The following is a 144,179-nucleotide window of genomic DNA, read 5'->3' on the forward strand; positions in this document are numbered from 1 at the left end:
AACGATGTCGCTACAAATGATCCGCCACCTCCCCCTGACGACTGACTAGCAGAATTCACTGGAGCTGTCTGTCCAACCAATATTTTTAATACATCTCCTTTCTGAAAGTTAAATTCACCCCTCATATAAGCCCCACGACCTCGAGCAATTGAGCCGTATTTATCATATCCTCCAGCTGCACCAACTGCAGTGATCTCGTATGTTCCAGTGTAGGGAACTGTCCAGAACTGTATCCCATTCCTGAGAATCACCATGTTGTCATTACCTTTCCCCACATAGTAGGAGCCCAGGGATGAAGGACCAAGACGACCAGTTGCTCCAAGACTTGTAAAGTTGGCGTGGAACATTTTTATTGCTAGAAATTAATAGATAACTAAGATGTATAAAATATGCACCATTAATTGATGGGGAAAACATATCAAGCACAACTTTTGTTTAACAACTGTGTACAAAAAAACTGAAATATCTGTGCTTGTAATTAAACAAAATTTTCAAAAATTCTTGCACCTTTCTGGTTAATATTCAAAAATTCTTGCACCTTTTGCGAATGGTTCTTCTCTTGTTACTAGCCCTTTTGCTGATTTAACTATCAAGGATTTTTAGAAAACGTTTTGATTGCAAAAACGTCGTGTTTTATTCGGTCACTAGTCTTTGGCTCTTGTTTCTTGACTCTTAGTTATGTTTGTCCCCGATCCGGCGCGAAGCACCGTGCGAGGGTACTAATCCCGCCTGGAAATTAGGAATTACACCCGGGTATTTTGACAGAACATAGTCATAGGCGAAACCAAAGTTGCCCAAATGTCATGGACGTTCAATAGTCATGGTAGTTGTGCGCATGCGCGAAATATGAACGAAGAAAGAACGGTCGTCTACAACTTGCTGATTGGCTAAGACAAAAAGAGAGTATGCATGATAGCGTCAGCATTTTAACCGTCATTTTGCAAAGTATTTCAGTTTTAAGGAGGAGTCATATGGAGTCAAATATTAAAACAATAATAAAAGATTTAAAGATCATCACAGCGCAGAAAAAGTTGGTGAAATAGGAACGACTTGTAGTTTATAATCTTTGAAGTGGTAGGTGTCTATATTTTGCTTATTCAGGGTTTGCTGTAAGAATGCATTGTTATTTTGACAAGTACGAGCTTGGTATGTCGTTTTACAAGGAGCTAACCGACCGTTTAAGGCTTTACGTCATCGCTTAAACTTTAAAAAGAGTTCTCAAAGGTGTACTTCAGAGTTTTGATAAAACAAATATCACTTTGCAGCTTATATAGTCGCTAAAATCATTGAATAAAATAAATAATTGAAAAAAAACATTCGACGTTTAGTGCTTGTATATGGTTATTATAATTATTTGTGCTGTTTTGATGTTTTGAAGGTTTAGGTATAGAAAAGTTTAACACTCACTTAAACTGCAACGTAATGCAGCAGGCAAACAGGTGATTTCTGTTCACCTTTACGACTGTCTTTGTTTCCGAAAAATTTGCACAAGTTATTTCATAATATTAGCGTAGAAAGTTAGGTCTGGGTAGCGCACGAATTCTTTTGCTTCGTTTAAAATGGCGAGGGGTTGCTGCATGCATGTATTTCTAGTACAAAAATATTACCGTGTTATGTACCATGCACAGATATTTTTTTTTCCTATTAGCGTGGATCACTTGATATAACCATAGTGGAATGCTTGTAACCGTTTTTTAACAAATACAAAATTTAAATATTGCAACAATATTTGCACAATTTATCAAATTAGATATTGGCGAAATTATTTTACGCGTATTGCTCTTTGATTGTAGGGTAGACGCTTGTGGCTTGTAAGGTAGTAAGTCTTTCTCACGCGAATAACGATAAAAATAACTATAACGAAACAACAGTCATTTTCTTAAAATAGTTAGCGGAAGTTTGGAATTCTAAACAAGCTAATCAGAGTTTTTGTAGTTAGAGCGAAATGTTGTTCTATGTTTTCTTTAACTTGTCTATCGTTTAAAAATTTAAGCGTAAAATTGTTCGACATTTTAAAAATTCCGCGCGAAGCGTCATTGTAAACTTTTCCGCGCGGGATTGTCTCATCCTGCACGCCCACTAACTAATCAAATTGCGTGTTTCATTGCAGCTATTATATAATAAAATTTGACGATATTTAGAGGCGTGATAACATGATAGGTAAGGTCAGAAAAGGTTTTCGCAACTCCATTCACCCCTTGAAAAAATCGTAACCATGCATACATATTTTTAAAACTAACAGCGTGGTTCACCCTTCTATATTGTGGATACCTGGATTTTTAATCCCTTGATAAATACAAAATGAAATATAATTGTTGCAGCATTATTTCCATAATTTATCGAATAAAAATTTCTCAAAATACTGCTGTTATATCAGATAAGTAGGGCAAAAATCTTCTACTGCACTAATGTCGTGACTCGCAGTGCGCTAAGCAATATCATGATTACCTGAACACATTTTTCCATTTCCAAAATATCCACGCTTACATCGGCATTCATACGAGCTAACAGTGTTGACACACGTAGCATTCACGCTGCAATTGTATTTCCCAAGAGAGCACTCGTCTATATCTGAAAGATGCTAATCGTGTTATTTATTTTGAACATCTACATTAACATAAATCAATTAACATAAATGACCTAAATTGAGATGGAGAATGTAAATCTGGGGAACCTCTGCTAGAACACATCTTGTACATTTGACATCTTGTACATAAATTATATTGAATTCATTCATATCGGCGGAGCGCGATTTGTTATGAGTGAATATCATTGCTTTTTCGATGAACATGGTTACCTTCACCGAAGGTAGAGAGTCATCACGGGGTGAGGGGGGCAGAAAAGGACTTGGGGGCTTTGAGCATCGGTTACATATTTGAAAAGCTTTGAGTTAATAATAAAGTAGCAACAATCCTGGTCAAAACTTTGACGCCACTCACGGTGTTGTTTCACATTACAGTTAGCAGTTGCGGGATTTATTTCAAAATTCTCCCCCTTTCCCACACAAATCAATGTTAAGCGATGTGTCATCACTAATTCAAAAATTTAGCATAGATTCGACATTGATTAGGGGGGTGAGGGGGATTGACACAGAAATCGACACACAAAAAAGAGTACAAGTCGATGATTTTCCTTTTCCTGGATTTTGCTTCCGTTTCCAGTCAACTTTCTACTACAGCTGGACACCAACCGAAATTTTCATCCCAGAAATATGGGATCTCAAAAATATCCCTGCAAAATTATTTTTTCCTAGTTTACCGGTTAGATCATTGTTGTACCTGAACACGCTTTTCCATTTCCAGAATATCCACGCATACATCTGCATTCATGAGAACCAAGGGTGTTGATACACGTGGCATTCACGTGACATTTGGCTGTCCCAAGCGAGCATTCGTCAATATCTGCAAAACTTAATCGTTTTACTTTGATGTTGTGTAAGGGTTAGAGCATTAGGGTTAGAGTCCTAAGAAAAAACGTTCACGACCGCCTGCGTGATCTTTTATCCTATTCGATCCACTCTTTATCCCTTAGGGCACACGTGATCATTCCCCAACCGTCATAAAATACAATAAAGAGTAACTTCAAAATAAATAACGTTTTATTAAATCTACGTTTCAACTAACTTGTAATCGTCGTCAGATAGGAGCTTTATATCGCCATTGAAATATGATCAGTGCTTTGGAAGCCTTATTAAGATCTTGTTTTCGTCGGCGTATTTTAAGGCACTCTTTATAGAGTGATGTCCAGTGATCATATGAGGTATAGTGCATGGAAATACTAGAAGCTGATTGGACAAGTGAAGCTAGGTATCCTATAAGCGCCTGTCAGTTATGAAGCAAACATTGTGGTCGCTCTGAGATTAGTTTCTGTTTTTGCGGTAATTTTAACCATATCAATTGAAATGTTAAGGTTGTAGGATACATGCAGCTATAAAAATATGGGGGAGGGGAGGAGGGGTTAAGGTTATTTTCAGTATCAGGGACTTCAATTTCCTACAACTGGCAAATCATTTGTAATAAAATCTCTACAATTCTTACCTTTTGTTACCTAAAGTAAAAGAATAGAAGACGTTAAAAATTAAAATAATTGAAGACGGGTTGAAAAAATGGCAAGTTGTAAATTTACGACATTATAATTTATTGCAAATTAATAACTTTTATTAACAGTACACGAGGTCTTTACCGAGGAAAATCGGACCGAAGTCTTTTTGTACAGATCGAGCTCGATGAGCGAGGTTTGTACAAAAAGATCGAGGTCCGACGGCGGTAAAGACCGAGCAAGCGAGGTTAGTAAGAAGTTTATTATGTGGCCTAAGACATGTATTTGCACTTGAAACAAACAAGAAATGCAGGAATTCGTATTAATAGCCTGGTACGCATTTGATAAAAACAAAATATTATGACGTCTGGAGACGACTTATTAATTTCAAAATCAATTAAATTTTCCCTTGAGCATTTATTTGTGCCTTTTTCATTTTCCCACTAAATATTTATTTAATAGCTATATTCAATCGCATAAGACCTAGTAAAATTACTTGGGCCTTAGCTATCTCGGCTTCAAAGGAAGGGGGGGTGGGGATATCTGTGAACAAAAAAATTCTTAAAAGCAAAAACGCCTATCAATGCATTCACATTTTATATGAAAATAACGTTTTCGAATATTTACTCGATATTTTTTTTAAATAACTATTGGTCACTAGTACTTCGCAGTTCGCATATACTTCACCTTAACATCCTCGTAGTAAACCCATGGTCCATATTTAGTCGTTGTTTTATTCCACTTCTTTGTGCTGTTGCTAAGTTGACAGTTTACAAAATAAACACTGCTTGGTCTCACTCTGTAGTTATAACCATAACAATTTTCTTTCGCAATGCACAGTAAATGACACTCTCCCAAGCGGTGGATATTGTGACTTGAAATCAACTCAGATGAACGCAAGGCTTCATTTCCTGCATTGATTTATAATTAACGAGAACTCTAATTGTAACGCTGTAACGGCTAATTTCATCACGTCAAAATTGACTGCATGGGACATGTGTAGCCAACATGATATTTCTTAACGTGACCTATATTCATTAATTGAGCTATTTAGGCTATTACGGCGCATCGTTCACGACTTCATGCATGAAGAACATGTCTTTCGCAGATTAAACAGCGTAATGCAAAATTAATGAAGTACGGCTGATACAGGGTGTCAAAAAAATGTCCCAAATGTAAAATTTTCGTTTTTCAGGATATTTTGTAGAATTTGGCAAATTTTTGTGTTCCTGGAGATAGTTAAGACATATCTGATATACCTAGGCCATGTTTGGTTTTCATTAACAAAATTATGTTGCCGGGGGGGGTGGTTCCTTTCCACTGATATTGAGAGGGCTTGCGCGCGAAAATGTAAAGCTGAAATTGAGATATTATTTAGCTGTCTAAAAGTAGGAAAGCTTTTTAATAAACTGTCAAAGTTTAAGGAAAAATAATGCATACTGGGAGCAACGCGCGAGCCCTAAAGGTGAGAAATATTTCATTGCGCGCAGTGGATTAAATGCATCGTTGATTTTAGCGTGACCGATCTCATGCAAGGTGGGCAAATGAATAAATTAAAGCGAGAAACTGAACACAAAAACAAAGAGATTTGTTCGTGATGTTAATCCTCAGCATGTCCACCATTTCATTCAAAGCAAACTGCGGCTCGTCTGAGCATAGTAAACACTGAACAGCGAAGCATTTGTCTGTCCATTCGCCTAGATTTTCCGTTGGTAGCGTAGGCGATTTGCAAGAAAGAATTTCGAACGAAATGGAGAATTTTAGGCAGGACAGACAAAAGGTTCACCGTTCAGTGTTTACCATGCTCAGTCGAGCCGCAGTTTGCTTAGAAAGAAACGGTGGAAATGTTGAGGATTAACATCACGAATAAAAATCTTGTTATTAAATCGCTTCGTCTTCTTGTTCAGTTTCTCGCTTTAATTTATTCATTTGCCTAGCCTTGCATGAGATCAGTCACGCTAAAATCAACGATGCATTTAATCCACTACTCGCAATGAAATATTTGTCACTTTTAGGGGTCGCGCGTTGCTCCCAGTTTGCATTATTTTTCCTTAAAATTTGACAGTTTATTAAAAAGCTTTCCTACTTTTAGACAGCTAAATAATATCTCAATTTCAGCTTTACATTTTCGCGCGCAAGCCCTCTTAATATCAGTGGAAAGGAACCACCCCCCCCCGGTAACATAATTTTGTTAATGAAACCAAACATGGCCTAGGTATATCAGATAAGTCTGAACTATCTCTATAGGAACACAAAAATTTGCCAAATTCTACAAAATATTCTGAAAAACGAAAATTTTACATTTGAGGACATTTTTTTGATACACCCTGTATACTCGTGTAGAAAAAGGCCAAGATATAATTTAAAATCAAATACGAATTTTTTTGTCACTGTTAATTCCCTAGCTTCATTACTGAATATAATGATGCATTTAGCACATTTACATTAAATTTTTGTTTCAACAATTTTTCCTCCGGCAAAACATTCTGTTATTAGCCGTGATAACCCAAATAACTATCAGTATCCGAAACAAGTGAATTGGAGCTCATTTAATTTTTACAACTATCAGCTTGCAAAAGAAGTTCGGGTTAAATCGATGAAAAAAATACCATCAATAACAGGGATTCAAACAATCACAAAAGTGTAAATTACGCCGACTTACCAACACCGACGTTTTTGAAATGTCTTAAAGCACAAGGTTGAGCTTTTAGTAATGACAAAGTCATCGATAAAATGGCAACAAAAGTTAGCATCTCGAAGAAGGCTCGATAATATGGATAATCTGCTGGTGTCCGTCCAGTGGCTTTACACTTTACTGCGCTCTCAGGATACAATGATATAATTATACTATTCATATACGACATGCCATATGAAATGTGTGGACTGAATGACTTGTTTTTTTCTGTTTCTGTAATTTATATTCTCTTCATAGTGACAGTTTCTAACAACAAAATTATCATAATTGACTTTTTAGAGACATTTGTGCGTACAAGCCACCTGTGACCAGTGAACTTCCTGTCGTTTTTATTGAACATTAAACTTTATTTGCATGGGACACCGCAGCTGTCTGAGCAGTATTAAAATAAGCAAATTCTATTATATATTCTATTATATATATACAGGGTGTATAAAAAAAATTCGAATCGAAATTTTGCGTGTAATAATGCAAAATATATTTGACAAATTTGGTTGATTTTTACACCATTGTTAAGTTAATTTATTTTTCTTTCAAATGACACGTTGTACGTGTAATTTAGTTGAAAAATGAAGAATTACTAATTCGACAAAAAAGTTCATAAAAATCACAATTCTTTACCGATGGGAACTGGACGTTTATTTTATTAAAAATTAGTCCTAAAGGGCTTTAAAATCTAATCATTACTGAATACTAAAACGCAAATTTATCGCAAAAATTCTGCTTATTCAATGTTCAACGATAGAAGTTTGAAGAACACAATGGCTTCATTAATTAAATTTGCATTTTTTTTGTCTGGAGGACTCATTTCGAATTCCCATCGCACGAAAAATTTGATTTCGAGCAACAATTTTTAAAAGACGATAACTCGGCCAGTTTTGGTCGGGTCGATATAAGAACGGTATAATCGTAAACTAAAAAAGCTAATCTTTGTTTTCATATAAAAATTATAATATATATATAATAACTACATAATAACTACATAAAATAGAATTTACAATTCTCGCCCTTCATACTTTTAGTTGGAAGAACGGGAAGAAATAAATTCAGCAGCATGATAACTCAGTTCTGTCACAGCCCCTCATGACGTCATGATCGCAGATCAGCTGGCTGTAAAATCCTGCATATAATATATTCAGAATCTCTTGCACGCTCTTTCAATTTTCCTTAATCTCCAGCCGGTAAAAGTTTGACATTTTTTAATTTATTATCCATGTATTTTAGCTTAAAAACTTTACCCAACGCATTCTTGAAACATTACTAAAAAAACTGAAGCGTGACTATTAAAACGTTTTAATAATGAAACTATTAACTTCCCGTTGTACACAAATTAGCCTTGTGACGTGCACATCGGCATTAGCCATTTGTGTATGTACCTGCCTAGTCTAATACTCCTGAAATAAATTTCACGAGAATATTTTAAAGTTTAGGTTTAAAATAGGCAAAAATAGGTTTGCACCTTTTTGCGTTCACATAACTTGTTTTATGGTAAAATCTAAGTGTCAATGCTTGTTTTAAGCATTTATTCATGCTTAGATGAAATGGGCTTGTGTGTAAAAACCGGCGTTGTTTTGGTGGTGAAATTTCAACTCTTCATGGCCGCCATGCATCAGTGCTGGATCCAGTCTTTTTAGAGTTCACTGGGTAATACCCGCCATTTAGGTTTCCCGCCAGAAAATAGCAGCAAACCTCTCATCATGTGGCAACGGTTATGGGACATTGGCGCCCATACTTTGAGAATTGTGACTTATCGCAGTGCTCGGAAGTTTTTCATCGAATTGGATAATGCTTTTCTATACTTTCTAAAGAACGAAGCTATGCTATTGGTCGAAACGGAAATGTATTGTAAAGTTCAGCTAATGAAAATCATTCTTGCGAGGAGCTGCGACCCTACTCTGAGAATTTGATGGGTTACAGTTGCTTTTGTGCATTCTGCCAATATAACCAGGGCCGTAGCTAGACCGCTTAATTGGGGTGTGAGTATATTCATATATATTTATGTTTATCTACGGCAGGAACACTAGCGTACAAAAGAAATCAGTCGGGCATAAGATGAATTTATGAATATACCCCCCCCCCCAATTAAGCTTCTAGCTACGCCCCGCTCATAACAATAGGTAGGCGACTTGTTTTGGAGTGTCTCCTTCTGCGTGTAAGATATCCTTTTAATTAAGTGAATCCTTGTAATTATACGATTATGGATTTATTAGTGTTAATTGTTGATGTGTTGATTTAAAGCTTAACAGAAGAACAAATAAAAATAACTTTTGTGTCGTACTCTCTCGCTATTTTATTTATAAACATTTTTATATTTAGTTACCCTTTTGTCTTGTTACGTTTTAGCAACTTTATAAAAATCTAAAGACCTGACCTGAGTAACTGCTGTCTGCTTGTAAAGCGCCACTCCCATTCTTCCCCCAGACCAAATGGCGCAGGACGCTTTACATTGATTTCTTCTTCCAGATGTTCCAGTACTTGCATCACAGTTTGCCAGTCTATTACTGAGACCTTCAACGCCACCCCCGCCTCAAGCAACAATAAGCGGTGTGTTTGACGATGTCGCTACAAATGATCCGCCACCTCCCCCTGACGGAAAACCTGCAGTATTTACTGGAGCTGTTTGTCCAACCAATATCTTAATTACATCTCCTTTCTAAAAGTTAAATTCACCTCTCATATAAGCCCAGTGACCACGAGCAATTGAGCTGTATTTATCATATCCTCCAGCTGCACTAACTGCAGTGATCTCGTATGTTCCAGTGCAAGGGTGGATCCAGCACTAGTGCACTAGTTTGCATGACACAAGAAAACTGCTAAAAATAACCACTTTGTTTTGTAATGCAAATTTGTGCACTAGTGCTGGATCCACCCCTGTTCCAGTGTAGGGAACACTGGCGTAGCCAGCATCGATAATTGGGGGGGTCCATATTCATATATTCATGTAAACAGACTGTAAAGACAATTGATTTGAAAAGAAATTAATCCTGCGTATCACGAATATATGAATATGGACCCCCCCAATTATCGTTCTGGCTACGCCGCTGGTAGGGAACTGTCCAGAACTGTATCCCATTCTTGAGAGTCACCATGTTGTCATTATCTTTCCCCACATAGTAGAAGCCCAGGGATGAAGGACCAAGACGACCAGTTGCTCCAAGACTTGTAAAGTTGGCGTGGAACTTACTCATTACTAGAAATTAATACTATATATAGTATATACTGAATATTATACTGTCGACAGCAAATCCTCGCTATAGAGTGTGTGTATATTTTTTCGCGTATTTTATTCGCAAAAGGCCACTTAATTCTCATTTTATTATTACAATCTTCAAAAGAGACCTCTGTTATGCCTGTGACAAGTGCAGGCAAATGATTACGCAAACCCTTGAAAAAAATTTACACATTTTTTATGAGTAAGGAAATCCGAAATGCATTGCCTGGCAGGTTGTTTTGCAAGGCGTTCAAATAAACTGCCCCATGAAATGAAATGAAATAAAAATTGCGACGAAAAGTATTTTATGCAAAATACTAAAAAGATGATTTTATGTATGCATCAATATCTCTTCTAATACGAAATACACCACTGCAAAGCTTTCGGTCCGTCACCCGGCCCTTTATTGCACGGATGAAGGCCCGGCCGGGTTAACGGACCGAGAGCTTTGCAGTCCTTAACTTGTCTTACCCTATCAGCATACTATTACTAGAAATAAATGCCTGCAGCAACCCCTCGCCATTTCAAACGAAGCAAATATTTCCTGAGCTAGCCAGACCTAACCTTCAATATTATGAAATGTCCTAAATGTAAAGCCGATTGCTGATGTTTCAAATATTTCGGAAACAAACACAGTCGTAAAGGTGAAGTGAAATCACCTGTTTTCCTGCTGCTTTCCGTTGCATTAAGTTATAGACTTTCACAGTTTAAGTGAGAGTTAATACTTCATTATAGCTAAACCTTCAAAACATCAAAACAGCCTAAATAATATAAATAACATAGCAATGAACGTCGAATGTTGTTTTTCGATTATTAGATTTATGCAGTGATTGCAGTCGACTATATATAAACCTTTGTTAAAAAAAAGAAGTGATATTTGTTATATTAAAACTCCGAATTACACTTTTAAGGACTCTTTTGGAAGTTAAAACGATGATGTAAAGCCTTAAATAGTCGGTCACGTCTTCGCAAAACCGAGCAAAACGACATACTGTACCAAGCCAAGGTCATAAAATGTATCCGTACATGAAACACGAAATAAACCTCGAAATAAACAAAATAGACTCCTACCATTTCAAGGATTATAATCCAGTTGTTCCTTTTCACCGCTAATTCCTCCAGTTCTGATAATATCTTAAACTCTTCCTAGTGTTTTATCTGTTATTTGATTCCACATTTCATATTTTGTTTTCGAAACATTTTTTTAAAAAGTAGTTTGCAAAATGACAGTTAGATTGCTGACGTTTTTCACTCGAACACAAACGTTTCGTCTTAGCCAATCAGGAAGTTGCTGATTACCGGTCTACACTCGTTCGCATTTCGCGCATGCGCACAAGTACCATGACCATTGAACGTCCATGACAATTGGGCAACTTTGGATTTCGCTATGCTCTCCCGGGTCCCGGGTGTAATTCCTAACCTCCGGGCGGAATTAGTACCCTCGCACGGTGCTCCGCACCGGCTCGGGGACAATCGAAAAATCTCGGATTAATTTAACTCTTCCTTCACTTTATTCTTTAACCCATTTCTTACAAAATAGCTATGCAGCGAGCTGCCCGGTTTGCCATGTTAAGGCTAATTTCCACTCCGGAAAACGAGCAGAGGATCGGATCGGATCGGATTTTTTTTCGAGCTGGTCCGATCCATTAAGTGATTTCGAATCGGATCAAAAAAGTTAAAACTATTTGAACTTTTTTTATCCGGTCTCGGACGCTTTCGGATCACTGAGCTATATAATAATTCCTGGAGGACCGGCTCGTCATTTTTCGGTAACTTCGCCGCCATCTTTTTGTCGCCAAAAACATGGCGGACTTCGCCCTTCTGCGCAACCGCAGAAGCTCTGCTGACGCCACATGGTTCCTTTTGGCCATGGTATTTACCACTGACCGGGCTCAAATATGAGCCCACTACAAGGGTGTTCTCCCCCCCTAGATTTAGTAAACAACAGATTCTCCCCCCTGGCCTTTAAAAAAAAAATTAAATTCCCGTGAAAACTTGTTTTGTTTTTCTGAAATATAAAGTCATGAAAACATCATTAATTGCATTTTTTTGAAATATAAAGCGTTTTTTTAAGATAAATACAAGTCGTAGATGCTGTTATTGCAAACGCATAAACAATTATATATTAAAACGTCAAAAATTGTGGACAAAATTGAAGATTTTAATTCTGACACGAACTGACAGGTGTTTTTTTTATATTTTCATTATTTATACATTCCTATAACAAATGCTTGAATTTTTTGGCACTATTGTCGGACATTTTGGGGACAACTGGATATTTATGGACATCAATTAGACTTTTTTAAACCCTGCATGAACTGCAGAATTACTGAAAGTATGCAATTAATAATGTTTTCTTGAATGTCTTCAGGACAATATATTTAGGTATAATCCAAAGAAACAGAGGCCAAAGCTCAGGGGCAAGATGCTTGGCAGCTGACTAAGTGCAAGAGTATAGTTTCAACCATGAGTCATATTTGCATAATATACTTTTCATTAAGGTCATCAGCTTAATTGTACCTGAATGGGCTATAAAAGTTTTCAATATTATCTAATTGCACCCCTGGACCCCTGGTCTTATTAATAAATAATATTCATCCCTCCATAGACTCAATTACTCCTGATTAGCCCATTGAATTTAGCCCTCTTGAAGTTTGATACCATAAACAGAAACTTATAAAAGTGGCTGCAGATTGAAGATACATTGCTCACACAGTGCATTTTATATTTATTTCCTTTATAAATATAACAATGGTTTTAAAAATACCAGCCAAAACAAAATCAGATAACATGGTAATCAAGGATAACAATGCAGATTCATAACAATGTGTATAATATGCTTAATACATCTCAGTTCAATGTTCCCACAAATTGCATGACAATTAATTAATAAGCAATCTCTAGCTTGCTTTATTTCATTAATTAATAAGCCATCTCTAGCTTGCTTTATTTCATAGCATCTTCATCCTGAAAAATATAAATGGAAATATGATCAAGATTTATTCACAACGTGCAAGAAGTTAAAAAATCAATTAATATAAGCCATGATAATTGATTTGAATTTGACAAGGCAAACAAGATAATATATTAACTAGGTTTTAACAGTCACCATCATCAGAGCTTGAAATTTACACTGTTTGCAGCGATTACTTTGCATTACTTTGTATCAGCACCCACTTAGCACTTTTGCCAGTTAGATCATGTAATTATTGCTTGAATCTAATAGACTCACTGGGGGAAAGGTTTACCTATTTACATTATTGTTTGCTATCATGAAAACAAAATAGACCAAACTTAAAGATTGACATTGCCAGGAATTTAATTCCTTCTCCACACAAGTCAAGAAAAATGATAAAGTTTGACTGTTTCGTCTGTTTGAGTATATAACATTGCACATGTACCAAAGGTCTAAAATAGTATATTTGCTGTTTGTACCATAAGTTTTGATGGATTTATAGCCTTTGGTAATCAGTTTATATTCGAGTCCAAAGGCAAAAAACTGAAATTGTTATAAAAACCGGCTTACCTGGATGCCATAAAATAACAGCCGAATGAGAAAAATCATTCCCCCGATAAGTGAATTAAGCCATTCACAACGTCAGACGCAGAGCACGAAGCTACGTGTCCTTTCCATTTGTTGAACAGGGAAAAAGAGAAACACTTTTATCCATTTTATATGAAAAACAAAAAATATGTACAGAAAGCTGAAAATATTTTCATAAAAACCAGGAGGGAGATGGACACAGTTTTTCACCTTGTATCGCGGTATGTCAGTGGTAACCACCATGAGCAAAAGGAACCATGTGGCGTTTGTGGCGTCAGCAAAGCTCAAAATCCGCCATGTTTTTGGCGACACGATTTGGCAGCGAGCCGGTCCTCCAGGAATTATTATATAGCTCAGTGTTTCGGATCAATATAAGCCAAAAATTTCAACAGACGGCGCACGCGCGGATTATCTTTCGTTCCGATCAGTGGTTCCGATCCGATGGTTTGGAGCAAATCCACCCAGGGTTTTGACTTTTGGGCGAAAATGTGGATTTATGTCTGTCCAGAGAGATTACCTAATCCTAAATCCGATCATCGAATAAATCAACTGTCAAGCACTGAGCGGCGCTGCGGCAATCGAACATTTGGCTGGAACTTCTCCAGGTTCTGAACATTACATTAGTATATATATGGCTTCGTTGGTTTTGTTTCTTTCCACTGTTGCTGTCAGTTGGTAGTGATTTGATAATTTAGATCAAAGGCAAAGTGATCGATAAACGTTTGCCTTTCATTGAATGAAATTCATTCAAGAGTAGAGACTAGAGGTAAGCAAGTATATGTTATTAATATAAGTATTATGTTTATCTGTGTTTATAACAGGTCATATATATATTAAATTATTTTGTTACTAATTAGGTAAATTTGTGATTGCAAGTGACTGTTAAAGTACAGTGGGATGTTATAGCGTTACTAGAGAAGCTACATATGGTACTGTTAACCATGGATATGGGACTAGGGGGGGGGGGGGTGCTGGTGTTTCAGGGTATGTGGTCAATGCTAAACTGCTATTTGATCTTCACTATTGGCTTCAAGGCAATGGCAATAAGTTGTTGCTCAAAAAGTTTCATATTTTTTGTTTAGTGTTTTATTAAATCTGGTCTAATCACTAAATAAACTTGCAATGACCTCACTCTCACTTGATCAATTCTGTAACATTTTGTGGTTGTTTTTGCTAAAGTATTTAGTCCAGTTATAAAACAATTTAAAAGAGAGCAAAATACATTCCAGCTATCTGAAATAATATTCTTGTACATTTGCATGGTGACATCAAGCAAATTGAACTTTGTTTATTGCACGGATTAAGGCCTGTGTTAACAGACCCAAATCTTTGCAGTAGTAAATAATTACATGGTGTACGTACCTACAAGCTAATTTACGTAGCTGAAATAAATTTGTAATATGAATTTAGTATGTATACAATTGCTATAGAATGCAGACTGTCCTGGCAAACTGGTCTATTAGCAATATGGCCTGCTGTTGCTAGTCACTTTTCAATTATTTGATTTTTATTGTTATAACAATAATAATATGATATGACAACTTCTTATCTTTTGATCTTTATTGTTATAACAATGATAATATGATATAGCAGCCCTGTACTTGTATATATACAAGTTGTATCATTTGTATATGGTACATGTTAACCAATCAGATAGTTTGTTTACATTTTTAGGCTAAACCAATCAGAGTTCAGAGGGCATGAAATTGACATTTATGTTGACCTGCTTTATTTGTCAATTGACTATGTTCCATTTTGAATACTGTATGTTTTGCCATTTGTGGATATATAATGTCTTCTTTATTTTTTATTTTTTAACTTTATTTTCATAAACTTTTAACAAATTTAAAATCCCAAGATTTTTCTCTCTATTGGAAATCTTAGCATATGTTAAGCAGCACAACAAAATTAACATTTAAGTTGTTGAAAATCTTTTGCAAATATCCAAAACCTTGGAATTTATTTATGTCCAGGGAAGGATATTTAATAATAAGAGTCATTGTTCTAGCTTTCAGCAATTAATTTGCAAGTGTAAAGATATTTATTTTTTCGCACTTTTCCCACAATTATTTTGACAATTGTGTACGTACCCCTGGTTTTCAATAAGTGAAAAACCGGTTGCATTGGATGAGAATGCCATAGAAAATTTCCATTCAGCAGTTAGCACCAGCTGGGACAAAAGAAACTCTACACATGGTATTGCACTGAAAGCAAAATAAATTTTTGCTTGCAAAAACAATCTTCATAATTTCATCTAAAAATTTATATTTCAGTGGTAAAATGAAAGTCAGAAAAACAATTGAAAGTCAAGTAAGCTGAAATCCTCATACACAAATTTGAATCCAAGCCTATACATCCATGCAAATGTGACAGTTCAACAACCCTAAGCTAAATGACAATTGAAATGGACAACAAAGTGGATCTTGTCAACCTGTTTAAAAAGCAAATAGGTAGTGACAAACCAAGTTCTTCCTTTGAGATTCATGTCAATGGAGAAGACCCAGTGTGACTAAACATTTTTCAACCAAAGCTCATGCATGGTTTGTGTGTTACTGGATATAAAAAATTTCATTAATCATTCTTTAAGCAAAGATTTTGTTAATAATTTTATTTATTCAAAAATCTACCTATTCTACCAAAGTCCAAAACTGGTAAAATCTAGATCTAGTTAAACTTCCACCCCTGTTCTAAGTTTGGTATGACTAAACTCGTCTGGGGTTGTTCATCTGGATACACGGGCTACTGGGGTTAAATAATTAAGACACGGCTTTCATAAAAGTATTGAAACATAAATGATTTTTCGTTGTTGATCAATTCTGAAATTGTTAAACATAATCCATATCAGTTTTCTTTAAGTCATGATTTTATTTTTTACTCCTTTTCAAGTTTAGGAAATTCACGCATTTCGATTATTCTTGACGCTAAAATGGCTATCCTTAAAACCAGGAACGGGGAATCAAGGAACTGGGAACCTAGAACGGGGAACAGGGAACAGGAAATGAGAATCTTTGGAATCTTTAAAACCCGGAAGGAGAATCTCCGGGATCTTTAAAACCCGGAACGAGAATTTCCGGAATCTTTAAAACCCGGAATGAGAAACTCCGGAATCTTTAAAACCCGGAATGAGAAGCATTGTAAAGAGAAGAAGTAATAAAATAAATCCCGTTCTAAGCAAGTTGTGTCGTTCGATATCGTTTAATCACAGAAGATATGCTGCACCTGACTACACAAAAGATAGTTCACTTTGTAGCGTTTTTCACGCACGTGGACTTGCATTCATAATTTCATAATTCGATTGTATTGGAGGCATGACTTCTACTACTTAATTGTCCTGTATTCCAATGTGTACACCAGCACAACGATATCATAAATTGACTGTTTTTTATGCATTAAAGTTGATATCGAATAACACAACTTGCTTAATATATAGAAAGGGATGCTATTTCATCCCTCTGTTTGCATGTTCGTCATCCCGGGTTTTTAAGCTTCCGGATTTTCTCATTCCGGGTTTTAAAGATTCCGGAGATTCTCGTTCCGGGTTTTAAAGATTCCGGAAATTATCATTCCCGATTCCCCGTTCCTTGATTCCCCGTCCTGGTTTTAAAGATAGCCACGCTAAAATGTCATCAAACGTGCTGATTGGTCAACATTTTCTCCCCCTGTGAACTTGTCTGCGGGAGATATACTTAGTTCAGGGAGATATATTCGGTTACAGAAAAATAAATATTTTCTGACTTAAAATTTGTCTTTGAACATACTCCACTCCACCGCTCGGAACACTTACACTTCATTCAAGTCATATTCTTGATCAGTACATAAATCAGAACATGGCCGATGCAAATTTGGTTTCAAAAATCCAGTCATACGGCCTTATAAAACTAGGAAAGATCATGGAAGGCAGTTTGGGAATACCTACTGATGGCGTAAACACAATCGATGAAGCTCGTGCAAGAGTGTATGAAAAATTGCTGAATCTCAAAAATGTCTGATTGGACACTCGGAGAGGTAATCTTCAACATACCTGTGTGGTATTAAGCAGAATTACACCGTACAGAACTGGTGATATTTTCACCGAATGTTTGCTAAATATTATTAGCCGTGTTTACCCAATGAGATTTCTGGTAATTGCGTAATGTTAAATAGCCCTTTTCCTTCAATGAATTCGACATTTGTTTCATAGAATTAATGTGTCCTTCTGAAAGTCGTGTAATGTTTGGAAAGGACATAATTTCAGGAGAAAATTGCGTTTTCCTTTCCTTACCTTTCCTTCGCTTTGGTTGAGCGATTTTAAGGCATTTTTAAACATATCAAAGATTCCTAGGTATAAGCTCAGATTCGATAAATTTTCAATAGTAAAGGACGACTTGCCCAAACGAACTGTGTATTCTGAAATTTGGAACAAACACCAAACGGTACTTCAGAAGAAAATGTTTGATTTCGTGCTATATTACCTGTTATTTAAAATTATAAGATCTGAGACGCGTTAGCTCGACGCTAATGCGTTCAATGACAATGTACAAAAGTATCATGCAATTTTCACGTATAAAGTTGACATAAGGTATACACTAGCAAATTCTTATGGGCACTGGCTTTCATTACACAGAAATCGCGAATCAGTATAATTGTTTGTTAAAACAAACAGTTTCAAATATAACTTTAACTAATTCCCGTCTGGTCACTATTAATCCCGTCTGGACAATATTGTCGGGCCGAAGCAAAACATTAAATATCTCAGCAAGTATTTGGGCTAAATTAAAGACCCCGGAATACCACTAAACGATTGCGGTTGAATCGAATATTTAAATAGTATATTCAAACCAAGATATAACTATAAACTGCATTTGTATTCTAAGTCAAAACAAGAATCAAAACAATAGGTTGCTTTGTTATCTCAAATTACTCAAACGCAAGTGGATTACCCCCCCCCCCCATATACGGATGAAAGGGATGCTGCCAATGACGTCACAATGGGTGTGCGTGGGGGTGCCACGTGAACATTACGTGGGGATACATGATAGTTTCGCGTGAACATCATAGATGATGCATTTTGCGTTCAATGACGTCATACTAAATGTACACGGGAGTTTCACGTGTACATTATGCATTTGATGTGTGTGGTGTTTATAGGGTATGATATAGGAATCAAAATCAGATTTTAGTATGGATTATTTATTATTTCGATTTGTTGAAAAATCATGGTACAGTTCGATTTGTCTCTAAAATAATTTTTATTAATATAATTTAAGTACTCTACGACTATTAAATAGATAGTTATTTAGGATTGTTCTAAAGTCTTTTGTTCTAAAGTCACTTAGACTTACCGTTCGTTGTATTTTGATTAAATGTACCAAACTAATGTTTGAGGGTGTCAGGAACTGCCTCCCTGGGTTCCCAACACAAGAAAAGCATTTGTAAATCCCATGATTTTCCCCTTTTATTTACGAAACTGCCTTCACACAACTCAGATTTCTCCCTCCTCTCAAGTTACAGTTTTAACCGGAACCATCCGAATGTCTAAACCCGCGCGCCCGTCTCGCGCGACAATATAACGTAATTATAATAAAGTTTCCGACACTCTCCCCCCATATAGTTTCTTGAAGGTATATGTACTAAAGGAAACTTAAATAACGGCAACGATACTAATCTAAATCCAATGTTGAATATATAGACCTTATGTTGGGCCTGAAAACGTGTACTAAAATTTATGTTTCATTTCACCCCGCTGGGAACAGGAAAAATTTATGACGACTTACCTTTACTTTATGTGCTGAATTTATTTCTGAAAAGTTCCAACTTCTACTACAGCCTGCAGTTTTTTTAAAAAATGCGTTAGAAAATTCTCTCATTTCAAACTCTTCTGACAACATTTTCGCCATTTTGAATAATCTGAAGTCACATTAAAATTATTTTCCATCCTTCAGAATACTGACTCACTCGACCCCAGTTTCCCCATTTTAACATTCGTAGCCTCCAGTATGGAAATTTGAAGTATGTAAATGTGAGAGGTGTTTCAATCCATGCCAGATTGATTTACTGTTGAAAAAATTCTCATTTCATTTTTTTCCAATTTGTTCCAAAACCTATTCCGGCGGACAATCTTTAAATCTTAGTGATATAAAAGAAAAAGTTTACTTCTAGTTTTCGTCGTTCTCGCTTGAGCTGCCGTCATCGTAACAGTCATCCGAATCGCTTTCCACATCATCACCATTAGTGCTTTTGTTTCGACACTCCGTGCACGAACATAAATCGCTGCATCTTAATGAGGCCTTGACACACGAACATTTATTCTCGCATCCTTTCTTGCATTTGCAGCTTACGAACTCTAGTATTGAATCAGGGGCGGCAGGTAATGTCATCCAGTTAACGTAAACGTTGCCTTCTGCGTCAAGTTTCCACCCGTGGTTAAAGAAAGATGGCAAATTCAAAATTGCTTGCGTCGATTTGCGCCAGATAAAACACTGGTAGTTCGTTCTGTTTATGTGCTGGTCGAGTGAATCCTTATTGGGTGGTAACAATTCTTCATCAAACTTTCCACTTTTAAACATTTCATAACGTACACGATTAATATCTGAGTATCCTTGATATCCATATAAATGACATACGAAATGGTAAAGCTGAGTGAAGAGGTCTTCAGATGGATTTAACTCGGTGCCTAAGTTTGAGAAGGTGTGGGAGTATTCTTCTCTCGCTTTCGCAACTTTCAACACAGACACTTTTCCTTTGCCGTAAAAGGCGCTCGTTGTGTCACAACCTTAAAAGAGAGAAAATATAAATATATTAATGATAGAGAAATACGGTCTAGTGACAAAATAATTTACGAACCAGTGAACGCGTGAAGACCAATGAGTCTTATATACCAATGTGCCTTTGTTTATGGTCTTTGATGAGTGAAAAATGAGTTGAGGGAAACGATCCTGAATGCGTCTTTTCAGTTTTTCTGCACGGTACAGAACGTCAATATTTTCCAAATTATGCACAAAAGCGATAAACTCTTTCAACAAATTGCTGAGTAGTAAAATCTCACCGTTCTGAATGATTTTTTTCTCAATTACTTCCAGGCAAAACTCATCAAAAGCTCTGTCATACAGTGTTGGTCCGACAACTTTTTTAGTTTTGGAAAGACATTTAGTGTACGCTTGATAACATCGTCTATGATACTTTGCTTCAATTGCGACACAATCCCGCCCGCCAATATGGAGAAGAATACTTTCATCGTTCCGAAGCACTGCTGCTTGTTTCAAAACACCAGCATCGATAGTTTGGGCCACCGACAACTCTTGCTTGACACGCTTTTTGGTCACCTGAAAAAAATTGCTATGATTATGGCAATAGAATAAACGAAATAACTTTAGGCGACAGAACATAAGTGATAGAAATTAATTAAAATCTGCGGCTTACCATATCAGTGATATATAAGGGTCCCGAACGCTTACAGATTAAGCAGATGTCTGGTAATATGTTGGATGACACGCTTTTTAGATTAGAGTGGATCGAACTTTCTCGGCCAAGCGAGTGACGTTTCGTATATACGGGCAACTTTGACTGGCTGTTTTTGACTCACTTTATCTATTTCGTGTTCGACTTTTTCTACTGGGCGCTTAATGCTGGAATTAGCTATAGTTGTTATGTCAGTAAAATTCCGATAGCACTGGATGTGGTAGCCGCAAACTTCGCCTAAGGTCTCTATACGTCTGAGTTGTCATCAATTAATTTAAAACTCTTTTGCAGCTACTGTAAAATCTTTATATGGCTGAGGAAGGCGTAGCCACTGTGTTCGTAGATCCTTTACTTTGGCTAAGGTTCCTGCAGTAAATCTTTTCAAATCTCCCTTTTGCCATCAAAATGAATTGCGCATATGCGATCATTATTAGCTGCCATTTTGTTATGAAAAAAAATCTCTTTTGATAAAACGCTCGAGCAAAACACAAAAAATGCGCGAAACTTTGAGAAATTCATTTACATGTCTCAAAAGGCAGCGCAAGCTAAAATGAGGAAACTGGGGTCGAGTAAATCAGTATTCTAAGGGATGGAAAATAATTTTAATATGACTTTATATTATTCAAAATGGCGAAAATGTTGACAGAAGAATTTGAAATGAGAGAATCTTCAAACGCATTTTTTAAAAAAACTGCAGGCGGTAGGTGTGGGAACTTTTCAGAAATGGACTCAGCACATAAAGAAATGGTAATTTGTCATAGTTTTTTTCAGTTCCCAGCGGGGTGAAATGAAATTTAACAATTTTCAGGCCCAAAATAAGGTCTAATAAACTAACATCCCAAACCGTCTACTCTTTAAATGTTATACTCTGTCCGATTCCTTATTTAGGTTTCATCACTATTAACTTGCTTTTGGATGCGTAACTTTGCGGCGACTGCTGCATCACGAGTCGGTCTAAACGTTGTCGCTTCCGGATTGAGTGCTTTATTTCTTATGTCACACGACAGTTCGAGTGAGTAGAGTAGATTGACTGCTCTCTCTAAATGTCCGCTTTCTGTCCTCACCTTTGCTGCACGAATGACTCCGTCTCTTCGTGGATAAAGCTCGTATACTATTCCCAGTGGCCACTTTCCTCTATTTCGTTCTTCTGAGTAAATAATGATGACATCACCCACCGCTAGGTTGAATGTCTTCGTCTTATATTTTAAATTGTGTCGTTCTCGCAAGACACGTAAATATTTCTTCGTCCACCTGCTCCACATGCTATGCTTACATTTCTTCAGATACTTAGCACGTTTACGTAGATTAGGATCAGATTCGAAGTAAGGTTCGAGTTCCGGAATGTGGGTCGATCCCACAAACTACAGGCTGTTCCGTGTCAAGGTTGGCATTTGGATGTCATCTTCTTGGTAGCCTAGAGGTCTGTTATTCAAAGTTGTTTCAATATCTAACGAGACATCTTCGAGTTCTTTCTTAGTTAAGAAACCATTTCTAATCCACTTGTATAACGCGAACTTCACTAAACCGACCATTCTTTCGAACTGCCCCCCCCCCCCACCAGGGGGCCCAACTTAGATTGAGCTGCCATTTGATATTTTCCTTGGCGAGATATTGATTGAACCTCTCATCGTATTGTGCCCTCTTTAACCATTTAGCAGCCGCCACAAAGGTCTTCGCGTTATCGGAATATATCTTCTCAGGTCTGCCTTTCCTCGCTATGAGTCGCTTTAGGGTGGGGATAAATTCATCCGTTTCCATACTGGTCGTCAACTCTAGATATAAAGCCCGTGTTAAGCTGCATGCGTAAAGGGTTATGTAAGCTTTTCCCTTCTGTCTTCTTAGTGACGCGATACTTGATGGGGCCAGCAAAATCGACACCTACGACCTGAAACGGACGGCTTCCTTGTGTTCGGTCTACGGGCAAGTTTCCTGGAGGCGGTTTACTGATTGGTTTGGCATGAAATCGTCGACACCCATGAGATCCCTTTACGATCTTCTTTACAAGTTGTCGTAATCTTGGTACCCAAACGTTTTCTCTGATTTTGGCCATCGTGAGGCCGACTCCCCCGTGTAAAGTGCGTTGATGCGCTTCTTCTACAAGTTTGGTAGTGTAGAGATGACTGTCCGGTAGAAACACGGGTTGTTGACCTTGCAACCGACCCATGCACACGAGGACACTATCTTCATTTAATTGTACACCCAGACGGTCCTTATCATCACTCACTTTATCGTTTAGAAATGTTTGGGCTTGTTTCACATAAACGTTTTGTTGGTCGTTTATTTCTTGCGTTGTCAAGGGTCCCGACCGCGTCTCTTTCTTTGCACCTTTCGCTCGACAATTATGCACAAAACGAAGCACCCTCGCCTTTACTCTTATGGCCTTGTTGAGAGAAAACTTCGTCAGGAGCTCGTCAGGTGGATTCGCAGGCTCTATAGGTAACTTAAACACTGCTCTCGTCGCTTTCGCCTCCGCTTCGCTTTCCTGGGTCGCGATCGTTACTATATCTTTCGCCCACTCGCTCCGATTAGTCAACCACGAAGGCCCTTTCCACCACAGCTTATTTCCAGTCACCGGATCTCCTCGACTTCCCAGGTCAGCGGGGTTGTCTTGATTCGAAACATGACGCCAACTTATATCTGGACAAGCTTGAATCTTACTCACTCGGTTCGCGACAAATTGTTTATACTCTCCTCCACCTTTTAACCACTGCAACGCGACAGTGCTGTCTAGCCATCCATAAGTACCGGTAACGGGCATTCCATCAAGTGCTTGTCGGACGTTCATCATCAGATTCGCTGCCATGTGACAGATACTAGTTCTAGGCGAGGTATGCTCAAGTCCTGTTTGGCTAATCTCGCCCTGGCGGCAACCAAACCTACGTTTGTATCACCACTTTGTTCCACAATTGCATAAAGGGCTGCACAAACTCCCTTACCGCTGGCGTCCCCGAATGTGCGTAGTTCAATTTCGTCAGCAGCCTTGCGTTTAGTTGTCAAGGTTCTCGGTGCAGTGACATGTTCTTGTATGTCTTTTATCCATTTACCATATTCTGCTGCTTGTGGTTCTGGAAGTGGAGCGTCCCATGGAGTTTTTGCCTTGCAAGTTTCTCGATAAATTGTCTTTCCCTTAAGTTATCTTAACTTATGTTCGAATTATTTCCGTTATTATAATTATGATTATGTATATGATTTGCGCGCAAATCGCATAATTATTTGTGACAACATGGCCGTGCTGATGTGCGTGCTGTGTTTCTCTGTGATGGAAAAGAAGTCAGATATAAATCTTGTAAAAGGAAAGCGTTCTCTCGACATTGCGGCCGAACTAGAAGATTTGGATTTCGTTGTCCAACCTGTTTCCAGACATATTTGTCGGGCATGTCTCAGTCTGGTTACTTTCTCAAACAAACACGCATCGTCAAAGCTGGCGAATCTGAATCAAAAGCTAAAGGATGACTACCTAGCTAAAGCCCGAGCGAATGGTGTAACAGTGAAGATGAAGCACTCGTCGAAGCGTTCTCTACCAGACGATTTCGACAAAGAGGCAAACACAGAGCAAAGGGAACCTCGACCGCTTGCGCCAGTTGAAAATAATAAATATTCTGAAATTTTTATTATTTTGCATAATTATAAGCTAACCAATCAAAATGAGTCCCACAATTTCTCGGGAAACCCACGTGACCATACAAGCTTTGTGCCGCTGATTAGCAGACTATACATACCCCAATATATAGTCTGCGTTGCAGGCTATTTCTTTCCACAACTCCAGGTGCCTTTCGACGACTCCGCCGAGCAGGAAAGGTGAACACACTAAACCAAATAGCGCCCTAGTGAACCTCAAGGTTTCTACTGGTGATTGCTTGCTTGACTTCCAATGAAATCTGAGTGAGTCTCTTTCTGCTTTCTTGTTACGAATTTGTAAAAAAGCCTGTTTAATGTCCCCATTCACGGCAACTGGGTGAAAGCGAATGCGTACCAATACACTCCATAACCGATTTTGAAGAGGAGGTCCTGCGTAGAGACAGTCATTTAAGCTTGGTTCTTGTGGACTTTCGCGCGCTGAAGCATCATAGACCACGCGTAATTTTGTTGACTCAGCTTGTGTTCTCATGACCGGCTTGTGAGGTATGTAAAACCCTCTTCCTGTTGGTGGTTTGGCTGCGGTTTTTACTATCCCCTCTGACTTTTGTTGATTGATAACCTCTGCATACTTCTCTGTCATCTCCATTCATTGTAACTTGTTATGGAGTTGCGTTAGTCTTCGTAAACTGCCCGTTTTATTATTTGGTAGAGGAGGGTGACTCCCTGTCCAAAGTAGACCTGTCTCATACCATCCTTCTTGGTTTCTTACTAGCTATGTTAATGTTAATGTTAATGTTTAATTGATCAATTTTTGCAGTCTTACGACTGAATTTCAATTGAATTTACAGGCAAAGAATTTTAGGTAAAATATGGAATATGTTTACTATATTTACAACATGTTGCTATAAAATTCTATTAAATTTAAGATTACTGTAAAATGTTCCGCTACAATAAAGTATTAATACTAAGACTATACTAATATGCTTAAAGTTTTGATTTTTTCGCATAATTTGGAATAAAAGAGTTCAATAACCTATTCGTATTAATAATGGGAAGATTAAATCTTCTCAGTTCTCTAAAATTATGTGTTGGTAAGTTTTCTTTAGGTAGTAAATGGTGTAATTTATGATCATCTTTTGTTTCGATGGACGAGAATAGCTTTTGTGATAACTTTTCTCTTCTGTCCTTCAGTGTTAATAATTTTGCTTCCTTCAATGCGACTTTTGGACTTGATTCCGGGTAGATTATCCGCAAGGCTCGATTTTGTACACGTTCCATATCCACCGACCAATAATCAGGAAGTCCTGAGTGGAAAACTTGGCAGCCGTATTCTAAGATGGATCTAATGCATGCACAGTAGAATTGAATCAAGAAATAATGATCTACACCTGCACGTTTTAACTGCCTTAATAAGTATAGTCGTTTTGATGCTTTTAATACAATATTTTCGATATGACTGTTCCATTTTAGGTCTTCCGTGATGGTCATACCTAGTAGTTTAGCTGATTTAACAAGTTCAAAGCGTTCGCCATTTAGAATCTAACCATCATCAGTAGAGGGTCTTCTAGTAAAGTCAATTCGGAGCTCTTTACACTTTATCGGATTTAACTGAAATTTATTTTCATTGGACCATTTAGCAACTTGGTCTATTGTATCTTGTAATCTACTTTCCATGTTCCTTAAGATGACTTCAGAAATGGTCGTGTCGTCGGCAAATTTCCATATACTATTTGTGGGGGAACCATTGATACGTAGATCGTTAATCATGGCTAAGAACAGCCATGGACCAATCCTGGTTCCTTGTGGAACGCCCGCTGTAACTTGTAGGAAGTCGGATACACCTTCGGTTGATATCTTTACTCGCTGTAATCTATTTCGTAGAAAGTCCGTAATCCAATTTACGATTGTGGGTTTTAAACCATAACTGAGTAATTTTGCAATTAGCAAATTATGATCAACCAAGTCGAAGGCTTTCCTGTAATCGAGTAAGGCTACTCTTATCGCTGAGCCTGTGCCATCGGTTTCAGTTAGCCATTTGTGTAACATTGAGATAAGAGCAAACGTTGTACACGAGCCTGGTACAAAACCAAATTGTGATGGATCCAAGATTAAGCAAAGTCGGCCTCAGTCCTCTGTCAATGATGAATTTTTCTGCCACTTTTGATAAGGTTGACGTCAGAGAAATTGGCCTTAGATCTTTAGTAAAGTCCGTAATCTTTGATTGTTTAGGGATGGGGGGAACGTCAGCCATCTTCCATGCTTGTGGGACTTTGCACGTTTGAAATGAGCAGTTGATAATATCAGCAACGGCAGGTGCTAATCTCTCGGCGTATGTCTTCAGTACCCAGTTTGGTAACTTGTCCGGACCATTCGCTTTTGTGGCGCTTAATTCACGTAAAGTTTTTGCGACCAACATTTCGGTAACTTGTATTGGTTCGTCGTCGTCTTCCTTCAATACACATACGTCATTAGTTAGCGGATCGTAGTCTGCCATAACACTGATAAAGGCTTCATTGATCTTATTTGCTAGTTCGTAATCGTTGCAATTTAAGTTCGTAGTCAAGCTTGATCGAAAATCTGGGTTATGCTTTTCCGAAGAGCCACATAACAGTTTGATTTCGTGCCACCATCTGTGCGGTTTAATTTCCTTTAGTCCACGGACTTTAGATAGATAATAACTTTTTCGGCATCGCTTCCTTTCACGGTTTACTTTATTCCTTAAATGCCTGAATAAACCATCCTTTCCTCGTGAAAACGCCTTTTGCCTTTGAATAATGTGCCGTTTAAGTTGGTTAGTCATCCATGGACGATCAGACACATGAACTTTTATCGAACGTTCCGGCATCAGGATATCTAATCCACAATGGATAAGATCGGTAAAAATTTCTAATTTCTCATCAACAGTCGGGGCGGTTGATAGCACGTCTTCCCAAGCTATGTTTGACAGAAATCTCCCAAGACTTCCAACTTTACTTGGTCTTCTATCCCATACTTTGATTAATCTTTTATGGCACCCGGTTCTTTGTCGCCTTGTTGGAAATATTAAGATAGTTATGTGATCGGATAATCCAAATGGAAGGCTAGGAATAGGTTCAGTGTAGAATTTATGTAAGTTAGTAAACACTTGATCCAGGGTATTTGCACCTCTTGTGGGAAAGGTCACCATGTGTTTAAGCTGGAAGCACCTGGCAGTTGATTTAAACTCTAGTTGATTGAAGTCTCCAGCCAAAATGATCGCACTATTAGTGTGTATGGTTTCAACACGTTCTAACGAGTTTTTTAGATGATCCAGCATTGCTTTATTATCCGAATTGGGTGGATGGTAAATAACCGCTACAACTATATTATGGAATCCACGGGGCAGCCTTTCTGGACGAAGTAGTAGCCATAGTATTTCGTATTCGTCCGCTTGGAGATCTAACAGAATTTTACTTTCAATAGAGTCTTTAATGTACGCACAAACTCCCCCATGTGAACTGTTAATGCGGTCACGTCGAAATAATTGGTATCCGTTTATCTTAATTGACTGGTCTGGTATCGATTCTTTAAGCCAAGTCTCTGTAAAAAAGGCTATATCAGGGTTTTCCAGGCTAATCGTATAGGCTATTTCGTCAATCTTTGGTACAATTGACATCGTATTGGACAGTAGGAGAGATGGAACGAACTGAAGATTGTTGCAAGGTGCTGACTTTTGGACAGACTTATTCATATTAGATCTATTGATATTGTTAACATCCGTCAAAGCATCATTCTTTTTAATATTTACGTATTTAAGGTTGCGATGCCGGTTAGCTATGTTCCGCGCATTTTGCCTAGATCTGTGGCCATGAGCGCGAGAAGATATTCTGACTTGAATTGTGTGAGCCATTACTTGAATTGTGTGAGCCATCACGAAATTCGGCGTGGACTGCATATTGGTCGTGTTCCGGCTTATCCTCTATCCCCAACACATCCAGTCTACACACGTTCTCGTAATGTGATTGACTTGTCAGAGTTAGAAGCAACTTTGAGTGGTCAAATTCCTTTCCTGGAGACATCAGTGTCCATCCGAACCTGGTCTTCTCCGCCACCGGTTGTCCAGGGCAACCTACACGAGGTGGTTCTGCTGTCTTAATGGCTGCATATGCGCTGGCACCCAAGATGAGATGTACTGGTAGTCGTGGTTTAGAATCTTTGTCTTCCATACATACTCTCTCGAGATGGCCATAAGACTCAACCAGAGCCTGGTAGTTCGGGTTGGCGATCATTAGTAGGTTTCCCCGTTCGACCCTTGTCACTTCAACATCCATCTTGAAACTGTCATCAGCAGCTCCCACTCTGATAGTAGAAATAGATACTTCACGAGTAGTTGAACCCAACATCATTTTTATTTGCCGCACTTCTTTGGCCTGAAATCGTCTTGGAAGTTTGTCCAAGAGGGCAGCAGAGGCATAAGAGCTTCCAGCTCCGGTGTCAAGTAGTGCCCGACATATCACACCCTCTACGTTTACATCAACAACTTGGTATAACCCCCCCCCCGTCGCTACCTTGAGGCTTTCCTTCGCGGTGCATATCGAAGTGTGATGTTTAAGGTTATACTTCTGACAAGTGCTGGTGCTTCGACACTCATTTGCTCGGTGTTTTGGGCCTGTGCAAGAGAAACATAATTTCTTTTTGGCTAGAACCCCTTTTCTTTCATCTGCACTCACTACTTGTGTACACTCTCGAGAACCATGGCTGACATCATCACAATACACACCGGATCGTTTACGGGTATTGGCATTAAAAAGACTTTCTCGTTTGCTCAACTTCCGTCTCTTCTTGTCCCCGTCCTTGACTATCTCTGTATCACTATCACTATGGTTTACATCTCTCCAAAGTTTTACAGCTCTAACAAGATGTGCTAAATCCCATTCGTGCCAATTCCCTTGGCCTCTGACTAGATCACTCTTTATCCCAGGTAACTTATCAAGTACACTCCGAGTCATCCCATTTACTCGCTCTACTTTTCCCATTGTCTCCAGTGACTGTACGTTAAAGAGCAAAATTTTATAAAAATTGTTTATCTCACCTGGGTCAGTACTTTTCACTACTGGTAACTCGAGAATGTTCTGAACATAGGCATTTACAATTTCACTGGGTTTGCCGTATTCCCCTTTCAAGACTTTTTTGCCCTTTCATACCCCTCTACTGTTAGAGGCACCCCATCAACATCAGCTCTCACCTTCGGCTTGAGAAACTCTTTCAAATACGTAAATTTCGTAACTGCTGACAGATCGGCACCATCAATTTCAGCAACAAATTTGTTCCAGAAATGTGGCCAATTTGCACATTGCCCATCAAACTGCGAAGTAGTGAGCTTTGGTAATTTTGACGACGTCACTTTCTTCACTTGAATTTGTTGATCCTCTGCCAATACCTTTCAAAACTTTAGCTCTTGTTCATAAAATTCACGTTCACGGCTCATTTTCCGTTCATGTTTTTCGTCCTCAATTGCCCTTTCTTGTTTAACTGATTCGGCCAATTCCATGGCTTGGTTCTCCTTCGCTATATTCTCTTTTAGCCGTTTTAAATTCACCAATTTCTCATCGGCTGCTTTTAAAGTTCCTTCAATGCCGACGCGCCATGCTTGCACTTCCTCTTCCGTTTGCTTCTCGTTGAATTTCATTTCTATAATGTCATCTTTTAAGGCGTAAGTCGCTTCCATTTTACTTTTGATTGACGCTTCATGTCTAGCTATCACTTCGAGGTTTCCCGTTTCGGTTTCTTGTTCGATTTTACCCAACGTAAATTTTAATGTTCGTAGTTTCCCGTCAAGCTCTTGTAGTTTTATCTCCATGCTTTCCTTTCACTTCGTTTGTTGAGATATATATATAATTCACTCGATAAATACCGGTCGTATATCACTGTAGTATATACGCTGTCGTTTACTTTCGATTTGTCACTCGATAAAGTTGCTAGGTTCTTGCTCTTGTTCGAGCTTAAAATCCCACAAATCCCGTCATGGAGGTGCCAGTTGTCAGGAACTGCCTCCCTAGGTTCCCAACACAAGAAAAGCATTTGTAAATGTCATCATTTTTCCCTTTTATTTACGAAACTGCCTTCACACAACTCACATTTCTCCCTGCTCTCAAGTTACAGTTTTCCGGTTTTAACCGGAACTATCCGAATGTCTAAACCCGCGCGCCCGTCTCGCGCGACAATATAACGTAATTATAATAAAGTTTCCGACAAGGGAAATAAGAACGAGTTTAGTAGAAACATCTGATCACGTCTCAGCATGCAGTCGGTGACTTCTATCCACCAATTATTATCGTAACTCATCGGCTATGACGTTTCGCCAATGTACACGTTGTACCCGATTGGTTCTTTGACGTTCAGTCTTTTTCCTCCAAGTCAGCTTGGAGCCGTGACTCAAGATCAAAAAAGCAGGACCTTGCTTCTTTACAAGAAACGCGAGTCATTCCCAATTCCTTGAACAGAAAATTCCTCTTAACTGAAAGCCATCCATGTCGATTATTCTGACAATGTTCTCCATCGCTTGTGTGGTGATTTATGTGACGGGGTTTATTCGCTCCATGTATTTATTATATCTATATACGTAGGGGGCGCTGATGTGGTGTATACGTTGACAATTTGCGCGGGCATTGTATGCACATACCGGATACATGTGGATAATGAAACAATGTATATACGTAAACAACGCGTGTTGTCTACGTTGACATTTTGCGCGGGCATTGTATTATTTGTATACGCATACAAGATACATGTGGATAATGAAACAATGTATATACGTAGACGACGCTAATGTGGTGTATACGTTGACATTTTGCGTGAGGATGAGTCATGTACAGTTTATGGCTTTATGCGATGAGCACTTGCGCATAACTGCTCATGAGCACATGCTCATCTGCTCATAGAACTTCATTATACTGTTCGGTAACAAGACACTCCCAGGGAAGGTTTTTGTTAGTAAAATGAAAATTAATGTATGACCTAGCATGGGAAATAAAAAAAATTTCAGACATGGATGATTTTAATATTTATTTGTCTTGCAATTGTCTGGGAATTAGTTACATGCAGCAATAGAAAATAATTACTTCTAAATCGTTATCGCTTTTTGCCCGTTTGCCATGGTTTCCTTAAGAAAGGTTTAGTAAACCATTTGGCTGAGTTTAAATTCTAATCTTCATCATCATTATCGTCATCATCATCACTGCTTTTATTTTCTTTCACATCTTCAATCTCGTGGTCGTTTAAAAGCCTTTTAATGAGGAACTTTCTCAAATCAACTGCAGCTTCTATTGCTTCTTCTGGGTCAAAATCATCATTTTGAATAAACGCATCTTTTGTGTGCATTATTTTCTTATGTGCTGGATCTTTCTTTATTTGTCTCATCCACAAAAGGCGCTCTAAGTAGATATTTTCTAACTCTTTCTGGAGTCTAGGCATAACATTGAAGTAAGCTTTCTCTTTAGCGGTATGTTCATCGAGACCACTGCTTATAAGACTTTCTTCCATTTCCTCAAAAGCAGTGTTACTTCTCTGTTTTGCTTCCTCTATTAACGGTATCCAGGGGTCCATTTCTTCTTCAGATTCTGAGTCAGACACTGTCGAACTTCCAGACTGATGAGTTGAAGTGGTCAAGACATCATCTTGGAATTCTCTTTCTTGACTGTCCAAGTCTGTTTGAGACATGTTTTTTTTCTTTTTCTCGTAGTGGACAGTCTTCCCGTTCGTGTCTGCGCTGATTGTAACCGCGGCTAAAGTATCTTCCGCAAAATTGACAGCTCATTCCCTTACCACTGGAGGAGTGGGAATGCCTTGTTATCGAACAGTAATGCAGTTTTATGAGCAAACGAGCATGTGCTCATGAGCAGTTATGAGCATGTGCTCATCTGCTCATCGCAGTTATGAGCATGTGCTCATCTGCTCATCGCATAAAACTGTACCCGGTTCATTGAGATTTTTTAGGCCCAAACTCCTATAGTTAAGAATGCAAGAATGTGCTTATAACTGCTCATGAGCACATGCTCATCGGTCCTTCAGTGTCTTTTTCAAGCTTTTATATAGCAAATACAAGTGCTCGAGCTAAACACATTTTGTCAGTGTTATTAATAGGTATAATTGATCGCTTGCTGATCAAGTAAATTGATCTCATGTCGCGCCTCCGTTGGGCATCTCAACGTTTCACAATATTAACATTTACTGAGTCATTTAATCTGAATTCCCGATTAGATTGAATAACTCGTTCAATTTAAAATGAGCTTTAATCTCTCACTAGATATAAAGTGTAAAGAGCAATCATGTACTTATTTTGATAAAGCTCAGGCACAAATATGCGGAGGAAGGGTCACGCATTCGCAAGCTTTTACCCGGCGTCTCAGCGATATAAAACTCCGTGTTAGTGCAATCGAAATGCACAAGTACACACGCATCAATTGGAGAACCACGTTCCGTACGGATCACAGACAAGATTTAAAGAGCAGAGTGTTTCATTTACCTTACAGATGGTGGAAGTAGTTGACTTAATCTTTTATTGGGGAGAAGATGCCGTGTATCCAATTATTTACATGACCTTATCCAGCTTTGAAAACAAGATACTATCCACGCTGTTGAAGAAGAGGAAGAAAATGAATGGAAGGTTGTTTTTAATGAAAAGGAAACATTTACAAATAAAGATTTTGTTCGAAAGATTTGGTGCGCATGCGTGCATCACGGGTACATTGAACTCAAATATGCCGTTTTTAAGCACTATGTTGACAAGGTAGACATTCATGTACTAAGTGATAAACGTTTGTGATCTTAAAAAATACCATAATCAAGTATTTACACATCAAGAAATTATAAAAAAGATTTGGCACAGGTGTATATTCTAAGGATTTATTGACAATAAATAATACATCGATGATGGGAGTCTTGTTGATAAAATTTGTTTGTCGTATAAATCATTATATTCTTAACGTTAAAAGGAGGCGCGACATGAGATCAATTTACTTGATCAGCAAGCGATCAATTATAAGTTACTGACTGAGAGTGAGGTCTGTACGGTAAAATATCAAACCGAGGTCGTGCCGTATTGACCGAGCGATAGCGAGGTCAATACACCAAGACCGAGGTTTGATATTTTACCGTACAGACCGAACAGTCGAAGTTAGTAAGTTTTTTATTATATGGCATATTTCATGCAGACATTGTAATGATTAATGATCAATCTCATCCGGGCACACGACACCAAAACATCGGCCTAAAGTGAAAAAAACCGCTCTATTTTGTAAAATATAAATTTATTATTTTTACTTCAAATTCATTATTTTCCGTTTAAGAATTTAATCTGTTTTTCAGTTTAAATTTAGTTAGTTTTAGCCGTGAGTTTTGCCTTGTTTTCACAGGGCAATAAGAATTGCGTATTGCCCGTGGGCAATACGGGGAAATCCGGACCTGTCAGCAGCCAATCAAATTGCAGAATTAACCAAAACAAGCGCTTGCCATATAATAATACGTATTAATAACACTGAAAAAATGTGCTTTGCTCGAGCACTTGTATTTGCTATACAAAAGCTTGAAAAAGACACTGAATCAATATCAATCTATTCAAAAATCAAGTATCTATGATTTTGGCCGATGGACCAATGAGCATGCATGTGCTCATGAGCAGTTATAAGCACATTCTTGCATTCTTAACTATAGGAGTTTGGGCCTAAAAAATCTCAATGAACCGGGTACAGTTTAATGCGATGAGCAGATGAGCACATGCTCATAACTGCGATGAGCAGATGAGCACATGCTCATAACTGCTCATGAGCACATGCTCGTTTGCTCATAAAACTGCATTACTGTTCGATAACAAGGCATTCCCACTCCTCCAGTGGTAAGGGAATGAGCTGTCAATTTTGCGGAAGATACTTTAGCCGCGGTTACAATCAGCGCAGACACGAACGGGAAGACTGTCCACTACGAGAAAAAGAAAAAAAACATATCTCAAACAGACTTGGACAGTCAAGAAAGAGAATTCCAAGATGATGTCTTGACCACTTCAACTCATCAGTCTGGAAGTTCGACAGTGTCTGACTCAGAATCTGAAGAAGAAATGGACCCCTGGATACCGTTAATAGAGGAAGCAAAACAGAGAAGTAACACTGCTTTTGAGGAAATGGAAGAAAGTCTTATAAGCAGTGGTCTCGATGAACATACCGCTAAAGAGAAAGCTTACTTCAATGTTATGCCTAGACTCCAGAAAGAGTTAGAAATATCTACTTAGAGCGCCTTTTGTGGATGAGACAAATAAAGAAAGATCCAGCACATAAGAAAATAATGCACACAAAAGATGCGTTTATTCAAAATGATGATTTGACCCAGAAGAAGCAATAGAAGCTGCAGTTGATTTGAGAAAGTTCCTCATTAAAAGGCTTTTAAACGACCACGAGATTGAAGATGTGAAAGAAAATAAAGCAGTGATGATGATGACGATAATGATGATGAAGATTAGAATTTAAACTCAGCCAAATGGTTTACTAAACCTTTCTTAAGGAAACCATGGCAAACGGGCAAAAAGCGATAACGATTTAGAAGTAATTATTTTCTATTGCTGCATGTAACTAATTCCCAGACAATTGCAAGACAAATAAATGTTAAAATCATCCATGTCTGAAATTTTTTTATTTCCCATGCTAGGTCATACATTAATTTTCATTTTACTAACAAAAACCTCCCCTGGGAGTGTCTTGTTACCGAACAGTATAATGAAGTTCTATGAGCAGATGAGCATGTGCTCATGAGCAGTTATGCGCAAGTGCTCATCGCATAAAGCCATAAACTGTACATGACTCATCCTCACGCAAAATGTCAACGTATACCACATTAGCGTCGTCTACGTATATACATTGTTTCATTATCCACATGTATCTTGTATGCGTATACAAATAATACAATGCCCGCGCAAAATGTCAACGTAGACAACACGCGTTGTTTACGTATATACATTGTTTCATTATCCACATGTATCCGGTATGTGTATACAATGCCCGCGCAAATTGTCAACGTATACACCACATCAGCGCCCCCTACGTACATAGATATAATAAATACATGGAGCGAATAAACCCCGTCACATAAATCACCACACAAGCGATGGAGAACATTGTCAGAATAATCGACATGGATGGCTTTCAGTTAAGAGGAATTTTCTGTTCAAGGAATTGGGAATGACTCGCGTTTCTTGTAAAGAAGCAAGGTCCTGCTTTTTTGATCTTGAGTCACGGCTCCAAGCTGACTTGGAGGAAAAAGACTGAACGTCAAAGAACCAATCGGGTACGACGTGTACATTGGCGAAACGTCATAGCCGATGAGTTACGATAATAATTGGTGGATAGAAGTCACCGACTGCATGCTGAGACGTGATCAGATGTTTCTACTAAACTCGTTCTTATTTCCCTCAAACATTAATTTTTACTTATTGATTATTGCGTATTTGATCAAAATACAACGAACCGTAAGTCTAAGTGCCTTTAGAACAAAAGACTTTAGAACAATCCTAAATCACTATCTTTTTAATAGTCGTAGAGTACCTAAATTATATTAAAAAAAATTATTTTAGAGACAAATCGAACTGTACCATGATTTTTCAACAAATCGAAATAATAAATAATCCATACTAAAATCTGATTTTGATTCCTATATCATACCCTATAAACACCACGCACATCAAACGCATAATGTACACGTGAAACTCCCGTGTACATTTAGTATGACGTCATTGTACGCAAAATGCATCATCTATGATGTTCACGCGAAACTATTATGTATCCCCACGAAATGTTCACGTGGCACCCCCATGCACACCCATTGTGACGTCATTGACGGCATCCTTTTCATCAGTATATGGGGGGGGGAGGTAATCTACTAACGTACTGATGTGGCTTCGGGAGACTTAGTCAAATTTTACTGTAGCTGCATTAAGTCTGTTCTCGAATATGCATGCTAATTATTTCATAGTTCCTTGCCACAATATCTTGCAAAAGATATTGAACGTATACAAAAGAGAGCATTGAGCACAATGTATCCAGACCTGTCCTATAGTGATGCTCTTTTCAAAGCTGGTATCTCCACCCTGGAATATAGACGCGAATATTTGTCCGATAAACTCTTCAATGATATTGTATCAAATGCTGACCACAAGCTTGCCAAATTTCTACCATCCTAAGCAGGCAATAGAAAATTACGGGAAAAAAAGAACTTTATAAGTTCCACCTGCAAGTACGAATCGCTTAAGGAACTCTTTTATAAATTATTATGATAAAAACATTATAAGGAAACTTAGACATTTTAGACTTTCAATGGTCATGGTATACTTAAACGCATGCGCAAAATTTGAACGAATAAAGACCAGTAATCAGCAACTTGCTGATTGGCTAAGACAAAAAGTTTGCATTTCAATGAAAAACGTCAGCAATTTAACTGTCATTTTGCAAGCTATTCTTTTAAAAAAATTGAAAATGAAATGTGGAATCAAATGAAACGGTATACATAAAACTGGGAAAAGGTTAAACATTCAACTTTATTGATTTACCAATGCTTATTGATTTTGCCGATCAATTTTTGGTGCGATCAATTTGCCGATCAATTCACCGCGGTGAGTTCGGAACAGCAGGTGAGCTCGAAAAAAGCCTACCTGCCCGGAACCAACTTTTACACTAGGTATGAGATAATGCGAAGACCTAACCGACTATTTAATGCTTTAAATAATCGTTGTAACTTCAAAACGAGTTATTGAAAATGCAATTCGGAGTCTTGATATAACAAATATTGTGATATTACGTCACAAACTATTTAAATCAAGCTCATGCATACCCAGTCTGTTTGGAGCAGTGAACTCTAATACATCTGGAACGATAACTGAGGGGGAGAAATTGAAGCCGACTTTGTGCTCAGTTTGCAGGTAGACCCAAACTTTTTTATATATTTTTTTAAAAATATAAACATCTTTAAATCGATGAAGTTTTCATATTAAATCTTGCACTAGCTTCGTATAATATACGTAAAGCCGAAGAATGATGACTGAATTTCTCAAATGTGTAACCAGATTTAACAAAAATGCTGCCATTACGAAATAATATTGAAGTAAACACGAAAATGACAAAAAATTCGCGCGTTTTTTGAAAGTTTGGGGTACACCTAGATCTTCAAACCACAAAAATAGTGTATATTGTTCTTAAATACTACTTTCTTAGTTTGGTAAAAATTGGGCCCTTGTGGAGAGAAAAAAAAAGTTTAAAAACAAGAGTATTTATTATCACCAAATATATGTATAAAATATATTTGTTTGCTTTGAAATAAACCAGGTGACATTATGGCAAACATTCGCCAAAAATAACAAAGCAAAAGACAAATTTATATTTTCACGGCAATTCCTTCGCTTCGAACGTCGGGATCGGACGCCAAAGCAATTTAGCATGCGGTCGTTTCCGGGGGGAGATGTCCATTACTGGCGCTATGTTTGGCTTCAACCATTCAGACCCCGAAAGTATTTAGTTATCTATCGTTCCAAATCTATTTGAGTTCACTGTTTTTGAGCTTTTAAAAAAGCAATCACATTGAACGAAAGCACTGCACGCGGTTTATTTTTTCCTCTTTTTACATGCATGTGATCGGAGATTTTAGCATACCTTGGTATCCAGCAAAGACGTAAGAAAATGTTTGTATGTATTGTCTATTGTATCTGTAATAAGTAATCCTTGCAAATAGTTAATATTATTTATATAATAACTACAATGAAACACGCAATTTGATTGGTTCGTTTGCGTGCAGTATAAGACAATCCTGCACGGAAAGTTTATAATGCCGCTTCGCGCGGGAAATTTGACTGTCGTCTCATTGTAGTTATTTTATAAAGAAAACGGCGAGTGTTTTTTCACGCTTTCCGAAAGTCGAGCAATTTCCGAAGTGCAGTATCACGTAATCCTGCACGGAAAACCATTTAGTATTCCTTTAATTCATTAGTAGTTTTTACCGCCGGCTTCGATTAAAAGCCTATTTTGGACTGGTGTTTAGCTGTTTAAATATGGAGAAACAACAAATATCACTTTTTATAGAGTCGACTGAAATCACTGCATAAATTCAATAATCGAAAAAAAATTCGACGTTTGGGGAGTGTTTGAAGGTTTAGCTATAGTGAAGTATTAACTCTCACTTAAACTGTGAGAGTCTATAGACTGCATTCAACTGCAACGTAGCCAATGCAGCATGCAGAAAAGTGGGCGATTTCACTTCATTTTTTATATGACTGTGTTTGTTTCCGAATATAATTTCAAACATCGGCTTCATCGGCAAAGTTTAGAGGGTTAAGTCTGGCTAACTCAGGAAATATTTTGCTTCGTTTGAAATGACGCGGGGTTGCTGCATGCATTATTTCTAGTTTAAAAATATTATGTTTAAAAATATTTGGTATAAAAGATGTGGCTACAAGTATTTTCCCTTTTATTTTCAGGCATTTTCCGTATTTTCAGATGCAAAAAACATGGATGTATGGAAGCGGACAGAATTACTGAGTCTCTATAAGAGGGTGGAAGATGCTTTAAAAACTTGTGACGAGAAAATGCTGCAGAGTTTAAATACCAAGTTTTGCGTTAAAAACATCGTTGGTGAAATTCAGCTAAGGATGAATAAGCTTCAAGTTAAAGAATATGTTGTTCTTATTGCAGGTAGGTAATATTACTAATAAAATGTCAACAGTAAAAGTATCTCAAATTATGAATACCATTATGATAGAGCTTATGTATAATGACGAAACAAGCCGTGATAGGAAATTCTGGTCTTAATAGTCACAGTGGGAAATTTTGAAGAATAAACTTTTCACCGTGACTACTAAAACCAGAATTTTCTGCAGAAAATTCTAAGCGAAAGTACATTACTACCTTGAATTTTGTAAAATATCACATTATGGCAAGGAAAATTCGACATTTGTTTTAGTTGTGCTATACTTTGTTGTGTAAATTATTTCATATGTAACTAGAAATACATGCATGCAGCAACCCCGGGCTCGCCTCGGTTAAACGAAATTAGTTAAGCATAGGGGGTGTGAGCATGAAGTTAGGAAATCTATGCATGTGGATTGAGTGGTTTGGAGGTTATATGGTATTTGAGGAAAGAAGCATGCCGAACTATTTCGTATGCGCTTTTTATATCAAGAATTGTCATGATCTATTTTAATTATTGATCTTCGCAATTAAATATGCGGGTACCATAGAAAAGAATTACCATTTAAATTGTTTTGAAAATTTTATAGGATACAATTTGAAAAGTTTCCATAATCAATCCTGGATATCTTTTCTCTTCGAAATGATTATTTAAAGAGTACGAGAATTTAAGAAAACATTTTATTGATTAGGTTTTTAACAAAAGTGTTTTATTAGTATATTCTGTTATCTCATTGTTATATTGCATTGATCTCCATAATTTTTGAATATATGCCAAACCTTTCCAGTGATTTCGTTTTTTTAGCAAACGAATAATCTCATTTTGCTTATACAATTAAAAAACGATTTCTCAAAAATTAAAAGAGGTAATTTAACAAATTTTTAGTACAAACTCTAAATTGTGATAAACTAAAATAATTGTACTTCGTTTAGCCGAAGGCTAAGTAATATAGCGACAGCTCAATCCAATGCAATCCAATCAACCTTTGTCTAAGACGGGAGCTTCAGCTACAAAAAAAATAATGAAGATAAAAGTACAAGCCTATATACATTAATATAGTTGAACCTGTTTTCCATGAAAGCCGTGTCTATTGAAAATCATATCTTAACAATCGAAATTTTGTATTGCTTTAACCAAAATTCCCCGTTTAGAATGCTAGGCCTAATAGAATGACATGTAGGGAAAATATCTCAGACGCATAACCTTCGAGATATTTATCCCTTAAATTAAAAATAGCAAATACTTTCTATCCAAATACACGAGAAACTCCAAATCATGCAGTCGAAGGTGAAAAGTCAATTATATTTTATTCATTTTTACCATCCAGGTGAGACTAGCGCCGGAAAAAGTAGTTTCATCAACCTAATCCTTGGAGAAGAAATTCTTCCATCTTGTAACCTGCCTGCGACAGCAACTATTTGTGAATTAAGATATGGAGAGGTAAGAAAGCTTGTAGCATATTACAAAGATGAGCAGAAACCAGAGAAGCGTACCTTACAATCCGAGACGACAACCAAAGAAGAGCTTATCTTACGAGACCCAGCAGAAGGACAGAGCTATCTTGATCAACTGGCAGAATATTTGAATCAAAGGGGTGACCTTGAAAAAGGATCACCCTTCAAAAAATGTGAACTATTTTGGCCTCACGATTTGCTTAAGGTAATCAAGAGATTAATTCAATTTAATATTTACCAGTAGATATTACATTTTGCTTTCATTTTGGACACCGCCCTCCTCGTAATCACTGCTAGAACGCTGAATATTAATTTTTGTAGTCCATAACAACAGCGGCGACTATATGTATACACCGCTAGGGAGGTGCACATTAATCGTGAAAGCCACGCGACTCGCGAGAGGGAAAATCCTATTTTGTGCAGCAGGCAGTAAATAGCAATTTTTTATAGCGTGCATCGTGTATAAATTCGTCTAACGTCACCATACATATTATAGTCTTGGGTGTAAATTGTTTTGATATTGTGCGACAAATACATGCAGTTAGTGTTTAAGAAATTCATCATGCAATTACAGGGTTACAGCAAAACGTCCACAAGATAAGGGATATCTTTACCTATATCTTTACCATTTGCCATTGTTTCATACCTTTCTACTGAAATTTGTGTCACTATTAGTTTAAAGTTCGCTCATCCATCCGTGCTACTGTCAGGATAATTTGATTCAATTCGAAATGTGTCGTTATCAGGTTGTGCTTTCTTGCGCAATTTGTTAACTGTAAAAGCCACATTTAGTGTTTTGAAAGAAAATACACGCGTTTATTGATATGTGGACGTTTACTGTAATTGCCGGGTAGAATTATCCATATTTGATAGTTTATTAACTGCATTTATAATATAATATTTATAGACCCGCCTTCTGATTGGTCAAGAAGCGTGTTTCTATAACTGTACAGAAACACGGGACTTTTCCCGCCGAACTGACAAGCGAAGCGATGTAATGAGAATTTGCAATTTTTCATTTGTTTTTATAGAATAACATAGTCATTGTTGACAGTCCAGGAATTGGCGAATCAAATGTTTTAGATGATGTTGTGAATGATTATCTTCTGACCGCGTTTTGTTTTGTTTATGTCATTAACAGCAGTAATGCAGGGGGAGTTCAAAGTGATCGGGTAAGTTACCCATCCTTTAAATATCCATTATTTATAACCACAACTTGTTTGATCACTTATATGTACAGTTTGTCTAAAGTTATTACGCAAATCAGTTTTATTTAGCCTTACCAGTTCCTATGTGTCAAATTATTTGAAAAATCTTCACGGATGAAATGATGGCATTTACAACCGTTTAATTTTGCTATATATATGATTGATGGTTTGACAAATTATCTTACAAACGACCGAATAAAATTATGGTGTCGGAGTTTATTATCGGTGCCATTACATGTACGAGTTCATATTTCCAAAAAAAAAGGGACAAATAAATGCCAGATGTCACACAAGAAAATCATTACATTCAAATACAATTTACATGCAGTAACAGATTATACAAACAACAGATACTAACACCCGTATTATTAATTATTTCTATTCAAATATGTCCGCCTTAACACTAATATCCGTAGTTTGTTTTTCAATTGCTTTGAATTTTACATCTTTACAAGTTGTTTTATAGCATTCCAATGATCAAAAATTAACAGTTGCATTAGTAGAGTTGCATTAAGAGTTGCATTAGCAGCACGCGAGGGGAGATTATCATGGATAAAATCACAATTATTTATCTTAAAAAAAACAACTTTGAGACTCATACCACTTATAAAATGTTTCTTCAAAAAATTGGCCATAACATTGACTTGTCAACTCTCCCCGTAAACTTAATATTATGTCCCAATAGGGTTATCACCATGAATGCCTGCCTACATAATGATTCCATCCACACATTGCTGTTGTCTCTTGCTTATCGGCGCTACTCTGTTTTGTAAAGCCTAACTAAAGCTTGTGACCATTCGTCGGGCCCATGTAACGTGACCCTGCTTTCGTGAGTGAACATTGTCTTGCTGAAGTCTTTTTATTTCTTGTTGTCTCTAGCTCACATTTTACGTTATTTTTTTGTTCTTTAGTGTCAAACAAAGTGACCTTTGATTGGATTTCATAATGGAGCCGATTTGTTTAGGAATTCTACACCACTTATCTCGTTTATGTTTTCTTGTAAACACTTTCCTGCTAATGAGCAAGGGATATTTTACAGTTGAGATTAGTTCTCGTTAATTCTTGTACGTCCCAGTTGGAAATGTCCAAAAATCCTTTTTATTTCTTTCGTTCTTGTCTGTAAAAGATGTTTCCAGTAGACTTCTTTACTGTTCAGTGGTACCTTTTCAGCATCTTTCAGATTTGAAGTGTATATAATATATGGTCATGCCACTGCATGTTATGACAACAATTCGGACGTCTTCCCATTCTTACATTAAACTAGCTCGTTGTGAGTGGTAACTTTATACTGAAAACTGCATTAACTCACAAGTCTGGAATAATTTACATAGTAAATTCAGACACCATACTTGAACTTTTTTGAGATAATTTGTCAAACCATCAGCCATAGCAAAATTAATTCTCTAAAGTTCGTTGAATAATTCAAAATCTTATCAACATTTCAACAACGTTATATTTTTAATTTGAGTTCTTTGCGTATAATATTTCCATGCTTTTGTATTATATTTTCACAATGTACCTTTTGCATGGCAACTGTTTAGTACGCATTTAACCATAGAACAAATATAATTATTTGGAACTACAAAGACAAGGTATTGTACTTCTCACGGACAGAACGATAGTTTGCAGTCACGGGTCGCACGAGATGTAGGTGGTGCGCTGATATTTCGAACTCGACAGAATAGAATAAGCAATCAATGCGTAAACAGACAATTAATTAATGGTGACTTTATATGTAAAATATATTAATATATATATAAATTAAATGCGTTTCAAAACTAACAGGTATACCTTGCTAAAGGAAGTATATATATAGAAATATTGCCATGTTCCCGTTTTTTGTAATATTCAGCAATCAAAGTAATTAACTGTTAAAAATAGAATTCCTGCATGATTCAGGGTAATGTTTAACCGGGCTCCTTAGATTTTTACTGGTAGAAGTCGACTCATTTATATTAGGATAAACGTCTGGTTGCTTAGGTATTATAGAGGCATGGAAACTTTGCACTATATCCTTGGATCCCTATAATTACGCACTGAGAATAATTTATATGGGCATCAATACGGTGCATGGGTATTTTCGACCAATCAGATTGCAAAATGGCCCAAATACAGTACGTAGCTATGTAGCTGTAAAGTGGGTATAAATTTGATGCATTAGTCATTTGTATGACTATACCACTCATAAAAGAATTTTTTCCTAGATACTCAAGCTTTTGGAGAGAGTTAAAAGCCAATCCCCCGAATGCTTTCTTTGTGAACGTGCCGTGTTCGTCTGTAATAAATGGGACCTAATCAAAAGTAATGAAGAAACCGATGTCAAAAAATATACAATCGATCGTCTCAGAAAAACATGGCCAAATTTGAATCCAAAGACCCAGGTGGTTCAAATGTCAACCACCAATGCGGTTGAAGCTCAAGGTTTCGGGATTAAATCTGAACCGTTTGTTACAGTTATGGACGCAATCAAAACAATGATGCTCAAAACTATTGCTGCAAGACTTCAAGCTGAGTGGAGGTATAGTGTCATAATATTATTACTATACTAGAAATACATCCATGCAGCATCCCCTCGCCATTTTAAACGATACAAAATATTTCCTGAGCAAGCCCGACCTTACCAATAATAATAGACCTTACCTTACTTATAAAAATGAAATTACTTAATAGCTGATGTTTCTTCTGATAATCTTTTAATCTTTTCCCAGTGTTTATATCATTTTATTTAATTCAATATTTACTCCGGCGTCAGCGACGGAGTTGAAAATTCGCCCCGGTTTTGTTTTGTTGTTTTTTTTTGTTGTTTTTTTTATTTTTCGTCGTCGCAAGTCTGAATGGCGCGAAATATTGTAGTATTTAAAATGTGTATGTAACCGTATTTATCTACGTCCCAGTCTAATCTGCCAAGAGTTGTGGTGCACAGCTTTGGCTAATTTTCCAATGCGCGATTCGATTTCACTCGCATGATACGGCAATTCCTCCAAGAGCAACAAATAAACCGTTCTTTTCATGCTTTTCGACTAAGTTTAGATTGAATTGGGGTAAGAATATATTTAATATATGTAGATTTTGGTCCTATTTTAATAATATTGCTGCTATTTCGCCGTTTAACAAGATGATGTGGTCGTGTATGGGCGCGTTGAACGTCGTAGTTTGCACAGGATTGAAGATTTAATATAACTATATAAGCGCGAATTCCAAAGGCAAAGTGTAAGACAAAGCGAATATATCATGCGGTTTATTTACATTTTTGAACAATTGAACTTCTATACTTTTTAAAGTACGATGTCCTTTTGAATTTCGCGATCGAACATTTAGGTTCGTAAGGCATCTAAATGCGAATATGAACTGTATTGTTTATGCTCAGAAGCTCTATATTGAAGACTGGCACGTGCGCCGGAGTTAACGCCAGAACAGGCGTCTTGTTCATTTTGATTTTAAGGTGGCTCGATACAGTTTTTAAAAATTCCCTCGTTCATCACTTTGACACGTTCAAACAACGCATTTTTACGATTTATTCTAGAGATATTGGGGATTTTATATATTTTGATGTTTCTACTTTTGAATCTTATTAGTTTTAGTAACAAATTGTCCGTTGCTATGGCGACATACGTGTACAAAGTTCACTCCAAAATGACCAATCGCGTCGGATAGTTGGAAAAGAAGCACGGTGACCCCCAATTTTTTTTGTGCATTATTTTACTTGGAAGAAAAACTAACAAATAGCAAAATATAAAAAAATTCCAAACTGGAAAAAAAATTATCAAAAAAATGTCATTTTTGCATTTTTCAAAAATGTGGCATTATAGATTTTTTTATATTTTGCTAATTGTTAGTTTTTCTTCCAAGTAAAATAATACACGAAAAAAAAATTGGGGGTCACCGTGCTTCTTTTCCAACTATCCGAAGCAATTAGTCATTTTGGAGTGAATTTTGTACACGTATGTCGCTATAGCAACGGACGATCTGTGACTAAAATCTAATACGACTCAAAAGTAGCAACATCAAAATATGCAAAAACCCCAATATCTCTGGAATAAATCATAAAAATGCGTTGTTTGAACGTGTCAAAGTGATGAACAGTGGAATTTTTAAAACTGTATCCAGCCACCTCAAAAAGTCTTATAATACGAAACATGATAAAAAAAATTAAAAAATGACAGTTCAATTGCTGACGTTTTTCAATGAAATACAAGTATTTTATCTTAGCCATTCAGCAGTTGCTAATTACCAGTCTTTATTCGTTCATATTTCGCGCATGCGCCAAATACCATGACCATTTAACGTCCAACGTTCCCGATCCATGGCATAGAATTTGGACACCTTTGGATTCCGCTATGTTCTATGACAATACCCGGGTAAAATTCCTAATTTCCGGGCGGAATTAGTACCCTCGCACTGCACTCCGCGCAGGCTCGAGGAAAAGTCCCGAAACTTTAAACGAAAAACATCAAAAATGGAAAAATCTTCAAGGACTAAAGTTGACATTTATATAATTTTTCAAGTAATAATACATATGCAATCGACTTAGCTTGTTCATTTTATTTAGTAAAATATTTAAGGTTATAGTTAATATAATTTAACCAAGGGTTTGCTTAACCGGCTTTTGAACAACCGGCCCAAGGTTAGTAAAGTATATGATGCACGCCGGTATAAAAGTATTCAAAAATCTACACTGGGGACTTTCCTGAGGTCGTAATTCACAGAGTGATGGTCTGGTAGGAGGAATTATAGTTTATGATGTTAGTCATTGATGAGCTGATGAAATAGTTTTGAGCAGGCCTTGTATCACCGTTCACTTAGGGGAATAAGGTTGCACTTTCGTAGGCGATACTTCTTTGTACTTGCTCAATAGCGTCACTAAGATAGTTGGGCAGGGCAAAATTGAAAACTTCGCAGCTATACTCAATGGCAGGCCTCGCGCCTGATTCCGTTTATAACAGTGACATCATAAAAACTACCATTAGTGATCCTAAAACCAAAGCCTCCCAAACCTGCACGTCGTTACATCACAGTAACATCATACAAGAGATACACTCCGGAGATATCACTACCAATCTTCACAAAGAAGGATGTCAACCGAAAATTAAGCAAGTTCAATAACGTTCTCACGATCACCTTAGAAAAACATGGTCCAATCAGGACAATAAATGTCCGAAATCGTCCTTGTACACCTAAAATCAAACGTTTAGTGGTTCATGGGGGTAATCGCCATCGCAAATTCCAAGTTTTTCCAACAAACGCGGAATATAAGAATTCTCACCAACTAACAAAAAACATACTAAAAAAATGCAGCGATAAATTATATTTACGAAACGAAGTTTATTGTTGCTTACAAAAATAATGTTGGATCGTTGTGGAAAATAATCAGCATTCGCACAAGAGACAGGTCAACATATACCTACAGTAATCTATAATGAGACAGGTCGCCAATGGTTTTAAAGTTCTTCACTTCTGTAAGAAATCAAGCAGCAAATGCTGCCGCACAAATCGATGTAACAAACGTACAGTAAGTGTTTCCCCGAAATATATCGGTGAAGCTTTCAAGTTCTCTTCTATTATTTGCGAGGAAATCTGACGTATTATAATGCCATGCCTTGAAATAAATCACCAGGACGGGATAAAATAATATAGTGTGATATAGTAAATATTAACCATTAACCAATAATATTTACTTATGACGTAACCTGATGTATATAAACGAAGTGTATTGACATTATATAAAAGGGGATTCTTGTTCGAGACATAATTGCTCATGGTGGCAGCTGTGGGATTTATACAAAGATAACTATTTATAAATATGGCAGAATCAAACAACGGCGACGAAGAAAATATTTTGCTAAGTTTTACAACCTATGAAATAACACCGCCATCATATAGTTTAGCTTTTAATCCTCGGAATGGTCCCAATAGATTCGCTGCTTTGAGCGGTTAAGAATTGCTACAGAACTTGACAAGAAAGACGAAGAAGAAACAAGTCAATGCGCTCATCTACCGTGAGGCTCATAGGTGGGCCCCGATGGTGGTAACACCAAAAAGCAAAGGAAAGGTTCGGATATGTGTAGATCTCACAAAGCTCAACAAGTACGTGCAACGTGAAAACAACATTTGCAAACCTTGCTAGTGCTCGGCATTTGTCAAAATTAGATGTGAACTGGGGATTCTGGCAAATTAGACTATCAGAACGGGCAAGACCTCTCACAACGGTCATCACCCCGTGGGGACGATATTGCTTTAACGTTCTTCCCTTGGAATAAGCTCCGGCTCTGAAAAGTTTCAGAAGTGTATGTCTCAAATCCTCGAAGGTTTAGAAAGTACCAAATACAACATTGATGATGTTCTAATATATGGTACAACGCAAGAGGAGCACGACCAAAGATTGGGAAAGGTGCTCCAACGACTCGGCGATGCCAAGTGTATTCAACGTTCCCAGCGTGAATTTTTTAGGTCAGATTGTGGGATCTGATGGCATAAAACCAGACCCAGAGAAAATACAAGCAATCCTGTAAATACCACCACCAACCAACCTACATGAAGTCCGTTCCTTACTTTATATGGTTAATCAATTTGGCAAATTTACCACCAATCTCGCAGCCATGACAAAACCCATTCGGGAGCTGCTTGTCAAAAACACGGCATGGCCATGGGGACCTCCACAGCAAAATGCCTTTGACGAAATCAAGAAAACCCTGACATCAATTCTGACCTTGTATAACCCCAAGAAAGAAATAGAAGTAGCAGCTGATCCTTTGTCGTAAGGCCTTGGAGCGGTAGTTTTACAAGAAGACGAGCCAGGTAACAGCTGAAAACCCGTATCATTCATTTCAAGATCGATGACAGCAACTGAGACTAAGTACGCGCAAATGAAGAAAGAGGCTCTGGCAGTTACTTGGGCATGTGAGCGGTCAAAAAACTACATCAATGGAAAGTCAGTAAAAAAAAATACTATAAACCACTGGTTCCCCTGCTCACCCAGCACACGGTCGACAAACTACCTCCAAGGCTACAACGCTATAAGATGAGACTCATGAGATTTCACATCAAGGAAGTCCGACACGTACCTGGAAAACTACACTACACAGCTGACACTTTGTCAAGAAAAATACCTGACGGCACAGCTCAACCAACGATAGCAGAACAGGAAATGAATACCTATATCTCGAGTGTAATGGAAGCACTCCCGGCATCAAATCCAAGACTGAAACAAATACAACAAGCTCAAGATGATGATGAGGTATGCAAAGAAATAAAGAAGTACTGCATGGATCAATGGCCAGACAAGGATCATGTCACCCGGGCAGTAAAACCATACTGGTCAGTACAAGGATAACTCGCAACTGTTGACGGGTTACTATTAAAAGGAACAAGACTAGTCATTCCATCCAGTCTTCAAAAAAAAACCTTGGGATTAACAGATGCAGAGAACGAGCCATGATATCCGTTTGGTGGCCAGGACTTAGTGCACAAATCAAAACTATGGTTGAAAATTGTACACCTTGCAGCAAGTACAGACAACAGCATGTACAACCGTTGATCCCAACGCCACTCCCAGCAAGACCATGGCAACTGATCGCAACAGTGATTATTATTCTCGATATGTTGAAGCTGTGGCAGCAAACAAAGATACAAGTTCAAGGAAGATAATACTTTAAAAATTATCTTCGCCAGGCACGGTATTCCGGATGAAGTACATTCCGACAATGGGCCCCAATACCACAGTGACGCGAGTTCGCCCAGTTTGCAAAAGAATGGGGATTCAAGCATAGTACCATTAGTCCTCGCTATTATAGATAAACACCATTCGCAAGCGGACACTCGCCAGTAGAACTTCTCATGGGGAAAAAGATAAAATCAACAAAACCCATAACGGTACAACAGCTCACACCTACGCAACTACCAAACCAGGAACATTTGAAAGCAAAGGAAGAAGAATATAAATTGAAACAAAAGAAGAATTTTGATAATCGCCATAGTGCTCAAACAATGAAGCCTTTGACATCAGGAACTACATGCAGTTTATATAACAGACATGGACTGTACAGGAACAGTAATCAGAACATCCAACAAACCAAGATCATATTTGATTGACACTCCTACAACGGTCATAAGAAGGAACAGAGCACAACTGCGTAGTATTCCAAATTACACCATAATTCAGCACGCTGCCATGAAACAAGAGAAACAGGAAAACCCGTCTTCGTCAGCGAATACGAAAAACAGGCCAAGAAGACAAAAGACACTATCTTTAAAAGCTGGAGAGAACCTTGGACTGAATAATTAAGTACCATAATTATGGCATAAGCTATGAAGACATAACAATACAGTCGTTGACATTATATTGACATCTCCAAGAAAAGGGAGATGTAATGTGCTCTAGTAAATACTAACCATTACCTAATACTAATATGAACTAATGACGTAACCTGATGTATATAAACTAAATGGATTGATATTAAAGGGGATTATTGTTCGAGACATAATTGCACCATTAACAAAAGAAATTCGACCACATTACACCCGCTCTACGCGAAATTGAATGACTTCCTGTCAAGGGACACATATTATAACGTTTAATAATAGAGATTCCATTATTACTTATAAGTGTATGCGTCAGTATAGGCTGTATATATCCTTGCCCCACCATCAGTACAAGTTGCTCAGGAAACGTGGTGAACTATTATAGTAGTAAAAGCAATTTGATTGGCTAATAGTTGACAGATAAATCGCGCAATCACGCAAAATCCAGTTATCTGCTAGCAGATACTGAGTTATCTGCAAGTGAGCCTGTGGTGGTTAACAAGCGGTCTTCATTTGAATGTATTTATGTATTAATGATTGATGTATTTTTGGATATTGCTATTTGCTATTAAATAAGGTTTTTAAAAAATTGAGAAGCAATATTACAATTTATAATTCAATAAATATACTGGCGCCTACAGCGCATGAAAACCATCTTTTTTCCTGGCAATATATTAAAAAAAATTCTTCATGCAGTAAAGTGCATGGGCAAATACGATCATATGATACATAGCTAGCTCTCACAAACACGCAAGTTAACTCAGTTCACATCATTTCCTCTTAACCTCTCGGACCATAATGGTTTCCATAATGGTGTCCAATGAAATTTCAAGTGCGTACTTTCAAATCCAGCAGGAAAACTGTGATGAACATTGAACGGCCGGACGATCGTTTCGTCAGTTTCCTGCAGCCCGGTTTGAGCTACCTAGGCAGGAATTTAGTGTTGTCAGTATCATGTCATCGTAATCAAACTTAAACCCGGGCAGAAAAATTTGCATTGAAAATGCTTTTTCGTTTGTTTATTTCATTTTTATGTGCAATTATAGTCCCTTAAAGGTCAAGTTATTGTCATTCGGCATTTTAAAGCGCTCGAAGAATGGAAATAGGTCTATTACCAGCGTTTACAAACTTAATCCCCCGGCTGAAATTTCAGTCTTGTCTCAAAATAATTCTGACATGTCATAAACACAGCCCGGGCTGAAACTGCCATGTAATTGAAAAACACTTTGGCCCGGTTCCCGCGCTTGAACTCTTTTTGAATTTTTGTTAAGTTAATTAGCACTTTGCAAGTGTTTCACCAAATGTTTTATCAAATTCAAAATCTTGGGAAACGTTGAACACCAAATGAAAATGCTTGAACGTTTTTTTAAACAATTAATTTTTCATATATTTTTATCCCATCGGATGGGAATTTCAAACATTTTCCAAAATCGTTTTCGTTTAACGAAAGGCTGATCGTTCAAACTGGTAAACGAACATCCGATGAAAAAAAAATAATTTTTGAAACGAACTGAAAAGCGTTAACGTAAGTTTTCCTGTGGAAGGTCGTATACGTCTATATAGGACTCGTCTATGGCAACTGCAGTAATTCAAATTTTGTTACCTGTTAACTTTTGTTCCGTGTACTAAGTATATTGTGTTGATAGCGTTAACCCGTGTCTTCCCTTGTTTTACTACTGGGTTTACTGGGTTTATAGTTTTTTAGGGTTCGAATATTATGTCATTTAAAATTAAAGAGAAATTTATACCCTTTATTTTTTAGGTGGTTAAATGATGTCCTTTCCAGGGTGATATTTCAAACAAAATTGGTAATAAATCGAGCCCAAAGAGATAATTTGGCAAATGATCTTACGAAAGCTATTTTTATCTTAGCGGTGATTGACGGTGAACGCATTAAACAGGTTGATCGCCTGGAAGAAGAGTTTAAAAAGATAACCGCGAAAACAGTTCACGAAATCCTAAAATACCTTTCTTCGAGCACTTTTGAGACCAATTTCAAGTCATGGGATGAAGATGAATGTCCCCAAGCGCAAAAAACCTGGGAAGAAACAGAGGAAAAAATTTCTGAAGCGTTGAAGCAAAGGCTTACAGTGGAGATTAGAAAGTGGGAAAATCGGAATCATGTTATTGAAAATGCTCGGAAACTATTGTTCAATCACATAACAAGGGAAAGAGATAATCTTCACGCGCGTATACAAAATGTGGAAGATTACGTTGTTCAAGATCCTGTTGAAGTCAGATCTACAGAAGACGACGCAACGCTGACAACTGGAGAAAAAATTTTGGTCGGAGTACTATCTCCAATTTTGGTACCTGTGGCACTGGTTGCTGGAATTCTTAGCCTACCTGTTTTAGGTGTCATTGCAATAAAAAACGCCGTTCAAACGTCGGGAAATCTTAAGGAGTATAGTAACAATAAACCGAAATATATGAAAAACAAAGCTATCGATTTTCTTCGTCATTCAATCGTTCCAATTCAGTTTCATGCCTATGTCTTACGGCAATTTGAAGAAATACGCAACATCCTGGACGAGATGAAGAAAAAAATTCCAGCGATGATTGCCGCTGACAAAGAATTCATTAATCTACTTATTAAAGAGAGTGGGTCGATATTGCAAGATGCCAATAAATACGCCCCTATATATGAAGAATGCTCTCAAATAATGGATGATTTATCCATTTTTGCCATCAATGGGGTTTTCCTTAGTGATATTGACGTTAAAAAACTAAAGTACACTAAGGAACCCTCACTTGGTCATGGGTCGTTTGCAGATGTTTTTAAAGGAAAGATGACAACACAGGAAGGAGAATCGTTGGATGTTGCTGTTAAAGTCTGTAAAGAAGCGCTTACAACAAAGAATGCTTCCATGCTGTTAGCAGAAGAACAAATGCTGAGGTATGTTATGGTATGGTATGGTATGGTATGGTATGGTATGGTTATGGTATGGCATGGCATGGCATGGCATGGCATGGCATGGCATGGCATGGCATGGTATGGTATGGTATGGTGTGGTGTGGTGTGGTGTGGTGTGGTGTGGTGTGGTGTGGTGTGGTGTGGTGTGGTGTGGTGTGGTGTGGTGTGGTGTGGTGTGGTGTGGTGTGGTGTGGTGTGGTGTGGTGTGGTGTGGTGTGGTGTGGTGTGGTGTGGTGTGGCGTGGCGTGGCGTGGCGTATGATATTAGCTAAACATTGTTTGAGATCTTATTTTAGGCATACATGGGTTAATGTTAATATACTGCCCAAGCTGATGATATACTGACACAATTTACTTACGAAGCAAAATATTTCTTTCAAAGTATTCTCATTATTGGGCGGAAGCGAAACATAATCGTCCCTTATGCCTTGCAATGCCCAAAATATTTGGGAAACAAGTTGCATCGAGCGTTGCACAAAATACGTTTGACTTCTGCGTCGTGCACGCTTAACGCAATTTATCCCGCGACGGCTTAACTAGACGACTTACTTGAAGTATGACACTTTGCAATAGGGACTAAAGCCAGAACAAGCCCGCATGGCCGGTAAGGAAATTTTCAGAGCCCTTTCAAAATCCTTATTAGATATCCTAATCTTCCAACAAAACGACCGCTATTATGTATAACTGCTAAATTCTCTGTATATCTATCGCAATATTAATATTCGTCGCCAAAACATCCGAAATTTTCTAAGTAATTTTCATATTTACTTAGCGAGTCCAACAATTATTATGAATCAACAGATTTGCGGATCTGATTTGAAGAAACTTTGCAGTATATGTTTACTGCAAGTTTCTGGTTGAAATCAGTAACCTAAATTAAGAACTGCAATAACAGAATAACCAAACGAACAACAAAGAAGTGACAAGACTGGCTTTTTGTATTGAAATTGACGATTTTCGTGTACAGTTAATTTTGTATTACTATTAACATGCATTTCATACGTCAAGGTAGGAGTTTGGCAGTTTTTTACACCGAAAGACATATTAAGGTCCATTTACTATTAAGGTCCAAAAATTCCCATAAGACACTTAAAATCAGACAAAAGGATTTGAAAGCTACTATACTACTATAAACCAAAATGATTTATAAACTGCTATAAACTGGAATATGTGTCAAATTTGAAGCAGAACTGAATAAAGGCACAAGTATGTTATAAACAGGTTATCACATGATTGCAGAGGCCGCGGAAGCATGTCAAACGTGGGGGGGCACTGACGAAAAGGGGCAATTTGTATACTCGATCGCGTGTCACGCACATAGGCGACCATCAGACTATATATATATATATATATATATATATATATATATATATATATATATATATATTAATATATATATATATATATATATATATATATATATACAAAACTACTGAAACGGTACCCTCCGTTTTTAGATTTTATCAACTAAAAATACAAGTTTATAAAACATAATTATTTTATTAATTGTTCAGAGCAAATAATTGCACTGTATAGCCTATGACTAAAGCGACACTTTACTCTGTTTTTCAACGCCTGTCTAAAGCTGCCCTGATAACTAATTGTTTTAGGCTTAGCTAAAGGTAACCGCAAAAGATCACGTCTAGTGTTGTAAGTGCGGATTTGAAATAAACCGGCGGTGGCGGTGATAATTCGAAAAATTTTTTAGAAACAAGAATGAACTTGAGATAATCTCATCGTGCTCGAATATTAGGCCAGTTAAACAGAAGGCACTTGGGCACTTTATTTCTTAAAATTAAAAAGGGCAAATTCATCACAGAAAAAATGTGAAAATCATTTCAGAAAAAGGGCACTTTTACTTCTAAAAAAGGGCACATTTTCTCCTTACACGAAAAGTGGGGGGGCATCTTCCCCCAATGCCCCCCCGGTTCCGCGGCCTCTGCATGATTGACTCGGTTATATAAGTTATCGCCCTCAGGACAAGATTAGAAACTGATATCACCTCAACCATCGGGTAATAACCTGTTTTTAATTGTTTTTTTATTAAGCTTCATTAAGTTTTCTTCAGAATATCCAAATTATTCACATGTGCCTAGCTTTTGTATTTAAGTTTCGTGTTGTTTTTTAAGACTCTGTATACGTTGAGAGCGACTAATTGGTTGTTTTGAAGTTGTATGTATGTATGTAAAACCTTATTTAATGACGCTAGCATTATCAACAAAAGTTGGTTTCCATAAGGGGCGTCCATAACACAATAGAACATTTACAAAGAGATAATAATATATCTACATAGCTATTTACAAAAGAGAAATATATAAGAAAGAAAATAGATTAAGTTGGTGTGATCCGGCCGTATGCTAAGATCTATACATGATTGAATCTTAATTCTATTTAACAATTCATTTGCTTTACAATATTTTTGAAAGAATAAATAGATTGCGCTTCCTTAGCTTCTTGCGAAAGATTATTCCAAAGTTTAGCACCACTGTACTTAAAACTTTTTTTCAGAAATTCGCGTCTCGGTTTTGGAAGAGCCAAATCAATGTGACAGTTTCTGAGGTCATAATTATTTTGCAAAAGATTCCTTCTGATGAATAATTCTTTCATATTAGGTGCGGTATTATCATTCAAAATTTTATATAATAATGCTGCCTTGGTCATATTTCGTCTGGAATCTAAATTTTCCCAGTCAAGTGCCCGAAGAATATCTGCAGACCTAATTTCATAGCTAGCGCCAGCTATTATTCGAGCTGCCCGATTTTGAAATTTTTGCAGCTTATCTTTCAATGTCTTGTTGCAGGTATCCCAAAGGGGAGAGCAATAATCGAAATAGGGTTGTATCAAAGCTTTATAAATCGATTGCAACATGTTTCCAGGAACATAGGGCTTGACGCGTTTTAACGTTCCTATACCTGCCCCAACTTTTTTGCAAATCGTTTCAATGTGTTCTTCCCAACTTAATGTTTCGTCAAGGGTAACGCCCAGACAAGAGACTGAATATACTCTGGGAATAGGTTTGCTATTTAGCATTACAGGAATATCATCATTGATCTTAAGAAGATTATGCTTTGATCCAACGTACATAAATTTAGTTTTGGTTGAATGGTGCTGTAATTTGTTACTTTTGAGCCACTGGCTGATTTTATTCAAATCGCTATTTAACTTGGAGATAAGTTCTGCTGAATCCTTTGCTGTTGAAAACATCTGCGTATCATCAGCATATAAGCACGGGGTGGTGTTATCGAGACAATCTGGGAGATCGTTAATGTAAAGTAAAAACAATAATGATCCTAAGATGGATCCCTGAGGAACCCCACAGACTATCTTTTTTGGCGTTGATATCGTGCCGTTGACAAAACATACTTGTTCCCTATCAGAAATATAAGATTCAAACCACTTCAATTCAATATTTGAAACTCCAAATTGTTCTTTCATTTTGTGCAATAAGATATTGTGATTAATTGAATCAAAAGCTTTCCTAATATCAAGAAAAACTACACCATTCAAGTCGCCATTATCTATATTTTCGTACCATGCTTCACACATTTGAATAAGTGCAGTCAAAGTCGAATTCTTTGGGCGGAATCCAGATTGATACTTAGAAAGCAAAGAGTTCTCACTCAAAAATTCATACAATTGGTTGAAAACAGAACGCTCAAAAATTTTGCTAATAATTGGTAAAATTGAAATTGGGCGATAATTTTCGCATTTTTGTCTGTCTTCAGATTTAAAAATCGGTAGAACGCAAGCTTTTTTCCATTCGTCTACATAGATTCCAGTTCTAATCGAGAGGTTAAATATCCACGTTAATGATGGGCTAATTACTTCAGCTGAAATTTTGAGTGCCCTTGCTGGAATAGTATCAATGCCTGTCGATTTTGATGTTTTAAGTCTATATAACTGAAGGAATACATCATGCACACATTAATTCACACACATTAATTTCTGAAAATCTAAATTGTATATCTGATTGGGAATTGACATTTTCTGACCAACTTGGGTCCAAGGAATAATTTTCAATTTCGGCGGCTAATTTAGCTAATTTAGCTAATTTGATCTGATATGAGTGGTAGTTGAGGGATGCGTTGTCATGGTTGACATCATATCGTTGTCAGGGATGGTCGCTGTGGAATGATTTGATTGTTGTGTATCAGATGCGGGTGGATCAAGGTTTAAGTTATTATTAGTTATATTAACGTGATTATTTTTCGTCCTTACGTATTTTTGTATTATATGATATTCTTATATGTGACCTTCCACGGGAAAACGTACGTTAACGATATTTCGTTGAAACGGCAAAACGAACGGATAACGAACGGGTAGTGAACGATCTGTCATAACGTTTCAACGAACCAAAAAAACGTTTTGACGAATTCAGCTAAAAATGTGAACGTTTAAAGTCGAGAATACGAACGGATAAATAAACGTTCAATCTGAAGCCGTTTGAACGTTTTATGTTTATGAACGGTTTTAACGAATTAGTCTGAACGCCTGTTGCGCGTATGATTGACGCAAGATATTATTGACTAATAGGAAACATTTTCAAACACGTAACATGTGTTGGCGCAAGTATGCGTGTACATATAAATAGCTATACCTTCATTTGAATGTTTAACTAAATTTATCAGCTAAACTACCTAAATCACATTATTTTATACTTTATATACATATATACATTTGCATTTTGCATCAAAATTCGGGTTTATTCGTTAGAAAGCCTTCAGTTATTAGTACAAATTATCATCGTTATGTCAAATTAATCAATGCATCATCTGCAACTATACCCATCAAAATATTCAGCGCGTGTTTATTTGCAACAACGTTACAGATGTTGTAAATCTCTCTACGGACAAACTATATGTATGGGTGGTTAAGGACATATAAACACAACATGCATACATCCGTTTTATTAACACGGCTCTAAACCGAGAGTAAACGAAGATTGCAATAAATGGCCTGGCTTCGATAATAATATCATAGGCAATGTCATTGGTCACCGTCTCAGTTTTGTTGAGTTTCAGCTACTGGATACATATTGTATGTTAAGCTAAACACAAGAGATTCCATTGTACACTATTGCTTATACTCTTTGACGCGCAAACGGCTAAATTAATTAGCGCAAGGTCAAGTTGTTTACAGATGATAACCAGACATTAATAACAGTTATACAGAATATCGCATACGCAAAGTTCGTTTGTATGCGAACCAGCGTAGTAACGTATGCTTGCATGCTGTCAAAACTTATTTGGTATAAATAGCCTACTACATTAAATATCCAAACCATTTATGCACGTGAAAATACACATTTAAATTTCAGCAATGCATTGCGCGGTGATAGAATATTTAAAATACAAGCTTGGATATTTACCTAGTGCACACAATATGTTCCGTGCGCAATAGCCTCTAGCTGCGGTCAAGCTTGTCGCGGAATGTCGCCTATACACAGTACTGTCAGTAGCAACTAAGGGCATCATTATACCTTAAGAATATTATGATAATAATCTATTTTATCGACTGCATGCACCATCGCCATATTTTCTTCGCAAAGCTAAGTGATATGTTTTGTAAGTGATATGTTTTGTGACCATACGATCACATATGCATGTGTTATGACTTATGAACCAGTATATCGATAATACTTGTGATATTAAATTAGCTAACTAAATTCTTGGTGGTCACTATATTCATCAGGAAATATTTTTTTTCCCCCCAAATATTCGACCTTCTACATAGTTAACTGTGTAAATACCTATGCTACCTGCATGAGCCTAACAATAGTGACCTAAATAAATAGAACGCGTAAATTAATGGGATAATTTTTGAAATCTTCATTTCAAACGACCGCCGGCAATCCGAAATCTCGAAGGTCCGAATTCAGTTCCGCCCTGCAAACAACTTAATACTCAACCCCGGCAGCAAGAAGAGATTGCACAGTATTTTCACTAAAGCATATAGCAATAGCAGACGCCCATATAGAAACGACAATGCCAAATGAATGCACAGGGGAGTTTATACTCACCATTTTAAGAAACAAACGATCCTCAACATCTTCGAGACATCTACTTGTGACCACAATTTGTGCCTCCTGCTTACAGTAAAATTAACTAATCAAGATTATAAGACATGCATGAAAGCATTAATCCATTTTGTCTGGCGAAATCTTTTTATATCATATAATTATATACATTTCGAGGTAGCATCTACCTTTTTTTATGAAAAATGTCAGCAAAGTTTGTAAACAATTGTTGTTTCAATGTAAGTAAATGCATCCTATAAATTGTAACCACCACGGCCCAAGCTAACAACTTTTCTAACCTCAGCCAAGCCATTTTCACGGTCTGGCAACCTTTCATGCCATGTTTATTCGGAATGATTGGATGATCGTAGCCCAACTTGATTTCACCGGCCATGATAAGCAATCTAAAGGGTTATATTGCAGTGCGCATTTATATCCGAATACATTTTACTCGCGTTAAGATATACATAAAATGCAATTGAGAACGTCTTATTATATACAATTGCATGATCATCTATATGAAATCTTATTTCGAATGCGTGTCATATTTCGATATATGCATGGTCAATAGAGAGCTACAGTTTAGCCAAGCAAATACACTCAAGGGAAAAAAACTTTAGTTTAAATCGAGCCAACCGTTATACGAATTCTGTTGATGATCTCATCGATAAGCCTGATTTCAATGCTTGGAGGAAAATAATTGCAAGCGCGCCTGATAAAGTGGCCCAGTCATGACTTTCCTTATATCATAGCTAATGTTTCATTTAGTGTTCATACCTGCTATTAGCCTTTATATATGCACGCGTTAAAACGCCTTGACTTCTCCATAGATGCTAATATCCAGCAAATATTTGGGACAGTCTTCGTGAAATTATTGGTAAAGATCTTTACCCGTGCGCTCATGCACGCATAAACAGTTGATAGGCGCCATTTCAAATTTGCTCATTTTGCCGCTCTAGCTGGCAGGCTTCAAGGTGCAATGACCATGCATAATTGCAACTTAATATCCGGAAAGTAATTTCTAATCAAGGGAGCCCAAATCAAAATTAGAGAAAATTTTCCTGTTGCTCAACAGCTGATATTTTGTCCAAGCAAGATAAATTCCAATGCTCCTTTTCTGATGAATTATATATAGCAAAATATATGTATATAGCAAAATATCTGAAAGGTTAAACTTAAATGTTTGTAAACGTTAGCTTGGCAACTTTCCCTTTGGGCTTGTGTCAGCCCAGTTGTGCGCAAGGAAGGACTGCACGCACTTTAAAACATAGCGCAAAACTCAACCTCACAAAACACGGAATTTTTTTTGTAATAAACAATGTCACACAATGAACATCATTGATATAGGTTCATTACTTTCATACAGTCTCTACCATTTATACCCTTTGAGCCTTTTCCGCGTTCCACGTTTCCGATTCGAGAAGCAAGTCGAGAGAAATCAAATTACAACCAAAATATACATGGGGAGTGAATTGTGCTGAAATGTCAGCAACGATCGAGCCAGATGGCTTAGATCTGGGGAGACAAAGATACCTTTTTAAGGAAATAAGACAATTTTGTAAGCGGGGCACTGAGGATCTTGTTTCTCCGGCTCCAGTTTTAGACTAGATGCACGTACATATTTGAATTGCTATGATATTCATGCAGTGGCGTAACGAACAGAGCTGAGGATGGGGTCTTGAGGTATACTTGGTACTGCGGGGTCCCTTAATTCGCTGTTTCTCATAAATCACGTTTTGCTTATACTATGATGTTTCGTTATCTATCCTGGCCCCCAATAAATGGGGATCTCTTAGTTCTCGTTGTAACCCTACCGAACGCGCGTTAGGTCACTGTATTTATGTCTTCAAATATTGGCTAGGGTATTTCAATTGTTGTATAATTTGTAGCTATGTCAGACTGCATTAAAAACAACGAATTTCAAGCTGAAATGTCCGTCCTAGGATGCGGTCCTTAATTTTGAATAGATTTTAATCAGTAGCTGCTTCGTACGGAGGCCCAGCTAGATAAGTTTATCAGATGTAAATAATTTAGCTATATACACATGGTTTACAAGTACGATATTAATATGTAACACGCAAAATCCCTCATTCATATTAAAATCTGGTTTTGTCTGTTTACATACATTTAGAGACTTCCGACAATTATGCAACTTAATTAGCACCTTGCCAGGGCATATACACCCCGATGCCGAAACGACTCGCGAAAATTCCAGTTTAGAGAAATTAAAAACATTCTTGATACACAGTAATGAAAGTAAAGGTATTTATAGTAATCCATATGATCTTGAGTCTCTCGGTCGGTCAGCTAACCCAAGCCTTCGTGAGGGCAACTTTGAAAGGCGTTTTAAGGTTTAAACGAAGCGATATCTTTGCAATATAAATCTTATCACTCATTAAAATTACGATGTGTTTTTCACTAAAATGATTCAACGCACATTTGAATAATACAGTAGCAATGACGATAATTCATTACAAGTTTCATTATTACGCGCAAAGCCTTTTTAACGCAATATGTCGACCCTCGACCTCGACTTCGGACCCTCGACCTCGACTTCGGACCCTCGACCCTCGACAAAAACCCAGACTCATATATGGCTTGAGAGGTTGTTTGTGCGCGCGGTGAAATTTGGCTTATGGAAGCTACAGAAGTATAGTAAAGCACAAATTCTAACCATTTAGTGCATTACCGAAATTCAAAAAACGATAAATTTTTGAAAGAAAGCTTACGACGTGAAATTTGACGCTAATGAAATAATTGCATGCACTGAGTGTTAATTGCCTTCATGTCTGCATGACGCTAGGCATAAACCATAACATGAAGCGCACAAAATAGCATTCGATTAGGCTAAAACGATATAACCTCACTATTTCCTTTACAAGCCTTCTACTAAGGAACTGAATACGTTTCTGGGAGTATTTCTGTGTAGCACATTCTGCGCTTCTTCTACAAAGTTGTAACATTGCAAATGTTTATAATCTAATATGTTGAACCAAATCCAATGCGATTGAACGAAATTACGGCAAACGTTTCAACGAACGGTAAATCAAACGGTTGAACGCTTTTAGACCAATTTTCAAACGTTTTTTCCAAAGCGTTCGAACGGGCAATTTCGAACGATGAACGATCTCGAAAATCGTTTCATCTAACGCTTCAAGCGTTTGAACGGCAAACGAACGGATAACGAACGATATTTTCGAACGAACGAAATAGCGTTAACGTATGTTTTCCTGTGGAAGGTCACATATCCTATAATATGTTTCCAAGAATACGTTTTTCTATTTTTTACAACAACACTGCCTTAAAATTCATTGAAATTAAACAATGCTTTGTTGCACCAGTATTTGATCACGCCGGCTTCGTTGCATTCTGAGTGATATAATTATTTTGCTCTTTCCAGAAAACTTGACCACAAGAATGTAATAAAGTTTTATGGAAGAACTTTGCAGCCTGGTCCGAGTGGTTCGAAATTTGTCTTCGTGATGGAATTATGTGGAGAAAGTTTAAGAAAATTTTTTCTTGACCATCCAGATTGTATTCCAGCGAACGCAACAGCAAAGAATGTAGTTCAAAAAATTAAATCTGTGTTACAAAGAGCAAAGGATATTGCGGCGGGGCTTGAATATCTGCATGGCCTTGGTATTGTTCATCGGGACTTAAAGCCAGAAAACATCCTGGTAAGTTAAATTTGTCATTGCAATAATCTGTCGTAATTTATTGATATGCTTTATGGTTTTATGGTATAGTATTCTGTAGTTTCTTTTCGGGTGCCATAACAGAAAAACACCTGGATTTTCTTTACTTTAAGAAGTTTAAAGGTTAAAACATTCTGACTGTGCTTGTACGTAAAGACATAATGTAGTCCAAGACAGTTTAAACCATGCATTCTAAAACAGTTGCTCTGCACAGGAATACGCAACCTTTTTCTTTATGACAATTTTCTGTAATTTCCGGAGAAAGATCTTTGGGGAATTAAAGCCCATATCTTCCAGGCTTATGGAATCGAAATCATAAAGATTGGTAAAAACAATATCAAGAGTTTTGCTGCCTCCCGTTGGGATGTTAACAAGCTTGTTGAAATCGCCTACAAATACATAGAAATACATGCATGCATGCATGAAATATTTTCTGAGCTGTCAGATCTTATTAAATAAAGCTGATAATTTTATTATGAAATTATTCAAATGAGTCAAAAGTTGATGATATATATGATAGTTAACTAATTCTTTAATCTCAAAATAAAGCCGTCGTCGCTACACGGTCTTTCACGCTAAGCTATGAAGCATCATCAGACGACTATACAAAAATTCAATACATAGAGATTACTTCATGGTTGGCGAGTGCGTACGATTTTATGTACGAGTTGTGAGGGATCGCAATACGAACGAGTGAGCGCAGCGAACGAGTGAGTTTGCGATCCTTCACAACGAGTGCATATTAATAAAAATCGTACAAACGAGCCAACCATGAAGTAATTTGTTTATTAAATGTGTATAGAGATCAATTTGACAACGACACGCTTTTAATATGCAAAAACACAGCGAGCAACAAAATCGAAACTTTATGCATAAAAACATATTTATTACCGTTCAGTTTCTTTGTAATTTTGTTCAATAGAAATTAGACATTCTTCCCGAAAGATATGAGATGTGCTGAATGTAAAAATATCTTGAATATGAGAATTATGTTTTGAATCTCACTCCTATATTTCGACGCCATCTTGAAAGAAAATGTAAACAAATTGCCGCCAAAATGACATACGACAATTTTTCACGTGTGAAGAATATCGTACGTGAAGAATATCGTACAATCAAAAGCCGTGTATGGCATTTTTCACACGTTAAAAACATCGTACGTCCAATCAAATTGCATGAAATTAATTTACACAGTGAAATACGATTTTTATTTCATCCTGCTGTGCATAAATTTCTATACACATATAATAAAATATTTTATTATATGACTAGAATAGTTGATCGGTCCATCAACTAAAATCAAGCATTCTGATTGGTTCCTGAGCGGTCGGTAACCAACAGTACGGACCGGCCAGGTTCGGCGGGAATTTTTTAGTCGGCAATTTTAATCGTTTTTAGTCATATAATAAATAGTTTATTGATTGAGCTTGTTCGGTCCGTACAGGAGGATACTGGTCTCGTTCTTTTTTCGCTTGTAGGGACCTTGCCTAAAGGCTCGGTCTATACAAGCGAAAAAAGAACTCGACCAGTATCCTCCTGTACGGACCTCTCGCTCAGTCAATAACATATTGATTACGTCATGCACCAACGGTTACTCGTCTCTCACGCGCTTATGCTTGTGCGCGCGCCTAAATTCTCAGGCATTAAACTTGTTCCTATAGGGCAGCATTTTGAAAACGGTTCACAGCGCTTGTTTAAGCATTTGTTTTCATCTGCACGTATTATGCACGTATTATGCACGTATTATGAACTTTGATACGAATCCTAAATGTCGCATCATCAACCCTGCAAAGAGCGAACTTGGAAAAGTCAGTAAATTAATACTTGGCGATATAAATAACAAGATGAAATCCACCATTAATGTAGACCAATGGAAAAACTCACTATTTGTAATCGAATGGTTTCATGGTATCAGAGAAAAACCCAATCATACATTCTTTTCCTTCGACAATGTTGAATTTAATCCATCCATCACCGAAGACTTCCTTAACCGAGTTATTAAATGGGCCCAATCGCTTATAAGAATTCCCGAAGATCACATAGAAATCATAAAACACGCCCGAATTAAAGTCAGTATTATTCAACCGAGGACAAACTTGGGTGAAGAAAAACAACGAATCATTGTTTGAAGTTACCAAGGGGAAGCTTTGATGGCGTTAAGATATGTGATCTTGTGGGTTTCTTTATCTTACACCAACTTAGAGCAGCTGTATCCGTACCATTGGTGTCGAATGGACTGTTAGTTTACGATGCGTAAATAGACTGTGTCAATTCGTAAATAGGGTGAGATTTTGTTAGGACAGGTCTATGAAAAGCTTGTCGATCCGTACCATTGGTGTCGAATGGATGGTTCGTTTACGATCCGTAAACTGACTGTGTCGATTCGTAAATAGAGCGAGATGTGTCTAGGACAGGTCTCTGAAAATCTTGTCGATCCGTACCATTGGTATCGAATTGAATGTTCGTTTACGATTCGTAAACAAACTGTGTCGATTCGTAAATAGGGCGAGATGTGTCTAGGACAGGTCTATGAAAAGCTTGTCGATCCGTACCATTGGTGTCGAATGGACTGTTCGTTTACGATCCATAAACAGACGTACTGTGTCGATTCGTAAATAGGGCGAGATGTTTCTAGGACAGGTCTATGAAAAGCTTGTCGATCCGTACCATTGGTGTCGAATGGACTGTTCGTTTACGATCCGTAAACAGACGTACTGTGTCGATTCGTAAATAGGGCGAGATGTGTCTAGGACAGGTCTATGAAAAGCTTGTCGATCCGTACCATTGGTGTCGAATGGACGGTTCGTTTACGATCCGTAAACAGACGTATTGTGTCGATTCGTAAATAGGGTGAGATGTGTCTAGGACAGGTCTATGAAAAGCTTGTCGATCCGTACCATTGCTGTCGAATGGACAGTTCGTTTAGTTTACGATCCTTACTTAGTCGACCATGACATATTATTACAGAAACTAAAACAATATGGAATTACACCCTTGGCGTTAAGATGGTTCAAATCGTTCCTGAATGACCGCTATCAACAAGTACAAATCTCTTCATCCCTATCAAATCCTGCGATGATAAAATCTGGCGTGCCCCAAGGCTCTATTCTAGGCCCAATTCTTTTTCTGGTTTTTATTAATGATTTACCCATCCACATCAACAAGTCCAAGCCCTTTTTGTTTGCGGATGACTCTACTATTATTTCTTCCGGAACTAATGTCCGCGAACTTAGTGACTCCCTAAAGTCGGACGTTACTTCAGTGTCACATTGGGCTACTCACAACAAAATGTCCCTCAATTCGAAAAAGACTAAAATTATGAAAATATTCTCCCAACACAAATTTTCAGATCTTGACCCAATAACTATTGAGATCAACAACCATACTATTAAGGAAATCTCTTCTGCTGTTCTACTTGGTGTCACATTTGATCAATATTTGAAATGGGATAGGCAAATTCACACTATCTACAACATAATAAAATAATAAACTCTAGACTATATCTATTAAAACGCATACGCAGTCACCTTATTCTAAAATGTCGTATTCAGTTTTACTCTGCACTAATCTACCCACATCTATTATACTGTTGTACACTCTGGGGAAACGCAAATAAAGAACTAATAACGTGCCTACTAAAACTACAGAAACGAGCTGCAAGACTAATTCTTGAATTACCAACCGAAGTACCCTCAATATTACTTTTCCGCCAACTTAATTGGATACCTATTTTCAACTTGATAAAAATGAGAAAAATTCTTATGGTTTTCAATACTTTAAAAACTTCTTGGCCACCAGATCTTCGAAGGTTGTTTGTTTACGTTCGCGACTGTCATCCAATTCAAACTAGATCGACAATGACTGACTTAAAGATCCCTTTAGTCAAGACCGAGCAGGCTAAATCTAAGATATCTTATAGTGGTGCAAGTCTATTCAATTCTTTACCTTCTGAGTTAAAAATCGTTGAAAATTATTCACCTAACTCTTTTAAAAAAAAGCTTAAAACCTTTTTTCTTCAATTAAACAATGAAGTAGACCATGTTAATGAATTTAGCTGCACTGTATGCAAGCATATCATTCGTTGCCAATGTTTCTCGCGATGAAACCTTTCATATTACCTTTCGAGGGCCATTGGGAAGAATACCTTAAGGTAACAATGTGAACCCCTCATGAAATAAAGTTTCAATAATAATAATAATAATAACGTACTGTGTCGATTCGTAAATAGGGCGAGATGTGTCTAGGACAGGACTCTTAAAAGGTTGTCGATCCGTACCATTGGTATCAAATAGACTGTTCGTTTACGATCCGTAAACAGATTTTGTTCATTTGTAAATAAAATAATTTAACACCATGCGAGTGATGCGACTAAGGTTTGTCTCCGAAAAAGTTGTCCATCGAAGACAATTTGTGATAAAGATACGTTTAAATTAACGCTGTTCCTTTTCAATAACGGCTGCCCTCCTTATGTCATTGTCGAATGAATTGTTTCGTCGCTATAGTAGCTACATATAACAAGTCTATTTTAATATCGTAGCTAGAGATTTGCTAGGCAGAAAGCGAACTTCTTATGATAAATATGAGAGCCGAACATTATAAAATTATGAAAGCCATCAAAACAATTCAGAGTTTGAAAAAATACATTTCTAACGTTTTGTCTTTAACTTAAAGATATCTCTATTTTACTAATAGACGTATCTTGTTGTGTGCTACTATATATAATGCATTAACATTTTGCGGAGTTTAATAACAACGCATGTTATATTGCTCGTATTTTTCTTGAGAACGAGGAATATCATATATAATTAGACTATTGTATTCATAGGAATATCTTGGGTACCATATGTTGAAGTGATATCTAGCGGAGTTTTTTTACAATGAGTGTTTTGATTTCATACTCCAAGGGAATCTATGACTATGTCTATATCGGTTGGTAAATGAAAGTTTTCCATTAAAAATATACATGCACTATTTAATCGTTGGTGGTTTTTTTTGAGAGCGAGGAATGTTAGCTACATATACAAATTAACACTGATATACAGGCAGTTATCTTGAGTACTGCATGCATGTATTTAGTATAAAGTAAAGCTTTGTGATGTATGACGCATATACAGTTATTGCATGCCGGGGAACATTGCATACATGCATGCAGGTTTTATCGAGAATGCTTGCGTTTGATCGCTTTTATCGAGAATGCGCTTATATCGCTCGTTTTTGTCTTGAGAACGAGGAATGCTACATATACCTAAATAGTATTCTATTTTACTGATAGATATGCATATCTTGTGCGCTATATAATTATATTGGAGTGATATCTCGCGGCTTTTAATAACAACATGTTATATCGCTCGTATTTTTCTTGAGAACGAGGAATATTATATATCAGTAAATAGTCTATTTAATTGATAAGGCATATCTTGGGTAAAATATATTGAAGCGATATCTAGCGAGTTATTTAAAAAACTCGTGTATTGGTATCGTCCTCAAAAGGGATCTATGCGTATGGCGGAAACGGTGTTATTTATACGATTGGTAAATGCACGTTTTCCATTCGTACGGTTGGTACGGATGGTACGAATCGACAGTCGTTTCGTGTATGGGGATATCGTACTCCACAGGAGGTTAGACGTATAGCGGAAACGGTGCTGCATGTGATGAATTTTTTACGATTGGTATATGAAAGTTTTTCATTCGTATATCGTTCTCCAAAGGAGCGCAATCGTTCATAAATTTACAGATGGTAACTGTTTTTTTTCCATTCGCGTACGGTTCGTACGTCAGTCCGTTTGTATGTCCCGTTTTACCATCAGTATCGATCCGTGAAAAGTGTCACGAAACGAAAATGTAGTTTACGAATGGTGAAAAAGGTTGTCGATCCGTATGCATGCGACAGTATTGGACATGTATGGATTATATTTAATATAGATCTATACCTCATCTGTGTTTCAATACGTTTCGCCGGTTAGGACTTCATCGGTTAGGGCTTCATCAGTAAATAAAAACTTTACAAAAAGAGGCGTGTGATATTATTGTAGTTTGATATAAGTTTTTATCTACTGCCGAATGTTATATTTTTATCATATTTTCATTGTAATTCTTCTATTCATTATATTTTTTTAAATTATTTGTCAGTTTGGGAAAGACAATTGCATGAAAATAGCTGATGTTGGTATTTCGAAGGATGTAACAGAAGTTACAGGAACGATGGCTGGAACACCCGTGTACATGGCCCCAGAAATATTTTCTGGCAAAATTTGTGATGCCAGTGCTGATATTTACAGTTTCGGGCTGATCTTGTGGGAGATGTGGTATGGTGGTGAGGTAGTTTACAGTGAGCTTCACAATCTGTCATTCAAGAGATTTCGCGAGTTGATTGCAATTGGCTACAGACCAAAATGCAACGCCGTAGGGGGTATTGCAGAAAAGTATGGGTCACTTATAAAGGAGTGTTGGTCAACCGTTCCAAAAGAGCGTTTAGCTGCTCCCGAGTGTGTAGCTAAATTGGACATCATAGCTCGACATGCATCGTAGATGAATAAATCCAGTTTATATTCCTAAGTATGAATTTTACATAATTTTACATTAACGATAATCATATATTAATCGAACATTATTTGAAGGCAAAAAATATTTTGTCGGGTGTTTTTTATATATTATTAATTTTTACGTTCCATTCATTTTATCACGACCAATGTCGTACACGGGGTTTGTGAGAAAAGGAGCCAATTTTAGGTCCTTCTGCTACATGAAAGAAGAAAATTATTTCTGAATCATAATTCTTAAGATAGGTTTAAACACCATGCAGGCTGGCTACGCTACTGCATGGCTTTATGCTTGGGGCGAATATTATAATTAATGCGTTTTCATACAATTAAGGTACGTGATTATTTGAAAAAAATCCGTTGCAGAAGATTAGTAGGCCTACATTCTTTTAAAAACGTCAACAAATATCTGACAACTTCACGACGATTTTAAAGAAACGAAGTTTTATGCAAAATATAGCTAAGCAACGTCCCGTACATTGTACTTGTTTAATCCAAAAGGATGTAATTGTTTCATGGCTATTTCATTGGTCACTGTGACAAAAGAACTTCGTCCCATTAGGTGACTATCGTGCTATGATAATTTGATATCGCTCGACCTTTGTTTTTGTGTCGTTTTTGTTTTCCACTGACACGCCAGTATTATCGGTATCGAACCCACTATCTAATGTTCCATGCTAAAAAATGTTTTAATTGATTATTTTACAACCAATGCAATCGCACTAACCTGAAATATCTGTAAAGTATTTCTTTTCTAAAAAAACTCCTTTTCCTGCACCCAGTGTAGACATTATAATTATCTATATTATAAGGGAAGTCTGAGTATTTTCATTAAAGACCAAATAACGATAACGAGTAATGTAAGGTATCATTCTATGTGCGTTTTGACTTCATTTTTAATCACCACCAGAAATTATCGTATTACCAGCGAATGCGTTATATTTACGATGTATAATGTTTTATAATTGGAAAAAATTGATATAAATAAACCAAAACTCGTTTTTTTAGAAATTGAGAAACGAAAACCTTTACTGGCAACATGTATAAGACATGTTGATGACACACTGTTTTGGCCAAATTTTTCGGACATTAAAAACCAAGGCTAATTTATGGATTTATCTAGTTTCGTGATCGCAAAGAATTGGTTTATATCGCTTGTTAAAAAACTTTGTGGTTAAAAACTACCGACAGTTTATAATTTTGCAAGAGACTAAAGCCCCATTCACATGCATGCACGGTAACGGATTGCCATTGGAACATGTGAGGTTTTGAAGTTTAATAATAATGTACAAATCCTGAATAAATATATGAATGAAATCACTCAAATTAATAATCATTTGCTCGTCATGATTGCTTCATAACGGCAGACGAAGATCATGCCGAAGATCAAGCAAGTCTGGCAACACAACCTAAAAGCAGTAAAATAAATTTCATGCAGGATAGGTTTACAAGTTTCACTAGCGTAATAAAATTAATATTTGTAGCATATCGCGGAGGAACTAAACATCTGCCAACTTTAAAATATTGTGACTAATGTAGCAAAATTCTATATTTGTTTTATGGTTGTTTGGCCCAGGTGTATAATTTCAACAATGTAATAGAGCATATATAGAATATAACAAAAATTAACCGTATACTATTCCTACTGAAGAACTGTCGCATCAATTGCTATATAAACGCTGGTCAGATGGACTGTTTAAAGAAACACACTTTAATTGATGACACTAAAATCGAATAATGCTTACATTCTATGGAGTTATCGTTGTTTAGTGCTGTATCTAAATAATTCATACAGTACAATTTGCATATAGCTAATTGATTATCTTTAAGTAATGTAATGTAGCATAATTTAGCACTACATATTTTCTTTTCTGTAACTATGTTTATTCCTATTTGCACTGATGGTATATACATTTATAGGGAGTTCTTGCAGGGTAATTGTTTCATTCAGTTGTTAAATATATTCAAGCGTATCTTAAAAATGACGTCAAATTTAGCTTTTCCAAGTTTATTTTTTATTTATTTTTCAATTTCTTTTGTGGAAAATTGCTCTTTGCTCTCAAGTTTCAGCATCAAGACAATTCTAACTGATTATTGAACTGTGTCAGACAAATTTTGTTTACATGCTGCATAATCGTACCCTATCAGCACTCAGCAGTGACTCATCAATCTGCCTCATACAAATATGACCCAAAGATCGCGTAAATGGGAATAGACTGGCTTTAATAGTTTAGTCAACAACCTAAGCGCACAGGCCAACCCATTGGGTAAAGAGGTAAACTAAAAATACTCCTGTCCCCATTGAAATTTTTAAAAGATTTTTTTCTCAAAGTCCTCTCACGCTTCGGTGAATCTCGGGTAACCGGGCTCGATCATGCCTAAACAACCCCATAATATGGACCTCTCAACGACGGAGCGAGGTTCATGCAAATATTCACAGTACAGACTAAACAAGCGACGAGCAATAATCTGTTTATTATATGGCTAAAATGCATGAGACATCCGGGATACTGGTCCGGATACAGAATAATTATAAAAATTATTGGAGCCACGGTCCGCATATATCGGTTTTTACGGATCGCTCGTCAATCACTATATAGAGGATTTTAAAAAGCCATATATATATATATATATATATATATATATATATATATATATATATATATATATATATATATATATAAATATATATATATATATATATATATATATATATATATATATATATATATATATATATAATAATGCAAGTAATTGCACGTGAAAGTTTTCACATGCGTCAACCTGATTACTACTGCATGGCTATATATAAGTTAACTGTTTTGCCGGGAAGGGATGGGTTTTTTTACACCACGTTTACATTATTGTTTTATATACTTTTTTCACGGGAACTCCCAGAACGTTTATGAAAATTATTACATCAGGAAAATGGTGATGATAATCAAACACTGACGCCCGATAAAATAATGAGTGTCATATAGACTGAAGAAAAAGTCAGCCGGTAGTATCAGGAATATATTTTTTAGAAAAGTTTAAAAAAATCTGTAATAGAAAATTATATCTATTTCAAAAACGTTCCATTAGTGCCGTTTCAGACGTCGAACCTTTTCAAGTGCTTTATCTCATTAACATTAGTTTCGGTACATGAAAATTCGACGTTTAAAACGGACCTCTAGCTAAAGCACTCTGGTCCAAATTAGATAAATTTCTCCCACTCATGCGGGCTCATATTGTCAGCGGACAACTTACATAAAATTGAGCGCAGTTGGTAAAACGAAAAACTTTTAATTTTTTATGCGAAAACCGCTGGAAAACTGAGCCCTCTGTACTGGGAGAACATTTGCCGAATGTCATCAACGTGAAGGTTTTCGGTTTAAAAAAAAATTTTCTTGGACTTAACATAAACTCAGTTTGGCCTTCCAATATTGCTAATTGTTAGTTTTTCTTCCAAGTAAAATATTGCCCGAAAAAAAATTGGGGTCACCGTGCTTCTTTTCCAACTATCCGAGGCAATTGGTCATTTTGGAGTGAATTTTGTACACGTATGTCGCCATAGCAACGGACGATCTGTTACTAAAACTAATACGATTCAAAAGTGGAAACATCAAAATATATAAAAACCCCAATATCTCTGGATAAAGTATAAAAATGCGTTGTTTGAACGTGTCAAAAAGTGATGAACAGTGGAATTTTTGAAAACTGTATCGAGCCACCTTAATCTAACTATCAGTATGGGAAACAATTGAGTTGAGAAGTTTCATGGGGTTAACTCGATGAAAAAGTTACCGTCGATAACCGGGATCCAAAAGATCACAAAAGTGTAAAATTACTGACTTACCAACGCTGACGTTTTTGAAATGTCTTAAAGCACAAGGTTGAGCTTTTAGTAATGACAAAGTCATCGATAAAATGGCAAGAAAAGTTAGCATTTCGAGGAAGGCTAGATAATATGGATAATCTGCTGCTGTCCCTTCTGCGGCTTTCCACTTTACTGCGCTCTCTGCACGATGCAATGATATAATTATACTATTCATATACAACGTGCCCTTTGAAATGTGTGGAGTGAATGACTTGTTTTTCCTGTTTCTGTCGTTGATATTCTCTTCATAGTGACAGTTTCTAACAACAAAATTATCATAATTGACTTTTTAGCGACATTTGTGGGCACCAGCCACCTTTTAGCCTGCAACGCAGACTATATATTGGGGTATATATAGTCTGCTAATCAGCGGCACGAAGCTTGTATGGTCACGTGAATGTTCGAATTATTTCCGGTGTTATAATTATGATTATGTATATGATTTGCGCGCAAATTGCATAATTATTTGTGACAACAAGGCCGCGTTGATGTGCGTGCTGTGTTCCTCTGTGCTGGAAAAGAAGTCAGATATAAATCTTGTAAAAGGAAAGCGTTCTCTCGACATTGCGGCCGACATATTACGATGACAATGCTGGTTCCAACGACTTGTTCTTCGAGAAGGTCAGCGAGGAGAGGAACCGCTTGGAAGACTAGAGACTTCCCGTAGCCTGTGCCAGCACTAAAGAAGATATTCTTACCGAGTAAGAAGGCTTTGAGTGCCTCGACTTGCTCTCGATGAAGACTTTCCACTTGAAAAAAACAGCATACAATCCGAATAGCTTCCGAAAAGTGCCTTCTTCGAGCAAAGATGGTTCGATGAAGGACGCCATGTTGTTTGTGAAAATAATAAATATTCTGAAATTTTGAATATTTTGCATAATTATAAGCTAACCAATCAAAATGAGTCCCACAATTTCTCGGGAAACCCACGTGACCATACAAGCTTTGTGCCGCTGATTAGCAGACTATATATACCCCAATATATAGTCTGCGTTGCAGGCTAGCCACCTTTGAACTTTCTGTCGTTTTTATTGAACATTTAACTTTATTTACATGGGACACCGGCGCAGCTGTCTGAACAGTATTAAAATAAACAAATATATAAATGTGTATATATATATATATATATATATATAATTATATATATATATATATATATATATATATATATATATATATATATTTTTATAATACATATATATATATATTCTCCGAACTTTCTGTCGTTTTTATTGAACATTTAACTTTATTTACATGGGACACCGGCGCAGCTGTCTGAACAGTTTTAAAATAAACAAATATATAAATGTGTATATATATATATATATATATATATATATATATATATATATATATATATATATATATATATATATAATACATATATATATATATATTCTCCGAACTTTCTGTCGTTTTTATTGAACATTTAACTTTATTTACATGGGACACCGGCGCAGCTGTCTGAACAGTATTAAAATAAACAAATATATAAATGTATATATATATATATATATATATATATATATATATATATATATATATATATATATATTTTTATAATACATATATATATATATATTCTCCGAACTTTCTGTCGTTTTTATTGAACATTTAACTTTATTTACATGGGACACCGGCGCAGCTGTCTGAACAGTATTAAAATAAACAAATATATAAATGTGTATATATAATTATATATATATATATATTATATATATATTATATATATATATATTTATAATACATATATATATATATATTCTCCGAACTTTCTGTCGTTTTTATTGAACATTTAACTTTATTTACATGGGACACCGGCGCAGCTGTCTGAACAGTATTAAAATAAACAAATATATAAATGTGTATATATAATATATATTTTTATAATACATATATATATATATATATATATATATATATTCTCCGGTTTGATTCATAATAGCTGTAATAATGACCTTGTCGAAGCGAGGAGCAGAATGAATTGGCAGCACATTCTGCTCTTTATCTATACTGACCCTCATCTCCGCTTTCCCACACGTTACCTATATGTCATCAGAATTCCAGGGAAATTACCTGCGCGTCAAACTAAAGTATTTAATCTACTTTATTATAAAGTCTCAAGTGCAGGAAGCAATAAATTCTTTATTGGTATGCCAATAATTCCTTTATCGCTTCCCTTCATATCTAAAAGATACCTTGTCATGACGAGCTCTGTTTTCTGTGTTCTAGATCTCGTACAAAAACAACTCAGACACAGAGTTGGAATAATTTTGGCAATGTGCGTAATTGTCTAACGCACATGCCGATTTATTAATTTTTACTTAACAACAAATTAATTATTAATCAACAAACAATAAATTCAATTACTAAACAATTTGCACAGAAAAGGTGGGGCTAATTTAAACGCCACAAGGCTCCTTGGGTAAAGGAGACAAACCCCACCCCGTCATGACAAGGTATCCACAGACAGACTTGTAAAATCAGCAAAACAAATAATATATAAAACATGCATATAAGAAACCCACATATAAGAATCGCAGCAAGGAAAAGGTACAGATCTCCAACCAGTCGTGCCCCTGCATTGACCGGCCGAGTATCTGCAACCTGAGTCGCCAATATGAAAATAGTGATATGAGGTAGAGGAGCGCTAGCTTTACCCCTGTATCAGCATTGCGCCCGATTACCAATGAGTCTCATCGTAGTTATCGTAGTTGCAACGAATATGGGATATAACGAAATAAGTACGAACTAAGAGGTGTGCAGCCAAGGTCAACCCCCGCCAGGCACGGCAATAAATTACTCATGTCGACATATGATGCGAAATAGGTCGCGAAGATAAGTTTGGACTACGAATGTACTTGCGGAATGCGTCGGATTTCCACCTACCCATTACTCTGATTTGAGCGTCAGAAAAACCGCATTCCGCAGCGAAAGTAGCTGCACCAATTCGAAAACTGTGCCCCTTATACTTAGTAGGGTCAAGACCACATGCACGAAAAATCAAAGCCAAATGCTCAGTAAATAGTTTGCGTGTTACTGCGCGCCCATCGAGAGTGCGAAAAAGTGGGCCATCGGATAAACCGCGACGCGCAAAATAGTCGAGTAATGTCTGCACAGGGCAAATATCGGAACGGCGGTGAAGTGTAAGAGAAACACGAGGTTGATTGTAGGAATGTTTAAAGTTCGCAAAATTGATTTTCAAACCGGAAATATTGCCCAAATTATCAACAAGCTGAACCACTTGAGATAATTGAAGCACGCCGGGAGACCGTGGGCAAGTCGTTATTTCACCAACCCGCAAAAAGGCAAAAAAGGCTGTCGTACACATTGCCCTAAATAAAAGTGCGCGATATTCACTAGATGCAACGAGAGAAGTCTGTTGTAAAATTGTGCGGAGGATAGAAATAGTGATTGGAAGGCGTGCATCAACACCGGAGCCAAGCTTACCATATCCTTTCAACATTTCGAGAACCCAAAATACCTTTGTAGGGTCATGCACGCCCGTTAAACGGTGACAATAACCTAATGCAGAAACATATGTATTCGCGGTCGAGGCTGCATAATTGCGCTGAAACATGAATGCGATAAATAAACCCAAGTCTGAAGGCGATATGGGCAGTTTGACTGAAGCAGATTGAAAAACTGCAGAAGAAAACTGATTGTAGAGTTTCCATGCCCTGCGATAGGTAGGGATTGACGAAGGCTGCAAACTAGATTGAATTCTATCACATGACTGGCAGGTTGGTATCACATGAGATAGCACTGCGCCTGCGCCCAATCACTGCACGGTTTGCGTTCAACGAGGAAAGACGCGCGATTTTGTTTTCCGTTACAATTCACACTGCGATTTACATAATTACTGTATCAAGTACTTTTTGACAGAACGTAGTTCGTCACTTTACTAGAAAAGTACATAAGCAATGGCCGCCCACAGACAAGGGCGTTCTGATGTTGACCACATCAGCCGGGCAGAAGAAGCTGCCAGTCGGCCAGAAAACACGCTCGCTTATGTTGAAGGCGAAGCCGAAGGGGAGTGTGCGGGACAAGTTGAAAGTCCAAACCACTCGAAAGACGAAAATCAGTCGTCTGTGTTGGATGCAATCCGACACCTGAGTGCCGAAATGGCAGCCATGAAACAGGACATGTCTCGGCTTCAAACGTCAACGAAGAAGCGTAAACGTCGCGATAGCTCTGCTGACGAAAGCGTGCTCGACACGTCCGAAGAAGAACAACTGTTGGACCTTTCAGACGCTAGTCAAACCAAGGATGCCCCTTCCATTGACACTCGCATAGACTCATTAATCGCCAGTCGCAAAAAAGCCTCAACTAAAAATGTTACGGAGTCTGAAGGCTTGCTGGGCGAAATTGCCCTTGACCTGAAAATTAAAGAACAAACTGGCAAGGCTGTCAATGCTGAGCTCGCCGCCATCGTGGAATCTTTATTGGGGGAAAAACTCCCTGACGCCAAATTACAGGCGAAAGTGGATCTTTATCCACGGCCCGACAATATAAATGGGCTTAAAACTCCACGGGTTAATCAATTAATTTGGCAACAGCTCGCCACGTCGGTTAGAACTTATGACTCAAAACAACAGAAAACACAGACAGTTCTGTTGGCTTGTGTGGCGGCCATGTTACGTGCCGCTGATCTAGCCCTAGAAAAGAATCTAGACAAGACAATTATTACTACCATTACAGACGCGGCAGCACTAGCCATACAGTGCCATCATGACCTGAATGCACTCAGGCGCTTTCACATGAAGAAAGAACTTCATGATGACTATGCTGCGCTATGTAACGCCAGCACACCTGCCTCTGACGAGCTGTTTGGCGACCTGACCAAACTGACCAAGGACATCCAGGAGGCGAACAAAGTCGCAAAGAAAGTCAAGCGGGATCGTCCAAGCTCGTCCTACCCTAGTACCAACCAGAAATATGCCACTAAAAGGCGATACAACCCATACAATAAAACACGAAGTGATCGGGATTTTCGGTGGGGCCGAGGGAAGCAAAAAGACAGGCGAAAACAACACACCAACAGTCAGAAAAAAATTAGTAAACACGGATTCTTCGCACTTAAATACGGTAAGAAGTATAGATCAACCGTACATGTCTTTTAGAGCTGGTAATATTAAGCATTACTTGCAACACTGGAAACAACTGACAAAAGACCGTCAGATCATTGACATTGTGACAGGTGTTAAACTGGAATTCAGTAAACAACCAGTTCAAACTAATGCACCTTGCCACATATTTAATGGCAAAGAAACAGCACTAATACGTACAGAAGTAACCAAACTTCTGGACAAAGGTGTGATTGTTGCATCCTCACACCAACAAGACGAATTTATATCGACTATATTCCTTCGCAAAAAGAAGGATGGCAGCTACAGAATGATTCTTAATTTAAAAGCATTAAATGAGTATATTGTTTACCATCATTTTAAAATGGATAGCTTACATGTGGCAATTGAACTCATGAAGCCTGGGTGCTTTATGGCAAGCATTGACCTTAAGGATGCTTATTATAGTGTACCGGTCCAACATGATTTTCAGAAGTACCTTAAATTCAAATTTGATGGGAAATTATATCAGTACACTTGCTTGCCTAATGGCCTCTCTAGTGCCCCTCGTCTATTCACAAAACTGATGAAACCAGTATATGCCACACTGCATGAACAAGGGCATACTAACCTTGGTTACATTGATGACTCTCTTCTGCTAGGAGACACAGTAACCGAATGCACTAACAATGTCAAGGCAACTAAAGGCCTTTTCGAACAAGTGGGGTTCACCCCACACCGGGAGAAATCCATATTAAACCCGACACAAATTATTGTGTTTTTGGGGTTTATATTAAACTCTATAACAATGACTGTTACACCAACCCCTGATAAAATTATGAAAACTGAACAGGGTTGCATGCTGCTTTTAAACAAACAGAACCCCACCATTCAAGAGTTGGCTGAGGTTATTGGGGTACTGGTAGCAAATTTTCCAGGTGTGGAGTTTGGGCCATTACACTATCGTAATTTGGAAAAAGATAAAGTGTTAGCCCTTTCTGCCTCTAAAGGCAGCTACCAGGGACATGTAAATCTATCTAAAAAGTCCCGTGAGGAATTACAATGGTGGTTAGATAACATAGCTACTTCCCAAAAGCATATAACACATGGGAAACCCTCAATTACCATCCAGACAGATGCTTCAAAAGCCGGATGGGGTGCAGCATGCTCTGAGAAAAATACAGGTGGCCGTTGGTCAGCTGCGGAACAAGAGCAACATATTAATGCCCTAGAACTCAGAGCTGCATTCTTTGGGCTTAAAGCATTTTGCCCTGGAATGGGTGATAATCATGTGAGACTAGAATTAGATAATACCACAGCAATAGCGTACATTAAAAATATGGGTGGTTCCAAATCAGAGGATTTGAATCAGCTTGCATGCGAATTATGGGATTGGTGTATCACTCGCAACATCTGGGTGTCTGCAGCCCATATACCTGGGGTTCATAACATTATAGCTGATAGAAGATCTAGACAGTTTAAAGATGAACATGAATGGCAGCTTAACAAGTTGTATTTTCAGCAGATACTAATTAACTATCCTAATATTAATGTTGACTTGTTTGCAAGCCGACTAAATCATCAACTTGAGACCTATGCCTCATGGGAGCCGGACCCCTATTGTACATACATTGATGCATTCACAGTTGATTGGCGACACATGAACTTTTATGCTTTCCCACCTTTTAGTCTGATCCAACGCTGCATTCAAAAATCCAGATGGACCAAGCGACAGGAATATTGGTGGCCCCACTTTGGCCGACTCAGGCATGGTTCACACCCCTGTTGCAATTATTGCACAGTCAACCATGGGTCCTCAACCAGCATCCAGACACGATGTTGAGCCATCCACAGTACAAAACACATCCAATCCCAAAGCTAAAGCTGATAGTATGCCCTGTATCAGGGAATCCCTGGCAAACTTCCAGCTATCAGAAGAAGTTACCCAAGTTATCATGTCATCATGGCGAAGTAACACAAAAAAGCAATACCACACTTACATTACCAAGTGGTTGGACTTTTGTCATCAAAGACAGGGTAATCCATATAAACCGGAACTAAGTCAGGCAATGAATTTCTTACAAACACTCTACAATGCTGGTCTCAGTTATTCAGCCATCAATACAGCAAGGTCTTTGTCTACAATCATTAACATTCATGGATCAGAAACATTTGGTACGCATCCTCTTGTGTCCAGATACTTAAAGGGAGTCTTTCTGACCAGAAAGCCGGTGCCAAAATATAACACTGTATGGGATGTTGACAAAGTTCTTACATACCTCAAAACACTTACACCTAATAAGGAAATACCATTAAAGGAACTGACACTTAAATTAGTTATGTTGTTGTCATTGGTAACTGCACAGAGGGGTCAGTCTATTGTTATGCTTGATATAACAGGAATGACTCTCACCGAAAGTTCATGCACATTTCAACTCCTAGAACATACAAAGACAAGTCGACCTGGAAACTCTGGCCAATGTATAAGGTTTTCAAGATTCACCCCTGATGCAGACATCTGTCCAGTCGATGCTCTTAATGTGTATCTGCAACGGACTGAGGAAGTGAGACAAGAGAACACCCAGGTGCTGTTGAGTTATGTAAAGCCGTTCAAACCAGTATCACGAGACACAATATCACGGTGGTTGAAAATAGTTCTTCATGATGCGGGCATTGATACAAACACTTTCAAATCCCACAGCACGCGTGCTGCTGCTTGTTCTAAAGCTAATGCCAAGTCAGTTCCTGTTGGATCAATTATGAGGACTGCCGGATGGACCTCAGAAAACACATTTAGGAGGTTCTACAACAAACCGGTGGTTGAGGAGGATGATCTAACTCAGGCAATGTTAAGCTGAATTTGCGAAACAGCTGTTTAACTTATTAACTTATTGGGCCAAACAATATAAACATGATTAATTATGCTGGCTCTATGATTTACATGTTCTTATTGATGTTAATATTCTCAACCTTTAGGAGGTTGAAGAAGGGGTTGTTAACAGCCTTCTTAGGATTACAATTTACCCTTTGGGGTTATGTAATTGTTTGTCTATGTCGTGGTTTAATACTATTATGCTTGATCCACGCTTGTAGGATCAGCATTTTCTGGTCACGTTAAACTTTAAAGTCTCATGTGATACCAACCTGCCAGTCATGTGATAGAATTGGAAAATTAAACGAGACTTACCTGTAAGTTGAAGTTTGATTGAGATTCTATCACATGACTTTGGCAGGGGGATCACATGCCCACCCTACTTATACCATATTAACATGGTATTCCCAGCCCTTGCACTTTATGTTATTTGTGGGGTATTGAGGTGGCTTTAACGTGACCAAGTTGTTATAAAGAGTGATTGGGCGCAGGCGCAGTGCTATCTCATGTGATCCCCCTGCCAAAGTCATGTGATAGAATCTCAATCAAACTTCAACTTACAGGTAAGTCTCGTTTAATTTTCCAATTAACCGCGAGGTAATAGCGGCCAATTGTGTGGGAGAAGGTGAGGCGGTATGACTGTCGGTGTTGGCCGAACGCCCACCGGAGCTAGCCGTTTGAACTTCGAAACCTGCAAGCGAGATAAGGAGTCAGCCAAAACATTTGTAACCCCCGCTACATGGCGAGCGCGAAAGAGAATATTAAATTGCAAACAAGCCAGCACCAGGCGTCGAACAAACACCATAACAGTCACATCACGAGAAGTAGCCTTATTTATAATATCAACCAATGCCGCATTATCGGTGAAAAAAGTTATACGCTGGTTACGCATCTGGTCTCCCCACAGAAGAACGCTTAATACGATTGGGTAGAATTCCAAAATGGTTATGTTAAAAGTTTTCCAATTGTCGGGCCAGGCACCGTAACACCACTCAAAACCAAAAAGCGCGCCATAGCCGAAGCTAGCCGCAGAATCAGTGTACAGGTTAAGGCTAGCAGAGTCATGCCACATGTCATTGAGAAAAAACGATCGGCCATTAAAATTGGCTAAAAACGACTGCCAAATTTCGAGATCAGCCTTTACCGATTTAGTTAGGCGAATGAAATGATGAGCACACCGTACGCCCTTAGTTAAATCAATAAGACGTCGGAGAAAGGCCCTCCCAGGGACAACGACTGAACAAGCAAAATTGAGTAAACCGGTTAAAGATTGTATCTCGCGTAATGTGACCTTTTTGCGACAAAGAAAAGCCGATATCAACTGCTTGCATTTGTCAGTTTTATCCAAAGGTAAGCGGGCTTCCATGCACAAAGTATCTAATTCAATGCCGGCAAAGGAAAGAACGTTGTGTGGGCCGATTGTTTTTTCTGGAGCGATTGGCACGCCTACGTGTTCACAGAGAGACAAAAAGCGAACAAGGTCAATGCGACATTGGTGATAAGTAGGTGCGGCCATTAGATAATCATCGAGAATGTGGATTAGATGCGCGATTGACAAGTGTGTCTTAGCAACCCATTCGATAGCAGTGCTAAACATCTCGAAAGTGCGACATGACGACGCACACCCCATAGGCATAACTCGATCATAATAATATTTGCCTTGCCAAAAAATACCCAAGAGATCGTAATCGGCAGGGCGTATGGGAATAATACGAAATGCGCTTTTGATATCTGTCTTCGCAAGAAAACAACCGCGCCCAAGCTGCTTGATCATAGAAACTGCATCATCGACACGAGCATAGTTCACAGAGGTATGCTCGGGAGCAATCCCATCGTTAACAGAAGCACCGTTCGGAAATGACAAATGGTGAATCAAACGGTACTCCCCTGGAGTTTTCTTAGGAACAACGCCTAGCGGAGAGACTCGAAAATTGGGAAAAGGGGGATTGTCAAAGGGCCCAGCAATGCGATTCGCCGCTAATTCTTTCGAAAGTTTAGCACTAACGATTTCCGGGTTCTGCAGGGCCGAAACAAGATTTGTTGCAAAAACGATATACGAATGCCTTCAAAATGAAGGGGAAAACCAAATTGAAAACCATTATATAACATAGATGTCAATCGCACATCATATCCACATAGTAGAGGGGAGAGTTTATTAATTTGTACTGGTGTTGGCAGGACGGGACTTGGATGCTGCAGGGGTTGACTGCGAATTTGAGCGTGAGGGACGAAAATTACATCGGAGTGCGGAGTGGACTACACCACATTTAAAGCATTGATGTTTAAAATTACAGCCCGGACAATCGCCGCCCCGATGGAACTTGCGACAAAATCCCCTGGGAACAAATAGGGCAGGAACTGACGCTGGCGAATTAGACCCATGATTACGCGTAGGTAGCTGGGTTTTAGTGAAGCGTGAATGATTGAAATTTTGCGCCCTTATCCACAGTTCCCAGTGAGTGTCGCTCCACGGTGCATCGGCTGGGTTAGTTTGACGCAAAAGACGAAATTGAGCGTCGTAAAAACGCCAGTCACCCCGCGAGCAGCCAAATCGCGAACAACTTCGCCGTATTTCATCAAAGCGGGGGCCTCCATGGGGAATTTAGTTGTGTACACCCCGACAAAAATTTGAAACGCTGAAGTCCATGCCTCGATATTAGGGATGGACTTCACTTTGTGTGTTGGTTCCAAAGATAAAAGCGGAACATTGGAGCCTTCTTGAGGCCCCACCGACAGCTGATAACGAGTATCACAAGCCCCAGAACCAAGCAATAGGCTGAAATCTAAAAATTCATTGGCCCAAATTTTCGACTTCAATTTGGCACTAACGTTTGCTCCGATAGGCAAACTGATGGAATTAAATTTGGAGCTTGGCGTTGGGGACCGCGATACCGGCACTAAGTTAGGCTCACCTGATATATTGAGTAAAGCAGACGCCACCGGCCCCTGCATCGTGGCGTCTGCCGTACCCAACACACCGAAGCAACCACTGGCAATTCACGCGTCTCCGTCGAGAACTCGGGCGGTGTAGATGGGATGGTGTGTGACTGGAGGTTGGCCATGACCGCCTGCGTTGTTTCCGAAATTATTCGGGCAAGAGTAGCTTCTGAGAGGGTAAAATGGTTGGTAGACCCCGCAGAGGTGTTGTCTGTTGTTGGTGCAGTAGTTGGCGCGGACAATGACTGCGGCAAGGTATTCACCGATGTACTGGGAGCCGTGAGTGGACCGGAGCGGGACGATCGTCGCGGACGGCCGGGTCGGGTTGGTTGCGTTCGCCTTTTCACTCGTTTACTCGCTCTGGTAGTGGTAGCAGGCATAATTCCGTATAGCAAGAACTAAGGAATAAACAAAGAGCAGAGCAAGAGCGAAACGAATGTCTGTGGTGATACGTAAAATACTATATACTAGAGACACGCCACGCACAATACAATTGAAAAATATTAAAAAAGACAGGAGAATGGAAAAGGCAGCGGAATAATCATGGCATACAACGAGGGTAGCCGCATTTGATTATCCCGTGATGCTGCAAATACTAAAAATTATCGGGCAATCTGAAAACAACATGCCGCACCATCCCACAATATATTGACTTCAACTGTGGGCATCCGGAAACGTAAAACGCCCTACCCACTAAGACATGCATTTTTTCCTACACAGAACGAACGAGCGATATATGCATAAAACTATACATCAGCACGACAAACATCACAAACCACACAACGCATATATAACAAGTAAAATCATGAACTCGTCCTGCGCAGCAAAAAACCCAATGTTGAAATCTCAACGTGGGCATCTGTAAACAGTCATGTTGCTCTAGCCCATATTGAGTAAATCAAACGTATGATAAACGACAAATAAAAATGCGGAGTATGCGTAGTAAGAGATATACAGAAAAACATATACACACATATATAATATAATATATGCATAATATATACACGATAAATGAACTACAACAGTGCCAGAGCTTTCAAAATAGCCCCGCGATAGCTCCTATACAAACAATATTGCCCTTGTGTGTTACAATGAACGCCGTCCGTGGATAACAGAACACGGGCGGGATTGAAAAATTCCCGATGTTCCCATAGAAAAATACCCTGCTCCTCTGCAAGAACCACGGACAAATACTGGCGCAAAAGAGCGGCCTTGGTGTTAAAAACACTATCAGATTCCCGCGTTTTGGCGATGTTGCGGTCAATCACCTGGCACACCCCAATGACGCGAACGTGAAATTCGTCGCGAAGTTGGCGAGCGAGCTCTTCAAGCCTCGATCCTACTACCTCAGGGGCATGTGTAGTTAGATCATTTGTGCCCAACTCGAGAATTATAATGTCAGGTTTGGCAGATCGGACAGAAGAAAGATCGAATTGAATAACTTTTTCAACTGTCCGGCCACCTGTACCCAGCATAGTGACATAACCCGATTCGGGAATATGGAAATTTTGGGATGCACGGGAATCGAAATTAGCCTTTAAATCATCCCGTAAGCGACGGACAAAAGAATGACCCAAAATTAAAATATTGGGAAAGCCAAAAGACATTCTAAATTATTTCTAATAAGAATAAATATAGAGATAGTTACCTGTTCAAAGAGGTGTCAAAAAATTCAAATTTGATCTGTAATGACCTTGTCGAAGCGAGGAGCAGAATGAATTGGCAGCACATTCTGCTCTTTATCTATACTGACCCTCATCTCCGCTTTCCCACACGTTACCTATATGTCATCAGAATTCCAGGGAAATTACCTGCGCGTCAAACTAAATTATTTAATCTACTTTATTATAAAGTCTCAAGTGCAGGAAGCAATAAATTCTTTATTGGTATGCCAATAATTCCTTTATAATACATATATATATATATATATATATATTCTCCGGTTTGATTCATAATAGCTTCTAAACTAGCTAAGTTATCAAACTTAAATAGCTTTCGCTAGATAGAGGGAAGACTAACTTAGATTTTGATATATTACAGTTGTATTTTACTTACAAATTTACGGAGATATCAATGTTCAAAATTGGTAGCATATTTCTGGATGTATCTAAATTATGAAAAAAACGCCGTATCAAATATTAATCAAGCTTTCCTCAACTGAAACATGCATGCATGCACAATTAGCAGTAAGTAAACACACCCATACTCTTTGATCTTTACTTAATCTTGGCATATTCAGGATAAACTCCAAATAAAACACATTCAAACCATAATTCCATAAGGCACAACATGCAACTCCCCAGGGACATTTTTCGAACAATTAAAACGTAATGAAAACAATAGCGCTGATACTGTTATATGTGCAATTGCAAAAATGCTGTATTATTTTTCTCATTAAATAATGATACTTCGTTTCATAATAAACAATTTGTCAATTGTCATTTATTTACTGCTAATAGTGCATGTTTCAGTTGAGAAAAGCTTGTCTAATAATTGATACGGCGTTTTTTGCATAATTTAGACACATCCAGAAATATGCTACCAATTTTGAACATTGATATCTTCGTAAATTTTTAAGTAAAATACAACTGTAATATATCAAAATCTAAGTTAGTTTTTCCTCTATCTAGCGAAAGTTATTTCAGTTTAATAGCTTAGCTAGTTTAGAAGCTATTATGAATCAAAGAAGAATTTTTTCGTGTCTATTTGTGCTAGAAATTTCTGTCAACCGAGGCTTAATTGCGTTTAAAAACGCGGACTTTTTTGAAAACTGTCGGATGTCTGTTTAATAATAAGCAAGCCTTTGTTTCGGGTTTCTTACAAGTTCTTCTTAAGAACAAATAATAATGCAGACAGGAAATTATTAGACAACACAGGCATGCAGAAATTTCGGCTAGGCCTTAAAAATTAGTGTCATTTTCCACTAAACTTTTTTTTCACATTCTCCATACCGATCAACCGGTATACAGCATTATTATTTTACTAAAAATTTGTAACTTGTTCGGCGTTACGTTCAGAATACTTGATATAGTATTCTGTGTTATAATTATCATTCATTTGAATGCACGACTTGCGCTTTAAACTAATTTTTGATCGAAGTACGGTGACTAAAAGAAATAAATCATCACAGCTACAGAGACATTTAGACATTTAGACATTTATTCACATTCACACGTTTCCACAATAGATTACAAATATATTTACAATAGTTATAAGTTGAAATAAAACTAAGGAGAAGTTAATATATAAAGGTGTTAATCGTGCGCAGTGGCCAAAGTAGCTACATGCTTTCGAGTTGGTCACTGCCTACATTTAATTACTATTTAAAATTTGGACGGTAGGTAATTGAATAGATAATTAAATCTCCACATAAGTAGAAATTACTATTTAATCTATTTACACTTGTGTTTGTGAAATAAGCAAAGATTGACTATATGCTTTCTTAAATAAGGAAATTGATTTGGATTGTTTAATCCTATCATCGATAGACTCCCAGAGTTTAGACGCAGTAAATAGAAATGTTTGTGTTCCATAATTAGTTCGCGCATTTGGTCTGGAAAAGTTACATTGTGAAGCAAATCTGGTATTATATGAGTGCCGGGATGATGCAAGAGTAATAGTGTCAGAAAATATTATAGGTAGTTTAGCTTGCTCGTTTAAAACTTTATAAGTGAATAGAGCTAATTTGAGTTTGAAAACACTATCTAATTTTAGAATACTTAATAGGCTGTAATACGGTGAAGCATCCTCTCTTTTGCCTGCAAAGAATATGCTTCTAATGCATTTATTTTGACATGTTCTCAATTTCTTCAGTTTTGAGGTATAAGCATTTCCCCAACTCATCAAGCCATAATTAATATAGGGATAGATGAGAGTAAAATAGAGTTGCTTTAGCATCTTTAAATCAATATAATATCTAAGTTTATTAATAATTCCAGTATTCTTGGCAATTTTATTATTCACATGGCTAATCTGTTGATCCCATGTTAAATTTTTATCAATATATATACCTAAATATTTAATATGGTTTTTTTGTTTAATGTTTCTGATAAGTTGTATTTTGCGTTCACGTCTCTTACTAGAAGTTATTACCATGAAATTAGTTTTATTTATATTAACTGATAATTTATTAGCATCGCAGTATTGAAATATATGATTTAGTTCTTCATTCATCACTTTTCAACATCATCAATGCTCGTGCTTGAGTAAAATACATTGGAATCATCGGCAAATATTCGAAATGTAAGTTTACTTGAACAATTTGGCATATCATTATATATAGTATAAAAAGGAGTGGTCCAAGAGTTGATCCCTGAGGAACGCCACAGGTCATGGTTAAGTTATCAGATTCAGTGTTTCCTATTTTGACATAATGTTGTCTATTATTTAAATAATTACTGAACCATGTCCAGGGAGTACCACGTATGCCATATTTATATAGTTTCGCCAAAAGAATTTTGTAATCAACCGTATCAAATGCTTTAGAAAAGTCTAAAAACAAACCACAGGTTATTTTCTTATTATCAATTGCTAGCTTTAGTCTATCTGTAATTTCCAGAATGGCTTGCTCTGTGGAGTAGCCTTTTCTAAATCCAAATTGATAGTCAAAAATTAGTTTGTTTTTAGTAAGAAAACCTTCTAGCTGTTCATATATTAAACGTTCTAGCACCTTTGCAAATGGTGATAGTATCGATATTGGTCGATAATTGTTTGGATCAGTTTCTATGCCGTTCTTGTAAATTGGTGTAATACGCGAGATTTTTAGAACATTTGGGACAACACCAGTATTTATTGATTCATTATAAATAGAAGTGAAAATTGGAGCTATAATAGATGATGAGATTTTAATAATGGTATTAGGGATGCTGATGGAAGACTTATTTCCATCGAGTGAGAGAAACAATTGTCTTACTTGTGATTCAGTCACAGATGACATGACAAAACTTGATACAGGCGAATTATGTATGTATGCTGTTGGGCTGGTAAGAGGTATATTTAATTTGTTTGCCAAATTAGCGCCAACATTAGCAAAGTGTTGATTAAATTGATTAGCTATTTCATATTTATCAGTGTATATATTTCCATTTCTTATTAATCGCGTAGGAGACAGCTGCCCTACCGGCTGACGTCTGATTAGATTGCCAATGAGCTTCCATGTTGCTTTCAAGTTGGTTTTATATTTTTCAAACTGGTTATTATAATATTTAGTTTTACTTATAGCTTTAATTTTATTCAATCTATTGGCATACTGTTTATACTGCATAACTTTCCTCGCATCGTTGCTAAAAAAATGTGAGCGATACATTCGCTGCTTAATTTTAATTGATTTTAGAATACCGTTACTTATCCACGGTTTATCAAATTGTTTAGTCTTACTACGGGGAACTTCCTTTATCGGTGCATGCTTTTGTGTTACTTCTTCCAATGTATCAATTACATTCTTTGTGGTCTGGTGTAGATTATTGCCTAACTCTCGAAGTTTTTCATTCCAGTCAATTTGTGATAAATCACTAATATATTCATCTTTGTTAAAAGACTTGTAGTCACGATAGTACCGCTTTTCATGTAGTCTCTTGCAAGGTACATTGATAATACTAAATACAGGTAGGTGATCTGATATATCGAGTACGGCAATTCCAGATTTAACTTGAGATATAGACTTGTTAATATAAATATGATCGATTAATGTTTTAGTGTGATCAGTTATTCTAGTAGGCTTAGTAATAATAGGAATAAAGTTATTTGTGTATAACATATCTAAATAATTTTCCGTGGCTTGATGGGTAACATAACGTAGAAAATCAATATTGATATCGCCTAATATTATAACTTGATGTTTGAGCTGATTAAGATGCCTTAGTAATTCATCAAGACGTTCAATGTAAGCCTGAGTATTTGATCGAGGATGCCTGTAAATACAGCCTATAATAATATTCTTGTTAATACTACAAGTATTGTTGGATTCAATCTCAATCCAACAAGATTCCACACCATCTAAAGACAATTTGATATCCGGTCTAGCAATAGATTTTAGGTTTTGTTTAACATATATTCCTGCACCTCCCGCATTAGTTGGCGAGTCAACGTGGTAAAAACTGTAGCCAAGGATATCAACATTAGTTACAGTGTTTTCATTCAATTTTGTCTCGGTGACTGCTAAAATATCCGGTTTGGAAGAAATAGAGTATATCAAGTCATGTAATAAAGTAAGATTTTTTGGGAGACTTCTTATATTGCAGTGGAAAACTGAAACTGCCTTAGGACCTACTGTATTCAGTATATCATTGATTTTATCAAGCGAGTAATAATCTGAAACTAGATTTGTCAACATGTTATCGGGGTCATTTTCATCCAATTTATCTGGATTTGGAAGTATATTAAACAAATCCATATCTGCGTCCAATTCTCTAGTTGAACAATTAAACAAAGAGTTAAATTCCCTGTCACTCAGATTAACAAAGGGTAGTTGTTGTTGTAGGTAATTACAATCGAGTTCATTCATGGAGGACATTTGATCATATTACGATATGCGCGCATTCACGCGTGCAGTCACAAGATATGTTATTATGCACTATTCGAACTGTCCCAAGAAATTTTCAAACTGATCTATGCTATTAAACTCATAGGCCTTAGTGTTTTCAGATTCCCTTAAATAAATCTTTCCGGTCATCGTCCAAACGTATTTCCATTTATTCCTGCGCTTAAAATCGTTTACTTTACCAAGAAGTCTTTTTCTATTGAAAGTCAGGGACTCGTTGATATATATATTATTGACTTCATGAACAGATTTGCCATACTCACTTGCAATTATAGGCACATCTTTTGACTTTTTTCCGATTAACTTACTGCGATTTTTATAATAGGCTTCCCTCATGTCTCGGTGTACAAACTTTACAATAATGCGGTCCTTTATTTTTCGAGTTGATGGGAGGCGGTGAGCAGTTGATATGTGGTTTTCAGATACTGGGATTCCGAGCATTTGACCAACTTGCAATGCGATTTCCTTCGGGTCATCCTTTGGAGTTGTTGGTATTCCCGTAATCTCGATACAGTCACGGCGCAAGTACTGCTGAAGATTGTCCAGCGTTTCTCTCGTTTCTTGTAGATCTCGATCACTGATCCCAACTCTGTCATTTAATGACTTTAAGGTTTTTGAAACTTCAGATATGTCTTTCTTCGTCTCTTGTAGTGAGCCTTTAAGGCTATCGTATTCACTGGAGAGGAACTTCTGTGAATTTTCAATATCGTTGCATTTCGCGGTAAGCGATTTTATTTCACGCTTCATACCGTCAATCTCTGCTTTTATTTCTTCTCTAATGCTGGGCAGGAATTCCTTTTCCCATAATGTTCTTATGGAAGCGATCGTTAGGCTTTCGGAATCCTGATTTCGTAGTTTTGGAGGCATAGTTTCAAGAGCTAACGAAGACACGTCCGCTCGCCAAAGATGAAGAAGAGATCTTATACTTAAATTAGTGTAAATGCAAAGTTCGGCTGCGAAATTTTTCAAAATAGGGAAAATATAGCCATGCGAAGCTGGCAAATTTTGTATACTTTTGTATTACGTGCGGAAATGTGTAACTAAATTAGCTAAAAACTTCCGGCCTTAATACAAAAGTATACAAAATTCGTGAACTTCGCATGGCTATATTTTCCATAATTTACAACAATTTGCAGCCAAACTTGGCAGTTTTACTAATTTTAGTAAGCTCTTTCAGAAAATGTCCTTTTTATCGCCTAGGTAAGAAATTAGTCTAAGGCCTGTTTTCCACCGGAGCGGAATTTTCTATTATATGTGCGCCTTCATGTAGAGCTAATGTGAGAAAAACAAAGAAAAATTCCGCTCCGCGCGCAAAATTCATCCTAGTGGAAAACAGGCTTAATGCGCAAGTCACCCATTGATCACACTTGCCACCTGCTGTATATTTTACATTGTATACTGCTTTCCCCCTTCGCGTATGGTACTAGGCTCTGTTCACGTTGAACACCTACTTGAAATATGATACACCAATCTCAATACTTAAATCATCTGAACTATATATAGTATATAGTTGCCTCCTTGCCGCATAGATTGCGTTTCTGCTAATGTTGGCGTGCTGTTCTAGCCGCAACGGCTTCCATCATCGAAGCTAAATTGAAAGCCATCCATCGAATGTCCAAAGCCGAAAATGAACGGCTAAAAAGGCGTGCTTTTTCTAACTGGAACTATAAGAGTCTTCGTCAGGAAAGTCTGTTACTATGTCATAATGAGCATGTCGTACTAACTTAGCTCCCGACGAATAATGAATAAACGACTCACGCTGGTAGCTATAAATAGAACCGAAATCTTCCGAAAATTTTATCTGCCATTTCTTTCGAAAAATATTGCCAGGACTATAATTTCTGAATATAAAATTATAAAACGAATGGCGCCTCTTAAAACTGTAATACTGCATGCAGCGGTAATACTGCATGCAGCGGCTAATTTTACAATACCCGTCGCTTTATCTAAATACCTTATTTCCTAATATAAGACTTTAATTAAACCGGTAAAGGCTTACTTGCGGACATGAAAATTGGCTTGAACATTTGTTGAACAACATTACTAAAAATGGAATAATTCTATTTCCGCCTAATTCTAAAATTATGAAGCTCAAGACACACAACATGATATTGATCTTTCACTGATCTTTCATGACATTGCGTTGTCGTGGTACTGATAACCCACCCAGTGTCTTTTGAAAACGAATTATGGTCGATATAGATGGCAAGCTGGAGGCTCTTGGGGCTAGCTTAGTGTCAGGTATCCCTCAGGCTGGTTCATTTTTTTCTGCCGTTTATGGCTTATTGTGGCCTAAAGATAATGACTACATTGAAACTGTAACGAAAAGGGTTAATCAAGCGATCCAGGAATGCCTTGATCACGAGAAAGTCGTAAAACTAAGATGTTCTCTGGAAGAAGCAAGGGATATTTGTCACGAATACATCAATGTCACGCAGGAGGAAAGTGAGCGCAATGAGCGCTGTTTATCCCTACATGAAATATTGGAAACTTTAAAACCAGATTTTATGGATATGTCTTATGAAAGCGTTGTCTATTTTGTCCAATTCGCTGTTCTTTATATTGCAGTAAATGTGGATATGGTAATATTGTTCACATCTGGCCATGTAGCTCTCGATGAAAAACACAAACAAAATTTAAGTTGTCTTATCAACGAATATAGTCTTTATGCCGAAAATATGTCCATTAAATTGGTGGAGTTTCGTCTAAGTCAAATTGGTACCGTATGCACCTGTTGTTTGGATCCTACAGACCCTCAGGTTGTTAGGGTAAGTAGTCGTAGCGGGAATTTTATATTAGTTTTCTGACTGGATTAGGCGGCAATATAATAATTTCAAAAAAGCATTGATGAATGAGGTCAGGCGAAGATAGCATGCAAAATCTAAAATTATTCTCTGGTAAAAATAATGAAACGTTTTGGGGTAGTGATCGATAATATATTGATATAGGTATACCAGAAGTATAGACAGTGAAATATTTCGCGGTGGAATTGCATTAGATGTGATTTGAACATTAAAGAAACCCTATTTAAATTCAGAAAACATGTTCTAAATACGGCGATTTATTCAGTATTATATAAGTAATGTTTGCAACACGAGCGGCCGTGTTGTATTATTGATTGTATAATATTCAATACAACACGGCCGCGAGTGTCAGTGTTTGCAACTGATCTGCATATTCATCAATCCTATTTTTATGGGGACCTAATTTACGAACTTTTGTTGGGCATTAATTATTCATGTTTTCACAATGATATAAACAAGTCTGGGTCACGGGATTGAGTTCACTCTCGAAGTCGATTTTATTGTGAACAAGACGCCTACTGGGCGTTATGATCGCGTCGTTCACAGCGGCGTAGCCAGCCCAGCTATGCAAATTTTTTGTCGTAAATGTTCTTAATGATAAAAATGAACAATATACCGAACTATAGTCGCACGTTGAAAGCAGGAGAAACACACAACAGCTCATTTCGAAACTGCTTGAAATCCTTTAGTGCAGGCTTACTCTGCTCGGCGTGTGCAGTTGTATGTGTAATGAGCGTAAAGATAAAGATAGCACTTGCTAGCATTCTTATCGCTTTGTTGATTCTACTTTACTGCTTTGAAGGTGAAACGAAATATGCCCAAAGTGAATACAACACGTGATATAACTAGCAACTTACCTGTGCGCCTGGGTGATATGGCCTGCAGCTAACGACGCTGGGGGTCGACCCGAGAGGAAAATAAAAAAAAACCAAGCCGAAACTATAGATCGCTGTCGCTACGGGACGCGATCAACAAAAAAGAATCAAAACATAAATTGCAAAAGCAAATATTGATCATATGTACATCGATTTGTTAGTCACAGCGAAAGGAAGCGTCCGGGTGGCAGAGATTTATTTCATTACCAATAATTAGCGACATTTCATTCCACATAATGACTCAGAGTTTCATGAGCTGTAATCAAACACAACCACACACAAAAAATTAAAAGTAAAAAATTTTATCTAGTCAAGCCATTGTCATTGAACAGGCTATGAAGACTAAATCTTTTAATTTCACGGCCGCAATCCTTAAAAGGTATATATGTCCTGTTTGCCCTGATTAGCAATCAGTGAGTTCCACACAACCTAATCGTCGTTTTCCTTTGAAATTTCCGGACTTTGCTTCTCACTAAAATTTTCAATTTCCTGTATACATTTTTCAATTTTGTTTTTGAACAAGAATTCCCCTTGTATGTTTTTGCAATTCTATAAATTCTTTATATTAGGTAAAAAAATACCACTAAACAGTTTATTGCAATGCCATCTCATTTATGAGTCAGTCCTGTCGACTGCCTTGTGCGTGGCTCTCAGTATAGCATTTTAGACAACCGACCAGTCAGAGTAGTGAAGAACAGCTCGTGCATAATAGAAACAACAAAATGCTGAATGTCAACTTTCCGAGTAGATAAAATCCCCAAAATACAGTCACTCAGAATTGTTCTTCGGCTTGAAAATGATTGCATTCAATTTATGGTGAAAGAAAAGGAAAGAAAATCATTTTTATTTATAAAACAAAGTAAAGTTACACATGTATGTACCTAATTTCTTAGGCTAATTTATTATTCCCACAAACGTTGCTTATATCCATATAAGTCTTGTTTCCCAACAACCAAACCACAACAAAGATCACTAAATATAGCAAGTTACAAAACGATACTGTTTTAGACGACACGTTTTATTTCGACATAACCATTTCCCTTCTCATTCATGGCCTCCACGTTTCTTTGTTTTCTCCCAGCGTTGTAGGAACCTCCACCTCCACCACACGAGTAATAAAAATTATTTCCAGATGCTCCACCAGAATATCCCCCGCCACCTCCTGCGCCTCCTCCGGCTCCATACGCCCCTCCACCTCCTCCAAATCCACCGACAGCAATATTAGTGCGAGCACGTCCTCCTGCTCCCCCCTGAATAAAACCTCTCCCTCCTTCCCCACCGTGACCATAGGAACCGCGAAGCTGAGAACTGCTCCGTCCATTGCTATAGAATCCACCACCACCACCACCTTTAAAAACAAACATTATGTTTTTAAATCTTTCAAGTTACAAAAATCAAGAAATTCCTATGTGGTAGCCATGGGTACAGATGTGCGAAAATTCAATTAAAAAATGAAATTTGCTATTCGAAATTATTCTCGTTTTGTCTAAACCTGCACAAGATGAATCAAAACTCGACAGACGTCTTCTAGTCGAACGCACGCACTCATCGTTAGTGAAAAAATTGGTGTCTGTATAGGAAGTAAACGTAAAAGTATTCAGTCAATCATCATTTGGTCAAATAAGTTATGATGCTGATAGAATATCCGTATCGCGATAGGGCCCTCTCCAAAGAAGCTGTCAGAATCATGAATTAATCATGCCTGCAGAGGGTATGCGTCGTTTTCAACAGCTTGCGCTTAATATACAACTTTTTTTGGTGATCGCGTCAAATACTGTTCTTTCTGCCAATGGTGATAGTAATGATCTGTCACTAGAATTAACCTGCATGGTTAAGCAATTGCGCAAATATCAAAAACTTCTTCGAATTACCTGAGTTACTGCTGTCTGCTTGTGAGGCGCCACTCCCATTCTTCCCCCCAGGCCAAATGGCACACGAGAATTTACATTGATTTCTTCTTCCAGATGTTCTGGTATTTGCATCGCAGTTTGCCAGTCTATTACTCAGCCTTTCAACGCCACCCCCACCCCCAGCAACAATAAGCGGTGTGTTAGACGATGTCGCAACAAATGATCCGCCACCTCCCCCTGACGACTGACTTGCAGAATTTACTGGAGCTGTCTGTCCAACCAATATTTTAATTACATCTCCTTTCTGAAAGGTAAATTCACCCCTCATATAAGCGCCACGACCTCGAGCAGTTGAGCCGTATTTATCATATCCTCCGGCTGCACCAACTGCGGTGATCTCGTATGTTCCAGTGTAGGAAACTGTCCAGAACTGTATCCCATTCTTGAGAGTCACCATGTTGTCATTATCTTTCCCCACATAGTAGGAGCCCAGGGAAGAAGGACCAAGACGACCAGTTGCTCCAAGACTTGTAAAGTTGGCGTGGAACATTTTTATTGCTGGAAATTAATAGATAATTAATGTATATTGATGTACTTTACATTTGCAATCGAACTCGCATAATTCTAACAATGCACATAATGTATAAAATATGCACCATAATTGATGGGGAAAATATATCAATCACAACTTTTGTTTTACAACTGTGTACAAAAAATCCGAAATATCGGTGCTTGTCATTGACCAAAATCTTCAAAAATTCTTGAACCTTTCTGGTATTTTTCGAAGGGTTCTTCCCTTGTTTCTAGCCCTGTTGCTGATTTAACAATCTAGGATTTTTAGAAATCTTTTGATTGCAAAAACGTCTTGTTTTATTCGGTCAGTAGTAGCTCTTGTTGCTTGACTCTTAGTTATTTGAACAAAAATATTACTTTTTTACGTCCATGCACATATCTTTTTTATCCTATTAGCTTGGATCACTTAATATAACCAGAGTGGAATGCGTGTAACCGTTTTTCAAAAAATACACAATATTTGCACAATTTATCAAATTAGATATTGGCGAAAATATTTTACGCGTATTGCTCTTTGACTGTAGGGTAAACGCTCGCAGCTTGTAAGGTAGTAAGTCTTTCTCATGAAAAGGGCGATAATGTTGCCACTTTTCTCACAAATGATGAAACGTCAAAGATCATTCACGTTTAGATGATCAAAAAACTCCGATTTTTTGTATCTCAGTACATTTTCCCGAGTTGACCGTTTTTATACAGATTAACTTCAGACTAAAACACCTAATCAAGAATTCATTCATGATTACTCCGTTTTAATTTTCTACTTTTTAAAATAACTATAACGAAACAATAGTCATTTTTTTTAATTAGTTAGCGGAAGTTTGGAATTCTAAACAAGCTAGACAGAGTTTCTGTAGTTAGGGCGAACTGTTGTTCCATGTTTTTTTTAACTTGTCTATCGCTTAAAACTTCACGCGTAAAATAGTTCGACATTTTAAAAATTCCGCGTGAAACGTCATTGTAAACTTTTCCGCGCGGGATTGTCTCATCCTGCACGCCCACTAACCAATCAAATTGCGTGTTTCATTGCAGTTATATATATATCAAAATTTCACGATATTTAGAGGCGTGATAACATGATGGGTAAGGTCAGAAAAGAAATATGATCAGTGCTTTGGAAGCCTTATTAAGATCTTGTTCTCGTCGGCGTATTTCAAGGCAAATTTTTTTAGGGTGATGTCCAGTGATCATATGAGGTATATTGCATAGAAATACTAAAAGCTGATTAGACGAGTGAAGCTAGGTATCCTCTAAGCCTATTAGTGATGAAGCAAGCGTTGTTGTCGCTTTGAGATTGGTTTCTGTTTTTGCGGTAATTTTAACCATATTGATTGAAATGTTAAGGTCGTAGGATACAGCGTTAAAAATTTGGGAGAGGGGGGGGGGGGTTACGTTATTTTCAGTATCAGGGACTTTATTTACTACAATTGGCAAATCATTTGTAATAAAATTCCTGCAATTCTTACCTTCTGTCACCTAAAGTAAAAGAATAGAGACGTATAAAATTAAAATTGAGGACGGGTTGAAAAAATGGTAAGTTGTAAATTTACGACATTATAATTTATGGCAAAGTAATAACCGAATAATCCGATATTTCTTGGTTAAGACCGAGCAAGCGAGGTTAATAAGAAGTTTATTATATGGCCTAAGGCATGTATTTGCACTTGAAACAAACAAGAAATGCATGAATTCGTATTAATAGCGTGGTACGCATTTGATAAAAACAAAAACAAAATATTGAATCATCTAGTTTACCTAAACTGTCTGGAGACGTCTTATTAATTCAAAATCAATTAAATTTTCCCTTTAGCATTTATTTGTGCCTTTTTCATTCAGAATTTCTCTGTTTTTCATCTCGTAATGGATCGCCGGTAACGTCGGTCCATTACGGGAAAATGCCGGTCCATTACGGGAAAGTAAATATTTGCTCACTAAATATTATTTTTAGTAGCAATATTTAATCGCATAAGACCAAGCAAAATTTTTTGGGCCTTAGCTATGTCGGCTTCAAAGGCATTGGGGGGGGGGGAGATCCGTGAAGAAAAAAATTCTTAAAAGCAAATAGGCATAAAATATCCGAATATGTCCCTGACGAGAAATCGCCTATCAATGCATTCACATTTTATATGAAAACAACGTTTTCGAATATTTACTCGATGTTTTATTTCAATAATTATTGGTTACTTCGCAGTTCGCATACTTCACCTTAACATCCTGTTAGTAAACCCATGGTCCATATTTAGTCGTTGTTTTATTCCACTTCTTAGTGCTTTTGCTAAGTTGACAGTTTACAGAATAAACACTGCTTCGTCTCACTCTGTAGTTGTAACCATAACAATTTTCTTTCGCAATGCACAGTAAATGACACTCTCCCAAGCGGTGGATATTGTGACTTGAAATCAACTCAGATCGACGCAAGGCTTCATTTCCTGCATTGATTTATAATTAACGAGAACTCTAATTGCAACGCTGTAACGGCTAATTTCATCACGTCAAAATTGACTGCATGGGAACTGTGTAGCCTATATGAAATTTCTAAACGTGACCTATTCATTAAGCAATTTAGGCTATTTAGGCAACATCGTTCAAGAATTCATGCATGAAGAACATGTCTTTCGCAGATTAACAACTAAATGCAAAATTAATGAAGTTACAGTTGATTTATGTAACTCTAAGCTATATATATATATACTTGTGTACAAAAAAGGCGAAAATATAATTTAAAATCAAATATGAATTTTTTTAGTCACTATTAATTCCCCAGCTTCCTTACTGAGTAATGATGCATTTTAGCTAAACGTACATTAAATTTTTGATTGCAATAATTTTTACTCCGGCAAAGCATTCTGATATCGGCTGCGTGATAACCCAAATAAAAGTGATTTGAAGGTGGCTCGATACAGTTTTCAAAAATTCCATCGCTCATCATGTTGACACGTTCATCATTTTGACACGTTACTCTAGAGATATTGGGGTTTTTATATATTTAGATGTTTCTACTTTTGAATCGTATTAGTTTTAGTAACAAATCGTACATTGCTATGGCGACATACGTTTACAAAATTCACTTCAAAATGACCAATTGCCTCGAATAGTTGGACAACAAGCACGGTGACCCCAATTTTTTTTCGTACATTATTTTACTTGAAGGAAAAAACTAACAATTAGCAAAATATAAAAAATTCTATAATAACAAAAACAAATTATCGAAAAAAATGTCATTTTTGCAGTTTTCAAAAATGTGGCATTATAGATTTTTTGTATTTCGCTAATTGTTAGTTTTTCTTCCAAGTAAAATACTGCACGAAAAAAAATTGGGGGTCACCGTGCTTTTTTTCCAACTATCCGAGGCAATTGGTCATTTTGGAGTGATATTTTTACACGTATGTCGCCATAGCAACGGACGATCTGTTACTAAAACTAATACGATTCAAAAGTGGAAACATCAAAATATATCAAAAACCCAATATTTCTGGATAAATTATAAAAATGCATTGTTTGAACGTGTCAAACTGATGAACAGTGAAATTTTTGAAAACTGTATCGAGCCACCTTAATCTAACTATCAGTATGGGAAACAATTGAGTTGGGGTTCATTTAATTTTTACAACTATCAGCTCACGAGATTTAGAAGTTGCATGGGGGTTAACTCGATGAAAAAGTTACCATCGATAACAGGGATCCAAACGATCACAAAAGTGTAAAATTACTGACTTACCAACGCTGACGTTTTTGAAATGTCTTAAAGCACAAGGTTGAGCTTTTAGTAATGACAAAGGCATCGATAAAATGGCAACAAAAGTTAGCATTTCGAGGAAGGCTAGATAATATGGATAATCTGCTGCTGTCCCTCCTGCGGCTTTCCACTTCACTGCGCTCTCTGCACGATGCAATGATATAATATATTATACTATTTATATACAACGTGCCCTCTGAAATGTGTGGAGTGAATGACTTGTTTTTTCTGTATCTGTCGTTGATATTCTCTTCATAGTGACAGTTTCTAACAACAAAATTATCATAATTGACTTTTTAGAGACATTTGTAGGCACCAGCCACCTCTGAACTTTCTGTCGTTTTTATTGAACATTTTACTTTATTTACACGGGACACCAGCGCAGCTGTCTGAACAGTATTAAAATAAACAAATATATAAATGTGTATATATATATATATATTTTTTTTTTATAATATATATATATAATATATATATATATATATATATATATATATATATATATTATATATATATATATAATATATATATATATATATATTATATTATAATATACCGGGTGTCCCAGAAAAAAATACTCCGGTTTGATTCATAATAGCTTCTAAACTAGCTAAGTTATCAAACTTAAATAGCTTTCGCTAGATAGAGGGAAGACTAACTTAGATTTTGATTTATTACAGTTGTATTTTACTTACAAATTTACGGAGATATCAATGTTCAAAATTGGTAGCATATTTCTGGATGTATCTAAATTATGCAAAAAACGCCGTATCAAATATTAATCAAGCTTTTCTCAACATGCATGCATGCACAATTAGCAGTAAGTAAACACACCCATACTCTTTGATCTTTACTTAATCTTGGCATATTCAGGATAAACTCAAAATAAAACACATTCAAACCATAATTCCATAAGGCACAACATGCAACTCCCCAGGGACATTTTTCGAACAAAACGTAATGAAAACAATAGCGCTGATACTGTTATATGTGCAATTGCAAAAATGCTGTATTATTTTCCTCATTAAATAATGATACTTCGTTTCATAATAAACAATTTGTCAATTGTCATTTATTTACTGCTAATAGTGCATGTTTCAGTTGAGAAAAGCTTGATTAATAATTGATACGGCGTTTTTTGCATAATTTAGACACATCCAGAAATATGCTACCAATTTTGAACATTGATATCTTCGTAAATTTTTAAGTAAAATACAGCTGTAATATATCAAAATCTAAGTTAGTTTTCCCTCTATCTAGCGAAAGTTATTTCAGTTTAATAGCTTAGCTAGTTTAGAAGCTATTATGAATCAAAGAAGAATTTTTTCGTGTCTATTTGTGCTAGAAATTTCTGTCAACCGGGGCTTAATTGCGTTTAAAAACGCGGACTCTTTTGAAAACTGTCGGATGTCTGTTTAATAATAAGCAAGCCTTTGTTTCGGGTTTCTTACAAGTTCTTCTTAAGAACAAATAATAATGCAGACAGGAAATTATTAGACAACACAGGCATGCAGAAATTTCGGCTAGGCCTTAAAAATTATTGTCATTTTCCACTAAACTTTTTTTTCACATTCTCCATACAGATCAACCGGTATACATGCAGCATTATTATTTTACTACAAATTTGTAACTTGTTCGGCGTTACGTTCAGAATACTTGATATAGTATTCTGTGTTATAATTATCATTCATTTGAATGCACGACTTGCGCTTTAGACTAATTTTTGATTGAAGTGCAGTAACTAGAAGAAATAAATCATCACAGCTACAGAGATCTTATACTTAAATTGGTGTAAATGCAAAGTTTAGCTGCGAAATTTTTCAAAATATGGAAAATAGAGCGATGCGAAGTTGGCAATTTTTGTATACTTTTGTATTACGTGCGGAAATGTTTAACTAAATTAGTTACAAACTTCCGGCCTTAATACAAAAGTATACAAAATTCGTAAACTTCGTATGGCTATGTTTTCCATAATTTACAACAATTAGCTGCCAAACTTGGCAGTTTTACTAATTTTAGTAAGCTCTTTCAGAAAATGTGTTTTTTATCGCCGAGGTGAGAAATTAGTCTAAAGCGCAAGTCATCCATTGATCACACTTGCCACCTGCCGTATATTTGACATTGTATGCTGCTTTCCCCCTTCGCGTATGGTACTAGGCTCTGTTTACCTTTAACACCTACATGAAGTAATTATTATGATACACCAATCTCATTACTTAAATCATCTGAACTATGTATAGTATATAGTTGCCTCCGTGACCGCATAGATTGCGTTTCTGCTAATGTTGGAGTACTGTTCTAGCCGCTACGGCTTCCATCTTTGAAGCTAAATTGAAAGACATCAAGTGTCTTGCTCAGGAAAGTCTGTTACTATAGTCTATAGCCCTGTTTACACTACACTCGATTTATTGGCACGGCACGGCTAAAATGGGTACCCGTGCCCAATTTTAGCCCCGTTTACACTACACTCAGTTTATTGGCACGGCAGGGCTAAAATGAGTACCCGTACCCATTTCATCTGTACTCGGCCTTTGTTTTGGTAGCCTGAACACTGATAAAATTGGGTACGGGTGCCCATATTAGCCGTGCCGTGCTGATAAATTCATTGTAGTGTAAACGGGGCTTTTATTAGTGCTCAGACAAAGGCCGGGCACGGATGAAATGGGCACGGGTACCCATTTTAGCCGTGCCGTGCCAATAAATCGAGTGTAATGTAAACGGGGCTTATGTCATAATGAGCATGTCGTACGTACTAACTTAGCTCCCGACGAATAATGAATAAACGACTCACGCTGGTAGCTAAATAGGACCTCAATCTTCAGAAAAATTAATCTGCCATTTCTTTCGAAAAATATTGTCAGCTAGGACTACAATTTCTGAATATAAATTATAAAAGGAATGTATATGACGCCTCTTAAAACTGTAATACCTGCATGCAGCGGCTAATTTTACAATACCAGTTGCTTTAATTAAAAGATACCTTATTTCCTAATATATAAGACTTTAATGAAACCTGTAAAGGCTTGTTAATTTTGTGGACATGAAAAGTGGCTTGAACATTTGTTGAACAACATTACTAAAAATGGAATAATTCTATTTCCGCCTAATTCTGAAATTATGAAGCTCAAGACACACAACATGATATTAATCTTTCACTGATCTTTCACACATTGCGTTGTCGTCGTACCGATAACCTACCCAGTGTCTTTTGAAAACGAATTATGGTTGATATAGATGGCAAGCTGGAGGCTCTTGGGGCCAGCTTAGTGTCGGATATCCCTCAGGCTGGTTCATTTTTTTCTGCGGTTTATGACTTATTGTGGCCTAAAGATAATGACTACATTGAAACTGTAACGAAAAGGGTTAATCAAGCGATCCAGGAATGCCTTGATCATGAGAAAGTTGTAAAACTAAGATGTTCTCTGGAAGAAGCAAGGGATATTTGTCATGAATACATCAATGTCACGCAGGAGGAAAGTGAGCACAATGAACGTTGTTTATCCCTACATGAAATATTGGAAGCTTTAAAACCAGATTTTATGGATATGTCTTATGAGAGCGTTGTCTATTTCGTCCAATTCGCTGTTCTTCATATTGCAGTAAATGTGGATATTGTGATATTGTTCACATCTGGCTATGTAGCTCTCGATGAAAAACACAAACAAAATTTAAGTTGTCTTATCAACGAATATAGTCTTTATGCCCAAAAGATGTCCATTAAATTGGTGGAGTTTCGTCTAAGTCAAATTGGTACCGTATGCACCTGTTGTTTGGATCCTACAGACCCTCAGGTTGTTAGGGTAAGTACTCGTAGCGGGAATTTTATTTTGTTTTCTGACTGGATCAGGCATTAATTGATGATGTCAGGCGAAGATAGCATGAAAAGTTTGAAATTATTCTGGTAAAATAACTTTTTCAGTGGGGTGGTTATCGATAATAATTATATTGATATAGGTATACCACAGAAGTATAGACAGTGAAACAAAAGCGGACGTGTTGTATTGATTGTATAATATTCAATACAACACGGCCGCGAGTGTTGTAAATAACTTGAAATGTAAACGTGAAATTAATTTGTAATCAGTAGGATTTGAATAGATATGCAAATCAGGTGCAAACACAAGTGGTTGTATTTTCTCGATACAACCATGCACTACAGGGTGTCTCAAAAAAAAGCTCAATTCTATAGATAAGCACCTCTGCCTCTGGGAATTGAAAATGGCTCTTAATCTTTCATTTAAAATGCTAAAAGTCATTTTAGCTGAACTATGGTGTAAACCCGAAAAATATTAATATTCTTGCAGTATTAATATGGCTGCGTTTTTTCCGATACAACCATGCACTAGTGTTTGCAGCTGATTTGCATATTCATCAATCTTATTTGTATGGGGTATGTGACCTAATTTACGAACTTTGTTTGGGTATTAATTATTCATGTTTTCACAATGGTATAAACAAGTCTGGGTCATGGGATTGAGTTCACTCTCGAAGTCGATTTTATTGCGAACAAAAAGAATCAAAATCATTGTAAAAATAAATATGGGTCGTATACACCTATTTGTTAGTCACAGCGGAGGGTCTGAGTAGCAGAGGTTTTTTCCATTACCAGTAATTGGTGCATTCAATTTCATTTAACATAATGATCTCAGAGTTTTGTGAGCTGTAATCAAACACAACTAAACACAAAAAGTGAAAAATTTTATCTAGTCAAGCCATTGCCATTGAACAGGCTATGAAGACGAAAAATTAATAATCTTTTAATTTCCCGGGAACAATCTTTAAAAAGGTATATGTCCTGTTAATTCCACACAACCTTATAGCGGTTTTCTAAATTTCCGGACTATGTTTCTTACTAAAATCTTTAATTTCCTGTATACATTTTTGAATTTTGTTTTTGAACAAGAATTCCCCTCGTATATGTCTTCGCAATTCTATAAATTCTTCACGTTAGGTAAATAATGGTACTACTCAGTTTCATTGCAACGCGATCTGATTTATCAGTCAGTCCTGTGTGGCGTGGCTCTATAGCCCGTATTTTAGACAACCGACCAGTCAGAGTAGTGAGGCAGAATAGAAACAACAAGTCTACTTGCATCTGCTTACGCTATTTATAATAATCTTAGCTGTTAGGCTTTTAAATAAAAAAATAATCAGCAATTTATTGCCAACTACATGAGTAATTGGAGAAACAAAGCAGTTGAATTATAAATGATATGAATCATGAATATGAACATAATAATTAAAAAATAATTTAGTTTTAATTTATAATTTTTTTTATGTAGCATCAAAAAATTGAGCGATATGGGGTAGGCTATGACGTGTCATTTACCACAACATCATACGGTGTTGCTAAAGACTACAAGACCGGTAAGATGTTTCGTTTATATAAGTTTTTAAAGGCGTTTATATGAATATTATAGCTATATAGTCTAGTCTCGGCATTTGCTTAATTGATAGGGGAATATAAAAGCATGTCTCTAAATTTCAAAGCATATTCATAGTAAACGCAAAGTCATCATGATCAATAATTTGTTTTAAATAATTTGGCTTCGGTTTTTCTGTCATAGGTCAAGATCTTGTTTTCTCGGCATTCAGTAAAGGCAAAACACATTCTTATGGCGAGTTGGAGCAGAAGGAGATAAAACACGGAAAGGAGAAATGTCGCCAGGAATTGAGAGAATACAGGGAGAGGATTCAAAGAGAAACAGAAGAATATTGGAAACAAAATATCATTGATCCTATTGATGTCTTGAAAGACGCAAAAGTTTTGGAACCGTTGAATAGCGGAATTCTGACAACACGGCAATTGATGGAAAAATTCAAAACTACATTTGCACGAGTTAAGTACAGTTGTTGATGTAACCTTTAGGAATAATGCATGCAGTGCACATTTTCATGTTATTACAATATAGAGTGTTTGAGACGACCTGGTCTTTCCCGAACGAAGTCAAACTGCCATGGAAACCCATAGATTAATCCAAACTAAAGTTAAGAATTTTATTGCTGCACAAAACACAAGGAATGCATGGTGAGAATTATGTAAATATGACGTTGTTGCAGAAAAGCTCGGCTGCCCTGCATCAGCCTGAGTTCGTGTACTCAGGAAGTTTTAAGTGAATGAAAAAATAAGAAATTTATGCGGCGAATTTACGCAATAAAACACATATAGTACATCGATCCATATGCACGCTCACAATAATTTGCGTATAGTGCATGTGTGAAACAATATATATTTATATATTAGTAATATCGCCTAAATATTGTATTTTAGTACTGCACAAAATCTCTTTATCACTGCATGCACAAATCTTTTTATCAGTGCACAAATCTTTTTTATCCGAGCACAAATTTGTTACGCCCCTTTTGAAATAAACTAATTTAAAACTGTGTTTGTACGTAAGGTGTTTAATTCATTCTGTTCGTATCGATAGGGAGACCACAAACCTCACCACGAAGAAAAAACCCTGGGAACAATGGTCGGAAGAATATTCCATAGCTTAGCCCCACTGTATTTAAATCTCTTTTTAGGATTTCCCCATGTGTGTTGCTGCACACAAATTTCCGTCCAGAAAAATATTTGTCTTAAATTAAGGTCCGTTTACACGATTCAATTTTTGTTGGATCCAATTCACTTCTGACGTATGGAATATAGTCTGTTAATGATAAAGCAGTACTGCAGTGGCTTCAGTGCATTTGTCCCCCATAAACATCATAAGGCAACAGACTATAAAACATCCATCAGAAGTGAATTAGATCCAACAATAAATCGTGTGAACAGACTTTATAAAAATTCAGTACAATGAGTACATCGAACAAATTGGCCGTCATTGGTCAACCACGTTTACAAAATCGAGCGGTAATCAAACAAACTTTTAAAATGCGCAAGCTTCACTCTTCAAATATTATTTGGAACAGTGGAATTCTCCAAGTTCGTTATGGCTTTGTTGATTTTGTTTCTTCCCACTGGCACTGATTTCAATGATTTGATTTTGATAATTTACATCAAAGCGATATGATTCGAACGTTAAGAGGTTAGCAAGTATATGTTCTTAAGGCTTGTGTCTAGACTCTATCGGTGTTTGTTTTAAAAAGTTGGTAATTTTGTTATTAATTTGCGAGCTACCGTTATTGAGTAAAAAATATTGACACTGTACTGGCGCACTGGCAGGTCAGCATTACTAGAGATGCTATCATATTTGCTATGGTAATGTTAACCATTGATTTGGGCCTTTCAGTCAGTGTGGTCAACCTGTTCGACATTCACTACTGACACTGGCTTCAATTAAGGCAATGTCAATAAGCTGTTGCTCAAAAAGTTTTGGTTTAGTATTTCTAAAAAATCTAACCTTATTCACTATGTTGTTTTATAACAATTATTAAACTACCAAACTAGAATATAACTATAGCAAAGCATCACAATATCCACAGTTAAATATTGCAATGCCATAAATAGGTTTATATTTACAGCCACATCTTAGACCACTAGTACAAACTAATTTGCTAGCCTAACCAAAAAAATATTTTCTCAATTAAATGCCATTTCTTATTTAAATATCAAGTATGAGATGTTTATTTCTTTAATAAAACTCAGCTGCAATCACTTCTCTCTCAATTCTTTAACATTTTGTGGTTGCTAGTGCTAAAGTATTTAGTATTTATTTTATTTAATTTATAATTTCAAATTATGTTTGGAATATGGGCTGTCCTAGCAAATTGGTCTAGTTTGCAATGTGTTTGTCACCTTTCAATGATTTGATCTTTAAGTAAATTAGCTTGTATACACCAGGTATTGTTAAGTGTTTAATACTGCAAATTAATCTTTTTGTCTTTTAACCGGGACTTCATTAGTGTAATAAAAAGAAGACCTGAAGTTAATTTGAAGGCCAGGGTTAACAGACCGAAAGCTTTGGAGTATTAATAATATACTTAATTATGTTGTGTACGTACCTACCAGCTAATTTATATCACCATGGAAACTTACAAAAATATTATGATTTGATCTTTGTTGTTATAACAATAATAATTATTGTGATCATAAAAATTATGATTGTTCCATCTTCATATATACAAGATGTGTTTTGTGTACTAATAATAAAAATTGTGATATTTTTGGGGTTGTCGACTACTCAGTGAAATCTATACTGTGTACTTTGACAAAATGAAAACTAAAACTACAGAAAATATGGATATGTTGGACCCATGCAGGGGCGACTAACTAGAGCAATAATTTGGAGGAGGGTTAATATTCATAATCCAGTTCTGCCCGATGGGCTGGCTGTGAGCTGGACATATGAATATTCACCCCCCCCCCTCCAATTAACCTTGTAATTACACCACTGATTGAACCAAGTAAAACCTTAAATTAAGTAATTAAACCTAATAATTCTAATTAGCAAAGCTAAATTATTACCACAGCATATTGTAACCACACATCAAAACATTTATTAATATATTGCAAAACACAGAAAATGTTTTCTATTTAAGAAAATATTTTTCTTTTTTATATAAACACGAGAGTTTGGGAAAACTAGAAATAGTCAGTGGGAAAACGAGCCTGTACGGCGAGTTTTTCCACCTTATTTCGAGTTTTGAATATAATAATTCAATTCTCATTACCGATTACTTCGCTTGTCAAGTTCGGCGGGAAATGTTCCGTTCAGTTATAGAAACATGCTTGTCGCCCATATAATTTTCTATTGTATGGTATGTATTTTTTCATTATCCTTTGTAGCTTATTACAACGAACTAAAACAAAAATTCGCTTCAGGGTCGTTGAATATCGCCATATAGACCAATCAGTAGCGTAGCCAGCCTGTCGATTTGTCCGGCTATGCTAATATTTTAGTTACTGACTGTGAAAACAATAGATTTCTAAAGGCATTGGGAAATATGGAAAAGGTCGACACTGAAACTCGGGTAAAATTTAGTTTTTTTCCAAACTATTTCGTCTCAAGTTTTGAAAATGTATTTCATTTTTCTTCCTCTTATTTGTACAAAATTTGGCAATATATATTTGGTGCAAAATCCCTCTTTTTGTGACAAAAGATTACTGAAAAGTCACGGTCGAACAACCACCATGTTCGCATTTCTCATTTAAAAGTTTTTATACCAATTTTATCGATCGATATTAAGCTGTAATGTTACAGCAATTTTACATATATATATATATATATATATATATATATATATATATATATATATATGTATATATATATATATATATATATATATATATATATATATATATATATATAAGTAACAAATGTCCAAGATCTGCTCAGTAGACGAAACATAGATATATCAAACACAAAGTCTACTACGAATCAAAGTATATTTGAATATAAATAATTATTAAAGCTTATATATTAAATTTTCGATTGTATTCCACAACCTTCATCAGAACTAAGACCTAATACAAAATTCAGCTAACGTTTATATAGTAAAAAACTTGCATAAATAATAAGAAAACCTAAGGCTAAATGCTATTGTTGTACAAAATCGTGGCTACTATTCAAACCTTTCAAGTTGGTAATTAAGGTACCTATCCAAAAATTCTCCCTTTGTCTAACATTCTCATAATGTTGATCTATCAACATAAATTTAAGACTCGAGTGACCTGCCCCATGACAATCAATAAAGTGATTAACTATCCCACACGTTCGTTTCTTATGCTTAATATGTGAGCAAGTTCAATCCTCGAGCACCGGATATTTGCAAAATATTTCGTAGGCATAGAAATATTATTGATAATGATGGGCTGGCTAAACAAATTCTGCCGGAAGGTGCTATTCGTGTTTCATATAAACGGTCTAGCAATTTAAAAGAGTTATTGGCTCCTTCTAATCCATTTAAAACTAAGGAGCTAATGGTTAAGGGTTGCTTTGCATGTGCGGCCAAGAGGTGTGATTGTTGTAAAAACTTCCTAGTCCCCAGTGTGTCCTTTCGTTCTACCATCACGGGTAGGTCGTACAATATTTGTAAGTCGCTTACGTGTACCTCGCAGAATGTTGTTTATCTAGCCCATTGTGTGGCTTGTGATTTGCAGGGAGTTGGATCTACAGCTAATTTTAAATTTAGACTGGCTAATTACAAGTCACATATTAAGCATAAGAAACGAACGTGTGGGATAGTTAATCACTTTATTGATTGTCATGGGGCAGGTCACTCGAGTCTTAAATTTATGTTGATAGATCAATATCATGAGAATGTTAGACAAAGGGAGAATTTTTGGATAGGTACCTTAATTACCAACCTGAAAGGTTTGAATAGTAGCCACGATTTTGTACAACAATAGCATTTAGCCTTAGGTTTTCTTATTATTTATGCAAGTTTTTTACTATATAAACGTTAGCTGAATTTTGTATTAGGTCTTAGTTCTGATGAAGGTTGTGGAATACAATCGAAAATTTAATATATAAGCTTTAATAATTATTTATATTCAAATATACTTTGATTCGTAGTAGACTTTGTGTTTGATATATATATATATATATATATATATATATATATATATATATATATATATATATATATATATATATATATATATATATATATATATATATATATATATATATATTCTATAATACTCGTTTCTGCTGAATGATCGAAGTCGTAAAGTAAAATCCTATATCTTGGTACAATTATAAAGTCGACTCTCGAGCTATCAAATTCGACTATAATCATAATTGTGCTACGAATTGTTTTAAATACTACAATTTTTAGCGAAATTTCAATTACTTTTTAAACGAATTCACCTTTAAAAATAAATACTTTCAAAATCAAAATAATTTCAATGAAATTGACGGATAAATTCAAAGAGGTGTCATACATTAGTTGATAAATCCACATATTACAAAACACAAACTTACATAACACAAACTTACAAAATACTTGTATGCTTTAAAATACAAAATCTACACATTTACCTGCTCAAAAACACTTTAAAAATGCTTAAAAATCGTAGATTTTTTACCATCCATTTGAATAAGAATTTTTCTATCCAAAGGCATCTTTTACATCATATTTTAATCAATTTTACGAGTAAATATTTCGTATATTTTTAAGACCATCCAAATGAAAAATATTATTTAAAAAAGTTTTATAATTCAAAATATCAGTTATGCTGACGTGAACCCAAATTTTAATTTAGCTAATCGCACGTTTGTAAACGTTTGCTAGTTACCACTTTAACTCGTCTTTTACTCACGCATTCCCGGGCGTAATTAAAATCTCCGAGCGGGAATTAGTACCCTCGCCCGGTGCTTCGCACCGGCTCGGGAATAAAATGCTCATAACGAAGACATAATATTATCATTTTTACTCCGCCTGCGTATGCGCAGCGGAGTCTTAAAATGCCATCGTCTTTTTTCCTTTTCGTCGTAGTCGTAGTTTTGGGCGACAGAAGTTGGCATTTCTACAGGTCACCCAAAACATTTTGACCGAGAAGCCCTGGGTTACACGGATGAATTATGTACATCACTTGGCATTTAGGGAGGTTTGGGGGTGATTTTGTGCAATGTTTATTTTTCTTCGTGCCTTGTGCCATTGTGAAAAATATGAATGTCGAATTGAAAGAGCTTTCAGAACCATGTTCAACAACTACAAAGGTAAGTTGTTAAGATTTAGATCGTATTCATATGCTGTGGTGGTAATTGCATATTAGTACACCCAAGATTTTCTGTTTTATAGTTGATTTAGTGATTCACGTTGACGTAGTGTTTTAATACAAACTAGGTATATACAAAGTACTGTTTGCTCTCAGAAATTATACATACTACATGTTTAGCGGCCCTGCATGCTTAAGAATTCGATATTTCTATTTACTAGAGTCTATTAATTTTAAATGTATAAATGATTACAAAGCTTGGTCGAATTGTAATCAGGACCCAACATTTTAGCAATCCAGTCTTTGGCAGGTGACATCATCCCTTGGTTATCTAAGAAGCTTTGATTCCAGCTTTAGATCACCCCTGATGAAGACAGTAGACTGGACTGTCGAAACATTAGGTCCTGATTACAATTTGACCAGGCTTTGTGATCATTTATATAAACCAGAGTAGCGTGCGAAAAGGGTTAAAAGGGGGTATTAAAACTGTTCCTATTACAGGATTGATTTGCCAAACTTTTTTTGTTCTAATTTACAGGTTTTGGTGCTCATTTGCAGGAAGTTGCAAAAAAAATTAATGTCCCTGAGTGTGAATTCCATGAATGCAAATTTGAATACCAAGTCACATTTGAACTGCCAACAATAAAGTTACAATGAATAAAGTTATATTAATTAATGAAGTTACATCAGTAAACAAAGTTAAGCAACTGAATGAAGTTACATCATTAAATAAAGTTACATCAATCAATAAATAAAGATGCATTAATGAATAATTTCATATTAATCAATACAAAATGTATAACAAAAAATCCCAAAAGTATGACAGACAACAGTTTGACAGGCAACAGTACAAAAAGCATCTCATTTTGTGACCTGTAGTGTTTCCTCACCTGCAGGCGGAGTAACGCCTTGAGCAGGCGTCTTGTCTATTTTGAATTTGCATTTATTATTCCTTTTTCCACAATATCATACTATAAAGGTAGCCACAATTCGAGCTGCGGCGTTTTTTAAGATATAACTTTTAATACATGATGGCAAAGCCGAAATATTAAGTAAGAACCCAAATATTAAACCCGAAGGCAAAGTTCGGAAGTGTTTTTTGTTTACGATGGTGAACGGAATCCTTTCCTTTTCAAGTATTCTTGGTTAACCCTTTTTGAACATCTATCGCATGATAGTAGATAAATAATAGTGTTTTGTAGTGACACAAAATATACATTCAGATGCATTCGAATTCGACTTTTAAAAAAATTCGGCCTTCAGGTCAGCATGCAAGCCATGCATCGTCTGTACTTTATTAAAACGAAATAAACAAAAACATTTCAGTCAGTGACTTTTACCATTTTTACAGCCATCACTGTGGTATAAGATAAGAAATACTGTAATATTTGTGAACAAATTTGAATTAATGAAACCGTTTATATAATCTGACTGTCACCTTTGAATAATTTTTGTCACAAAAACATAGATTTTGCACCAAATATATATCGCCAAATTTTGTACAAATAAGAGGAAGAAAAACGAAATACATTTTCGTAACTTTTTCAGTTTGCCCGAGTTTTCGTCTGAACTTTGCCAATTTCTTGATTGTAGAAATTTGCCATTTGCCACCGGATCAGATGGCATCTCAAAGGTTAGCTCATTTTAACTTGCGATTTCTGTGTGAATACTTGACCGATTTTAATAAAAATAGAACCATTTTAAAGAGGAAATTGTTCTCAGTAGATACATGCTTTTTTTTAGATCGATATGTTGCCAATTCGCCATAATATATTCACTTTAAAATGCATGCGATTTATTTATTATTTAATATTACACATCAAAACTAACGGCCTAATCTATAAAATATTGCACAAAACAGAAACTAAAACGGTTACAGTAATTTAGTTCACATTTTCAAGATTATTTTGATATCTTTAGCGTCAAAATTGAGCCTTTAGAAGGTTTTTGATATTTTATATAAATATGCATGATGATATGAATTATCGCATCACCGGCAATACTATTTCACAATAAAAAAAATATCGATTATAAATATAAATTTACCCTAGGGGGACGGCTCATGGAGTTTTGTTACCTTTTCCAACCGCATGACAACATTCCGAGCACGCAGTAAGCACGCGCTTAGCAACAATTTTTGCTTAGAACTTATAGAACGCTATTTCTCCGATTCTTTTGCCCATCCTACCCTAAAAATTGCTCAGAATTATAATAGAATGATCATATGTAAAATTCAGACATTTTTTAAACAACAGAGAACAAAAAAAGCAAGAAAATACTTAATTTCTAAAGTAAATGGTTAATATGGGTGATTAATTTGAGATAACAAAGCAACCTATTATAATTTTGACTCGTGTTTTGACTTATAATACAAATGCAGGTTATCACTATATGCTGATTTGAATATACTATTTCATTATATACTTTTCAAGCTCTATCGTTGCTAATATTCTGGGGGTCTTTAGCCAATATACTTGCGAGATATTTAGTTTTCCTTCTTCTCGACAATATTATCGGGTTTAATTGATGTAAGACAACACTAAAGTCTAAAATCAATGCAATGAACGTATTTGACGCATCTTCTATATTTAGCTTACATGGATTGTTGATATCTTTGCAGCTGCATATTCAGTCATGTGACCACTGAACTATACTTCCGGGAAACGCGATACTTAGGAGAGCGAATATTGACTAACAATTTGTTTTGCTCTTGAGTTATCATTGCAGTAAACGTGCGATAAACTACACTTCATTCGAATCTTATTGTTGATGCGTAAATCCGAACATGGCCGATGCAAATTTAGTTTCAAAAATCGAATCATACAACCTTTTAAAACTGGGAGAGATCATGGAATACATTTTGAGAATATCTACTGAAGGCGTAAACACAATCGATGATGCTCGTGCGAAAGTGTATGAAAAAATTACTGAGTCTCAAAGAATGTCGGGTTGGACACTCGGAGAGGTAATCATAGATACGATTAACCGGAACAACACCGTCTAGTGATCAAAATAATATTTGCACTGAGCGTCTGTTTATTGAATGACGAATCTCGTACTCGTATAGTCATACTCGTTGCTAAAGCTCCCTAACTTTATATAAGTATGAATAAAGAATTATTTATATTTAAAACGTGAAAATATTTTTGATGGATTGATTAATTGAATTTTACTAAACTTGAGAGACTTGCAGCCTCATGCATCTTCATCTAGATTTTGCTCAGTTACATTACAATAGACTATAGTTGATGAATTATTATTTCACTGATGCGACTACTTTATTATTTCTCTCGTCATTCACTATGAGCTAGTAGCTATTATCAGTCGAAGAAAACATATGCCAAGCTCTTAACAATTTAATTTCTTCAATCCGAAAATCTTCTGCTGTTGCTTTGGAAACAAATTCGTAAACATACATAATTAGTTTTGGCGTAAAATAAATATAGATTATACTTTATGTTGTGAAGGATCGGAAAACGAACGCCGGAGTGAGCGAAGCGAACAAGTGAGATCCTTCACAACGAATGCAATCAATGCATAATAAAAATCGTATAAACGAACCAACCATGAAGTAATGTATTTATTAAAACTAGAAATACATGCATGCAGCATCCCCTCAACATTTTAAACGAAGCAAAATATTTCGTGCGCTACCCAGACCTAACTTTCTACGCTAATTTATGAAATAACTCGTGCAAATATTTCGGAAACAAAGACAGTCGTAAAGGTGAACAGAAATCAACTGTTTGCCTGCTGCATTACGTTGCAGTTTAAGTGAGTGTTAAGCTTTTTTATATAGCTAAACCTTCAAAACATCAAAACAGCAGAAATAATTATAATAACCATAAACCATACAAGCACTAAACGTCGAATGTTGTTTTTCGATTATTTATTTTATTCAATGATTTTAGCGACTATATAAGCTGCAAAGTGATATTTGTTTTATGATAACTCTGAAGTACACTTTTGAGAACTCTTTTTAAAGTTTAAGCGATGATGTAAAGCCTTAAACAATCGGTTAGCTCCTTGTAAAACTACATGCATGCAGCAACCCCTCGCCATTTTAAACGAAGCAAAATATTTCGTTTTAAAAAATAGTTTGAAAAATGACGGTTAAAATGCTGACGCTATCATCCATGCTCTCTTTTTGTCTTAGCCAATCAGCAAGTCGTATAGACGACCGTTTTTCTTCGTTCAAATTTAGCGCATGCGCACAACTACCGTGACCATTGAAGGTCCATGACATTTTGGCAACTTTGGATTCCGCTATGTTCTCCCGGGTCCCGGGTGTAATTCCTAATCTCCGGGCAGAATTAGTACCCTCGCACGGCGCTCCGCGCCGACTCGGGGTTAACAATGCATTCTTACAGCAAACACTGAATAAGCAAAATATAGACACCTACCACTTCAAAGATTATAAACTACGAGTCGTTCCTATTTCGCCAACTGTTTCTGTGCTGTGATGATCTTTAATCCTTTTATTATTGTTCTAATATTTGACTCCATGATTTTATTTTATATTTTTAAAAAAGTTTGAAAAATGACGGTTAAAATGCTGACGCTGTCATGTATGCTCTCTTTTTGTCTTAGCCAATCAGCAAGTCGTAGACGACCGTTCTTTCTTCGTTCAAATTTCGCGCATGCGCACAACTACCATGACTATTGAACGTCCATGACATTTGGGCAACTTTGGATTCGCCTATGTTCTGTCAGAATACCCGGGGTGTAATTCCTAATCTCCGGGCAAGATTAGTACCCTCGCACGGCGCTTCGCGCTGCTCGGGGATTAATGTGAATAAAGATCAATTTGACAACGACACGTTTTTAATGTATAAAAACACAGCGAGCAACAAAAATAAAAAATTTGCGCATCAAAACATATTTATCACCGTTTTCTTTGTAATTTTGTTCAATCAAAGTTAGATATTTTTTCTGAAAGGTGTTATAATCTGCTGAATGTGAAATGCCATGAATTTGAGAATTATGTTGAATCTCACACCTATACTTCGACGCCGTTTTAAATAAATTGTTGCCAAAATGACTTACGACAATTTTTCACGTGTGAAGAACATCGTACGTCCAATCAAAATCGTGTATGGCATTTTTTCACACGTGAAAAACCTCGTACTATACGTTCAATCAAATTGCATCAAGTCAATTTATTCAATGAGAAACGATTTTTATTTCATCATTCTGCTCTGTATAAATCTCTGTACACATATAATCAATTGACTCCGTTAATGTTGAATTTCCATGGTCATCAACACTCAAGACATTAAGATCGTTAATCGTGATAACGAAGAGCCAGGTGCTCGTACATAGGGCACGTCTGCTGGGACTCTTTTACACTCAGAAAAGTAATAATTACATATTTTAATCTCTGCTCCGGGTTCAGAGAGAATTTATAGTGCTTCGGGTAGTGCTTCGGTTTTAGGGTACTTTAATTTTATGTGTTATAATGATATTTAGCTATAAATAAATTTTGGAACTATTATTGAAAAATAGACCCTACCACATATCTGTTAACTTTAGTGCTTTATTTCGCTTAATATATGCAGACATGTCTTCAAAACAAAGACGACATCTCAAATGTTTCTCGGTCACGTGTCCGTAATATCTATATCCCTTAATATCAATGCTTCTTCGAATAGACTATTACATATATACATATATCAACACCCCCACTCATACACACTCTTGCAGTGTCTATGATTAGTCTGCTTAACTGCTTTCTTCTGTGTTCTTTTTCAGTTGCCTAGTAAAACATAACGATGTTTTTCAACCTTAATCCGTGGTAGTGATTTAGTTAATATGTCCGCTGTAGGAATAATATAATGAATTCTTTTTCTCTGATATAATGAAACTTTGTGTCGATGTGCTTCGATCGCTTGTGCATAACAGGATTGTGGCACATCTTCATACATGACTGATTGTCTTCTCCAATGTAAGTTGGATCTTTCATAGGATAACCAAAATCTTTCATTCATTATGCTCTGAGATAGATTGATTTTGTACTGCGGCTCCCATTGCTTCAGTGATATTCAGCTTCTGTCGACGATAGTGCTACTGTAGCTTGCTTCTTTACTTTCGAACTTATTGCTGCGCGATTTCCTTCAAATTTGAAGTAATAACCGGTTGTGGACTTTCGATCGTCTAAGTCGCCACTCCAGTCTGCGTCTGTATCGCCAATAAAGTTCATGCTGGAATTTTTGACAAAGATTAATAGTGCCTTTGAGGTATGTTAAGACGGGTTTTGCTGCTTTCCGGTGCGTGGTATCAGGTTTGTCAAGGAATCGTGATAATTGAATAACTACGTTGAGAATGTCCGGTCTTGTCTGTTTTCCGATGCACAGAAGGGATCCGACTAGACTTCGGTATAACTTCGTATCGACTAGCTCGTGTTCTCCGTTGTTCTTTACTAACTTCAGGTTGACTTCTCCGGGAGTTGCTTTGAGTTTGCAGTCACTCATATTGAACTGTTTAAGGAGGTTTTCGATGTACTTCTCTTGATCTATTGTGATCTGTCTTCATTGGCCGTAGGACGAGCAGCCAAAAGTTGCAATTCCGTTGCACTCCTCGTGGAGCCACGTAATTTTTACATTAATCAATAGAAAAAAACTTATCAGAATCCATTGCTCCCCAAGTGAAACAAGTGCACAATTGGAAAAAATCCCTCCAAACCTTGTAATATTAACGAATTCTAATATTGTCATGTCTCTTCTACAAACAATACATATCTCTGGAAGTACATGCTCGCTTCTTTTAGGCAGGGTCTCATTAACGTCTGCGACTGATGGTCGTGTAATTTTTCGCCTAGGTTCCATTGGTTCCACTTCCACATGTATAGTTCTTCGGTAGACGTTACAGTTTTAGAGCTAGTTCCTTCTCCTTTCTCTTCTTTTCGCTGTTGTCTACGGATCTTCTCTTCATCACAAAATCTCTACCATTCTAAATGAATGCTGTCAGGTTTCTTCTCCATGTATGAATTGACAGATCCGTCATCGATGTCCTCGTACTTTTTCTTAGCTTTTTCAGCTTGTTGACATTTAAGTTTGGCCCATTTATACCTACAATCAAGAAATTTCTTAAGCCTTTGGCGTGTAACTTTGCAAAGTTGTTCTGTAACGCCATCAAAATGAATAAAACATGAGGATATTCGAGTTTTATAAATATCTTCAGCCATGATTGTTTTGCATAACTAAGCGTGTTTCCACTTCGAATCATGTGCGTGCTTATGCGCGTGCGCAGTGCGAGTTTGGCTGACAAGTGCATGCGTATTTGCTACTAAAACAATAGCGGCTCGAATATTTCTAAGCGCGAAAATAGCATTGCTTTGGAGGCAAAGTAAATTCTTATCTATTGATTCATGCGAAAATTATGTAGTTCCACGAGGGGTGCAACGGAATACGTTTTCTAAGCATATTTTGAATGCTCATCCTACGGCCTATCAGACTTGATAATTCAATTAATTCGCTTTCCAGGGAACCGCACGATCATCCATTTTGAAGTTTTCTTCTAGTAACGATTTGACTCTGACTACAACATTTCGTTCGGCTGCGTTTATAATATCGTCCACCCATACGATTATGTATAAAAATGTTCTATTTTCCTCTTTTTCTACCGAAGAGACAGTAATCATTAAAATCCTTTCTCGATTAGTAGATTTTCTACGGATTCGTACAAGTTTTTCGCTGCCTGCTAAAAGGTGTTCGAATCCTTTTTAGCCCTTTTTTTTTATTTTTAAAGCTTATAAAGTGAAAACATCATTTTCTGAAATGGTTAGGTCAAGTAAAACCACCTTTTTTTCGACACAGTCACTAAGCACACTAATTATCCATTACGGCGACTCTTAATTAGACCTTAATTGCCCAGAGCAGTGAACGTCATACTTTCAATAACCAATTACCTGAGTTTATTGAATGATATATTTTTGAAACGTTTATGACCTGATCTATTATGTGACATTCTTCATTTTCCTCTTCGATTCATTGAAAAAAAATTCAGAGCCAGAAATGATTCAACAATCGTGTCGAATATACATTAGGCTTGTTTTGTCTAAATTATGCTAACGCTAGATTGCACCAAACACTGTTTTTTCTCTCTGTAATATTCTCGATTTTCATGTTTCTTTGACTTACTTTGGACTCTCTTTTTGTTCTTGCTTAGACAATCATCCTCAGCTAAATGGACGATTTCTTCTGGCATAATTTCTTTGCTATTAAAATAACTATTTGTGGACACCCTTTGTTTGCATATACGCCGTGAACTTGGCCCTCCAAGCTGGATAATCCTCAGCTTCACCGCTAAAACATAGCCACTTGAACGAGTTACTGTCCATTATTTATTGTCTTGGGCTTTCTTAGGCTATAAACTATTCTCGGCTATCCTGGTGTGGTTTATATACAAACATGTATTCAAAACAAAGACGACATACTGTCAACGTATCTCAAACGTTTCTCGGTCACGTGTCCGTAATTATATCTATATTCTTGATATCAATGTTTCTTCCAAAATACTATTACCTATATATAGGATATTACACGGTGGCGAGTATAATTATATGCATTTTATGTTTGAGCGATACTGTTTTTGACATGAGAACATAAAATCCATTTTTTCGAGCGAACCGTGTAATGTTCTGTTTATTATTAGTAATATTAAATCGGGGGGTTTCTTCGAAGTTTATTGGTTCGCTACCTTTGCTACCCTGGCTAGAGTCTTGAGCCTATAGGAAACAACCTTATTGAAGCTGCTACACTACCGTATTATATGCACTAAATTATGAGTGACAAAAATACACACAAAGACGACAAGTAAATCAGCCGCGGAAGACCATTATAAAAGCGAATCTTTTTTAAATTATAACCTAAACATTAAAGTAGAAGAAATTTAACTTATCTAAGGATGTCTTTTAAGTCTTTTCGTTTGTATATCCAACGTTAATTTCGTTTTATATGCGAACCGAAGACATTTGTAATTTCAACAAATTATATTTAAATATCTATAAATACATATCTATATAGTAAGTTAAAAGTGTAGAAAGTTATGTAGAAATGTCGAAGTTATGGCAACACGCAAATTTCAGAAATTTTTATTTTGACGTAGACATCCAACATGGGCGTAGCCAATTTGGTTGGGGGGGGGGGGGGCAAGCGCATTTAAGTGGTATAATATAATTCAGAATATAATTTAGAATTTTAGGGCTTCTAAAATTCTAAAAAATAACGGTTACTCCATGCTGGGCAACAATGATTTAGGAAGCCAGATTAAGAGAAATGTTTTAATAATTTTGTTTACAATTAAAAATACGTTACCTACCTACAGGTGTTTTCTTCTCCATTTTTAGGCATTTTCCGTATTTTCAGATGCAAAAAACATGGATGTATCAAAACGGACAGAATTGCTGAGTCTCTATGAGAAGGTGGAAGATGCTTTAAAAAGTTGTGACGAGAAAATGCAAAAGAGTTTGAATACCAAGTTCTCTGTCGAGAACATTGTTGATGAAATTCAGCTAAAGATGAATAAGCTTCAAGTTGAAGAATATGTCGTTTTAATTGCAGGTATGGGAAATCTACTGCAAATCTTGCCAGATTATAAAGATAATTCTAAACAATACTGCATCAGTTTATATGAAAGTACCATGGCAAGCTACATCTCCCCGTTCATCAAATTTGGAACAATTTTTTTTTTACTTTGGATAACACTAAGATCAATTGCTTCCATGTTACTAGGCACGTTATTCTGAGTAAAAACGGTCACAATAGTTACGGAAACTTTTCTTATTATTAGCAAAATACAATTAATGTGTACTACTTCTCAAACTTTCTACGCGTTTCTAGCGTTCATTGGTCGAGAGCGAATCACGCGAGAGTGACAAAATTTTAATGTTGCGGGAAATAACAACTTTAATCACGTGCGGCGCACCTGGACATGCGACCTTTAGACTGTGTCTCCATTTAAGACAGTGTTTTTTTGAATAGATATTTCGTTGTCTACCTTATTGTTTAGTTTCTCTTTGAAAATGTCACGTCACTGCACGTGGATTTTTGCGCGGCATGATTACCCATAGCAGGGCGGTTATAAGATTGGGCGGAGAAACGCCTGATAATCGCGTAAAATAGGTGTGATGCACTTTAGGCCTGAGGCTAGCATGTTTGTAGAAAAGTTCTAGAAGAAAAATTTTTTTATATTTTTTTATTTATCTCAATTGAAAACATTTTAACTTTTCAGTTATTAACCCAATGCCCACATATTCTCTATTTCCTGTGTTCGTATTGTCGTTGGCTGTCGTTTGTCGTCTTACAATGGATTTTGTTACGGTTCAATAGCAATTTTTTTGAACATTGAAACTACGGGCCACGTTTTAAATTTTTAGGCAAACAATTAAATATTTGAATTTTTTCAACGACAAAAGTATCGTTTGGTATTTAGCTTTTGGACCTAGTGTCAAAGATTTAGATAAGTACTCCCATAGCATTATTTTATCACATATATAGATTTTTGGGCTTTTTTTAAATCCGTTTTTACTTTCATAGTATTATTTTTTACATCACAACTGCATTCGCGAACGGGATGGTCTTAAAAATTCCATAATAAAAGCTTCAAATCATGTTTCTTCTCAAAGTTTACGTACTTATATTAAAAACAAGACATACATTTTCTTCACCAGGGACATAATTACTTACCACAATAAAAATATACCAGGAAAACATAAACTTACTTGTCATAAACATTTCACCGCGTCACAATCGAAACTTTCAACGTTACGTTTTCCGCAAATCTTTGAATACTTGAAAACAGAAGCCGAGGAGGTTCGATCGTAAACACAACAGAGTTGCTGCCGAATCTATTACGATTCATAATATTCTTGTATGAAGTGACAATTTTTTGAGCTTTTTTCAAGAATTTTACTCAAAGCAGACCTTCAAAAAGTAAAAGTTACCTCGAAAGAACTTTTAGGTACCCAGGGGAATGGAACGAGTAAACAATCGACAATTAATTTTAATCAAGATGCGAAGAAAGTAAAGGCGGGAAAATCAAAATCGCACGGGAAAGTTAATTATTCATGTAAATGGCAAGCGATGACACAAAACAATACACAAAGATTTAAAATATTCCTTTTCACGCGCGTTTGCAAGAATTTTTCCGGCAAATTCAGCTTCGGGCTTTATCTTGCTCGACGAAACTCGACTTAGCACGTTAATCAACTCTTTAACAGTGAAGCTAGTATTAGTTTTCAATGCTGAAGTTGATTTTTGAGGTATTTGTTTCCATGTCGGTATCATCAGGACTAAAAATGTATTCAATTTCAGCTTCGTCCTTACTCGTGCAGCCCGCCATGTTTAGAGGTTTTTCGAACCTCAGCGGGGGGTCCGTGCATCACACATTCTTCACGCGACTATCAGGCGTTTCTCCGCCCTATCTTATAACCGCCCTGCCCATAGCTACAACCTGAAGAAATCTCATAATATTGACCATTACTAAAGATGTTGACCATTACTAAAGATATGCACAAACTGCATTGACAGTATTATGATTGAAAATCTAAACGAGAAAAATAATTTATTAAATTTGCGAAAAAGCAAAATTTAAAAAAGCAGAATATAAAACACATGCACGTGATATCCTTAAACTTATTCTGGTATTCTGGCGAAAACGAAAAGTCAGTTGTGTTTGTTTTTACCCTCAGGTGAAACGAGCTCCGGAAAAAGTAGTTTCATCAACCTAATTCTTGAGAAGATATTCTCCATCCAGCACACTGCCTGCCACATCAACTATTTGTGAATTGAGATATGGAGAGGTACGGAAGATTGTGGCATATTACAAAGATGAGCAAAGACAACCAGAAGAACTTATCTTACGAGATCCAACCGAAGGACAGAGTTATCCTGATCAACTTAGAGAATATTTGGATCAAAGTGATGATCGTGAAAAAGGATCACGCTTCAAAAAGTGCAAATTATTTTGGCCTCACGATTTGCTTAAGGTAAATAAGAAATGAATTTAATTTTAATTTATACTCTATTATTTAATATTTCACTATTTAATATTTATTCACCTTGTTTTGTAGAATAAGATAGTCATTGTTGACAGTCCAGGAATTGGTGAATCAAATGTTTTAGATGATGTTGTGAATGATTATCTTCTGACTGCGTTTTTTTTTGTATATGTTATTGACAGCAGTCATGCAGGAGGAGTTCAAAATGATAGGGTAAGTTATGCATCCATCGGCAGTAGCGTAGCCAGCCATATATATACATTCAACGTTTAGACAGACGATACTGTCTGTCTGTCAGATATATAGTATACAAAATATTATACAGACTTCAAGTGACTTCCTGAATTTACTTCTGAAATCGAACTCATGCCGTGTGCGTTGTGCATGCATGGAACTGTTCTGTTTTATTTAATATTTGATAAAATTGTAATAAGTTTATATAGCTAGGTTATAAGTTTATACTAGCTATTTTGTACACTAATATATAGGAAATTTGTCCTAGATACTAAAACTTTTGGAGAGAGTTAAAGACCAATCCCTTGAATGCTTTCTTTGTGAACGTGCCGTGTTCGTCTGCAATAAATGGGACGTAATAGAAAGAAAAGGTAGTGCTGAAGAATCCGCTGTCAAAAAATATACAATCGATCGTCTCAAGAAGACATGGCCAAATTTGAATGCGAAGACTCAGGTTGTCCAAATGTCAACCACCAATGCTGCTGTGGCAAGAGATCTCGGGATTAAATCTAAACAGTTTGTTTCAGTTATGGACGCAATCAAAACAATGATGCTCAAAACCATCGCAGCGAGGCTAAAGGCTGAGTGGAGGTGCGTATAGTATAATAATTATAATTTGAAATACGTTTTCTCAGAATACCGAGCTTGCCCGATGTAAGTTTATATCATGAAAGGACTTAAATAAATATTGTAGATAAAATTTTTACTGTCCGCGGTACAAAAGAAGTCAAGACATTGACATCATTGTATTATATCGCCCGTCTTTCTTCTCTATCAAGCAGAAATTGTAGGGACCTTCTTAAACATCTCAGCTTAAGTGAATGTAAAACTTGTTCAATCTGTAACTTCAGTAAAACAAAAAAACTGCACAAAATTTGCTCAAAAAGACTAAGGTTAGCGTCAAAATGTTCGAAGAATAATGTCGTCGATTCTAAAATCTTTAAAGTACTATTTCTTCAATTAAAATTCAAATAGTACAATGGCCTTCTATAGTCGCTTATGCATGTGACATATAGTAAGCTCATATCAACTGCATCCTTACCGCAAATACGGAACAAAATAGACACCTACTCCTGCTTGCAAGCTCTATAACCATGCACTCAGTCCCCAAATGTATCCGTGCTTTTTTGACAAAGGTTTTTCAATTGCTGCAATTCTCATTACGTTTTTGTCTCAAAGATTCACGTTGCTGATCACCAGTGTTCACTCGTTCAAATTTTTCTCATAACTAACAAGACCATCAAACGTTGACCTTCAAGACTTTCATAGAAAAGAAAATGAACGTCAAGTGTTTTCGAAGACTAAACTAAAACAAAAAACAATACCAAATAATTATAAGAAAGTCATGCACATCTTGCGAATATGTTTGTTTCAGGCAGATAAACTTTCTAGCGTGCCTAGGGACATCAATTAATGTTATGCAAATCCAAAAGTTCAAATATCGGAAAATGGCTCACCAGATGAAAGGGTTCCAACCTGTGGGTTTCCAGCCAAGTAAATGCAGCAAATAAATTGCGGAGCTCACGCTCACACCTCCATTGCATCTTTTAACCGGCAGAACTGTTTATTGGACCATTAGGAAAATCCATGAAGATCGGGCATCTGAAAGCCCAAAAAAGAAATTAGAGTGCCCAATAATTTTCAACTTTTAAAATAAAAATTGCAATTAAAGCCTCAGCACGAGAAAGATTTCAATACGGTTTTTAGAAATTTAATCTTTTCTTTCGAACGGAGAAAATTTTTTTATGGACCCGAGACCTGTCGATGCCGAGTGACATATCGCACATAATTTTATATCCATGGTCGATGGTCCACAAAACATAATGTTTTCTGAGTTCTCGGTAAATAAGTTTTTTATTATAATTTATACCACTTGTCAAAGAAAAACCAACGCACGTCCAGGTGCGCCGCATGCGCACGTGATTAAGGTTGTTATTTCCCATGGGATAACACGTTATCTCACTCTGCAGAGGGTCGCGCGAACGACATCAAAATTTCTCGCGTGATTCGCTCTCGACCAATGAAACGCTACGAACAACAAACTTTGACACTTGTGGTATATATAATAATAAGACTTATAAACTTTTGTCGCACTGATTAGAGCCCGTGGGTAAACAGAACGAAAGCTCTGCATGCATATTATAATAAATACACTGCACACTGCGCCATACCGCATTTCATTGCATGTATTGCATGCATTGCATTGTATTGAAAAGTATTGTATTTCCAAGAAATGTTTAGCTAAAAAATACGAGAAAGTGAAAAATGTTCATTCATGGTGCATAACCAACTGTTAATTAAAAGCTCGCGCGTTTAGCTCACGCCAGAGGTTTATTATTCCATATATTGATATTAGGTTATGTTGCTATTTCTTTATGTTTATGTACCCTGTCTTTTTATAGATGGTTAAATGATGTTCTTTCACGTCTGATATTTCAAACAAAATTGCTTATAAACAGAGCTCAAAAAGAGGATGTTCATGCAACTGTTGACACGGCAATGAAGAAGTTAGCAAAGATTGAAAAAAAACTTGTTAAAAAAGTTAAAGCTTGAAAAAAGAGTTGACAAACGAAACAAAGAAAGTAGCCGATCGACTTTCACAACACTTTTCATCGGACGTTATCAAGAACAACGTGCTATCGTGGGATGAAGACCAATGTCCGGAAATGGAAAAAACCTGGGAAGAAACAGAAAGAAAAATTGCTGAGGCTATCGACCACAGATTCATGGAAGAAATTGAAAAGTGGGAGATTAAGCATCGTGTCATTGAAAATACTCGGAAGTTATTGTTAGAGCAGTTAACGAGACAAAGAAATCTTCTTCACGTGCATATAAAAGGCGTGGAAAATTACGTTTGTAAAGAACCCACAACAATTATTAATCTGAAAGTTTACACACCGTTTACAATCATGAAAAAAATGTTGTTCGAAGTGTTGAGTTTAATATTGTTTTCTTCCGCGCCACTAGTAGAACTGGTGGTTCAACACGCGATGGCATACGGTAATTATCTGTCGTATACCAACAATAAACCGAACTACATAGCTAAAACGGCTGAAGAATACCGGCGTCGCTGCATTGCTGAAAACAGTTTCCGTCCTTTTATCTCAAAGCAATTTGAAAAGATAAGCATTAACATTGAAAAGATGGAGCGTGAAATTCCAGCAATAATCAGGGCTGACAGAATAATGATATTGGGGCTTATTGCGGAAGGTAAAGCGATGCGACGAGACGCAGAGAAATACGCTCCTATATTTGCTAAATGTTCTGACACCAAAGGCGAATTATCCATTTTTGCCATCAATGATGTGTTGCTTAGTGACGTCGACTTTGAAGATCTGGAGTGCGATCTTAAGTCTTCACTTGGCCATGGATCATTTGCGGATGTTTTCCAAGGAAAAATGATTTCAGAAGGCAAAGGGTCAGTAAACGTGGCTGTAAAAGTTTGTAAAGAAGTGCTAACAACACAGAATGCATCCATATTGTTGGAAGAAGAGCAAATGTTAAGGTACAGTAAAAATTTTATTGACATTAAAATTATTTTGAGATATTTTTCCGGATTTATCATATTTGAGTATTTCCGCACAATATTTGCTTAAACTGATAGTAAAGAATTTTTTTCAGAAAACTGGATCATCCAAATGTTGTCAAATTGTATGGAAGAGCGTTGCGCCCTGGACAGAATGGTTTGAAATTTGTCTTCGTGATGGAATTATGCGGAGAAAGTTTGAGGGATTATTTCACCAAACATCCAAAGTGTTTCCCGGCCAGAGCACCAGAAAATGTATCTGAAATAATTCAATCCTTACTCCGGAGAGCAAAGGATATTGCAGTGGGACTTGATTACTTGCATCACCATGGCATTGTTCACCGTGACTTGAAGCCTGAAAATATTCTAGTAAGTTTTATTGTCATTTAACATCATATTGATCTGAATCACTGACGTATACTATAGATGGCTACAACGCGCAATGTCAAACTGAGCGTTTGCAGGGTGCTCACGTCATATTTTTCATATTGCTCGGGTTGATAAATATTATCGCAGACTGATATTTGAAGGCGGCTTTTTTTCTAAAAAATTGTATTTAGTGCCGATGTTTTTTGATTTTCTTTCAATATGAACACGTAAAAAAAACAAAATAAAACACATAAACCACAATACATACTGATGATTCAGGTGGAGTAGGAAAATGATTTATTTCTTTCCCTTCCTTGTTGCTTGTATGTTAGGGTCATTATCCTGCCAAAAACGATCACCATTGGAGTATTTACCAGCAATAAATGGAAGCAATTTCCTCTCCAAAATTGTTTGATATTCAATACTTCCCATAATACTATAGCCGCTGATTATGCAAACTTTGGTAGCTTTTTTGTATGAAATAACCCAAACGTGAACCTCCAAAAAATACAGGAAATCTTTAATTAAATAGAAATTTTTTTTTCAGTCGAATAGTAACCTAGTTGGTGTGTTATCTTGATAATTCGCATAATGTCAATGCCTGTTTATCCCCGAGCCGGTGCGAGTGCACGATGTGCAAATGCGAAATCAAAGTTGCCCGCCATTGTGCAATGGACCTCACGCCATGGACGGTCTTCTACGTTATGCGCTTGCGCCAGTGTGAACTACTAAGCTCTTGATTGGTCAAGACAAAAATTTCTATTTCAAACGTGAATGAATAATAGCCATTTCGCAAAATTTTGAAATTTATAAATTTATATTTTCATAAATATGGAATATATGTATTTTTAGTTAAATTAGAGGGAGACTCGAGTATGGTTAGGACTTTTCACGGTTTTACAAATAACAAGACCAATTTTCCCATCGAAGTCACCGTGTATAATGTAATAAGTCGGATTTTACACTTGGTAATATTTCATCCGGCACAGCTTTAAATAGTAATTATTTTCCGATAAACACAGCTTTAATTAATATCCTCAAATGTATTTCACTATAAATCTAAATGTGTTATGTGATATACGACATTATAATTTCATTCATAAACTCCGTTTTCATAGTGACAAAAAGAAAAGAAAATCAAAATAGTGATTCGCGTGCAAAAACCAGTCGAGGCGTAACATAAAACTTCGGAAGTTGTATGAGACGTCTGATGTAATATTTCATGGTAATTAATAATTAAAATAATTTACCATAAAACTGACTATAGATGAGTAACTTAACTTCCAGAAAAAGGTAAGAATCTTGTCGTATTTTTGCCATTTTTTTCGCAAAAATATGAGGGTAAACTTTGATTCTTTATACGCCCGCTGCGAGTTGCTATGACTACAGTGCTTCCACATGCAGAAAAATATTTCCATACTTTTCACGCACTATTTCCTAACAATCATGTTATCATCTCTACATCTCTATGCCTAACTAATTTCGTTTAACCGAGGCGAGGGGTTGCTGCATGCATGTATTTCTAGTTCTAGCTTATTGATCTTGTAGGAAATATTTTTATATCGAACCAGTGGCCAGACTGCCAGTGCATATTAATATAGGTGCACTGCATGAAAGACTGCATGAAAAAACAAGCAAATCTTCCAAGTTTCAGCCAAGGGCTTTATTTCCAGACGAAAGAGTTCACTCGAAACGCCGAAAACTTCCTTGCACCTTGTATTTTATGTAATATTCAGCTGTAAATTTTTCTAATTTTAAATTAAGTTTAAAAGAGGAATGGGTGATTATTCGATTATTGAAAACATTTCCCCTTCGCACTGGTGAATATCAATTATCTCTTTGGAATATTTTGTAGTTTGGGAAGACAATTGTTTGAAAATAGCTGATGTTGGTCTTTCCAAGAATATATCAGAAGTGACAGGGACGAAGCTGGAACCCCCTTGTACATGGGCCCAGAAATATTTGCAGCGGAGATTTGTGATGCCAGTGCTAATATTTACAGTTTCGGGCTGATCTTGTGGGAGATGTGGTATGGTAAGTTAGTTTACAGTGAGCTTCACAATATTCCTTTGAAGAAATTTATCGAGAAGATTTCCAAGAACTACCGACCTAAAATTGAGACGGAAGCAGGTACTGTGACAATTGCAGAGTATGTATCACTCATAAGGAATTGTTGGCCAACGGAGCAATTGGAGCGTTTACCTGCTGACCAGTGTGTAGCTAAATTGGATGCCATCTTAGCTCGTCATACGACGTAGTTCATCGTGAATAACTTTGATTTCTTCAGAGCACTTCAGGAAAAACATATATTCAACAGTCGACAGAGCTGAGACAAACAATATCTTTTGAAGTAGTAACCTTTAACATTTCCACAAATTTGTGGCATCAGGAGTGTCTTTAACTAGTGTTTGTATAATTTGCATTTCATCCAAAATTCCTTTAACTTGTACTATAAAATTCATGATAAAAGTAAAAGTTATCACTGTTTTCAGATTTTATGATCAAAAGAAAAGTTTTAACACCTTTTCTATAACTAAACTTTTAGCTTTTATATGTAACCATATGACCGTTTAGCAAGATAAAACGTCAAGCAGTAAATCTTTATTGGAAGGATTTTATAAATGCTTAATGTAAAAAATTCGGTTAAGGAAACGTTCCAAAATGACTACTCTATTTATTACCATGGTCGGAAAAAAAGTGCCTGCATCTCAAATCGAAAGTGATTGTATAATAGATGAAATGCAAATTAGCTAATTAATTTTACGCAATTATGTAAAAATGAACTTTGATAAAATGGCTATTTCTGTCCGCAGTAGAAAAAATTTAGCCAGGCTGATGCACAGTCAGCGTTTTTGCATTGATTACACTGATTTTCTAAGAATACATTAATGAACGATATATAAAAGCAACTTATAAGTTGCTTGCACCACGTGATTATACAGACTTACTGGTAATTTCTCCAAAACTCATATATAAATTATATTCAATTACTTTCAGGCGAATGTAGCTTAGTCCTTTAATTTAATATTGACTGTTATGATGTACTTTTTCTAACTGCAATAAAAAATTGCACGGAGACTATTATTTTGTGAATTGAAAAATTGCTGCATTTGCGCCACCTGTGTGACTCTTTGACCTATGCCCATTTCCTTTTCGTCCCAAACAGTGTTGGCTAGTATTCGTGAAGTCTTCATGCAATATTAATTTATATTCTATATAATATATACCAATATTGTTACAGCCTTATAGGTGCAAAGGGGAAATCTTAAATAATAATTAATCTAAATAAATTTCGTTAGAAATTAGCTGCTTGCACTATAATGAGAAACGGGGTCGAATTTGCGTGGTCGGGCTAATTAACTGATACATGACTCCATCTCATAGAAGGAATGGCAACAGTATTTCGTGCAATATAAAGTCACGATGCCATTTATGATAACGTTTGATACGATGAGGGCCAAGCCACTAAAAGTCTAACTGCAAAAAGACGAAGATGGTGCAACACGCCATCTGCTCAGTCTCGCTTTTTGTCGAGGCTCGAGATTCTGAAGTGCAGGTCAAAACTCGATAGACAAGGTCGAGTGGCGTAATATCAGATTTTTACGTTTTTAGTCACTGATCTGAAATAAGACTGGATAAGGCATCTATAGAAGGCAAAAGTGAAGCCGGAAGTGATCGGTAACCACCCGATTCAAAGGCCCCACTTTCGTATCATTTAATATAGATTTCTATTACAGAACCGAAGTTTCGTTTTGCGTTTTTTTACCTTGTCCACGTTTCTGCCCGGGCCAATTTTCCAATCACAAACATAGAAGCATACGAGAAGAAATTTGGGCAAAAAATTTGGAATATTTTGGCTTCATAACGCCGCGAAAACGGATTTTACAACTTCGTGTCTTGGAGATCGTTTTATATCAACACCACTCAAAGCGTGCTCGTTTTGATATTTTGGTACAAAATCAACTCAAAATATAGAATTTCTGCTCTTGGGCAAATATTCTCAGAAAATCTGAAGAAACGAAGCGGCTATATTGCGAACAGCAGTGTACCGAGAGGTTAGTTTTCAAAACACTGATGATACTAGCTTCTACTATAATTATTATTGATGGTTAAAGAAAACAACTCAGTTCTTTCCTATGTTTCCACAGGCATCTAAGATGATATAGCCTGGTTCTTTAAAAAATAGCCAAATTTACCAATGGCATTCATCTTGCTAAACTTCTCAACCTTGACTTGAAAAATATGTTAATTATAAGATTGCTATTGGTTTATCTGTGGAAAATACAATAGACATGTGATGAGAAAGGAACAATTTTTTGCATAAATCTACCTCAACATAGTGAGTTGTATTGCAGTTTTATGTGGTCTCCAAAGAATATACATTATATTCTATTAGCTGTGATTGCTCTTGGTTCTACTTTGGATGCACCAACTACAAAGTTATTGCAATTAAAATACCAGGGCAGCCTTGAATTCTTAAACCACACAAAGTTTCATGTTTGACACACAAGCAGAATATAACCACATTCACAACCTGGTCAAACATATTGCAAGGTGTTGTTGTATTGGAAACATAGGAAAGAACTGAATTGTTCTCTAACCATCAATAATAATTATAGTAGAAGCTAGTATCCTCTGAGGATACTAGACAGTGTTTTGAAAACTAACCTCTCGGTACAGTGCTGTTCGCAATATAGCCGCTTCGTTTCTTCAGATTTTCTGAGAATATTTGTCCAAGAGCAGAAATTCTATATTTTGAGTTGATTTTGTACCAAAATATCAAAACGAGCACGCTTTGAGTGGTGTTGATATAAAACGATGTCCAAGACGCGAAGTTGTAAAATCCGTTTTCGCGGCGTTATGAGGCCAAAATATTCCAAATTTTTTGCTCAAATGCTTCTATGTTTGTGATTGTAAAATTGGCCGGGGCAAAAACGTCGACAAGGCAAAAAAACGCAAAAAACTACGGTTCTGTAATAGAAATCTATATTAAATGATACGAAAGTGGGGCCTTTGAATCGGGTGGTTGCCGAGCACTTCCGGCTTCACTTTTGCCTTCTATATATAGATGCCTTATCCAGTCTTATTTCAGATCAGTGGTTTTTAGTGAGTTTATCGTAAATTGCCCAAATTGCCCGACTTATGACCAATCACCAATGGCGGATCTAGGGATGTGCAGAATAAATTACACAGCTTAATTTTAAATTCAAAAAATCTTAATAATAACGCTATTGGTTATAGATTTGAAAAGAATAATATTTTTAAATTAAAATCTGCCTATGCGATTCCGATTTTAAGCCTCGACACGAATGAAAAGTGCGAAAACGTTTCCGTGCACAATTTCAATCCTAGTGAAAGGTGCTGTTTTGTTCGTGCAGCGATGTTGATTTGTTTGAGGCGAATAAGCACGACGCATTCTGAATGCATGTTTGCAGCATGGCTGTTATCGTATTGATCGAAAGAAGTGGCATTGGGTATTCAAAACCTTACTGAATAAGTTACTTGAGTTGATAGTTCCCTTGCAGGGTAGCTATATTCTATAGTGTGGTTTAGTATCTCTATTAAATCTAGCCTTATTCATTATGATGTTTTATAACATATTACTACCATGACCAGAATATAACTATAGCAAAGTCTCACAGTGTCCACAGTTAAATGTTGCAATGCCATAAATAGATTTATATATTTACAGCCACATCTTAGGCCACTAGTACCAACTAAGCTAGTCTAACCAATAAAAATATTTTCTCAAATGCCATTTCTTATATCAATATCAGGTATGAGATGTTTATTTCTTTAATAAAACTACAATCACTTCACTCTCAATTCTTTAACATTTTGTGGTTGCTATGGTGCTGAAGTATTTAGTCCAGTTTGCCAGTATAAAACAATTGCAAAAATTAAAAGAGCAAGATACATTCAGGCTGGCTAGAAAAAAATTATTATTTCAAATTATATTTGGAATATGGGCCGTCCTAGCAAATTGGTCTAGTTTGCTATGTGTTTGTCACCTTTCAATGATTTGATCTTTAAGTAAATTAGCTTGTAGGTACACCATGTAAGTGTTTATAATACTGCAAATATTTTTGTCTGTTAACCAGGCCTTCATTAGTGTAATAAAAGGAAGGCATGAAGTTAATTTGAAGGCCAGGGTTAACAGACCGAAAGCTTTGGACCATTAATTATATACTTTATCACGTTGTGTACCTATACCAGCTAATTTATATCACCATGAAAAAATATCATGATTTGATCTTTATTGCTATATAACAATAATAATTTTTGTGATTATAAAAATTATGATTGTTGCATCTTCATATATACAAGATGTGTTTTGTGTGCTAATAAAAAAAATTGTGATTATTTTGAAAGTTGTTGACTACTGAGTGAAATCTGTACTGTGTACTTTGACAAAATGAAAACTAAAAGTAGAGAAAATATGGATATATTGGACCCATAGGGGGTGTCCCGAATTCAGGATCCTGCCTATTCGCAGGTGGGATGATTGACAGGACCGGGGGGGTTGAAGAGAGCGAACACGTAACACGAGGAGAGACAAAACGAAAACGTTTACGAGAGAGTTTTGGTGGAATTTTGTATTTTATTTTTACTTTTTTCATATTAAATATTTTTTCTTAATTTATGTGAGTGTGTGCCGAAATACGGGTCGGTACATTTGGTGCCGTGACCAGGATAATTACGAAGGAAAACAACAACGAAGAGCGTATATTTTTGCGATATTTAGGTATCCATATTTGTTTATTGTATTATCACGAATTCAGCGATGCTATTGTGAGTAACTATAACGGAAATGATGGGAGACGAAAGCAACGAACAAGTCGAGGGTTTAGCAGACACCGAGCGTACGGAAACATCACCAGAAATTTGCGACATGATAATTTGCATTTGTACTAATTTGCATTTAACTTTCAGCATAATGGCCTTCAACTTTTACTATTAAATACATATAGTAAATATACAAAACCTAAAAATGCCGTTGCCCTAGACCTTGCCTACTGTTTGCCGACCTCTGGGTCAATAGAACAGCCGTTTCCCAACGTTTTAATGATCGAATTACTTTCCTTAGGTATTTCTACGTTCGGCCAACTGATTGTGAACAAATGTGTATACAGCCTTCGTATTGTTCAAGTTCCTGATAAGACTGATAATATTTTTTAAGGTGATTGCAGTGAAAATCCGAGCCGTACAAAAAAGTTTATACGCAAATACGAAAGACAATATCTTTAACAATTTTTTGGTATATTACACGTCAATTCATCAACTACCTGAATCGAGATATTCGAATCAATGCATGCATGTGAGCGATTTTATAAGTTCGTTGACAGAACACGGATAAAACTTTGAGCAATATATTTTTAAATTTGGCAGATTGCAGAAATGCCCAAGCTAAAAAATTTGGTCACCAAAACGTTTCTAAACCGCTGCTCTACCGATCTAGAGGTCGGCAAACAGTAGGCAAGGTCTAAGGCAAAGGCATTTTTAAGTTTTGTATATTTACTATATGTATTTTATAGTAAAAGTTGAAGGCCATTATGCTGAAAGTTAAATGCAAATTAGTATACATGCAAATTATCATGTCGCAAATTTGTGGTAATGCTTTGATACAAAAGGAAATTTCGAAGCTAAAATACTATTTGGAAGGGACCGACGAATTGATTCGAACGAATGACGTCGAGGAAATAAAAACAACGGTTAAACAAACATCTAAGATCACGAGCGAGCTTTCGGAGCTTATTTCACAGCTAGAAGAATTCAAGATCGACAGTGGTACTTCATCTAGAACTGTTCGTCAGTGGAAAAAGGATATAAAAGCGGATTATGCAGAATTATTGCTGGACAAGCAGAAACTTTCTGATTTTCTAGAGTCAAGAGAGCGACATATCCAAGAAGAATCTCAACGGCGAAAGTGGGAAGCTAGACAACAACTAGAGGAGGCAACAGTCACGGAGAGACAAGAACGTAAACGGAGATAATGGAGGAAAAAACTGCAAGCTGAGTTGGAAATTACTGAGAAGCGTATGGAGCTAGAAAGAGAAGCAAAGTCTACCAGTGAAAAATTGCCAAAATTGAAGATAACCCCTTTCAAGGGAACTACTGTAGACTGGATTCGTTTCGAGAACATCTTTCTGACCCAAATTGATAAGAAACCTATTTCAGACGAAGAGAAATTTGGGTATTTGCTTGAACTGGTGAACCCGAAAGTTAGAGACCGGTTGGCAAATCTTAAATCAAGTACCGAGGGATATGAAACAGCATGGAACAGGCTCAAAGCAGAATACGGACAGACCAAGCAAGTCGTAAATGCACATATGGAGGAAATCATTGAGTTACCCGTGGTCAAGGGTTCTAACTATGCGAAAATTCGAGAATTCTACGAAAGGTTGAGTACGAGTTTCGACGCCCTCCATACTTTGGGAGAGGATGAGCCTCTGAAAGCCTTTGTGATGACGACAACATTGAACAAGCTTCCACATATCAAACCAGACCTGGTACGAACTGACGACAAATGGGAGGACTGGAGCTTGAAGGATTTACTGGACAACTTACAGAAGTGGTTGCTTAGAAATAAAATGAGAAGCGATTCGAAGCATAGCGAAGAGTCATCAAGAAGGGAACGCAACTGGTTCGCTGGAAAGGGGAGTGGGGTGAAACCGAAGAGCCCCAAATGTGTTTTTTGCAATGGTGAGCACTACTCGGACAGTTGTGAAGATATTAAGGAGTGAGATAGTCGCCGGAAGTTCTTTACAAACAATAAACCAGGCGATCGACCAAATAACTGCCGCGGGGGGAGTTGTTTCAAGTGTAGAGGGAGACACCATACAAGTCTGTGTGATGGGAAGAACGCTCCCATCCTAACTGGTTATACCCCCTCAGATACCACATTACCACCCATAATTCCTGTAACCATACAAGGTGTGACTCTGTGGGCATATCTAGACACAGGGTCAGGGAGAAACTTTATTTCCCAAGATGCCATAGCAAAACTGAAATTAACCCCTGCACACCATGAAACCCGTCATATTGTCAATGTGAGTGGGTCGAAACGACAGTCCATGCCTGTTTTTGATGTTGACATGGCTTCACTTGATGGAGCCGCCAAAGAGAGAATTGAGATTACTGGAACAAAAATGCCTAACTTCACCACCATTAAGCGACAGGACATGAATAAATTAAAGCGGAAGTTTGAACATACCAACGACAAACGGTTTTACATGCAGCCGGATCACGAATACCCAATACATGTTATAATTGGAGATAACACATTCTCTCGAATGAAAACGGAGGAGATCTACAAAGGAAAACCAGGAGAGCCAGTGGTCGAAGGAACAACATTTGGTTGGATAATACATGGCGGGGACCTTGCTAATGATGATTGCATGTATTGCAGAGATGTGAGCGGCTACCAGATGTTGTATAGTCTTGATGTGCTAGGAGTGGAAGACCGGGGAGAGGATGATCAATTGGATGTTTACACCGAATTCAATGAGACCATTGTTGGAGACGAGGAAAGACGGTACCAAGTCAATGTTCCGTGGATACCTGGTACCCAACTGACAGAGACAAATGAGATACAGAGCAAGAAACGCCTGCGTTCGGTCACGAAGAAACTCAATCAAGACCCCAGCCTGAAAGCAGCATACCGGAATATCATAACCCAACAGCTTGAGAAAGGAATCGTCGACAGGGTCTCTGGGGAACCAACCGGAAGTCGTGTGTTTTATATGCCACATAAACCACTAGTGAAGTCTTCTGCTACAACCACAAAGGTCCGAATGGTGTTTGACGCCAGCGCGAAGCCGAACCCACTTGCTCGAAGTGTTAATGAGTGCATGTACAAGGGTCCTCCACTACAACCGTTGCTGTGGGACATACTGATAAGAGCCCGAATGGCTCCGAATTTGTTAAAAGAGCAATTCAGATTTACCAGAATACCCTTCGGTGCAGAAGCGAGCCCCTTCCTTCTCGGAGCCACCTTGCGACACCATTACGATAACGAACCACACGAGAAGCATACTGATACTCTGCTCACACTTCAGGAGAACACCTATGTGGATAACTTAATGAAGACTGGGGACAGTGTCGAAGAGTTGAAGGAATTTAAGCTCGAAGCTACAGCCATCATGGAGGAGGGAAGGTTTCCTGTACATAAGTGGGAGTCCAATGTTCATTCCCTAGAAAGTGCGGACATGCCCAATCCTGGGAAGATACTGGGTTTGACATGTCATAAGCAAGATGACGTATTAGAGGTCCAAGTTCCTGAACGAGATAATGGACAACGAATTACAAAGAAATCTATTTTGAGTCATTTGGCTGCATTTGGGAATTGCTAGTACCATTGGTTCTATTCGAGAGGAATGGTGGGTTCCAAGGTTGAGATCATTAGTAAAGAAAGCAATAAATGGTTGCCATACCTGTAAAGTTTTCTCAACAAAGCCATATGGCAAGACGGACACATCGTCTCTACCACAGTTTCGCACGGAAGCGAGTAAGCCCTTTCAAACCACGGGTGTTGATTTCGCCGGGCCGTTGGTTTACAAGGTCAACAAGAATAAAGAAGGCAAAGCATCTATTCTTATCTTCATCTGTTCAGTCACGCGTGCTGTTCATCTGGAAGTCACAAAGTCGCAGACCGCGGAAGAATTCCAAGACGAGTTAAACGCCTTCATATGTCGGAAGACGAGACCACAACACATCATTTCAGACAACGCAGCAGTTTTCAAAGCTACGGCCCAGTGGATAAGGAAGATCCGGAAAAGCGAAGCACTACAAGATTTTCTAGCGAAACAAAGAACAACCTGGCAGTTCAATTTAGCCAAATCCCCTTGGTGGGGAGGAATGTACGAAAGAATCATAAAGGAAGTGAAGAAGACGTTGTATAAGACACTAGGCAAGACTCATCTTACGTTTGAGCAATTAAGTGCAGTGGTAATGGACATCGAACGCCACCTAAATAATCGCCCACTCACCAACATCGAAAGTGACGGAGGGGAGCCGCAAGTACTGACACCCAATACCATTTTATGGGGCGACGATTCACATATTTTGGAAGATCGAGAACAAGACGAAAGTGACGTTACGAAGATGCACAGACGTCTCAACGTTGCCAGACAACACGCGTGGAACCGTTGGCACAAAGAATATATACACAGCCTTATGGAATCGCATCGAATAGTCAAAGGTGACGGACAACTGCCAATGCTCGGGGGGATTGTATTAGTACTCGGGAAAGAAAAGAACCGTGGGCTTTGGAAAAAAGGCAAAGTATTGCGACGCATATTAGGTAAAGACGGAGTTGTGCGAGGAGTTGTGCTTCGTCATAAAGGACACGAGATTGAGCGACCTATTCAATTAGTTTGCCCTCTGGAGATACGTAGCAGAGAAGTAGAAGAACCGAAAACACCAACGCCAGAAGTTGAGGAGAAACGAGAGAGACCACGAAGAGGCCACATTTAATTGCGGATGAGGACTGATTGGAGAAACTATTTGTACATTTAATTCATTGAGTTAAAATTAAGTTACACGTAATTTTAAGGGGAGTGTATCCCGAATTCAGGATCCTGCCTATTCGCAGGTGGGATGATTGACAGGACCGGGGGGGAGGAAGAGAGCGAACACGTAACACGAGGAGAGACAAAACGAAAACGTTTACGAGAGAGTTTAGGTGGAATTTTGTATTTTGTTTTTACTTTTTTCATATTAAATATATATATGTTATTTACCGGCTGCGAGGTCCGGATGCAAAAAAACTGTGCCGGAGGTCTCGAAAACGGCCCGAGGCCGTAGGCCGAGGGATGTTTTTGAGACCGAGGGCACAGTTTTTTGCATCCGGACCGAAGCTGCCGGTAAATAACGTGTTTATTTTTTAACCTTGACTTTTTTGACTTTATAAAACACAAAAAATACAACAAATTTAATGAATAAACTATAAAAATTTTAAATTCTGCAAGCCATTTTAGAATTTTAATACGTCAACAACTCCTTATAAGGATATCCTAGTCGGGAAACAGCCAATGAAATGGCAAATATTGTTACCATAGCAACTAAATCACGGCGAATCGATTAAAAAAACAACTTGTATTGACAAGCGAAAAAAAGCGTAAAAAATAAAAAAAAAGAAGTTTTTCGGGTATGTTTTTTATTATAACATTCATTTAGCCTTTTCCAGAAAGGTTTTCACACATTTTAGCCGTACGTTGCTTTGGTTTTGTCGTTTTGCTTGCATTTTTCACAGCGGGCCGGATGCATTTTGCAGCGGGCCGGATGCAAAATTCCGGCCCGCTGTGAAACGCTTCTCAGCCAATCAGATTGCTTCATTTACAGAGTTAAAAAATAATTATTCTTAATTTATGTGAGTGTGTGCCGAAATACGGGTCGGTACAGGGGGCCAGCTAACTAAAGCGAGAATTTGGGGGGGGGGGTAAATATTCATAAATCCAGTTCTACCCAATGGATTTCTATTGTGAGCTGGATATACGAATATTCACCCCGCCCCCCCAATTATCGTTGTAATTACGCCACTGATTGGACCTAATAAAACCTTAAATTAAGTAATTAAACCTTATATAATAATTCTAATTAGCAATGCTAAAATTATTACCACAGCATATTGTAACCACTGATCAAAAGATTAATATATTGGAAAACTCAGAAAATGTTTTCTATTTAAGAATTAGAAAATATTTTCCCTGTTTCTATACATTTACAGAAACACGGGAGTTTGGGAAAACGAGAAATAATCAGTGGGGCGAGTTTTTCCACTGGGATTTCGAGTTCTCCCAAACTCTCACAAGTGTTTCTATAACTGTATAGAAACACAAAAAAATATGTTTTCTACAATCATGGAAATAATATAGGTAGACTTCTCGTTGGACACGCTACATGACCACAGTAATTGTTAAAGATGTTGATTTAACGGTCAATAGCTGCTCCCCCCTTCCCCCTAACACAAAATGTTGATTGAAAAGACATCCCAATGTGATATCACGCACCTACCAACATTGTTCAAGGGGGAAGGGGGGTATTTTATTATGTAGTAGAGAAGTCTACGAATTAATTTCAATGATTGTATCTCTTTTATAATATAACTCGATAAAAATATATTGTAAACATATTATAATTCGATTCAATTACAAATTCTCATTACATTACTTCGCTTGTCAAGTTCGGCGGGAAAAGTCCCGTACAGTTATAGAAACACGCTTGTCGACCAATCAGCACGCGCGTACTATAAATGATATGGAAATATTTTTTATTAACCTTTGTAGCTTATTACAACGAACTAAAACAAAATTTCGCTTCAGGGTCGTTGAATATCGCCATATAGTCTTCTCGGTTTTTTGTTTTATGTGACGTCATAGATTAAAATGGCGGCAAACTCGAAATTGAGATATTTATCAGTCTCGTACCCAGGCGCTTTAATAGTAAAAAATGTTGCATACAGTTATTGTATAGAGGTGAGCTAAAAAAACGCAAACGCGCGGAGATAATACCTGAATGCAAGGTTATATATTTTACCATTAAAGTGCCTGGGTACGAGGCTTGGTATTTATCATGTTCGTTTGCGACAAGACTAGAAACATAGGGTGTGATACTATGGTGATTTCACACAACTGACAATTCATCATACCTACAGGAGAAAGTTTTATTATTGCGCAAGGGCAGTAATTGTGTTACTATTATCTGGTAATGTTCTTATTTACCCGCGTGTGTATCATATTCAAACTAAGCGACTTAAACACTAAAGCCTAAAATCAATGCAATGAACACATTAACGTATTTGACGCATCTCCTATAACGTGTAGCTTACGTGGATAGTTGATATCTTTGCAGCATAATTCATTCATGTGACCAGTGAGCTATACTTCCGGGAAACGCGATACTTAATCTCAGAAAATGCAATGCAATGTACAGGGTGAGTAAAAAAAAACTGACACCTTTGAAATTCAAATTAGCCACATAGCGGCTGTAATGCGACAGAAGTTGCCTAAAATATCTCATTGGTATACGAAGCATATCATATTAATTAACCTAAAACATAAAGTTTGTTCCCTTTGGGAGTTAAGATGCATTCTAAGCTCTGTAAATACAAAAGAACAGCTTTATCAAATCGTTTTTGTTGATTGTACATGGGAATTGTCATATTCCAGCCATAAGTTCGCAGCTAATTTGAATTTCAAAGGTGTCAGTTTTTTTTTACTCACCCTGTATAATAACATTCACGGATATTGTGCAACAATTTATTCTTGCTCTTGAAGTTATCATTGCAGTAAAAGCCAGTAAACGCGCGATAAACTACACTTCATTCAAATCTTATTGTTGATGCGTAAATCCGAACATGGCCGATGCAAATTTAATTTCAAAAATCGAGTCATACAGCTTTTTAAAACTGGGCGAGATCATGGAATACTGTTTGAGAATATCTACTGAAGACGTAAACACAATCGATGATGCTCGTGCGAAAGTGTATGAAAAAATTACTGAGTCTCAAAAAATGTCGGGTTGGACACTCGGAGAGGTAATCTTACATTGTTCAATGAATTTGATATAAATAAGTAAAATAATATTTGCACCGAACGTCTGTGTATATTAGCAGTGTTAGAATTCCCGGTAATTGCTAGTATAGTGTCGGTTAGTGAATGTTCTAAAGCTTGTGTAACTGTAAACTAATAAATGTAGAATGACTTGAAAAGAACTCTTCTGTCCTTCTCTTTCGCTTTTGTGGAGCGATTTTAAAGCAAATAACCCATATTGCCATAGTAAAGTAGCTAAAGTATGACTTGCCCACCGTAGGTGTAGAGTATTCTGTAGTCTATTCTGAAATTTGAAGTGAACAAAAGGTTCGTGACCACAGTAAAAGTATAGTAAAAGACTACAAGTAGAGTGAAAGAAAAGGTTCATGACTACAGTATGTTTGATTTTCTGCTATTACAAATAGTATTATACAAGATCAATGTCTCGTTCGTCACTCGAAATACTGAATCTCGCGTTGTGTCAATTAGTACGACGATAACGAGATCTTAAGAATGCGTAGGTTCTTTCGATAAAGTCACAGACGATCTACACCATAGTTTGAATATATATTGTTTATACAAAGAACGCACAAGCTCAAAGACAAGTGAATCCGAACTATATACAAGAATGTTATATCTAAAATATTCCCAATGTCCCCGTTACCCCTAGTGCGAGTGTAATTCAATCTTTTCGTAACTATAACCAATCATGTGCGATATAGTGTAATCATGTCAATATACTGTCAATTCATGACAATCAAAGTCGCGACCGCCCGACGGCTTTCCCTCAATGTGATTTTCATGCAGGGACGTAGTTCCTCGCATAACGTTAAACTTAGCGTTATGTCGCATCATTTGAGCAACGCGAAAGTTTGCCTCGACATGATAGATAACAAAATAGCCTTTGTTAGTATTACTAAAGTATGTATCAAGCATTTAATCTACTAATGAAATTTAATCTAGCGAAAGGACTGTCTACCCTTGCCATGGCATGCGCGGCTGCAAATGTCCAACCAGTACTTGTCATAGGCGTATACGAGCTGGGGGACTGGGGGCTGGCTGAAGCTCTCCATTTCCAGTGTGTACCATACATTTTTCGTGCAAAATATTCTGAATTTTTAGGCACAAACATGAGATTATGCTCGTTAATCTATATTCTATAGCCATTAGTTGTCATAATTAAGAAATTCTCTATATGCTAATGGATTAAAAGATAACTTTTTGACAGCTCCGCGAAACAAAAGCAACCGATAGTGAAATAAGTTAATTTTAGGATAATAGCGCATCCCCCGAATTGAGGGGTGCCCCGTACGCCTATGGTGCCGTAACGCTTTTATCAGTGCTTATACACGGCTTCATTTTTGGTAGTCTTAGAAGGTAGCTAATAATAGGGAGCTGTACCAACGACTACGAGTACAAGATTCATTCTCGCGCCTTGTTTGCTTGCGCCCTCAGCCAAAAATCGTAATCGTTGGGTATTCGATTACGAAATTTAGCAAAACA

General features: G+C 36.9%; 5 protein-coding genes across 6 annotated transcripts in view; 3 read left to right on the forward strand and 2 right to left on the reverse strand.

Moving 5' to 3' along the window:
* The window catches only part of LOC114519700 (loricrin-like), a 4,348-nt gene extending 1,318 nt beyond the window's left edge, over positions 1 to 3,030 (reverse strand). Inside the window, exons 1-3 of the mRNA XM_028539872.1 lie at positions 2,940 to 3,030; positions 2,449 to 2,571; positions 1 to 355 (exon numbers count right to left, since the gene is read on the reverse strand). The exon at positions 1 to 355 is cut by the window's left edge and continues 182 nt beyond it. Of these exons, the coding sequence (XP_028395673.1) occupies positions 1 to 355; positions 2,449 to 2,571; positions 2,940 to 3,030 (569 nt within the window). The remainder of the gene's footprint in view (positions 356 to 2,448; positions 2,572 to 2,939) is intronic.
* Positions 3,031 to 14,066: 11,036 nt separating this feature from the next.
* LOC114519688 lies at positions 14,067 to 71,261 on the forward strand. 2 transcript variants are annotated; one of them, XM_028539858.1, is made up of 8 exons: positions 14,067 to 14,254; positions 38,969 to 39,182; positions 40,505 to 40,836; positions 41,663 to 41,803; positions 44,044 to 44,357; positions 51,900 to 53,033; positions 62,467 to 62,743; positions 68,894 to 71,261. In XM_028539858.1, the coding sequence occupies exons 2-8, from the start codon at positions 38,999 to 39,001 to the stop codon at positions 69,290 to 69,292; spliced, it is 2,781 nt and encodes a 926-aa protein (XP_028395659.1). In that variant the 5' UTR covers positions 14,067 to 14,254; positions 38,969 to 38,998; the 3' UTR covers positions 69,293 to 71,261. The 2 variants fall into 2 exon arrangements, with proteins under 2 accessions (XP_028395659.1, XP_028395658.1); XM_028539857.1 differs by lacking the exon at positions 14,067 to 14,254 and adding an exon at positions 17,449 to 17,493.
* Positions 71,262 to 76,890: 5,629 nt separating this feature from the next.
* Positions 76,891 to 78,351, forward strand: LOC114519701. Its single transcript, XM_028539873.1, has 3 exons — positions 76,891 to 77,387; positions 77,550 to 78,250; positions 78,302 to 78,351. The coding sequence occupies exons 1-3, from the start codon at positions 77,086 to 77,088 to the stop codon at positions 78,349 to 78,351; spliced, it is 1,053 nt and encodes a 350-aa protein (XP_028395674.1). The 5' UTR covers positions 76,891 to 77,085.
* A 16,907-nt stretch (positions 78,352 to 95,258) lies between these two features.
* Positions 95,259 to 99,462, reverse strand: LOC114519702 (loricrin-like). The gene is made up of 4 exons (XM_028539874.1): positions 99,448 to 99,462; positions 98,141 to 98,150; positions 96,126 to 96,662; positions 95,259 to 95,602 (listed from the first exon to the last, which is right to left on the reverse strand). The coding sequence occupies exons 1-4, from the start codon at positions 99,460 to 99,462 to the stop codon at positions 95,259 to 95,261; spliced, it is 906 nt and encodes a 301-aa protein (XP_028395675.1).
* A 39,540-nt stretch (positions 99,463 to 139,002) lies between these two features.
* LOC114519703 lies at positions 139,003 to 139,620 on the forward strand. The gene has a single exon (XM_028539875.1). The coding sequence runs from the start codon at positions 139,003 to 139,005 to the stop codon at positions 139,618 to 139,620; it is 618 nt and encodes a 205-aa protein (XP_028395676.1).
* The last annotated feature ends 4,559 nt before the right edge of the window (positions 139,621 to 144,179 follow it).

The sequence above is a fragment of the Dendronephthya gigantea genome, unplaced genomic scaffold, assembly GCF_004324835.1.
Source record: "Dendronephthya gigantea isolate DGI-Jeju-01 unplaced genomic scaffold, DenGig_1.0 000014F, whole genome shotgun sequence".
Classification (NCBI taxonomy): Eukaryota; Metazoa; Cnidaria; class Anthozoa; order Malacalcyonacea; family Nephtheidae; genus Dendronephthya; species Dendronephthya gigantea.

What these genes read in the sequence shown, in the direction of transcription:
- LOC114519688 (XM_028539857.1), top strand. Translation starts at nt 17,470, where the DNA reads ATGTCTGATTGGACACTCGGAGAG. An exon ending in ATATGTTGTTCTTATTGCAG is followed by an intron (nt 39,183 to 40,504) that starts GTAGGTAATATT and finishes TTTACCATCCAG; the next exon opens with GTGAGACTAGCGCCGGAAAA. An exon ending in GGGGAGTTCAAAGTGATCGG is followed by an intron (nt 41,804 to 44,043) that starts GTAAGTTACCCA and finishes ATTTTTTCCTAG; the next exon opens with ATACTCAAGCTTTTGGAGAG.
- LOC114519701 (XM_028539873.1), top strand. Translation starts at nt 77,086, where the DNA reads ATGGCCGCCCACAGACAAGGGCGTTCTGATGTTGACCACATCAGCCGG. An exon ending in AGCGTGCTCGACACGTCCGA is followed by an intron (nt 77,388 to 77,549) that starts AGAAGAACAACT and finishes TGACCTGAAAAT; the next exon opens with TAAAGAACAAACTGGCAAGG. An exon ending in ATTCTTCGCACTTAAATACG is followed by an intron (nt 78,251 to 78,301) that starts GTAAGAAGTATA and finishes GGTAATATTAAG; the next exon opens with CATTACTTGCAACACTGGAA.
- LOC114519702 (XM_028539874.1), bottom strand. An exon ending in AGCAGACAGCAGTAACTCAG is followed by an intron (nt 95,603 to 96,125) that starts GTAATTCGAAGA and finishes TTGTTTTTAAAG; the next exon opens with GTGGTGGTGGTGGTGGATTC.
- LOC114519703 (XM_028539875.1), top strand. Translation starts at nt 139,003, where the DNA reads ATGTACGAAAGAATCATAAAGGAAGTGAAGAAGACGTTGTATAAGACA.